The sequence below is a fragment of the Gopherus flavomarginatus genome, chromosome 1 (assembly GCF_025201925.1).
Source record: "Gopherus flavomarginatus isolate rGopFla2 chromosome 1, rGopFla2.mat.asm, whole genome shotgun sequence".
Taxonomy (NCBI): domain Eukaryota; kingdom Metazoa; phylum Chordata; order Testudines; family Testudinidae; genus Gopherus; species Gopherus flavomarginatus.
Window position 1 is genome coordinate 363209357 of NC_066617.1, and position 144179 is coordinate 363353535.

The 144179-nt window shown below is 47.8% G+C and overlaps 1 protein-coding gene across 1 annotated transcript; it reads left to right on the forward strand.

The window, feature by feature from the left end:
* The first annotated feature begins 6319 nt into the window (after window positions 1-6319).
* Window positions 6320-77188, forward strand: CHRDL2 (chordin like 2). The gene is made up of 11 exons (XM_050937777.1): window positions 6320-6531; window positions 31749-31861; window positions 33185-33278; window positions 34704-34846; window positions 51163-51256; window positions 53462-53517; window positions 55515-55686; window positions 57053-57247; window positions 60562-60744; window positions 68179-68271; window positions 75368-77188. The coding sequence occupies exons 1-11, from the start codon at window positions 6450-6452 to the stop codon at window positions 75445-75447; spliced, it is 1305 nt and encodes a 434-aa protein (XP_050793734.1). The 5' UTR covers window positions 6320-6449; the 3' UTR covers window positions 75448-77188.
* Window positions 77189-144179: the final 66991 nt, after the last annotated feature.

Sequence of the window (144179 nt, forward strand, 5' to 3'; positions counted from 1 at the left end):
CTCGCATCAATATCACACATGTCATCATGTGTCAACACTGTCTCTAGTGCCCTGCATTGCTGGTGTAGGTCTTCTTCAGGTATAGTGAGGAGTTTTGGAATATCATACAATGTTCCAAATATATTGCTGTGTTCCTTGAGCTGCATGGAACGTTCTTCAACTAACTGTATTGCACAACCTAGAACCTGGTTTAAGAATTCAACTTTGAATTGTTGTTTGGGGTCTTTTATGGGATTATTCCATGCCTCATAATCAAAATGTCGTCTTCTTTGGTGACTCTTGTATTCTTGAATGGGTGGGAAAATAGTTTCAGTGTGAAGTTCCTCTGCCAACTTCTGTGCACTCTTCAGAATGTTTTGAAATCCCTCATCTGACTGGTAAGAATGTAGGTATGAGTTTGCTTTGTCCAGTTGTTCCATTGCTCCAGATATATCAAGGTCAACACCTTGGAGTCTCTTGCTTACAACATTTATTTCAAACAGTATGTCATGCCACAATACTAAGCCACATAGAAATTTGAAGTCATGTATGTTTCTGGTCATTCCATTTCCCTCTGCCACTGTTCTCCCACAAACAGTTCCTGTCAGAGCATTATCCTCCATAATGGCAACTATGGCATCATCTGTCTTCTCAATTTGGTGTTTGCTGTTGATGCAGAGAAAAATACGTAGATGCTTTGAATTACATTAAAAAATTCAGCAGCCTCACTAGAAGCTGATGCTGCATCATTGACCACCAAGTTCAATGAATGAGAACTGCATGGGACAAAAAAAGCTCGAGGGTTTAACTCTCGGGTCCATGTCTGCACTCCTCTGTTCTTTCCTCTCATGTTGGCACCATTATCGTAGCCCTGACCTCTCATGTCAGCTATTGCAATTCCCATAGCTTCCAGCTTTTTAAGAAGCACATTTGTCATACCAGCTCCTGTAGTATCATGAATGTCAATAAATTCTAAGAAATGCTCTCTGACAGTCACCATTGCAGGGACATTTTTGCTAGATTCTGTTTTTGTTGTTACAAAATGCACCATTAAAGTCATTTGTTCCTACAAAACGCACCATTAAAGTCATTTGTTCCATATGGCTGATGTCAGGTGTACAGTTGAGAATAACAGAGTAATATCTTGCTGACTTCAGATCTGCCACAATCTTCTGTTTGACTTTTGTTGCCAGTAACTGTATAATCTCATTTTGAATTGTTTTTCCAATGTAGTGGTGTGTGTACATTTCTTGGGTGGTGACTCTTCTTAGATGCTCCTGGAGTGCAGCATCAAACTCAGCCATCAGCTCTACAGTTTTAAGGAAGTTTCGATTGTTTGGCACATACAGCTGATCTGAAGTGCCACGCAGTGCTAGGTTTTGGGTAGCAAGCATTCTCACAATGGCAACGAGCCTTTTCAGAACATTTTACCTGTAAAGAGACTCTGATGCAATCATCTCTTGATGCTGATCATCTATGGTGGCCTTTAACCTTAGTTCATCTCAAGCTCTTTCCACCTATGGAATGCTCTCTGGTGATTTGCTGCCTTCCCATGGCATGCCAGATTTCTAGCCAGATTTTTCCAGTCCTTTGTTCCTGTAGAACCCAATGTGGCTGGAACATTAGACTGGAAGAGTCTGCAACAGAAACAGTATGCAACATTCTGAGGTTTTGAGTACATAATCCATGGCCTCTCCACTTTGTTACCATTGGGGATTTCACGCCAGTAATGTGCTGGATGGAAACTTCTATTTTCATTGTCTTTGAGGAACAGGACATTTTTCACTTGCTGTGGCCCATGCAGTACAAGGATGTTCCTCAGGCTACTGCTCAAGTGGGTCCACAGTCCTGGATCATCTAGACTTTAAGGAACTAAACTCAGCAGCAGCTGTTTCTTGCGCCTCCTCCACTCTCTTCTCTGATCTACACTTTTCTTCAGGAATGTGCATGGCTACATCCATTTGAGATGGAGATATGGATGCTGCAGTAGCTGCCAGGTCACCTGCACTCTGACTAACCGGGAGATCAGACATCTCCTCACCACTCTCATCCTCACTAGGGCCGGAAGGCTCACCATGAATATTTGTGTCTATGTATCTCAGGAGAGCTCCTTCCTGCTTTGATAGAAAAGCTTCCTTTGCTTTCTTTCTTTTTCTGAATGCTGCCCAGAGGGGCGTTTTCCTCTTTCATTCCTGACTGCTGTTCTGTGCCAGCTATAGTGGCTCTCAACACTCAGTTGAAGGGGACAAATAAGCAGGCTGGTAGCAGGGCCTGAGTGAGGGAAGATATCAGCGTCTTAAGGGCCTAACTGGCTCCTACTACTTCAGTTGACTGCCTGTTCTCCTCAAGCGGGTTCAGAGAAGCAGCAGGAAACAGGAAGCTCCCTGAGAAGCTGCTGTTCATCGGTCTAGGCTCCTGGGGGTGTTAGCGAGGTACATAAGAGGCTCCTTCTCCTCTCTCTCCCTGCAGCGCCTGCTACTTTCTGTTATTCCCTCTCACCTTTTCTCCTGCCTGCCTGTTACGTCTCTTGTCCCCTCCTTCCTCCAGCACAGCACTCCACCATCTCTGTGCATCTAGTGCAGAGAGAATACAGATGCACCAGCAGCAGACACAATTTTACTCTGGGTCCTAGTGGCCCCCCCGCCACAGTCTGGCACCGCAGGCAGCCACCTCAGTTCGCCTCATGGTAAGGCCAGCCCTGCCTGCCAGGCTGGAAGCTGGAGCCTCGCCTGGGTAAAAGTGGCCTGGGGAGCCTGGGCAGCTGTGGGGAGTTGCAGACCCTCCAGCTACCTTGGGCAGGAGGTCCGGGGGGCAGAGACACAGGCCAGAGGCTGCTCTTGGGTCCCCGCACCCCAAACAGGTGGAGAGGCCCAAGCTCCCATGACCGGCTCTGGCTTCTGGCTTGGTCTGGAGTTGGGGCCCCTGGGGGAAGCAGAGGGAGAGGGGTGAAGCCACGGAGGGGGTGGGACCTCATAGCCTCCCCACTTGTAGGAAGAGTCCGTGGCCCCTGCCATGGTGGCGCCTTGCAACCAAATGAACTTCAGAGTCCTCAGAAGTCACATCACCATCTCACATCCAACTGCAGGTTTTACTTCCCACAACCCCTCACATAAACTAATTCAGCTCATCACCACCTAACCTTCTCCACTTAATGGAATAACAGGTGAGCTTGATGCCAGACTGACTTTTATTTCCTGCCTCTGTCACGTGACATCAGGTTATACTCCTGTCACATGGCCAGGGTCGGTATCCCTTGACATCAGGGACTGCTGTTGCAGTGGAGAGCCAGAATATTGTCCCAAACTTTGTATATGATCAGTTCTCTTCTCTCTAAGGTACATCTTTTCATAACTTTGTCAGCAGACACACATTAGAGATCTTTTCAAATGTCACCGCTGCCTTCTTTAGGAAAACAGTTCAGAGGATAAGGCAGAGGGTGTCTCTAGTGGATCTCTTCTTGATCCAAAGCTATTCAATATCTTTGTCAATGGTCCGGAAGAAATATCAAATTATTTCTAGGAAAGTTTGCAGATGAGACACAAATTGGTGGAGTGATAAATAATAATGACAGTTCAGTTATACAGAGTGATCTGGATCATTGGTAAGCTGGGCTCACTTGAACAATATAAGTTTTTATACAGTCAGTTGCAAACCCTATATATATGAACAAAGAATGTAGGTCATACTTACAGGATGAGGGACTGTATCCTGGAAAGCAGCGACTCTGAAAAAGACATAGGATTCATGGTAAATAACCAACTGAACATGAACTCCCAGTGCAATGGTGTGGTGAAGGTAGCTAATGCTGTCTTGCTATCTTTGGATATATAAGCCAGAGAATATCGAGTAAGATTCAGGAGGTGGTATTACCTTGGTATGTGGCATTAATGAGACTATTAATATAATACTGGAGTTCTGGAGTACTTCAGAAAGGCTACTGAAAAATTGGAGCAGGTTCAGAAAAGATCTACAAAAATGATTTGAGGGCTCCTTAATCTAGCAGCCAAAGGCATAAAAAGATCCATTCTGGAAGATGAAGCTAGACAAATTCAGAGTCGAAATAAGGAGCATGATTTTAAGCAAAGGTAATTAACCATTGGAACAACTTACCTAGAGACACTGTAGATTCACCATCACCTGAATTGTTTAAAGCATGATTGGATGTCTTTCTAAAAGATATTACCTCTTTTGACCTGAGTGTTTGGCCAGTATTAGGAGTGTTGCAGGTTATTTCAGCGAAGAGGAGAAATTGATGATGGAGTCAAGTATTTCTTTGATGCAATCCTGAATATTTACAAAAAATGTACAAAGTTTTGTTTCCCTGAGCATAATAGGAATCAAACAGCAGGAGACAGTTTCTTTGCTCACAGTTACAAGCCTCTTTCAGCCAGTACTCCACCCAAAAAGTTCTCTCTTTCTCTAGGCTTTTTCTTAAATCCCGTTTCCTGTGCTTGTTCTGGCTGGCCCCTTGGATTTCTTCTGCTTCTCTCTCACACGCACAATCACACAGTTGCAATTAAGTCAATCCTCCATCCCAGCATTTGTTAACAGATTCCTGGGAAAACACTTGGACTGCATGGTGCAGCCATTGCCTGGGCTTGCATGTGGTCTAGTCCTTGGGCAGTGGTTTGCATTGTTTCAGCTACCACTACACAAAGGGGCATTTAATTGCTCCCTCATTTAGTGTGAATGGAAAGCAGCTATCCTACTCAGCTGTTCCAACAAGGTGGTGGAGTGATTGCCCAACCTCTGTCATAACAATGTGCTCTAGCTCAGCCAGAATCTTTGGGCTCGATACAGGAACTATTGGGTAAAATAGTGGCCTGTGATAGAGTAGATAGTCAGAATGGTCCTGTCTGGCTTTGAATCTATGAAACTTGGATTGTAAACCCTTTGGAGCAAGGGCCTTGGCGTAGATCCTCTGATGTGGATGAGCAACTCTCAGTGCAGCACTGAGATGGGGTGTGGGAATGGTGGCTTTAAGATACCTTTATGCTCCCCTGATACTGGGCACTGCTGGGCCCTGGGCTGAGCCCCAGCATAAGTAAGAATAGCCTTTGGGCTGCTACAATTGATGCCTGGCTGCTTATGGCCCCAAGGATCCAATCCAGTAACCAAGCCATAGAGATGTTCCATCCGTCCTCCCTTGGCTTGGCCCTGTTCCTTGTATGGGAAGCTGGGATAGCGGCGAAGGAGGGGCCTTGGAACGCAAAGCGGCTGGAATGCCCACCAGGATCTCACCCTTTATCTTTCTATATTCTTCTATATCAGGCACACAGAGTTTGCTGTAAAAATAATATTAATGTCACAACATTAACAACCCAAAGCATTCCAGCACCCTTGGGAGAAAGGACATTATCCATATTTTATAGGAGAGGAAACTGAGGCACAGAATGGCTAAGTGACTTCCTGAAGGTCAAACAGGATATATGTGATTACGCCAGGAATGAAACCCACATCTCTGGACTTCCAATCCATCCTATGAACAAAGCAGTTAATGATAAGACCTGGTAGAGGTCTCTTGGTATGCTGAGCCACAAGTACCTTAGTTTGCTGGGTTGGGAGGCTAAGAACACTTCAGCACAGTGGCCTGGGAAAGACAGACAAGTTCTCCCACAATGCACTGTGGACCGATTCCTAGAGCGGCACAGCTCACAGCAGCACTAAGAACTGTGGGCTACGCCCCAGAAATCCTAGCACCTGACCCAGGTTAACCCAGCACCGGCATGGACGCAGCTACATGATTATGACTTGAGCGTGGCTTAGCAGGGTGGACATTCACACCCAGGGTTGGCTCACCTGGCTGCCTGGACTTGGGTAAACTGCAGTGAAGACATACCCTGAGAGCAGGATATGTTTCCCCGACTGGGGACACAGCAGATGTGAAACTGACAATACATCCTTTGATGTGTTGTAAGAAAACTTCAGTATGGTTTTTTTTTCTTCAGAAAGGATAAGGTATTTGGGGGGAAGGGAGAAAACTGCATGGTGGGGGGAAAAATCCTAGGAATGTTATGTACCATGACGGGGTTAGGGGGGAGAGGATATTCCTGGGAAGGCTGCAGAAAGGGAGAGGTTAATATGTTTCCACTGTTTCCAAATCCTCCTCACTGAAGCCCCTCCCCTAGTGCAGCCAAGAAGCAGAGGAATTTCACAAAACTTAAAAAAAAAAAAAAAAAGGTGGGGAAAAAAATAAAAAGTGCTGATTTTTTTTTCAAATAATAACTAACAAAGTTCCTTGCTTTCCCCAAAAGGAGGCGCCTTTGATGAGACTAAAACAAACTGCTGGCGGGAGCTCTGTGTAAAGAAGGAATTAGCTGTGTCGTGCGTGTGTCTCATATGCTGACTCTGTGGCCGCTTGCTGCTGCTCTTAAGTAGCTTTGTGGATATTGAGTCCTTTTTAAACTCTCTGCAAAGAAAGTGTGTGGGCTTTTGGTTTTTTTCCCCCCCTCCTCCCCTTGAAAGGAAGAATGATTCCTGAAATCAGAGAGCTTTCCTTTTTCCTGGGATTTTTTCTGCTTTTTATTGCCTCTGAGATTGAAGCCAGAGCTCGTAAGTAAAGAGCAATTAAAAAATAAGATATAAAGGAATGATTAAGGATGAGACGTATGGGAGGGAAGGAATTGAATGATGGGGAGCAGGACTGGGGAGAGACTCTGTGTCTGGAAGGAATGAGCATCATGGATAATTAGTGATAATTAGGAAAGACTGCATTTGGCAGGAATAAGTGCAGAGATGCATGTATTACTAGCATGTGGTCTCCCTTATGCTGACAGCAGCGGGTACCAGGTATGAAAACATAGGGTCAGATTCTAATCTGGGTCCCACCTGTGTAAATTCTCTTCACTGGCTCTATTGCTGCTTTCTGCTGGTGTAGCTGAGATCAGAACCTGAGTCATGAGGTTGTGAACAGCTCAGTGGCTAGAGACAGCTTTGCTTAGAGAGCGTGAGCTACTGATTGATGCTCCGGATTGTATTAAACAGGCACTCGTACTCAGGTGACAGAATGCAGTGTCAGTAACATCTCAATGAACCTCTTGCCCCAGAAGAGACTCTCAGGTGCGGGGAGTTATGATTTTTGAGCAATCGGCTTTTGCACCAGTGATGTTCCAAAGAGAAACGAGCAATGCCACAGCAGACCTGCTTGTGGCAAGTCTGTAGAAAGGAACTCAGATCACAGTGTTCCAATGGATTGAAGCTGGGAAGTTTGTCCTTACAGATACGGAGAAAAAAAGATGCTCTTCTGATTAGATTGCATTACTAGCATGCAGGAGACCTGACCATTATTCCCAGCACTGCCACAGGCTTGCTGTGTGTGGCCTTGGGCAAGTCTCTTAACCTTTCTGTTTCCCCATATGTAAAATGGGGCCAATAACGCTGTGGTGTTCAGTGTTTGAGGTATAAGTCATTACAGTCACTAAAATGCTTAGAGATCCTGTCTTTAGGGTATTGGCTTCATACTTGTCCATGAAGTACCTCGCATGCAGGCATCAGTGATAATAACAGAAGTGCTAACAAAGTGCAAAGGTTTGTTAATAAATGGATAGAAGTGTTTGCATTGAAAACTAGTGTGGATGCTTTCTCTTCTGCCTAGCTTCTAAGGGAGCTGTTACCCGTAAAGCTTTTGTTTATAATTTCTTCTCTCTCCCTCCCATCCAAAGTGAGTACAGTGCAGGCTTTCATTAAGTGCAGCAAGCTACTGATGCTCCTTTTCTAGAGGTTCTTGTTTTCAGAACCCACCATGCCTGGGTCTTCCTCTCATGGCACATACACGGCTGTAAAGAAGTTTTCCAAGGCAAGCCCAGGTAACTGACAATCTTTCCACTTTCTGACAGAGGTAATCAGAAGGCAAAAATATCACTAACAACCAATTCCTAGTATTGTGATAGTTGATACTAACCAAAAAGCTTGAGAAGGGGTTTGAAGCCCCATGCTTCAAGACATTCCCTACCTATTAAGGATTAGGATGAGATTTTCATGGGAGGCATGTTCTCCCACATCTGCCCACTATGGGGTTTCTTTCACCTTCCTCCGACGCATCAGGTGCCGGCCCTTGTCAGAGGCAGGATCTGGTCTAGCTAGAACTTGGAACTGGTCCAGTCTGGCAATCTCTACCTTGCTCATACTTCTCAGTGGCAGGTAGGAGCTGCAGATTTCCACTGCCTGGCGAATATCCTTTAGAAACAATGGGCCAAATTCCTCCGTGGGGCAACACCGCAGAAATCAGCCATTATGCTAAGGATGAGTTTGGTACCAGGCACATATAAGATTCTGTTACTTACCTTGCAGAACTTCCTATTCCCACCCACTCCCCCAAGGAGATTTTTTTTCGGAGCAATAGTTCCGACTAGAAGTGTATATCTCAGCCTGGTCAAGGTCTGCCTGTCCTTTACTGCTGACGACCTGACTTAGGAACAAGGGCACAGGTGACTTCTTTTTCTAGTCTGCCATCTTCACCTTTCCTCTCTGCTCACATTACACAGCAAGCCTGTTTTGTGCCTTCATAAACTCATCAGGGAGGTTGTTTTGCAGTGGGACATAAACATGGCGCATCTCTCTGCTGGCCATGATGCAGGAGTTCCTTCTTTGGCATCTGGTCCGCTGACCTGGGAAAGCCCTATACTCCAGCCCCAGCAGCTCCTTGCTTTACCTCTGAGTTTCAGTGAGACAGGCTATTATTGGTAGGGCATGTTTATTTCATTCACTGGTATTTACTCAGCAGATGCAATAACATCCCAACATACAATATGGAAACTGGTAAACTACTGGTAATGCAGTTTAGCATATTGAAACTAAGATACGGAGTTTTGTGCCCAAAGCTTATGGATTCATCTGCTTCTTCTTCTTCCTATTCCCCAGCATATAAAAGTGTTAGGGTTTAATTTTGATCTGAGGTATGTGAGTAGATGTTGCTCAAATCAGCGGAGCCATTTCACACATGCTTTACAGCTGATTTTGCAAGGCCCATGGCAATTCAAAGCTACATCTCTGAGATCAGTGCTAGCTCAGCTGAGGGCTCTCCCAGGTAGCAGTGATGGAGGGGCGATGCTAGCTGGGGATCTTACAAGAAGTAGGAGCCTTTAGCTGGTGAGCTAAAAGAATGCAGGGCTGACAGTAGACATAACTCTCCTCTCTTCGGCCAGAAGAGGTCTCTCTTACATGCAGCTAGACAGCGGCTGCTCCAGCTCCTGCACCTGTTAACTTGTCTGCTTTCAGCTGTCAGGCAGCAAACAATTTCCAAAGGGTTAGATGTTGTTCTAGCCAAGGGCTGCCTTCAAAAATGATTCAATGGCAGCACAGGCTGGTAGATTTTAGTCTGAGTGTATAGACAAGCTGCATGTACCAGTCCTTACGGTGAATATGTGTGCTGTGGGTTCACTCACATAGGTCCAGATTCTGCCATCCTTACTCCCAGGGAAATCAGCAGCTTAGATTGTTCCCTCCCAGGTGAAAAGCTGTAGGAGGGGATTTCTTGGGAGGAAGCCTACACGGGAATTTCCTAGCTGAGATTTCCCTGAATCATCCTCTCATGGGGTGGTAGAGTTTGCTCCCCTGCGGAAAAGCTGCCCCTGGGATCTGCATGAAGCCTCGTAGCTCTGCAGCAGCTCTGCCCCCTCCCCTCCACCAATGCGGCACTACTGGAGCTTTGCTACCGGTAATTATCCCGCTGGCTGCAGTAGCTCTCAAGTATCTGCAGTGGGATCCAGAGCAAACCTGGCAGTTTATTAACTTCAGATCCTAGATCCTCTGCAAATCCTGCCCCTGGACCGCCCCCTGCTCCCTGGTGCACCCTGAATCCACCTCCTCCCCAGTAAGGATCGCAGGCAGCACAGTGAGTTCTCAGAGTGTGGGTACAGTGCGTTGGAGGCCCTGAGCCCCTCTTCTGGGGGGAGGGATTAGGCACTAGTTTGGGATCCAGGTGACCAGGCATCACGTCCCTGACCTGCCACAGACTGTGTCACTTAGCCCCTCAGTTCCTCATCTGTACAATGGGGAGAACAGCGCTGCCCTGCCTCACAGGGATGCTGGGAGGATAAATACTCTGAAGATTGAGACGGGCTCAGATACTGCAGTGTTGGGGGCCATGTAAGCACCTTAGCTTGATTGAATCCACGTGAAGGAAGGAGGATCAGTGCATGGAGCTAGCTGGGATGATCGAGAACAATGAGATGACATGAAAAGTGAGGCATTACTCAGTGTAAGGGTGGCGGGTCTGGCTGTTAGTGTGATGATGATTTAGGAGCCCAGCCCAATGCATTGCGCCTTCTTATACAATGTAAACTCCACGCTAGCACAAAGCTGACAATAACAAAATCAGTCAAATACATACGATTATTAGGTAGCGAATCTACAAAGAGCCTGGTCGAAACTGGTCATGCAGAGACTCGTTTTCAGTGCGTGTGCTCGATCAGAGGGAGCAGCTCCTCGCGCTGGGATTTGGCAATTTCTCCAAACAGGGCAATATTCGATGGACTGGAATGGAGGTTTGTGGTAGGAAATGAGATCCCTCAGAACTTGCACAAATAGCCTGGGGATGTGTACAGAAGAGAAGGGATGGGCCAGACATTAGGATGCTGGCCTGGGACTCAGGCAACATGGGTGCAATTCCCTGTTGCACTACAGAGTGTCACTGCAGAGGTGGGAGGGGCTGGCTGCTCTGCGGATGTAGCTAGCATTTCAGGTGGGTACATACTCGGGGTCGCCTGCCTCTGAGGTTATAAATCAGTCAGAACTAGCTTCTCCAGCTGGAATTTACATCTCCAACTCAAAGTGCAGATGCGCCCTTAGCCTGGTCTACACCTCAAATGTAGGTTGACCTACGTATGTGGCTCAGGGTGTGAAAAATCCCAAGAGACGTAATTAAGCCAATCAAAGCCTCCTTCTAGACACTGCTAGGTTGACGGAAGGCATTCCGGATGGTGAGCACTCAGATTATTGAAATGGGGTTCAAGCATGGTAACTATTTAGCAATACATCGCAGACAGTGCACAGCCGTTTAAGGCAAGAAGTGCAGAGTAGCTTATTCATTAGAAGTGAGGACCAGCAGCTGAGCAGAATGCAGGTACCTGCATTGAAATTAGCACAGGCCACCTGGATTTGTATCCATGTTGTTACAGAATGTGCCACGAGATTTATAATGATACCGTGTGGTCATGATCACAGTTTCAATCCTCCTTTGACTGGTGACACCTCCCCAGAAACACAGCGCCCCCTAACAGCCTGCCAGGGTATTGCTTCAGTGTTGACTCCAAGAGGAGCGTGCCAACTAATGAAACTCTAGCAATGCTTTCTGCAGTGCTCTGGGTTTCTTTAGTCATCTTCCGATCAGTACAGATCCAGGCCAAACTATCAGAACTGACAAGATCACATCTCCATGTGCATTGTCATCGAAGTATTGCTCACACCACTGTAGTTGGCTATTGCCTGGCACAAGAATGTTAATCTGTACTGGCACAAGTCTTTCATGGAACATGTAGCAAACTTTGACATGGTCCAGTGAAAAGCAACAAAAGACATGGATTCCCCCATGGGGAGAGGTAATAATGTTTAGGGCCGTTCAGAATAGCAAGGAGATAAATAAAAGCTGATGCGAAAGAGGTGTATGAAATAGGAGAGGCAGAGTGGTCCAGTGATAAGGTGTTAGACTGGGAGTTAGCAGGCCTGGGTTGTGTGGTCTGCTCTGTCACAGACCTGTGGGGTGACCTCGAGTAAGTTATTTCCCCTCTATTTCCCTTTGTCTAGTCTAGTTACATTATCAGGGCTACGGGACAGGGACTGTCTGTTGCTGTGTGCTTATACAGCACGCCTAGCACAGCACGGCCTGGAACTCCACTGGGGCTTCTAAATGCTACTGTTTAAAAAAAAACTGTCTGGCAGGGGCACCAGAACAGGGGGAGCTGGGGGCCATGGCCCCATCACTTTTTACCTGCTGTAAGGGTGAATGACGGGGTAGGGGGTCTTGGGAGGAAGTGGTAGTCTGGGGGCGGGGTCTTGGGTGAAGGGGCAGTGTGAAGGTGGGAATTTGGGGAGAATGGGCTGTGAGAGGGAAGGGTCTCGGGGGAATGGGCAGCAGGAGGGCAGGTGCTCAGGGGAAAAGATGGTGTGGGGGTGGGGCCTTGGGGGTGTGGCACAGGGGGGCGGGCCCAAGATTCGGGTGCCTATGCGTTCCCTGTTTTAGGGTGCTTCTGCCACTCCTGATGCCTGGTCTAGAGGAGGTCAATGAGGAACACTAATTTATCCTTCCTCAGTCCACAAAAACAAGGAGGCACCCTGTGAAATTAAAAGTCAGCACACTGAAATCTGATAAAAGGATGTACTGTTTGACACAATGCACAATTAATCTGTGGAACCCACTGCCCTGGGATATCACTGAGGCCATGAACTCAACAAGAATGTGACTGTGGTCACATGCACTTTGCTAATGGAGAGCGAAACAGGGCCTGTTTCATATCAGTGTCACTGGAGAATCCAGGAACTATTATTTTACCAATGAGCCTGGAAGTCATCTTGACACATTTTTTTTTTAAGACCTCTTTCCATAAGACCTGCTCCAGCTTCCATTAAAGTCACAACAAAACTCTCAGTGACTGGTGGGTACAGGGTTAGGCCATCAGCTGGGAATGGCCCTTTAATGGAGCTGTCCACAGAAGTGCTCTAGTTAAGAAGATTTCACTTTACGCTAACGCATTCATGTCTGGTGGGGAGCAGGTCGTGAGGCCTCATTAACATGCTTTGAGATGCTCCAATGAGATGTGCTGTGTACAAGTGCAAAGGGAAATTGTTTCCATGCATGTGCAGTAGCTACAACCCCCTAGAAGCTTGATGGTGATGTTTAGCACCAGGACTTAGTGCATGCCTAGAAGTCAACGCTGATACAAGAGTAGCTAAGATGCAACAGGTCAAGAACCCAGCCTATTTTAACAAGTCCCCTTCACAGCTTTTTCTATACTTTTCCTTTGAAGCCCTCTGTAAACACAGGGCTGTCAGATCAGCTCCTGGATTTTCTATACCAAACATGGTTTTTTACTTTTTATTTACAACTGTGCTTGAAAAACTGATGCTGATTAACATACACTCAAAACAAAGTTAGCTGGTGAGGGCATGACACTGATGAAAACCTATGGCAACTAAACTCCTGCTCATTTGTACCTTGCTCCGAAAAGTGCAGAAGGGTGTGGCATGAACCTCCAATCTATGGGCTTAACAAAGATTGACACAAAAGCCTGAAAAGGCCCAGAGGAGAATGGATTCTTTGTGACTATTGGAATATACATGAATATAAGGCCCGATCCAGTGCAGTCAGTTGAAATGTGTCCATTGATTTCAATGGGAGCAGGATCTGGTTCATAGTTACTCTGGATTTACCCCAGTGTATCGCCACTGAACTCACTTCATTGATTTCAGATTTTGAAACATTAATTTTATGGTCCTTAGAGATTCCATGGCACTTTTCACAAGAGTATGAACCCCAGCTGAATTCTAATAGCCTGCTTACCTAGAATTCCTCATCTCTTTTCCACTGGATACAGTATTTTTCTTCAGTCCCTCACCTACACATTAGGGCGGTGTAGCTGCCCACTGTTTAAAGGCTGCTGTGATTCTCCCCAGAAGTGGCTGCATGTGGTGGGGAAAGCAAACCTTGTAGCTACGGTAGCTTGTAAAGCACTTCAGGATGAACAGGGCCAAGAAAAATGTAAGAGATTATTACTACATTCTGTTTGAGAAATTGGGGGTGGAGGTGGGTTACTCCCCTGGGATGTTTTGGGCATTGGAGGAACAGCTGCCCAGTGAAATATTTTCAGCCACATGAATGGAAGAGCTGGTCTCCATGTAGAATTTATAGGCCTGTTGGCTAAGAAGGGCTCCCCTCCCAAGTCAGGAGGTCCCTTGTATTCTGATAGGTCTAATCCCTTTGGAAGAGCAAGAAGAAAGTCTGTGTGTTTGGCACCCTTTGTGTGGATAATGGATTTAATGAGCCCAGTTATCCTCTCCCTCACACTGGGGTAACCCCACAGAGTCACACCAATGCGACCCCGGAGTGAGAGGAGACCCAGGCCCACTTATCTGCCAGTGAGCACGAGGCTTTTCCGCAGTCTGATACAGGAGGGGCTGGGAGTGTAATCAGAACTTCACGTGTCCCCTTGCTAGTGTTTGGAGTCAAGGAGTTGTGCGTGTATGTGTGGGTGACGTGGACCTTCAGTAAATTTTATTCTTGATCATTTAATATGCCCAGACAGAAGTAAAATGAAAACACAGCTCACCCTGAGTAGGTCGACTCTTTTTATAGCCATAACATTATGTTTCAATAACAGCTACACACACTTTTTTTGTTAATAACCTGGCATGTGGGCTTGGGAACCTGCCCAACAGGGCCTCTCCCCTAACCGCCTGGCTGTATCTAAGGACTTTCAGTCCAACCATGCCACTGTCAACTCAGCACTTGCTACAGTGACAGAAAAGCTGACCAATAAATGCACATTCTTAGACAGTTTCTTTCATTTGGCTGGCCCCGTCCATAACTCGCTGGATACGGGAGCAGCACTGGAAATGGATGCACTGCATTGTACGTGCTTTGGGCCATAGCCTGAGCTGATGTAAACTGATGAAGATCCGTTGAAATCAAGGGAGCTGTGCCATTTACAACAGCTGAAGAGCTGGTCCATTATGCAGGATTGTTGGATTGCTGCCCCAGCATTAGCTGGAGCTTGACACTACAAAAAGTTTAGGGTCTGACTCGCAGAAATGTAGGACTGAAAGGGACTTGGATAGATCATCCAGTTCAGTCCCCTTCACTGAGGCAGAACTAAGTATTATCTAGACCCTTCCTGACAGGTGTTTGTCTGGCCTGTTCTTAAAAACCCCCAGTGATAGAGATTCCACAACCTGTCTCTAGGCAATTTGTTCCGATGCTTAACCACCCTGACAGTTAGGAAGTTTTTTCTATTGTCTAAACTAAGTCTCCCTTGCCTCAGTTTAAGCCCATTGCTTCTTGTCCTATCCTCAGAGGTTAAGGAAAACAATTTATCTTCCTCCTTTTTATCTACTTGAAGACTGTTATCATGTACCACCTTATTCTTCTCTTCTCCAGCCTAAACAAACCCAATTATTCAGTCTTTCCTCGTGCTTCTTCTGCCTTGCTTACAACACTCCTGCTAATACATCCCAGAATGTTGTTCACTTTTTTTTTGCAACAGTATTACATCGTTGACTCATATTTAGTTTGTGATCCACTGTGACCCCCAGATCCTTCTCCGCAGTACTCCTTCCTAGGCAGTCGTTTCCCATTTTGTAGTTGTACAATTGATTATTCCTTCCTAAGTGTAGTACTTTGCAGTTGTCTTTACTGAATTTCATCCTGTTTATTTCAGACCATTTGTCCAGTTTGTCCAGATCCTTTTGAATTATAACTCTATCCTTTAAAATGCTTGCAACCCCTCCTATCTTGGTATCATCCACAAACTTTATAAGTGTACTCTCTATGCCATTATTCAAATCATTTATGAAGCTACTGAGTAGAACTGGACCCAGGAGCAATCCCTGCAGAACCCCACTCAATATACCCTTCCAGCTTGACTGTGAACTATTGATAATTACTCTGTGGGAAAGCTTTTTCAACCGGTTATGCATTCATCTTATAATAGGTTCATCTATGCCAGGGGTCGGCAACCTTTTAAACGTGGTGTGCCGAGTCTTTATTTATTCACTCTAATTTAAGGTTTTGCGTGCCAGTCATACATTTTAACATTTTTAGAAGATCTCTTTCTATAAGTCTATAATATATAACTAAACTATTGTATGTAAAGTAAACAAGGTTTTTAAAGTGTTTAAGAAACTTTGTTTAAAATTAAATTAAAATGCAGAGCCCCCCCAGAACAGTGGCCAGGACCTGGGCAGTGTGAGTGCCACTGAAAATCAGTGCCATAGGTTGCCTACCCCTGATCTGCGCTATATTTCCTAGTTTGTTTATGAGACGGTCATGTGACATTGTATCAAAAGCTTTACTGAAGCTGAGATATGGGTCAGTTTCTCCCATATGTCCATCTCAAGTCAGCGGTAATGGTACACAAACCTCCAACGATTTGGTAGGGATAAACTGCTGAGAGCTGTGATCATGACTTCTGTAACCCAGAGTGTCAGGGACCAGACCAGCCAAGACCAGCCGCTGGCCTGCTCCCACTAACTTCCCTGCTAGCTGCACTGCCTTGGAATTGGCTGGTTATAAGCCTGGCCCCTACACCAGATCAGTGGCTGCTTGATGTATACCATGCCCGTAGCTGTACTTGCCCTTGTTCCAGTCCCTCCAGCCTCAGACTGCTAGCTTTGATCCCTGTCTCTGCTTCTGTCTTCTGACTCTACTTGACCCTCTGGTTCTGGCATTTGGCTTCTGTCACGCCAGTAGTAATCCCTGCCTCCGCCTCTGCCTTACGACTGGTTTAACCCTGAGCTCTGGCATTTGGCTCCTGTTGCTCCAGTACTCACCCTTGACTTCTTTCCTAAACACTGACTGGTAGGCCGAACTCTCACTTCCACCACTAGGCCTGCCCACCACGGCTCGGTCAGCGACATCGAGCTCTTTGGGATCTGCTCATATTTCACAGGCGACAGCTAGGTTTACATTCACCTGCAGATGACGATTTAGGAGATGAAATGAAGACTTTGTAGGTTCAGCTTAGAGCAAGAGATTGAGGCAATACTGAGGGCCAGATCTTCAGCTCTGGTGAAGTCAAGGAATCATGTCAATTTGCATCAGCTGTAGACTTGATGAATGTATGACCTCTCGCAGCCTAAGAAAGCGGCACATAGAATCCAGATATGCACTAGACAGAGAGGACAAAAGCAGATCAGATTCTTTCCTTATAAGAAATGTGAGCATCATGTCTGTGACTGACAAACAGGTTAAGCTAAGGGAAGGCTCTTTTCCACACCCGCATTTGAATGGTTTGTCACCGAGAACACCCCTTACTGAATTAGGCCGTCTTCCCCAATGGAGGCCATGATTATACTACATGGGCTCTGCCGATCCAGCTTTATGGGTATAACTCTAGAGACAGAGCCCCCCGGGTGTAGATACAATGTATGCCAACAGCAATAGTCCAACGGGTGTAGTAACACCAGCTCCCTGAATGATGTTAGCTATGCCGACAGAAGCACCCACTCAGCGAGCAAGTCTCAGAGCCTGGCTGGACAGATTTGCTCTGTGGTGCTAAAACCAGCTATATATGTTTAGGCTCTGAAGCCTAGGGAGAGGGAAGGGCTTTAGAGCCTTATCTCCAGACCCAGCCCAAATGTCTACACAGCTCTTTTTAGCACTGTACCTTGAGCCTAAATCTGGTGACCCAAGCTCTGCAACTCGCTGCCGCTCTCTGTGTAGACGCACCCTCAATGGCTAGAATAGCAAGTATTGACCAGACATGTTGATTTGAACATTCACGTAGTACGGGATCTTCTTCAATGCCTGCGCTGGTTTCTACTTGCTGTAGCTATCCGTCATGGACATGGCAAACAGCAGAGAGAGCTGCCCCTCTTTTGATATTTTAGTTTCAGACCTCATAGGCTATTGTTACGTTCCTTGCAGGGGCTAGTCAGCACTGAACATGCAGAGGTACTTTCCTGACAGCTTTACCTGGGTCTAGAGGGAGGCCATTGTTTACTGTGCAGTTCTCTATGCCTTCTAGCTGAAGATCAAAACCACTTTACCAACGCTAAGGAATTAGGATTTGCAACTCCCTCAATTTAGAGATGGGATACTGAGGCTGTGGTTCACTTGAGGTCACACACAAAGCCTCTGGTAGAACTCCAGAATTGGTTTCTAATCAGAGATCTCTCCAGGAAGCCTGGGTCTGAAATAGCAGCGATTATGTTGTCTTTGTTTTTCCCCTATGGTTAATTATTATTCATTGAAGGGCATGAGGACAAGCATGACTGAGATATGGGATAGACTGTTTTTACCTAGGATGTTTAAAACATGGGGATACATGGGATCACATTGGTGGCAGTTCTCAAGGTCTGAGAGACGTTTCCATCCAGCACAGTCCATTGGTGAGAATCAGAAAGCAATGCCCACCCCAGGCTTGCCATTCAGGAGGCAGTCAGTGACCGCTGTGTTTTGATGAAGAACTTGCTCTGTCTTGAAGCAGATGGAATTCCATCTTGAGAGAGCCAAAGGCCTTTGCTGGAGTCAGACACTCATCTCACAAGCTACCACAGGATGATTAAAAAGGGCCAACTTCTGTGTGCTGTTCCCAGCACAAGGAGCTCTAACCTGCTCCCAGAGAAATCAATGACAAAACTGCCCTTGACTTCACTGGGATCACCAATGGGCTGGTGAAGGAGAGCACTGCCCCTTTAGGGACAGGCTGGAGCTTACCACCATGACAGCTCGGCGTGGAACGGAGGCTCCGTCCCGCCCTAGGGCTGGGCTATTTAAAGAGGCAGCTGAGGGAGAAAGAGGGGAGTAGATGTGGGTAGTGGGTTCTCTCTCAGGCTCCCGGAGACCAGCCTGATTCAACTCAGAGACTTTGTTGGGTGGACGTTAAGTGTGGCAGCTCTGAACCAGGGCCCTGAGGTGAGGCCCTCATGAACTGTGTATTGTGATTGCTCCTGTCCTGAACCCTCATTAAAAGGGGACGTGAGGTTTTGTTAGTGTGTGGTGGCTTCTCCTTGCCACAGGCTGTTAAAGCGAACCCACGGCTGCCCAATCAGCGTAAATCAAGGTGGGGCACACCCCACTGGGACAAAAGGGGCATGCAGGGATGGTACAGGACTTTACAGGGCCCCAAAGGACCACTCTCAAAAAAACAGATGACCTGATTAAGAAGACAATTGAAGGACATAGGGCTGGAAGTGGCCTCCTGGGTCATTGAGTCTAGACCTCTATGGCAAGGAACAGGTGCGAGTGACACCTTAATTCTTTTGTTACATTTCTATTGTCTGCTACAAGGAAGCCACTTGTGGGGCTCTGGGAGATCACCTGAACACTACAACTCTTCTTGAAGCTTTTCAGCTCCTTGAGTGTGCTACCTGGAGCAGACACAGCCACTTTTTATATTGGCTTCCACAGGTGCCTTGGCTTCCTCCTGCCTTTGGTCTCCCCAGCTGCAAGGTGGGGCTGCCAGTACTTATCTACCTTGCAGGGCTGTGACATTGCTTATTTATTACATTATCCTTTCAATGTGGACTGAAGAATGTATTCTAGCTAACAGGGGCACACCCTCTACTGGGCATCCAGACAATAGGTAAAGCGAACCACCTGGAATCATTGCCCCATGGCACTGATAGCAGGCCACTCCATCCATAGTAAATAAATAGCTGCCACCGCCTCCCCTCAGGATTCAACAGTGAACAAACCCTCCTCCATGCCCAAAATGCCCAGGGCTTGTAATGTGAGTGGAAGACTGGAGATTCTTGGAGATTTTTAAGAACAGGTTAGACAAACACCTGTCAGGGATGGTCTAGATCAGGGGTCCTCAAACATCTCTGCACCGCGACCCCCTTCTGACAATAAATATTACTACATGACCCCAGGAGTGGGGACCGAAGCCTGAACCTGCCTGAGCCCCACTGGTCTGGGTGAGGGGGAAAAAAGCTGAAGCCCAAGGGCTTCAGCTCCAGGCAGGGGGGGCCTGTAACCTGAGTCCCAACATGCAGGCCTGAAACTCTCAGGCTTCAGCCTCAGGTGATGGGGCTCGGGCTTCGGCTTTGGCCCCAGGCCCCGGGCCCCAGCAAGTCCAACTCAGTCCTGGTGACCCCATTTTAATCCACTTTGGGGTCCCAACCCACCATTTGAGAACTGCTGGGCTAGATAATACTTAGCATCAGCGCCAACTTTCCCTGGCACCGGTGAGGGCTCATGCCCCCCCCAGCCCTACCCCATCTCCATCCTTTCCCCGCTTCTGCCCTGCCCCCATTCCAACCCCTTCCCCAAATCCCCGCCCCAGCTCTGCCTCTTCCCCGAGTGCACTGCATTCCCCCATCTCTCCCCTTCCTCCCAGCACTTGCCATGCAAATCAGCTGTTTCAAGGCACAAGCGCTGGGAGGGAGCCGGGGGAAAAAGCGGGCAGGAGGTGCGCCCAGGGGTGGAGGTGGAGGCAGAATGGAGGCGGAGGTGAGCTGGGGCAGGGGGGTGGGCGGGAAGCTGCCGGTGGCTGCTAAGCATCACCAATTTTTTCCCATGGATGCTCCATCCCCGGAGCACCCATGGAGTTGACACCTACAATACTTAGTCCTGCCATGAGTGCAGGGGACTGGACTCGATGACCTCTTGAGGTACCTTCCAGTCCTATGATTCTGTAAGATTAACAAATCTCATCTCTGATGGACTGAGGGGCTTGGTGGGGAATCACTGGCTGAGTCTTGCTAGGCTATGCCACGCATGTCCATTGGAGCCAATGGGAGCAGCGGCAGGGAAGGGACCTGATGCTTTTAAGGTGATCTGTAAATGCTAAGGGCCTGATTCTGCTGTCTCTTACACTGGTGTAAATCTGGAGTAACTCCACTGAACGACAGCCAGTGAAATTGATGAAAATGAAAGGAGGCGAGTCAGTGTTACTGTTATCACTGTCTGCGAAGACGAAGGGGCTCGGACGGCCATTGCTTTAAACCTTGTGGAGTTGTTTACACTGGCACAAAGAAGGAGTAAAATGCTCCCTCACATAAGGTGGCTGCTCTGTGGCTATCCATGGTGCTACTCAACACGAGCACGGGGATGAGAATCTGGTCCAAACTATTTGTTTTTCACGAAGAATTGTCATCCTCCTAACTCAAGCTCTCTTTCTGCTGGCTCCTGCCCTGCTATCATAATCCCGCCCTCTGGTGTCCGCAAATGGACACCGATCTGGGCACATCTCAGATTTGGCTTTGGGACTTCCTTGCAGGAGGATGCTAGAGCAAGACCTTGTTTAAACATGAGCCCCACTGGGAATTAGCATCCCTTGGGCCACATGCTACCCTCCTGCATAAAACAAGCACCCCAAATGCAGTAAGGTAGCAGGTATCACGTAAAGACACAGGTTCTCCTTGCTGGTGAGAAGGGAGGATTTTGTGCCAGTTACGCCAGTGAATCTGCAGAGAAATCCACACAGAACAATATGGACCCTGGGGTACCACTGAGTGGGCCTCTGACCCTCACTTCACTGTGAGGTCTTGGGATTAGGGAGACTGGGAATCATGAGAGCTCAGTGTGTGACAAGTCACTTAACTCTTCTGAGTCTCAGTTTCCCCATCTGTAAAATGGGACCAACAATGCTCCTTTGCAAAGTGCTTTGAGATCTATGGAGGATAATTGCTACGTATTATTCTTGTTCCCCCTGCTGCACAGTCCTGTTGGCTTTGGCTTCCAGGACCATACCATTCTACCCTCTCTCCCAGCTGGGCTGTGAGCGTAGAGGGAAGATATCCTCATCTGCAAAAGGGAGTTTGCCCGTCCAACCATTGCTCTCCAGCTCCAGACCCTGACGTAACACCTCCAACCCTCTGCTGCCCCAGCTCCACAGACCATCAGAGGGAGGCGCATGGTGGCGCTCTCACTTGTGCTGATTTAAGGGTGAAGGCCGTCCTGTTTTCTCCTCCTTCAGAGGGGGGCATGTGGGCCGCCGTAAGGAAAACCAGCGAAAGCCATTGGAATGGGAAACCAGGTTACGGTTTTTCAATTGGTACTTAATATTTGAAAGTCTTCGCCATTAAAATCCTCTTTTTGTAAAACAACATGACCTTTGTGAACGTGTTATTGCTGAAGACGGCAATAAATAAGGAGACTGGAGCCCAAGTGGCAATTTACAGCCACAAATGGCTTTTCGCTCAGAGCAAATTGGGAAGATGTCCAACATTTGACCTATGAAAATGAAATTATTATACTGGCATGGGAAAAAATGATCTGAACCTTGAAGCTTCTAAGCCTCCTCCTTCATTACATCTCTGGATCACCTTTAACCAAACATCCATGCGCTTGCTGCCAACTATGCATTGGAGTGCTGCTGAGATGTGGACAAGTGTCGATGGGTGCCTGAGACTACCAGTTCTTTATAATTTTAATGGCAGGACCTTTGCAGACATTAATCAGGCTTGCTTTCTAGGGCTGGATTCAAACCAGGGTTCCACTTGTGAAAGACGAGTGATTAAACATTTAAACCATCCAGCCAACTGGCATGGGAAGCCTGCTAGCTTAGCAAAGCTATGTCATGTTAAGGTAACTATATTTCTTCATCTTCAGCATAATTCATTAAGATGTTGCAAGCAGGGAAAAATGAAGTTATTATTCACCCTTTTGAAAATTTTTTTTTTTACTAATTTCCTGCAGTTGCATAGATAAACACAGTCCTTGCGCCGTTGGTCATTTGTGCTAAGACCTTGTCGTTCCGAACCATCGGGGTTGGAAAGATGAGTTTGTTGGTTTGTCTGGTTTGGCGTGAGTTATGTGAGTGGTTTTGGAAACTGAACGACCACAGACTTGGAGAGAATGGAGACCCCCAAGGATCCACCCAGAATGCAGTGCAAACGTCTGCATCAGCCCTGAATGCCATTCTGTTTGTAATGGAATTTTCTGCTGTAATTGACAATGCGGCCATTGTATCACATTAAATATGGAACGTAAAGCCTATTTTTTGTGCAGTCACTTAAGGGACTAACAAAAGCTGGTCTTAACACAGAGGTGGGTTTAATCCTCAGGAAGCTCTAAAATCCACTATGGCTCCTGCGGAGACGCATTCAGATGGAAATAGAGTTGCAATTCAGTGAGGTGAAAGAGGGTTTTGCTGTGCTTGTAGCTCCATTTTAAAACTCCACTTCTGTCTCATAGACTCATAGACTCATAGGTCAGAAGGGACCAATCTGATCATCTAGTCTGACCTCCTGCACAAGGCAGGCCACAGAACCCCACCCATCCAATTTTATAACAACCCCTATCCCAGGACCGAGTTATTGAAATCCTCAAAAATGGTTTGAAGACCTCAAGCTGCAGAGACACCACCAGCAAGCGACCCGTGCCCCACGCTGCAGGGGAAGGCGAAAAACCTCCAGGGCACCTGCCAATCCTGTCTCTGGTTCTGTGTAATTATAGTGCTGTATATACCAGGTATCTCCATGGCCCTGTTCAGTTCAAGGAATTGAGGGCAACTGTGGCTCAGTGTCTGCCTCTATTTTTAAGGTACGGTGCAACGGATAGAGGTCATCCACTTTTACCCATCACTGCAGTAAGGTACCTAAATGCCAAATGCTATACCTAGAACGGCAGGATTCATTCAGAAGGGACTTCCACCGCATTACTAACTGGTCGTTATTACGTGTCACAGCAGTGTTGGGAGGCCCCATTGTGATGCAGTTGCCAAACACATGATGAGAGACAGTCCTGGCCTGAAGAGTTTACGCTCCAAACAGAGCGCCAGACAAAGGGTGAGAAGAGAAGTGGAGGTAAAGTGAGTTGGCCAAAGTCATGGGCAGAGCTGGGACTAAAACCAAGTCTTTCCAAGTACATGACCAGCAGCATCTCCACCACATTACCTGGCCTTCCACTGCCAAAGTGCAATTCATAGAATCATAGGACTGAAAGGGACCTTGAGAGGTCATCTACTCCAGTGCCCTGCACTCATGACAAGACTAAATATTATTTAGACCAGTGGTCCCCAAACTCTGGGGCATGCCCCACAGGGGCCATGGAGGAACATTTGGGGGGCACATAGTGGGACCCGAGCAGCCCCCACAAGGGGCAGGGAGGGAGCACCACCCAGTCCCTCTCCAGCCCCTGCTCCGCTCCCAGCCCAGCTCTGCCCCCCTTCCCTCTCCACCCCCAGGTCAGCTCTGCCTCTTGCCCCAGCTCCTTCCCCATCCCCAGTTCTGCCCCAAGCTCTGCCTTCAGCTCAAGCTCCCACGCTGAGCAGGAATGGGGGTCGAGGGCACAGACAGATTCCATTACTGGTGTGCAGGGGGCGACAGGAAAAGTTTGGGAACCGCTGATGTACCCCAGTGTCTCTCAATCTTTCCAGGCTACTGTACCACTTTCAGGATTCTGATTTGTCATGCGTACCCCCAGGTTTCATATTACTTAAAACCTACAAAATCAGACATAAAAATACAAAAATGTCACAGTGCACTATTACTGAAAAAATGCTTCTTTTCTCATTTTTACCATATAATTATAAAATAAATCAATTGGAATATAAATATAGTACTTACGTTTCAGCGTATAGTATATAGAGCAGTATAAACAAGTCATTGGCTGTATGAAATTTTAGTTTGCACTGACTTTGCTAGTGCTTTTTATGTAGCCTGTTGTAGAACTAGTCAAATACCTAGGTGAGTTGGTGTGTCTCCTGGAAGATCTCTGCATACCCCCAGAGGGCTGCGTACCCCTGGTTGAGAACCACTGATCTACACCATCCCTGACAGGTGTTTGTCTAACCTGTTTTTAAAAATCTCCAATGATGGAGATTCCACAATCTCCCTGGGCAATTTATTCCAGTGCTGAGCCATCCTGACAGTTAGGAAGTTTTTCCTAATGTCCAACCTAAACCGCCCTTGCTGCAATTTAAGCCCATTGCTTCTTGTCCTACCCTCAGAGGTTAAGGAGAACAATTCTTCTCCCTTCTCCTTGTAACAACCTTTTATGTACTTGAAAACTTTTATCATGTCTCCTTTTAGTCCTCTCTCTTCCAGATTAAACAAACCCATTTTTTTCGATCTTCCATCTCATCTGTTACTGCAGCAGCTTCCAGGCAGGTACCTTTCTCCAGATACTGTCTTGAGGGGGATGCCCAAGCAGAGAAACTATTATACACTTTAAGCTGAAAGTGGCAAGATTTGAGCTCATCTTGCTTTCTGCTGGTAGGGGAATGTGCCTACAAGATGTGACACATCCCTCCATGTACAAGGCAGCTACCCTGGCTCAGCTCCCCAGAGCGCAGCACTGGTGTTTGTTCCACAGGAAGGATATAGGGCCAGTTGGGGTGTTATGTCAACGTGTGTGTCATGCGCTGTGGAGCAGAGGAGCTTCCAGCAGACGACAGGGCACCTCATGGCAGAACAGGTGCTAGGACATTTTAGGAGAAGCAGCAGCCAGGAAGCTCACCTCTATTCACAAAAAGGGAGGCTGGCTTCTGAGCAGCTGGGCTTTGGGACCAGAGCTGGGTCATTTGTATCCTCCAAAGGTCCCTGCTGCAGCCTAAGGGTGAGATCCTGACGAAGTCAATGCCATTGACTTCAGTGGGCTAGGATTTCACCCCAAGTGCTGAAAGTGCAAATTTTCAAAGGCACCCTGATCCCCCTGATGGTCAGTGGGGGTTGAGCACTGCGCCTTTGAAAGTGAAGACATCAGTCAGTACCTCCTGGAACCACGGAACAGCCCCAGACTGGGGTAAGATTTTAAAGCATTGTAAATCCTTAAAGTGGCATAAGGATTTCAACTGCCTTATGGCAACACCATCACCTGAGCCACCTTAAATCCTCCTGATGACATAACCTTTTTAATCACCTGAAATATGTAGGGTGGCTTAAGCACTTTTAAACAGCTAATAACATACAGTGCTAATAACATGCATTGAAGTGGGCATGCTTCTAGCCAGATTCTGATCTCAGTTACGCCAATGTGAATCCTAAGCACTTGCACTGGTTCTCATGGAGAAACTCTAGATTTACACAGGTGTAACTGAGATCAGTCTGGCTTGGATTAAGTGATCATATCAAACAACGCATGCACACACATGTTTAGTATCTTTTACTATACTATAGTAACAGAGATTGAATCACATTTTCTCCTGGCCATATGCAACAGTCAATTTTCAGTCATTCAGTATGTCTGTCTTTGGGGAAAATTCCATTCAAGTCAATAAGAGTTTTGCCATAGACTTCAACGGAAGCAGGATATGGGCCCTAGCTTTTAGGCTTCTGCAATGTATAGACCTGTGATTTTAATGCTGATTGGACAATGGCTTTTCTCCTGAGGACAATTTCAACTTTTGGTCAAAAACCTAAAAATATTTTTGTTTGTCAGCAATTCTCTGTCAAAAAACGTTTGATTTTTCAGGGGGGGTTGGCTGAACTTTTAAAGCCAGAAATCGCCCAAACTGAAAAATAGCCAAAAATTGGAGAATTTTTTATTTTCATTTTTTTTAAAATAGAAAAGTTTCCAAGAAAACAGACACTTTCCACCCCAAAAAATTGTTTTGTCAAACCCCCAATTTTCTGTCAACACATTTTTGGCCAGCCCTGCTGTGAATATTATTATTTCAGGGTGTATGAAAGTGGGCATTTCAGACACTGGCACAAAAGTGTGGTGTTCCTGTGCTCTGTTTCCTGCACTGAAATCTAAGAAGAAACACTGGGAGGAAAAAGAGAAGATGAGATTCTAAGCCACTGTCTAGCATTGCAGACAGGCTGCAAACTTGGTATGAGAGAACTGCTGATGATTCCCCCCTGTACATGAGAATCATTTTACAATCTAAGTAGGCAAGACAGGATTACTGGCCCTGCAGACAGGGAACTGATGCTTATATGTGACTCAGCCAAGGTCACTCAGGAAGTCTTTGGCAGAGCTGGGAACTGCATGTGGGCCCACCTCCATCCTACTCCAATGCCTAGTCCCAAGACCATCCTTAACTCTAGTTTACTGAAAGACATTAGTGTTGTATGTGTAAGCAGAGTCTGAATGAGCTCTCCCCTGACAGCTAGCTGGGAGTGGGACAGACTTCAGGAGCAAACTGTATTTTCATGAACACACCTACTCTGCCTAGGTATCCAGCAGATAGATCTGTGTTGCTCAAAGTGATTGAATTTGGTTGGTGTTGGGTTACAAATCACTTTAGTGCTGTATGCCGGGGTAGTGAGATGCTGTTTTCAATGTTGTTGTCTTTATTGTATGAATAAAGGGAAGCAGAACTGTGCTTAACCTGTCCCAAACGAGGGGGTCACCCTCAGCTGAAAGTACCTTATTAAGCCAGGGGCTCAAATGCCAGAGGCCTATGACAGTAAGAAGGGTGGGGACATGGGTCCTAACCACAAGGTGTAGACTTTCCTTAAGTCTGGTTTAACCAGTTCCTTCTTCCTCCACTGTTCAAAGATAGAACTATATATACTCCATTAAGAGCCTGTATTATAAGAACTGAAATCACTTGTGGTAGGACAGCATTTTTGCCCAGCCTACTAAAAGCTAAAAATCACTAGGAGCTGATAACTACTAAGAGACTGACCTGCAGAGGTCACAGCAGGGAGGCAAGTGGCAGCAGAAGGTAAATTACAATCAGCTGGCAGGAGCGGCAAACAAGCAGCCAATAGGAGTGGAACAAGTGGCTGGTGGGGCAGCTAGTAGAGAGGAACTGCAGCTGATGGGACGGCCAGACAGAGCAAGAGCTAAGATGGCAGAGCAAGCAAGGTGCCTTCTTCCCCGGGTGGGAGGTGAACTCACAGAAATTGACCTCTGAACCCTGGGTCCTCATTGACCGAGGACAACCACAGTGAGTGGGATATGATGAGGGAGCAGAATGGGGCACAGAAAAGCAACTTTTGGTTGTAGAACTCAAGAACACAAGGCGGAAGGCTCTGCCCCAGGCACGCTGGGGTGGGTGTCCTGCTCATAGTTCCATGATTATGAATCCTGCTTGTGGCATTTTCCCTAATTAATGTCAGGTGCAGGGGCGGCTCCAGGCACCAGCGCAGCAAGCGCGTGCCTGGGGGCGGCAGGCAGCCTTCGGTGGCATGCCTACGGGAGGTCTTCCCACGGCTTCGGCGGGAATTCGGCGGTGGGTACTCTGAAGGCGCGGGACAGGCAGATCACCCGCAGAAATGCCACTGAATCCGCATGACCAGTGGACCGCCTGCAGGCGTGCCGCTGCAGGCAGCCTGACTGCTGTGCTTGAGGCAGCAAAAAATATAGAACTGCCCCATGTCAGGTAGCATCCCTCCTTTCATTAAATGTTTTTTTTTCTACACTCAGACTCTGTGTTTGCAAGTGGGGAAGTTTTGCCTCTCAGAGGCGCCATGGGATGGTGGTAATTCCTCCAGGTTACTGGGTGGGGACTCGAGTCGATTCTGTGTTGTATAGTTGAAAAGGAACCCCTAGATACTGATCCCAGCCCTGGTTGCAGCCGGCTCCACCTGGCAGAAGAGTTACTTATATAAGACACAGGAGGTAATTGTCCCACTCTACTAGGCACTGTGGAGGCCTCATCTGGAGTACTGTGTCCCGTTTTAGGCACCAGGCCTTACGAAAGATGTGGATAAACTGGAGAGAGTCCAGAGGAGAGCAACACTGTAAACGCGTGGGACTCACCCCAGAGGCGCCTTCTGCTGGTCGTCTCAGGGAATTAGCTCTTTGACCCAGGAGCACCCTTTTGAGCTCCTGGCTCCCAGCCTTTTTATACAGGCCAGCTGTGGCCTGATTGGGGCGTGGCCACAGCTGTGGCTGTTTCTCCAATCAGCTGAGGCTTGCTGCTTTTCTAGTAGCAGCCCTCTCGCCGTCTCAGCCCTCTCCAGGGCTGATTTCAAGCCCTTCAGGGCAGGAGCAGGTGACCACTCCACTACAAATACAAATAATAAAAAGGTTTAGAAAACCTGATCTATGAAGAAAGATTGAAAAAACTGGGCATGTTTAATCTTGAGAAACGAAGACTGAGAGGGGCACTTGATAACAGTCTTCAAATCTGTTAAGGGCTGTTATAAAAAGGATGGTGATCGATTGTTCTCCGTGTGTACTGAAGGTAGCACAAGAAGTGGCTTAATCTGCATCACAGGAGATTTAGGTTAGATATTGGGAAAAACTTTCTAATGATGCGGATAATTAAGATCTGGAACAGGCTTCCCCAGAAGGTTGTGGAATCCCCTTCACTGCAGGTTTTTAAGAACAGGTTGGACAAACAGCTGCCAGGGATGGTCTGTGTATACTGGGTCCTGACTGATTGTGAAGGGATGGACTAGATGACCTCTCGAGGTCCATTGCAGCCCTACATGTCTATGGTTCTATGATTGTAGCATATCCAACTCTTGGAATACAGTAATTTACCTGTGTACATTTTGGGCCTGATTCTGATCCCATTTATACTAATCTAGCTCCCTTGACTTCTGTGGAGTTACTCCTAGTTTAGGTCCTTTCTGTTTTCCCTTCCATGTCCTTTCCATCCTTTGCTTTATCTCATTCAGTTTCACCCATCTTGATACTTCTATACAGGCCAGCTGACTGGGACATGACCACAGCTGTTTAGAAAACCTGACCCACTTCTTCAAAAGAGGCCTTTACTTGTGAGTGTCCCAATTTGCAGGGTAGTTTGAGACACTGCAGCTACTCTAACGTGATACCCATTGCTGATGTTAAACCTTAACAGTCCCAAGGAAATCCGCAGGAGCGAGGGGGTCGGAATATAGCCCCTTTCTAAAAAGACACTGATGAGGGAAAAATTCTTCCCAGAAAATGTCTGGGGATGGTAAATTAACCATCACCGCTTGTGGTATCCTGGAGCACTAACACCATTTATCCTTGCGCGTTACTACTACTATTATTATTTGTGTCACAGCAGCAGCGAGATGCCCCAGCTAAGATTAGAGCCCCCCACTGTGCTCACCACTGTATGATCTCACAGTCAGTGCCAGTCTAAAGAGACAAGACACAGCTGAAACATAACAACCTTCAGCTAAAAGTGGTTTCAGATCGCTTGACTGATGTGAAACAGCCGTGAGTCAGAAGGCTACATTGACTAACGGTCCCACAACTGCAAGGCTCCTTTTACCATCCCACAGCACAGAATTCTCTTTACATGGAGACAAGTGCTGGGCCAAATTCACCTGCACTCAATGAAGACAGTGGAATAACCCAAGGGATGAATTTGGTCCAACTCCAGTGAAGTCCTTAGAGTGATGCCAGGGATGGATCTGGCCCACTACATTTAAATCTACAGCTACTTCACAGCATGTTGTGGGATGGAGTCAGAGATCAGTTTCCCAATCTCAGCAACTCTCGCTCCCACAGACGTTCACATTGGCAGAGACTGGCTGGCTCTGCTAAGAAATGCTTGCGGGGATGGAACAAATCTCTCCTGACTGAAGAGCTAGTCTGATCCCTGTTAATTCCTGTCTCTGCTGAGGGCATGAATGGTGCAAATGATCAGACAAAGGTCTGCACTGTACACAGAAGTGAGAAGGTCCCAGTGGTTTGCGACTGCTATTGAAAAGGGCCTGGGAGAATTATCATGGGTTTAGAGATACAAGTTAGGACTCTCTTGTTCCTAGTGTGTCAGTGATTATACCCACCTGCCTCAGAGGGGGTGTTTGGAGACCTTAACTGCTTGTCCAGCGCTTCGTAGCTGCACAGCACCAGTCCTTATAGAGGCTGAGGCAGCTGAAGTTTTACTTTCATAAAGTGGCTTTTCTGAAGACGTGTTGTTTCCTTGAAATTTTCTGATTTTTGACCAAAAAGCACTAAAAATGAAACCACAAAAATAGAGAATAATAAAACAAAAAATCCCCCCCACCCCCTCCCCAGAAATTTTCAGAACCAAAAAAACCTGAAAAGTGTTCAGTTTTTTATTATTTGTTTTTTCTTCAAGGAAAACTTGAAATTTTTTGAGGAAAAATTTCCATGAAAGCAAAACCGTTTTCATTTTTGTCTACATATTTTGCGAAAAAACCTCAATGTTTTTTCAGCTGGCTCGTCTGTTCCTATCTTACTTTTTCATCTGCCCTCTGTCCTTCTGTTTCTCTCACAGTATTGCCAACCCCAAATGTTCAAAAATTATGAGTCAGGCTCACCAGATATCATAAGATTGCCTTTAAAATCATGAGATTATGGAAAAATAATCGATTTGGAGTTCTTTTTTTTTGCCTTCTGCTTTTTGAAACTTTAGGGGGCATTGGGGTCACATTTTGAAGCTTCCTCCACAGCCACGAGGGCTAGAAATTTACTTTAAGAATGAAGGCTGAAATCATTACATGTTCACTTTACTCCAGGAGCTGGGGCTTGAAGGAAAACAATTATCATGAGTCTCATGACAAAATCATGAGAGTTGGCAACAAAGTGTCTCACTCGCTGTCTGGATTAAACCTTTCAGGTCCTGCAAGCTGTGACACTCTGAAGTTGACTCTGTTCTGGCCATGTGTCCCAGACTGTAACACTGATGGCCTGTACATAATGCCATCTCGGATCTCTCTGCCCGACACCTTATCCTGGCGGTGCTGCTGGCAACGCAGCACGGGGCATCCAAGATGAGAAAGGGTGAAAAACAGATCTGGTTGGAACGTTGCCAATGAAATGAAATTTCACCACAAGATGTTGTCTCATTGAAGCCTAAACGTTGTACAGAGATGTTAGAGTGACAAGGTGGGTGAGGTAATATCTTCTGTTGGACCAACTTCTGTAGGTGAGGTAAAAGATATTACCTCACCCACCTGGTCTCTCTACTATCCTGGGACTGACGCAGCTACAACAACACTGCGTACGTCCAGAGATGTATTAGTTTCAACAGTGTCTGGTAAAAAAAAAGACTGATGTTGCATGGCTGGGTGGTTAAGGCCCTGACCTGGGATGTGGGAGACCTAAGTCCCTGCTGTGCCTGATTTAGAGCGATCTGGGATGGAAAACTCTGTTCTGAAGCAGGCAGAGCAGGGACTTGAATGTGGGTGTCCCATGGGTCAGTGCCCAGACCACCAGGTTACACACTCTGAATCGAAAAGCTCAGGTTTGCATCTTAACATGGACACTAGGAGGTATTGGCTTAGCTCTGCCGATCGACTGGGGAAGGAGAATGCATTTCCAAGAGCACTCCCTTCCCGTGCATAACGTCCATCTGTTTGATTTTCAGGTCCGGATATGTTCTGTGATTTTAATGGCAAGAAGTATGGTCCAGGAGAGAGCTGGCATCCCTACTTGGAACCTCAGGGGCTGACGTACTGCATCCGATGCACCTGTTTGGAGGTATAGCTTCACAGTCTAATCTGTCGTGCTGATCTACAGTATGAGAACAGGTGTCAATGGTGCTTTTACCAGGCTTGTTTATAGTGGGCGACTGGGCATTAACCTTGCTTTGGAGGCCTTTAATCAGTCCAGTTATGGTGGAAAACTCTATCAAAGAGAAGGGTCTTGCAATTCTATTAAGGGTGACCAGCTGCTGGATTAGCCTAATCCTTTTTGGAAACTCATTCCACAACCGAATCCCCCAGATGACGAAACTTTATCACTGGCTCTCACAGCTTCGTAAGATGCATTGTCCCAGAGGTGGGAAACCAGGTTGGTGGATTATGAGTGGAGATGTGGTAGGGTCCTGACCCATTGAGGGCTTTGATGCTCAGGGACAAGGCCCTGGACTTGCAATGGAAGTGGACTGGGAGCTAATGGAGGGAGTGGAGTACAGGGGGTGATGGCCTTGCAGCAGCCCTTCCTGCTGAGGAGACTAGCTGCGTACTGTACAAGCTGGAGCTTCTGTATTTTCTCCTATGTTCAGTCCTCCTAGACACAGGAAGATCCTGTCTAGAGTGACAAACATGTGGGTCCCTGGGGCCAGGGCCAGGAGCAAAGGGTGACATTCCCCAAAGAAGACTGAGGCTCCATTGTGCTAAGCCCTGCACAAACACATAAGAGAGAATCCCATAAACCTGACCATCCAAATAGGCAAAAGAACATAAAATGACCCTCTAGCTCAGTATCCTGCCATCTGACAGCGGCCAATGTCAGATACCCTAGAGGGATCGAACAGAAAATAATCAGGTGATCCATCCCCTGTTGCCCATCCCCAGCTTCTAGCCAAGGATGGGAGGGGAAGCAGCACCACAGAGGTGGGAATTGCTTGGCCTAAGGTCACAGGCAGAGCAAGGAGTAGATCTCAGGTCTCCTGAGTCCCACAGCAGTGCCCCAGGTACAAGACCGCGGAGCCTATTGGACCAGATCAACTTAGTGAAGAGCCAAACAGTGCTGAGGCTTTGCACCGTTTGGATGAACAGGGAGATCTGACAGGATTGGTGCATGGGGCAGAACATTTGCAGGCTAGCTGGCCCCTCTAGTAACTGGATAGACAGTCTCATAATCATTGTACTTGTCAAGGATCATACGCTGGTTAGCAGCTTGTGGTGCTACCCAACAATTTAAATACAATGGCCCAGACCTTAAGATGGGGTAACTCAGCCTAGTGCCTTCCACTTCTGGCTCAGTCCAAAAGGCCAAATAAGGCAGCATCTTCATAAAGGCCTGCGGGGGGAAGGATTTTTGTCCCTGAGCAGCCCTGTTCTCTCCCCCTGCAAACAGGATGTGAATGTGAGCTGTTACCAAATCCAGTGCCCAGCCCTGCATTGCGTAAAGCCTGTCACTGACCCGCAGCAATGCTGCCCTCGCTGTGCAGGTAAGTGGATTTCTGGAGCAGATTTCTTCGTTCCACATTTCTGTTTCTCTGGGAGCTCGGTTTCTGTAGATGCTTCTGCTTTTGGACAGTCAGGGCGTGAGGAAAACAGGAATCGTAACAACGCTCTGCACTTATAACACTGTTCTTAGCTCTAAATATTTATATTAGGAGAGGGTCCAAAAGCCCAATCGGGAATGGGGCTCCCGTGTGCCGGGATCTGTATAAACCCAGAAGAGATGAAGCCCAGCAGAGCCAGATCACAGACTGCTGTCAGCACAGGACATTGATGGAGCTGTGCCGATTTCACCAGCTGAGGGGCTGGTGCACAGAGCCCCTTTTACGCCCAGCGATGTCAGAACACTTGGTGAAAGCAGGCAAAAATTGTTGTCCCCATTTCACAGCAGCGCTCAGTGCCTCACAGCGAGGCAGGGCTGGAAATCGCTCCTGGATCACATAATTTTTTGCAAGGAGGCAGTGGGCACACGCCCACCCAAGCGGGGCTGAACTGCGTGCGCAGAGCCAGGTGCCAGTCTCCCAAATTAACTCTGCGATGAAGAGACACCCTTTGCCTCTCTGTTCCAGTGTATCCCTCTGCAAAGTGGAGACCATCTCACGGGGGGCCCTGGGATTATTGTGTGTAACGAGCTTTCGTGGTCTCAGAGGAACGTCGCTGTAGATGTGCAAACTATTATTATTTCACCTCACTATTTGAAACAGATGTGCCGTCTGGGCCGCTGTGTGAAAGATGGGAAAATGTGGAAATCTGAGCCAAACCCTGCAAACTCTGTTGGTTTTCATCACTCCCTGCTCCAAACTTATAGCGCTGCATTGTGGCTTAGACAATGTGCTCACATTGGGATAGATGTGGGGTGTTAAGAATCCTCCTTTACACTTGTGTGCAGGCTACCCAGGGCAGATGGGCCACATCTGGTGCATCAGTGGGGGTAGGGGACAGAATCCAGGCTCCCCTCATTCCCTGCCCCCCGTCCCTGCATTGTGGGGAAGAATGTGCTGCCGGGGCAGGAAAGCAGCCTCTCACTACCCTCTGAAGCCAGGGGGGAGAAAGGGAAGGAATGTGGCTTTCTTATCCACCAGTCCTTCCCTTTTACTGTGGCGTGTCTTTGGCAATCTAACTCTAATTTTAAGCTGAACAATAATCTCACAGAGAGGCAGAGCAAACTGTCTTTATGGGCTCCCTTCCAGGCGGAGATGGCCCAGGCCAGGCTGGATCCGGGGCGGGGGGGACGGCTGATAAAAGTATTCCTTGTTTACATCTCCCCTGGAAGATGGTCCCAGCTTCCCATTATTCAGAGCAGTGTCAGTGGAGTGGATCTGTTTAGCGTCAGGGTTTCGGGTCCTGCATGCCGGGCCTGGGAAGCGACGAGACTCAACGGAGCTGTTGCTGTTCCTCCTCTCCCCCTGTAGAGCCGCACACGCCGTCTGGTCTCCGGGCGCCTGTGAAGTCTTGCCAGTACAACGGGACAACCTACCAACCAGGGGAGATGTTTACCACGAGCGAACTCTTCCCTTCTCGGCAGCCAAATCAGTGTGCACAGTGCAGCTGCTCCGTAAGCTATTTTTGAATCAAAGGGAGTTGCAATGCTTTATCTGTCAGGCGGGCATGGGTTTGAAGGGGGAGGACGTGGTCAGGGAGTGCCAATCTTTGTACAGCAGTATCACAATAATCTGACCAGCTATTCCAGCTCAGCTCCGTAAGGGGTGCTCCCACCGGTCACGGCTGGCCTGGCAATGTTATTCCCCAGGAGCTGATTGTGGTAGCCATCCCCATGTTGAATAGCACTTCACTCCATGAGTCGTCCCATTGGCTTCCGTAGGACTATTCAGTGGGGTCAAGTAGTGAATCAGAGCCTGTCCCTTTGGACAGGAATTCTGCCCTTACGCTGTTGTAAACTGGAAGCTCTTCCACTGCAGTCAATGGAGTCACAATGGAGTGTAACCCTTCTGCCCCTCTGAGTTGGCAGCAACAGGGGCTGGGTTCAGTATCCAGGGGTTCCGTTTCAATAACACAATGCAAAACTGGCTCGAGCCCCCACACAGTGACCTGGGACAATTACATGCCATCCCCCCGGGTGCCTCTAGGAGGCAATACTTCCCCACTCGCAAGAACGGAGTCCGAGTGTAACAAAATCCTTTTAATAAAGGAGGGAAACAATGCGGCATCACGTTGGAGAAACACCACAAACAGGATTATAACACAAACCATAAGCAAAAAACCCACCTCCAAGTATGTTTGGCAATGTCCTTTCCCCCTTAGGGTCTTAAGTCCAGTCACCTCAAAGTCCAACAACCCAAAAGTCTCTGTTTCTGGTCAGTGCCACCCCAGAGTTCAAAAGTTTATCTGCAGAGTTTCTCCTCCCCCCCCAGCCTGGGTGGAAATGGGGGGGCGTATACAGGGTGTTAAGGGGCACCTTACGTGGGCCAGGGGCCAACTGCTCCTCCTCTCCGTGGAGTTCTGCTGCAGCCTTCACCACGACCAGCTCCACTCCACCAGCTGTGCCGCTCCTCCAGCCGACCCTGCAAACCGCTCCACTCTACTCACTGTTCCATGGGCTGCTCCAACGTGCTGCAAACTGCTCCGCCTCTCTGTGGAGTTCTGCTGCAGCCTTCACCACAACCAGTTCCACTCCACCCCACCAGCTGTGCTGCTCCTCCAGCCGACCCTGCAAACCGCTCCACTCTGCTCACTGTTCCATGGCCTGCTCCAACGTGCTGCAAACTGCTCCGCCTCTCCGTGGAGTTCTGCTGCAGCCTTCACCACGACCAGTTCCACTCCACTCCACCAGCTGTGCTGCTCCTCCAGCCGACCCGTGAGCTGCTCCCGCAAACCGCTCCGCTCACTGTTCCATGAGCTGCTCCAACGTGCTGCAAACTGCTCTGCTCTGCAAGCCGCTTAGCGATAGATCTTCAGTTAACTAGTTAACACAGCACTCAGTGATCTCAGCATAGTAAGCTTAGTTCTTTTAGTGATTTCAGCTTGTAGTAGGGGAGCCCAGGTGCTGGTGCACCATTGGCCCAACATGAATTCAGCTCAGCAGCCTCTAGATGGATTCCTAATGGATTCAACATTAGCTCTGCTCTTCAACAGTGGAGAGAGGAGAATGTACAGCCCCTGGCCCCAACCTCTCTCAATTCACTGGGTTTTGGCACCCATGTCCCTTGTCTAGCAAGCGCCACCCATCTGATGGTGAGACATCTCTGTCACAAAGCAGTCCTACAGTTCCCCATCCACACAACCAGGGCGACAACGCTCCACTCCTCCCACCCCAACAACAAAGAAAGTGTGGATCCCAGAGCTGTCAAAACAACCATCTCAGGCTATCGTGGGCCACGCCAGACGGGGTGGATGTGCCAATGCAAATACCTGAAATTCCCTTCCACACTCCCCACAATTCACCACCAGATGTCAGGGCAGAGTCCATCCTGACTCTGCTTACATCCTCCCCCCAGCTGAGAATTTGTCGTCCCAACAAATCACATTCCCTATTATACCAACTCACTGATCCCCTCCAAATGGCCTCAGTCCACTTTAGCTTCCACAAACCTTTGTACTAAATGTATTGGCTCCTCACTAATCACCCCAGGTGCATCATAAGTTATCCGTTTCACTGGTCTTATTACTCTGTCTCGGCTATTGAGAATCTCTGTTGCTGTGGTAGGGGGGACATCCTCTTGAGTGACGGATGGAGAGGTTTCCTGTGAGTTCCCCTCGGATACTGGCATAGGCCCCTGCATTTCTAGTTCTAACAGTGTAGGGTCGAAGGTGCTCAGGACATCCTCTATCTGTATGTCACCACTGTTCAATAACCTGTGTATGTCATCACATGGGGGTTCCACCAGTGGCTCAGGAGTGTCAGGAATGGACCTAAATACTTCTTCCATGAGGTTTAGGGCGAAAGAGGAGATGCTTTCTTTTGATTCAGCTGATCGAGACTGAAATCTTGTCTTCATCCCAGGATACACCATGGTTGTGTCTTCCTCCTCAGACTAACTGTCAGATGTGCTGAGTAGGGGTAAGTTAGCTGCAGGGGGCTGGCTGTCCACGTTGGAAGGCAGCTTTGGTACAGCATCTTCGTTCTGCCCGGTTGCCTTGTTATGGCCCATCTCATAAGGACTGTCTACCAATTCCCCCACAGGGAGCAAAAGGTTTCTATGCACAGTCTTTGTCTGCCCTGGACCCTCTTCAGGTTTGATCTTGTAGACCGGCAGGTCTCCTAGCTTTTCCATCACCAAGTAAGGTATTGCCTTCCATCTGTCAGCTATCTTGTATTTGCCAGCAATACCCAAATTTCGCAGCAGGACTCTATCCCCTGGCTGGAGCTCTTGCAGACACACCCTAGCATCACATCGATGTTTGTTGCGGTCTGCGTTCTTCCGAGCTGCAGATGTAGCTAAGTGATAAGCATCCTGCAGCTTTTCTCGTAGTCGGGATACATATTGCTGATGAGTTTCATAGCTATCGCCATCCTCTGATACATCAAAGCACAGGTCTATGGGTAATCTTGGTTCTTGCCCAAACATCAAGAGATATGGGGTGACTCCCGTAGCATCGTTCTTGGTGGCATTGTAGACGTGCACCAGAAATGCAACATGTTGGCTCCAGGTTGCCTTCTGCTCTGCCCGCAAAGTCCCTAACATATCTAATAGGGTTTGGTTGAACCTTTCTGGCTGAGGGTCACCTTGCGGGTGATAAGGCATTGTCCTCGACTTTTTAATTCCTGCTATCCCCAGCACCTCCTTCAGAAGGTGACTCTCAAAGTCTTGTCCCTGATCCGCGTGTATCCGGGCTGGGAATCCATAAACTGAGAAATATTTTTCCCACAGTACTTGAGCGACAGTGGTGGCCTTCTGATCACGTGTGGGATATGCCTGCGCATATCGCGTGTAATGGTCAGTCACTACTAGAATGTTCCCAATATTCCTCTTGTCTACCTCTAAAGACAAGAAATCAGTGCAAACCAGCTCCACAGGTTTGTTGCTGGTGATGTTCTTCAAATATGCAGCCCTTGTGGGCAGAGTTTTCCTTTGAACACATCAAGCGCAGCTGTCACATTTTCTGTGAACATCTTCAGCCATCCGGGGCCAAGAGAACCTACTGCGAATAAGTTCCAGGGTCCTCTCCATCCCTAAATGTCCAAAGTCATCATGCAGGGCCCTCATGGCCAGGGCTCTGTAATCTTTTGGCAGCACTAGTTGATTCCGTTGCTTTTGTAGAGGGTCTGTGATCACGCAGTGTAGCACTCCCTGAATCAGTTTTAGTTTGGTCCATTCTCTCAATAGTAGTTTACCCTCCAGGTTAGGTGGGACAACTGCAGCTGGGCCTCGCCTCTCCCTTTTGGCAAGTAGTGTATCACGAATGTCAATATCTTGCAGCTGGGCTTCCTGCCAGTCAGCCGTATTGAGCATGGGCAAGGGAGATTGGTCCAAAGCAATATAGTTTACTGAGGCAGAAGGCACGCATTCAGGGGGTAGGCCCAAAGCTTCAGCCACACATCCATGAAGGCTCTCATGGGCCTCTAACTCTCGGCAACTCACACTGCAAATAGCTCTCACTCCATCTGTAGGTATCACAGCAACTCCTGGTGCCTGTGGACGCCTGGACAATGCATCTGCATCTACATTGCTTCTTCCGGATCGGTATTGAATGCTGAAGTCATAGCTAGCCAAAGTGGCCACCCATCTTTGCCCTGTAGCATCCAGTTTAGCACTTGTTAACACATAGGTCAGTGGGTTGTTGTCTGTCCACACCTGGAACTGAGCACCATACAAGTAGTCTAGAAATTTCTCAGTGTTGGCCCATTTCAAGTCCAAGAACTCCAGCTTGTGGGTGGGATAGTGGGTTTCACTATCAGACAGTCCTCGGCTGGCAAAGGCTACAGGTTTACGCTTGCCTTCCACCTCCTGGTACAGTACTGCTCCCAGACCCTCCAAACTGGCATCAGTATGCAGGATAAATGGCTTGCTTGGGTCAGCAAAGAGTAGGACCGGGGCATGAGTTAGGCAAGTAATGATTTCTCCAAAAGCCCTTTCACATCTCTCATCCCACCGTGGCCCAAATGGTTCGAAGGGGCCACAGTGTCTCTGCATGGAAGACCTCTTATTCTTGGTCTTAGATTTGTTCTTGCTGGACTGATATCCCCGGTAAGATCATTGAGAGGTTTTACAATTGTAGCATAGTTTTTCACAAATCTGCGGTAGTAGCCACTAAACCCAAGGAAGGTCTTGAGTTCTCTGTAGTTGCTTGGCCATGGCCATGTAGTGAGTGCTTCTATTTTATCGGGATCAGTACTCACACTCTCTTGGGACACGATGTGACCCACATACTTCACCGAGGTCCTGCAGAACGGGCATTTGTCAATTGAAAGCTTCAAACCATAATCCTCCAACCTATCAAGCACTTTAAGTCTTTCTTCATGCTCCTCCAAAGTTCTTCCAAACACAGTCAGGTCATCCAATAAACTAACACTTGCAGTAAATTCATATCTCCCACAACTTTCTCCATAAGATGTTGAAATGTGGCAGGTGCTCCAAAAATCCCTTGGGGCATGCGTTCAAACTGATAAAACCCTAATGGGCAGATGAAGGCTGTCTTCTCCTTGTCTTCTTTACCCAGAGGGATCTGGCAGTATCCTCTCTGAAGATCCAACACAGAGAACCACTGGCTTCCCAGCAAACAGTCTAAGGCATCTTGGACTCGAGGCATTGTGTACTGGTCAACCACAGTACGGCGATTTAGGGTGCGGTAGTCAATACACATCCGGATTTTCCCACTCTTTTTACGGACCACCACAATGGGTGAGGCTTATGAGCTGCAGGACTCTGTAATGATGCCATTTGCAGCCAGCTCTTGAAGATGTTGTCGCACATCTTCCATCTCGGAGAGAGCAAGCCTCCTAGATCTCTCTCTGAAAGGTCGAGGGTCATGTAGTCTGATGTTGTGCTCTACTCCTTTTGCACATCCCACATCCCACTCATGCAATAAGAACACCTTGGATCTTTCACAAAGTTTCCTCCTCAGGCGATCTTTCCACTCCTCAGACAACGGTGAATCTCCAAAGTCAAACTTTGCTGGGTCTATTGTCAGAACTTGAGTCTCGCACTGGGGTTTTACAATTGATTCAGGCTCGAAGAGGTCTGCTATCTTTTGTCCTTGCCTCACAACAACATCTCGACTTGTTTCATTAGCAATCAGTATAGTCACCTTTTCCTGGGCTTCAGCAGGTAGGGTTATGACTCCACTGGGGACCAGCACTCCTTCCGGGAGCTCGCCTTCAGCCGGCTGCTCTATCATTGCTAATGCCCCTTTACTGCCTTTCAGCCTGGTACTCATGACAAGCACTTCTTGCTCCGTCCTTGCAGGCACTACTAAGGGGGTTGTGCCCATGTACTTCAGTGCCCCAATCGGCAGCTCAGATGTCTCCTTTTTAGCGATTTCAATCTTCTTATAGGCTTCAGCACAAAGCGTATGGATCATCAGGGTACTCAGGTACTGGTCCCCAGCCCGTCGTCTGCAGTAATCCGCAAGCACCTTGAAGAGACTGGAGTTGGTCCCTATCAGCACAGACACATCAGAGGTCCCTTTAGGGTCAGGGCATATTAAGGCAGCTGTGTCTACCTCTTCCCTTACCCCAGCAACCTCCTCTGGGAATTCCAGGTGCACTATGACATACCCTTGATAGGGGTATTCATCCATGCTGAGGCCACACAGACCAGTGCCAGTCAGTGGTTGTATAGGCAGGTGCCTAAGCATCTGTTGGTAGAATGATTGAAATATAATAGTCACTTGAGATCCAGTGCCAAGCACGGCTTTACACTCTGCCCCTTCAATCCTCACCTATCAGTCCTGCAAGGATCCCAGCTGGACGGTCTTTTCTGAGGGAATCTTCAAATCCTGCAGGCCTAGGTGGTCCCTGTCCCCAGACCTTCTGGCAGCTACTGGATCTCTCCCAACCGATCCTCAGCTTTCCATACATTAAGGAGGGGTTCTCTTCCTTATGGCAATTAGCAGCACTGTGCCCATCCTGACCATACTGGTAGCAAAAGAATTGTCCTTTCCCCCTTCGCCGAGGAGGGACGGTGGCTCTAGATACTTACTTCTCCATCGCCATAGTCTGAAGCTCCTTAATCCTGGAAACCTGAGCTCGGTCAATGGTGCTTTGCAGCTCAGCTATCCGTTCTGTCAGGACCTGCATTTGTTGGGCAATTTCCTCTGTGGTGCTTACCATCAGTACACTGGCCATTTGCAATGGCGGTGTGCTGGCTGGTTCCAATGCTTGGGCTTCCCAACACTCGCTGGCCGCCTGCCTTTCTTCCTCTTCCCTGACCTCCTTTATCAGCTGGGAGTAACTTGGGGGATGTTCCTGCCGTTCTCTTAGTCGGAGATGAAGCAAAATTGGGTTCTGATACTGAGTCCCTCTTACAACTTGAGCCAGTCTGGTCTGATCCATCTGCTCAGCCGTCACTGCTCCCCTCATAACAGCTCTCTGAAGCAGTCTCTCCAGCCTCTGTATATAGGCTGAAATTTTCTCACCCCTTTGCTGTCGGGAATTAAGGAATTTACAGTAACTGTCTTCAGGGCCCTCTACGCTCCCAAAGGTATTATCAAGGGCCTCTAGGCAGTCCTTCACACTGATCCCAGGGTCAATGAGCTTCAGGGTGCGAATTACATCTAATACTGGGCCACTAAGGCTCTCTATTAGACATCTTCACTATTCTACATCGGGTACGGCCCACTCCCGCAGCATTTCAGTGGTATGCTCCAACCAGGGTTCAAACTCCTCTTCCCCAGCAAATAACCTTAACTTACGACAAGAGTTTGACGTAGCATAGGCCAACACAATCTTTTCCAATATATGCCCCAGTGCTTTTGCCCAATCATTGGCTGAGGCTGCCACCCCTGAGCTAGAGGCTGCAGGACTGGGGCCCAACAAACTTGACATATTAGCCATTATACAAACAGTAATTTCCTTAAAATAAACACAATTGTTTCCCAATACAGTGGAACACTCAACAGGTGCTGGCGAGGGATACTGACCCAGGGATCCTGGACGAGCCTCCACAAATGTAACCCTTCTGCCCCTCTGAGTTGGCAGAAACAAGGGCCAAATTCAGTATCCAGGAGTTCCGTTTCAATAACACAATGCAAAACCAGCTCGAGCCCCCACCCAGTGACCTAGGACATTTACATACCACCCCCGTGGGCACCTCTAGGAGGCAACACTTCCCCTCTTGCAAGCACAGAGTCTGAGTGTAGCAAAATCCTTTTAATAAAGGAGGGAAACAATGTGGCATCACCACAACCAGCTCTTTTAGTGATTTCAGCATGTAGTAGGGAAGCCCAGGTGCTGGTGCACTATTGGCCCAATATGAATTCAACTCAGTAGCCTCTAGATGGACTCCTAATGGATTCAAAATTAGCTCAGCTCTTCTCTTCTCTTCTACAGTGGAGAGAGGCAAGTGTGCAATTAGTATTCCAGGCCCTCAAAGGGAACCCACACCAGTCCCCAACCTCTCTCTCAATTAACTGGGTTTTGGCACTCATGTCCCTTGTCTAGCAAGTGCCACCCATCTGATGGTGAGACATCTCTGTCACAAAGCAGTCCCACAGTTCCTCGTCCACACAACCAGGGCGACAATGCTCCACTCCTCCCACCCCAACAGCAAAGAAACTGGGGATCCCAGAGCTGTCAAAACAACCATCCCAGGCTGCCGCAGGACACGCCAGGCAGGGTGGGTGTGCCAATGCAAATACCTGAAATTCCCTCCACACTCCCCACAATTCATCACCAGATGTCAGGGCAGACCCCATTCTGACTCTGCTTACAGGAGTAAAACCTGCATAAATGAGAGAAGATTCAGCTCCTTCTCTGTTACATGAGAATGATCAGACTTGATGAGAGACAGGAGCTCTCTGGCCGACTGATGCCTAGGACTGGATTCTGATCTCTTACACTGGCGTCAATCCCATTGGTTTCAGTTGAGCCTCTCTGAGTTTACAACACTATATTGAGTCAAGTTGAAAGTCTCAGTCTTTGTTTTCAAGGTGCTCGCTCAATGGCCTGGGCCCATGTCACTGGGCTGGTACACCCCACCCCCCTTTGGGGAGAGTGGTGGAGCCATTATAACCCCGCAGCTGAGCCTGGACCACCACCCTTGGCTTCTGAGCAGTACAGTCCAACGGTCGGGGTCAATAGGGTGCCCTCCCTCTCAGGGATGCGTGGCTTAGTGGCCTGACTCAATATGGATGCCCTCCTCATCAAGGCTGCATGGCCTAGTGGCCAGCTCAATATGGATGCCCTCCTCTGTAGCGATGTGTGGCCTACTGGCCAGATTCAATAGGGCTACCTTTGACCAGCAGGACAATGTGGCCTGGGGCAGGAGTGGCTGGAGAGGTGGGCTGCTGTCTTGGGGTGGGTGGCAGCCAGGGTAGAGGGATCTGGGCCCTCCCTACTCCCCTGGGTCCCAAACCAGGGCCCAGCAGTGGCAGGGTTGCCCGCCACCTGCTCAGTGGGGATCCTATTAAAACATGCTAAGCCAAGCCCCAGTTCTATGTCTGTTTCCCTGTTAAGTTCCCCTGGGTTATTTCCTACCCGTTCCTCCATGGCTAGTTGTCTTGGGAGTCCCACGGCCTCTCCTCCCTCTGCAGCACTGGATGCCTATGGGTCATTGGTCATTCCTGGCTGGCTGGCCTCTGTGAACTGACGTGTTGGCGGGTCCCTCCACAGGAGAATGCAGCAGCTTCGCTGGTCAGCCCCGACTGAGCTGAGTTGCTCCCTTTAATATCTAGATTCCAGCTGGGACATGCCCAGCAGAGAAGAGGGGGCATGGCCTTGCTGGCACACGGAGTGTGGTTAATCCCCACTGAACCAGTGTGGGTCTGGTATACCCCGTCACAACCCAGGATATTTAAAGGAGCCTAAAGCTCCAGGATGAAGACCAGGGTTGACAACTTCACTTTGGCTCAATAGAATGTAAAGCTCATCTATTCAGGAGACAGAACTTTCTCAGGCGGCGGTCCGGGACTGTGAGATTGACTCCCCCAGGATCTGAATGATCCCAAATGTCACCACCTTCTGCTCCCAGTACAAGATGAACTTCTTCCACTTGTCTTCTCTGACATGAACACAGAGCAGCATGGACATTGCAAAAAATGCCTCCATAACACCCCCAAACAAAGCACTGCACTGCATACACAATTCTCCCAAAGGGGAGAGGTTCAGAGAGAGAGAACGAGTCACATGAGATACGTTGGTCACATCATTTAATGCACAACTGGAAGGCGCTCTGACGCTACAGAGATCAGGGAGGGATATGAATCTAGCTAGAACAGAATAGAAATAGAATAGTAACCAAGAGCAGAATCGAAGACCGTATTAGGACCAGATTTTAGCTTAGTACTTTCCTTCCACAAGCAGTCACCATTTGATTTCAATGGGACTACTCGTGAAGTAAGGTGCCACTCAGCGTAAGGATGGCACATCTTGGATGGCAGGACTTTTCACCTGGGAAGATGAAGGGCCCTCCAAAATCTTCTGACTACACCCTGACTAAATAATAGCTTCTTAAAAGATCCAAAAGATCCACCCTGCTACCAGTGCAAGATTGCTCCTTACTGTCCATTTTCTAGTGCCTCGTCCAGCTAATTGTAAACATCCAAAGTTAAGACCAGCAGAGGGGATGGCTTAGAATCACCCATTGGAGTTCACCACAGAGATCTTGCTGGGGTAGAAGCATTACTGTGTAGATGGAAGAACTTGGCCGTACACCAACGCCTTTGCAACACGGCTCCTGTGTGCTTAGAAATCCACTGAAGCCGTTACATTACCACGCTAAAGTGCAGATTTCAGTAAGAAGCAAGTTACTGAAGCCCAGAGCACTGCATACGTTAGTAAGTTACATTGCTACCTGGGGCTTGATTTACAGCCGTGAGCTTGGGACCATTTGTGGCAGAAAACCCTGCAAGAGGCTGTATCTTTTCCTTTCAAGGCAGATTCTATAGTGAACTACTGTTATTCTCCTCAACTGGTGACCCCACTGCTGTGGGTGTTATGAACCTCTGTCATTATGAGGCATTGGCTGTGAACAGACTCCTGTCATCACAGATAGTCTTAGCTACTTTGTGTGAAGAGCAAATCATTGATAGTGGATCATCTTGTCTTTCAGTTTGCAAACATTGCCAATGGGCATTCGGTGAATATTTTTCTTCCCAGAAAGCCTGAAAGCCCAGGAGCAGACTCAGACAGGGACTTGGCTCCACTCTGGTAGCCTTCTGCCACAGTGTTTTACCCTGTCTTTGCAACATAGTGTTAATGGCCTGTTGAAAAGCGTGTCCCAACTCCTGTTTGCTTTTTGAACTCTTTACTAGACTGGCGAGCGCACAGTTTGTCCATTGTAAGGCCCAAAGATGAATGTCTAAGGGTGATGATGCCAGTAAGCTGAGTGTCTGGGGATAGATTGAGAGGCTTCTTCTTGTCTTTCCCATTTCTCCAGAAGCAGAACATAAAACTGCAGAGCAATGACCACTCTAAACTTGGAAGGCGTATGGTAACATTCCGAGCATCAATAACCTCTCTCTGCATGTCCCAAAGCCATAAAAAGGAGAGTTCTGTACAGAGATTGCTTTCATTCCATTTATTATATAAAGATATTAAAGGAGGCCAGATGGCTTATGGGGTTTTAATAGGGTGTGGAGCCTTTCAACTCCAGATCAAGTTTAGCATGAGAGCATCCAGAAGTCGTTACTACCTGAAGGTTCTTGGGAAGAACGTGGAATGAGTTCTTGGTCGCAGACCAATTCTTAATGGATGGGTCTCCTCATCACATTGGACAGTAGCTCCCTTGTTGGAAGTCTCTGTGGAGAAGCCAAGGACTGAGTAAGCCACGGACAGTGAGAATGGTAAACTAGTGCTAGTGTCGCTGCTCTACAGATAAATAGAAGGGGCTTAATCTTCAGGACTGTCCATTTCACATTGACCGACTGCAGTGAAGTCACGCAAAAATTCATTTGAAAGAATATGAGGGCTTGATTTGTTGTCGTCTTGCACCACGTGTAGTCATTTACCCTTGCACCAACAGGGCCAGGTCCTTGGTCCTCACTAAGGTGCCTGACACTTAAACTGACTTACTCAGTATGAATAAGGATGGCCAAACCTGGCACATAGAGACAGACAAATAGATACGAGACATACAAATTGTATAACTGATGGGGCTGGTTCTTCTCATGTTTACACCAATTTTATACCAGCATAACTCCTGATTGATGCCCTTGCTGATGAGAGGAGAACCAGACCCAAAGGTTGTGTATGTATTTGTATGTGTGAAATATATACAAATGGAGAGGGATGCTTCCATCAACAATTATATATCACTGCAGCGTTTGGTTTTACTGTCTCATCTGCTTTATGTGACACCGCTGATCAAGAGCTCCCAGGTTTGCTGGACGCATTGGATTGCTTTTCTCTGGTTCTCTGTTTATTCAGCGGGATAATGTCTTGGACGCTAAGGGGAAAATAAAATGATCACAATGAAGCCAGGCACCAGTAGGATAGTGATTGGTCGTGTCTAATATTGCCAGTTGCTGAAACAGCTGCACGAACAGCTGGTCTAACTAACCTCTTTGAAAACTGCACCAAGTGCATGGCCTTTGGCATAAATTCTTTTATTTATGGCATGTGCCTCTCTTCCACTTGGCGCATACATAGGCAGCTCTAAGCAGTGACCTGACATTCGCAAGGGTAAATAAGGAAACAGTCATCCATGACCTAAAAACAAGCAAGGGCCAAATTCCAGCAGCACTGAAGTCAGTGGAGATAGTCTGGATTTACACCCCTGACCCAAAAGCAGCATTTGGCTCAAGGCTATCTGTCAAGTGGAGTCCCAGGATATTTGAGAAATGAGGTGGGGGAAGTAATATCTTCTATTAGACCAACTTCTGTTGGGGAGAGACAGGGCCGACAAGGGTGGGGGAAGCCAGTACAAATTACCGGGGCCTGGTGGTCCAGAAGGGGGCTCAGGGCCCAGCTTCGTCAGCCCTGTTTAGCCTGTCCGCCCTTGCTGGGAGGCCTGAAAATTTTTTTTCATCGGGGCCCGAATCCACTCTCGGCGGCCTTGGGGAGAGAGACAAGCTTTTGAGCTACACAGAGCTCTTTTTCAGGTCTGGGAAAGGTATCCAGAGTGTCCCAGCTAAATACAAGGTGGAACAAATTGTTCAGCATAGTAGTTACCATGTATTCTAAGGGACCATTAAGATAGCGTGGCCTGTTAACTTTGCTGAGATCTTAAAACAAAAAGAGGGGTGTAGTGCTTACAGATTGTTGTAATAAGCCATAAATCCAGTGTCTCTGTTACATTCATAACTCTGCTAGACACAAAAAATCATGGACTGGACACTGGATTTATGGCTAATTACAACATTCTGTACCCACTAGCCCACTCTAGACACTGAGGCCATGTCTACACTAGCAAGCTTACAGTGGCACAGCTGTACCAATAAATCTGCATTGCTGCAGGATCGCTCATGTAGCCATATTATGCGGATGGGAGAGAACTTGCCCATTGACATAAAACCACTTCCATGAGCAGCGGTAGCTATGTTGGTGGGAGAGTGTCTCCTGCTGACAAAGCGCTGTGCACACGAGTGCTTATGCCGGTGAAATGATGTCACTCTGGGGTATATATTTTCACAGCCCTGAGCTACAGAAGTTTTACTGACATAAGTGCCGGTGTAGACATGGCCTAAAAATCATGGACTGAACAGAGACACTGGATTTATGGCTAATTACCACAATCTAACCCTAACTGGCTTTTTCACATCCCCGAGCGAGGTAGTTATCCCGATTTATGTCTGTAGTGTAGACAAAACCTGTGGCTCGAAAGCTTGTCTTTCCCACCAACAGAAGTTGGTCCAATAAAAGATATTGCCTCGCTCACCTTATCTTTGTTGAGCCCTGGTCTACACTACAGAGTTAGATCGATGTAAGGCAGTTTACGTAGACCTAACTCTGTAAGTGGCTCCAGCTGTCAGCCCTGGGCGGTGAGCCTGTGGCTGTCAATGCCCCACACTGACATCTGGGGCATGCACTCCTGGTGAGGTCGTGCATTGCCAACAGAAAGAGCTAGTGTGGACACGCAAAACCAATTTAATTACTGCAGGGGCCGTATATCAACATAACAAAAGTCAACTTAGTTTTGTAGTGTAGACATGCCCTCAGGGTGGGTGAGTGGTTCAGTTCAGATCCATTGATTCACAAGACTTTCTTCCTTCTTATCCCCATTCACCTACACACCACACCCTTGTCTTTTCTCAGTTGGCAGTTGAAGAAGCTGTCAAAGGATCTAGAGATGTTCACAGTTAGTTCAACTATCCTCAGCTGGGATGCTATAGGTACAATGAAAAATATCCCTGACCCAAAGCAAGAGGGAGAGGTCCCTGATATCTAAGAGGCCTGGATGGTGTAAAAGCCTCATACCATCTCTCTCTGATTTCTAACTTGCATGCTGCATAATGAACCAAATTCAGACCTGGGGCAAATGGATGAAACTCCATTATCTGCAGTGGAATTGTGCTTGCTTACACCAAGGCTGAAGTTAGCCCGTTATTCAGATTTATCCATAGAGCACTGATCTTTTCCAGGCCACCTCCTACCAATAATAAACACTGGTGAGTTTAAACCACAAAATCCATCTCTGGGTCCAGATTACAGATTGCTGGAAGCGCTTGGTTCTGGGGGTTTGGATTGACCCAAAATAGAGATAGAACAGAGCTGTGAAATTTGGATCCAGATCTGGGCTCAGATTCCAAACTCCATTTCCCATCTAGCTTCCCCACAAATCTGGGGGTGAATGGATATGGAATGAGAACGTGGCTGGCTATGAGAATCATGCTAATTAAACCTGGCTATAATCAATTCCCTTCTGTAGCAATGCGAGACTCACTGGCGCAGCACCTCCTCTGGTCATCTGGGAATTAGCTCCTTTCCAGCATACAGAGCAGCCTCTGCAGGCCAGTGGCTCGCTTGCCGCTGGCCCCGTATCCCTCCCGGACCCCAGTGCCTCTTTACCTTGGAGTTCTGCCCCCAGCAATACCCCCTTGCTCTGGGTTTCCCCTCCCAGGGGAACCCCCAACCCTCTAAACCCACCTCACCACAGTGGGTACTGCCAGTCACCATCTAGCCCCCACTCACTGGGGCAGACTGCAGTCTGTAATGGCCACTCATCATTGGACCAGCTGCCTCTGCCTAACCCCGGGCTACACCTCTGCAGCCCCAGTACTTCTGTGGGCCTTCACCAAGGCCTGCAGCCTGGGGGTTTACCAGGCTGGCACTCCCCAGCTTCCTTTGTCCTTCCCCAGCTTCAGGTACCTTCCTCTCAGGCAACTAGAGTGAGACTCCTCTACCTTCTGGCCCCCAGCCCTCTTATCAGGGCCCGCTGGGCCCTTTTTGAGCTGGCCACAGCTGTAGCTTCTTCCCCAATCAGCCTAGCTTGGCTGCTTTTAACCCCTGCTCTCCATCATGCAGTTTTCGTAGCACAGTTCTCAAGCCCAAGATCTGACCACACTCATCAGAAATATGCTAGGACCCTGCTAGTGAAATCTTTTTATGCAGTCGCACGGTGGCAATTGGTGTTTATGTGATGGCAGTGCTAGCGGTGAAAAGAAAAAAAAATAGATTATTAGAGTTGGAAGGGACCTCAGGAGATCATCTAGTTCAACCCCCTGCTCAAAGCAGGATCAATCCCCAACTAAATCCCCAAATTGCTCCCTTGAGGATTGAGCTCACAACGCTGGATTTAGCAGGCCAATGCTCAAACCACTGAGCTATCCCTCCCCCTTTAGGCACTGTTCACACACTGTAGAAGATCAACACTGTCCCTGCCCCACAGAGTTTACCATCTCAGTGTGGGCAAGGCCTTACCGTGCACACTCATTTGAGCCTGTGCTATACAATGCAATGCCACACTGCTTGAGTCTGGTCCTGTCTAGTGGCTGGGGACTGGTCATGATTTCTTTCCCTAGTGAACAAAGACGGCAGAGCTTGATCCGTAGGTGGTGTCGATCAGTAAAGCTCCATTGACGTCAATGGTGTGCTATCAGTTTACTCCAGCTGAGGATTTGGCCCAAGGACTATGCACTTAGAGACAAAGCCGGGGAAGGCTGCTCCAGTATGACAGTGATACCTAGCTCTTCTAGAACACTTTTAACCACTAGATCTGAAAATGCTTTACAAAGGAGGTCAGTATCGTTAGCCCCATTGTACAGATGGGGAAACTGAGGCACAGAGTGGGACGCAACTTGCCCAAGGTCACCCAGCAGGCTAGTGGCAGAGCTGGGAACAGAATGCTGGCCTTCTGAGTCCCAGTCCACTGGGCTACATAGATTGAAGCTGGAATGAAGTAACTGCAAATTATACAACAGCCCCCGTTATTGCTATAGTAAATTGAGGGCCCTATCAGTCCATCCATTTTTAAGAACTTCCCACTGAAATCAAATAGCGAAATCTGCTTAAAAATCAATGGCACAATTTGGCCCCTGCATATTAAACACTAAGGGTATGTCTACACTACCTGCCCGATTGGCTGGTAGTGATCGATTTATTGGGGATTGATTTATTGCGTCTAGTGTAGACGTGATAAAATCGATTCCCGATCGCTCTGCCATTGACTCCGGAACTCCACCGCGGCAAGGGGGAGCGGCAGCGGTTGACTCATCGCCATCCTCACGGCCAGGTAAATCAACCTGAGATACGCCAACTTCAGTTACGCTATTCGCATAGCTGAAGTTGTGTATCTTAGGTCGAAGCTAAGGATCACTGTACTTATCAGGACACTGTTAATGCCAATAATGTATTAGGTTGTTTTTTGTGCTTCCTAGGAAGGCCAGATTTACTGCAGCTTGGTGACCTGCCCTGATCTGTTGTGCTCCTCTCCTCTCACTGTGCCAGACTCCTGCTGCCAAGTTTGCCAAGGTAACATGGGAACCAGTCCCTGCTGCTAAGTGAGGTCTGCTGTCAGGTTAGTGGATGGGAATCACAGCCCTGGCCGTTAGCCAGGAGGGGGAATGTCGCACTTATTAAATATGACTTTGAAAATCCATGCTGTAAATTGCACAAATCTCTGCCTCCGTGTCACCAGCAATGGTAAGAAAGTCTGATGCATACAAAGCCTCTTGGGCCAAATTCTTCTCTTTTCCAGCAGTTCCCCTCCGCTGTGTACTTGTGTGGAGTGTAAGTAGGGTCAGTGTCACGGTCTGAGTCGTACTCTTTGTTTTACTGGCCCTGTTATATTATGTTAGTGATGTGACAGCCTCACGGAAGTTCATTTGTCAGGCTCGGGAGAGGCTGCTTTGATGGTGGAAGTATGACTGGCTATCATGATTATTGTCATTGTTCTGATAAACTGGTGAAAATGCCACAGTGGCATAATCATTCTCAAGGGATAAAAACACTCTGCAGTAATTAAGAACCAAAATGGCATTTTATGCTTGATTCTCCTCTCACTCGATTCTCCCTGGGGTAGCTCTAGTGACTTTAAGGTCATTCATCTAGATTTACACCAGGGTGAGTGGGAAGACAATCACGCCCTGTATTTATATGTAAAATTCAGAGCAGGGAATCAGACCAGCAGTTTCACATCACGCTGTTACCTTCTACTAAAATTATAAACAGTTAGAGGCCCAAATTTTGCTCTGTTGCACCAGTGTAAATCTGGAGTAACTCCACAGAAGTCAATGGAGTTGCTTCATATTTAGAGCCAGGGCTGCCTGGGGTGGAGAGTGGGGGGGCAAATGGGGCAATTTGCCCTGGGCCCTGCAGGAGCCCCCACGAGAATATAATATTCTATAGTTTTGCAACTTTTTTTTATGGAAGGGGCCCCTGAAATTGCTTTGCCCCAGGCCCCCTGAATCCTTTGGGTGGCCCTATTTAGAGCAGTCTTAACTGAGAGCTGAAACTGGCAGACGTGTTGCCAGCAGCCACCAGAATTGGTATGAGACAAGCAGGCTTTTAGATAGAGAGTGCCACTATCCCCTTTTCATATGTAATTATCGGGGCTACTCTGTACCTCAAACTCTTAAGGTGCCAGTAGCGTGCCCAGTGTACTGTGTCTTGGGAGCAAGCACTGTAGGTGCTTCAGCTGGGCTGTGTAGGCACTAGCCCTGAGTGTCTCCGTAACCACAGACACACGGTTAAGGGAAAGATTTCTGATAGATAGGGCTGGCAGGGAGAAGATTGTAAATACCCTAGGTACAGAGGTTTAGTTACTGCTCAAAGTGAGCAATAATGGCTCCTGTTGGGTCCCTGGGGCAGTCCAGTTGAGTGAGGGTCAGGGCTTTTCAGGCCTAGTGCCCAGGGACCCCTCTCCCATCCAGTCTCTTTTCAAGCAAATAAGCATTGTGGGTTTCCAGGCCAGGCTCTGTTAGTGTCTTTCACTGGGGCCCCTTTGCACTGGCTCCCTGCCCATCTGCTGCTGCTTCCCCATAAGTCCCACCCAGACCCGTACCCAGTGTGATGACCAGCAGTCACAGCCTGTTCCATATGTGGCTCTGTCCACAGTTCCTGGGGTCTCTTTCCAGCTCCCTGCTGCCATGCAGCTCCCGCCCCCACAGAGCCTGGCCACTTCCTGCTTCAGGACGTTTCCCGTCCCTGGCCAAGGGAGAGGCAAGTGCAATGGGGATGGGGCTAATGGGAACATAGTCCCTTCTTAGCCAGGAGGAAGGGGATGTATAGTGGGGAGGGAGCTGAAGTCCCCTGCTTTGCAGATCCATCACATGTGCTTTACTGCACTCCAGGGAGGTTTAGACTAAGGTAACTGTATTTGCAGAATCAAAAACCTCTGGGACACTTTAGGGGCAACATTTTCTAGGGTGGTGGAATGCTCGCCATAGCAATACGTTTGGAACTGACTTTTGTAGCTATAAAGAAAAACAACAACAAAAGTTCGGACTGATGAAATGAAAGAACCGGGACATTTCAGGAGTGCCTGGGATGTGGTGACACAAGGACTGTCCCCATAAAACCAGGATACTCACATTGTATCTGTGCCCTGCAGCCTCCTTTAGTGATTAGAGCACGGTTCTCTTTTTGGGAGCCTCCTACACCAGAAGCCAGGTGCTTGTTGAGAGTAATTCACATCTTAACCTTCTGCATTTCCTGTTGTAACTTTGTATTTTACAGACGGTTCCTATGAGAAGTCAATGGAAGAGGAGCCCCTGCAGTTAAACAGAGGTGTTGTACGTGATGTTTACATTTTAACAGTCCAAATGTCCCTTCTAAAATAAACCACATCACCAGTTCATGGAAATCCATGTTTCTACAACACCTGTCCTTTAAGTTGTTCTTCTACCAAAACCCAAACCAAACGCCCAGCAATAACAACAATAAAATTCATCCCAGGCAGGGACTTTATCCCAAAAAGGGAGACGTGTCAGAAACTCCGTGAAATCGGCTAGAGACTCCATTATGCTATTTATTTTACATGGAAGTTGCTCGGATACCATGGAGATGGGCAGCAGGATACAACCCTGGAACAAACAGTGGCCTTCACTCTTCAGAAATATCTGGAAGCCCTTTCTGAATGCAAAGGAGCATAGAGATGATGGCCTAGTTTTAGCTTTGCTCACTGCTCCAGACCAATGGCCCATCTAGTTCAGCATCCTGTCTTCTGAACGTGGCCAGTGCCCAATGCTTTAGAGGGAATGAACAGAGCAGGGCAATTATCGAGTGATCCATCCTCTGTTGTCCACTCCCAACTTTTGGCTGTCAAAGGTTTAGGGACACCCCGAGCATGGGGTTGTGTCCCTGACCATCTTGGCTAATAACTATAGATGGACCCATCCTCCAGGAACTTATCAAATTCTTTTTTTAACCCAGTTATACTTTCAATGTAACCTGGGAGCAGAGAGGTGTCAGTAGTGGCACACTTGGTTACTGGTAGGACTGGGAATAGAAGCCAGGGGTCTTAACTCCCAGTTCAGTGCCTTAACCACTTTACTGCTGATGTAAAAAGAAAAAGCGCCGCCGGCCACTGGCATATTCCCCATTGCCCTGAGCAGGTTTAAATGATATGGTGGTTTAAATACTGGAGGCAGTCGGAGCCTTGTCTACATTAGTGCCTCCCATTGGTGCTGCCCCCTATTGGAGTGACTCCAGGGTTAGCTGCAGAAAACAGCCAGGGGCAAACACAGTCTAGTGACTGTGCAGTGATAGCAATTGCTTTTGCTCAGAATATCGGTTTCTCCCCTTTCCCTCGTACAAATGTAGCCCATTCCTCCCAGAGCATGGCAGCCAAAGCCTGAGCTGGATGGGAGCATGTTTTCCTACTGCCTCGCTGGCTAGTCTTTGTATCCACACTACTAGGGAGGAAAAAGTGAGCTCCTGGCTCCTTTAGGTTGATTCATGACGATTTCAGGTTGGATGACCAGTTCCAGGTTTGCGAGATTAGGTCACTTACAGCTTCTTGTCCTTACTCTTTCCAAAGCCCCGTGGCCAAAATGCCAGCACCACACCTCTCTAATCTATAAAACTCCAGAAATAGCCACAAGGAGATCCTTTGTGCTATGTGTCTTGTCTCATTTTTCTCTGGAATCCCAAAGCCAGGAGCAAGGTATTCCCATGCAGTGCAGGATTACCAGTCTTGAGAAAACACTGACTTTTCTGCTGGCCTGCAGCCTATATTGACCTCGGGGCTGGGTGCGTCCCGGGATAAACACAGAATATGACCCATTGACTAGGTTCAGAAGCCAAGAGTAGCTTTGCTAATGTCAAACATGGTATTTGACTTGACGCATGTCGTGTGGGAGTGGGATTGAGTGGCAGGAATTGAGGAAGGGTAGCAAATTTCAACACAACCATTATTGTGAGTGTTACGGTAGCACTTAGAGGCCCCACCAAAGATCGGGGCCTCATTGTCGTGGGTGCTGCACAAACAGAGTAAGAGAGAGTCCTTGCGCTAGAGAGCCTGCAATCAAAACAGACACGACAGAAGGATAAACAGAGGCACAGAGAAGCGAAATGATTTGCCCAAGACCACCCAGTGGCAGAGCCTGAAATAGCACCCAGGTCCCCTCATCTCTATGCACTAGACCATGCTGCCTCTTTAGATCTCAGCATTTCCCCCTCGCAGCAAATGAATGCGTGACTTTGAGCTAACATTTCCCATAAAGCGCCGCAGACAGAGCAGCCAAACTGCCTGGTACTCAGTAGTATCCTTGTTTCCGGCCTTTCACAGAGACACTCTCAAGACCAGTGCTTGGGGGATCTGGTGAGCAAGAGATTGCTTGGCGGGACTGCTTCCACCGTGATCAGTTCCTCGCTGGAGTTCATTCCCAGGGGCTTCAAGCCAAAAGGAGGCGGAGCTGGCACTACCGTAAAATTCATCTTGAAAGAAAAGCACAAGAAAGGTGACAGGCTGTTCATTCCTGGGGGCGAGGTTTCGGTATGTTCCCTGGGAAGCGGGCATGTGGTGGGAGGGATCGCTCAGTGGTTTTAGCATTGACCTGCTAAACCCAGGGTTGTGAGTTCAGTCCTTGAGGGGGCCATTTAGGGATCTAGGGGCAAAAATCTGTCTGGAGATTGGTCCTGCTTTAAGCAAGGGGTTGGACTAGATACCTCCTGAGGCTTCTTCCAACTCTGATATTCTATGATTCTCTGCTGGCTTCTGGAGCGCAGCAGAATCCAGTTAATTGCAGCCATATAAACAGCAGACTGGGGGGTGTACATCTGCATGTGACAAGTCAGATTAAATGCCATGCCTGGGGTGGTGAGCCCATCACATCTCTCTCAGGGGTCAGCTCATTACTGGTGGGCAGCTTCTGAATCCCAGAATCATCCTCCATTCAGGGAACTACCTCTTCCCAGGCAAAAAGAGAGTTTGTGAGGAGGGTTAGCGTCTGTGGCCTCCTGGGACAGGGATCCTTGCAGCGGGGAGGAGGAGCCAGTATGGAACACAAAGTCCCTCCACTGGCTCCCTGGAAAACCTGCAGAAACATTTACACAGCCTGGGCTGGGACCGTAGTAACTTTTCTGTGGAGCTGCCCCTCGTGTTAGTGGCAGCAGTGGGCTAGTTTCTGTCAGCACAGCCCTGCCTGGCATCCTTCTCCAGGAGAATCTCTGGGGAAACTAGAAAGTGGGGGGAGGGAGTGAGACAACCCCATGCAGCCTCCTGGAACTGTGTAGGAAAACTTGGGTAACTTGGTGATGCCTTCCTCCTCCAGCTCCTTCCTGGGGATTTGCCTCTAGGAGGGGACATGCTGGCCCTTGGAGGGGAGACCGCCAAGAAAAAGTCAGAGACCACAGCAACTTGTGTTACAATTCAGTAGGTGGCGCTCTTCCCTCGGAGTAGTGCCAAACAGATGCATGTTATCAAGGATCCCAGCATTCTTTTTTCAGATACAGTCCTGACAACTCATGCTCATTAAAGATCTCAATGCAATTTATGCAGGAGTAGGGCTATTAGCCCTACTGGCCTGGCCAAGTTCCAGCTCTTGTAGCTACATTCAGCTGCTTAAATACCCCTTATAGTTTCATTTCCCTGTAATTTTCATACTCACCTTCTGTCCTGAAGTATTCTGTAGTATTGCTGCTGCCGTGTTGTGCCCCAGAGGGGGTTGCACTGCAGTGGTGGGTGTTGCAATCCCTTTGACATAGTTTGCCTGTTAGTTTGGTAGTTTTGCAAAGTGCTTTGAGATCCATCAGGATGAAAGGCACCGTACAGAGGTACAACATGATTATTATTCTGTATTGCTACCCTTCTCTCTTTCTCTTCAGCTTGCATTTACAATGGGAAGACCTACTCCCATGGAGAAGTGTGGCATCCCGTCTTCCGACTGTATGGAATCCTACCATGCATCCTGTGTACCTGCACGGATGGGATCCAGGACTGCCAGAAGGTTACATGTCCCAAGGAATATCCTTGTGAATATCCTGAGAAAGTAGAAGGGAAATGTTGTAAAACATGTCCAGGTACGTGGGAGAACAGCTAGACTATTGTCCCCAGCATTCTCTGCTCTCTCCTGGTGTTTTGCCTTCATTGATTGCTGGCTTCTCTTTCCTTTGGCTAGTCTTAATGCCCCGATCCTACGTATGCACTTGCTGAACTTCAAACGAGTAATCATGTGACTTCAGTGGACTAAGTACCTGTATGTGTTAACACATGGACTTTTGTGTCTCCTGATTGGATTCTGGTCTTTTTGTGAAAGCTTTTTGGCTTGAATCATAGGGATTAGAGATGGAAAAGACCTGTGAGGCCACCTGATCCGCCCCCCCTTCCAGTGAAGGACTGTTCCTAAGTTATGTCTCTCCATACTTCATTTAGCTTTAGAAGTTTAGGCAATGGAACTTCTCCAGCTTCTTTAGGAACCTACTTGGAACCAAGCGGTAGGAATTGTTGAGTGAAGCTGTATGGTGTGTGTTCTACAGGAAGTCAGGTTAGATGATCACAGTGGTCCCTTCTGACCTTGAAATCTTTCAATCTCACCGCTAGGAGCTTTTTCCCAATGTGCATTTTACCGCAACTTAAACACTTTGCTGCAGCCTAAATGATTCCTCCTAAGCCCTTCCATTACTCGTAGGCTGTTATCACATCCCTCCCACTTCGTCACTGGTTAGCCATGTCACATGATTTTGGTATTGACTTTGGTGAGGAGAGGTTGGGAGCTAGGGTTTGTGGGTTCTAGTCCCAGCTCTGCCACTGATTCATTGTGTTGTCTGGGGGCAAGTCACATTCTGTGCCATAGGCGCTCCCATTTGTAAAACCTCACTGTGCTGCAAAGAAGTGGTTGGGAGGCTTGCTTATTTGTTGGGCAAAAGTTCTGAAAGGTGCAACAGGGGTGCAGTTTGCTATCACTAGAATCAGTGCAGTTCAGATGGTGGTGCTATGCCTCCTCTATTGGGCTGTCTTGGTCAAACATGCACTGACTTTAATGGGGGGTGTGCCTGCTTTAGGACTATGGAGGCCAGTGTTGGCAATGATGGAGGAGGGCAGGCTGGGTACACCCTTGTTAGCATCATGCTAAATCCAGACAGCTAGCTGAAGGCTTATGTTATGGTCATTGCAAAACACCCCTCTGCTTTTCTCTCTCTCTCAGGATTCTGATGTTATTTATATCAGTGGAAATCAGGAGGAACTCCAGTGCAGTGGAGGGACATACACCAGTGCAGGACTGGCATGGGAGCAGAATCAGACCCCATAGTCTCACTCCTAAAATAAACTCCCTGTGTTTATTTATAACCAGACTTTCTCTGGAGTAGTGTGAAAAGCTTACCAGCCAAAAGGGCGAGAGAACAAGGCAAAATTCAGCGGTGGGAGGGAGCTCCTCCGAGTTCCAGGAACCTCAACCAAATGCAACAAACTGGCTTCCAAATCTGAAAGCAAATTCTTAATTACCGCAGAAGCCAAAAATTGACTACGCACGTTCGCTTGGTAGTGTTAAAAATTGCTCAAGGTTGTAAATATCCCTCCAGTGATCACCCTCCCAACTGACATGGCAGGCCAGATTCAGAGGTGATGTGTAAGGGAGTGTGGGTGACACCTCAATACGTGGGCATGAGTGAATATAAAGTGGGCTGATTCTGATCACACTTATACCTGGAGCCCGATCCTGGAGCTACACTGTTACACACCAGCCAAAGATCTAGCCCCTATTTTACTTTGGGGCCATCCCATTGGTTTAATTGAAACTATTCCTGATTGGCTGGGAAAAGTGAGATCAAAAGCAGGCCCCGTGAGTATGAACTGGTGTAAATGACATGTCAATGGGCCAGAAGAGAGGGGTGCAGCCGGAAGAGCCCCTACCAGGCAGGTGTTGGGAGGTGCCAGTTCAGAGTAGCTGTGCCCAGGCTGGATTGTCCTCTCAGATACAACTAATTAAATCAGGAGTCACCCCATGAAGTCAATGGCGTTACCTGTGTAAAGCCAGTTTAAGAAGCCCAGGGGAGTAGCCCACAGCTACTTTAATATACATCTTCTGACACCTTCCTCTCATTCACTGCTCAGGACAGGAAGATTTGCCTTGTTCTCCTGGAGCCCATGCCCCAAAAGCATGAGTTACCCCATTAACAACACTGTCAAGAGCATTTGTCTTCTAGAGTCTCAACACCCCTCTCCCTTCCCCTGCAGGGAGGTCCAGCAGATGACCTGCAGAGGGGACTGATCAATCCCACATGCTCCGCCAGTGTGTTACATACACTTCCAAATTACTAGTGTAGCTGGACATAGCTTCGCTGACTTCAGTGGAGCTGTGCAGATCTACAGCAGCTGAGGATCTGACCCAAAATTGGTAAATCATCCCCCACATTGAAGAGTGTCCAGATCCAGGGATTTGGTTTGAGCCCTGCTTTATCCCCACTGAAGTCAATGAGGGTGGGTCTACGCAGCGTTTTAGAGCAAGCCTCCCAGCTCGGGTCAACAAACTTGGGCTAGTGGGCTTGTGCTGGCGGTGTAGACAAGCTGTGTAGACAGGGCTTGGAAGTTGCAGCTCGGGCTCTGAAGTCCCACCCCCCTTCCCTAGATATATCCTTAGAGGCCCTCCTGGGTAGGGAGAGCAAATCATGTTGCGATCCACTGACAGGATCTGAGATGAGAATTTTGCCCGGTTTTGTTCTGGGAAGGTTTTCAGTTTGCTGCTATCTGATCCCTGTCACTTTCTGTGTACAACACAGAGGCTGTGAGTTGGAAAAATAATGTTTTTTAACAATCTACGTGGCAAATAACAGAGAACTTAAAAAAAATCTACCTTCTCCATTGCTAATGCTAGGGTACGTCACTATCTCAGCATTCAATAGCAATATGGTTATGGGGTCTCCATCTACTTACAGAGAACTAAATGGTCTCCTTTTAAAACTCATCATAATATCCGGTGCTCCTTATTTTCAGACAGTGCCTTCAGACTCAATTATACTACAGTCAGAGGTGTGATTGGAGCTCGGGTAGGCATACCCATGCTGGCTTCGCTCTAGCTAGCATGGCTAAAATTAGCAGTGAAGACACAGGCACGGATCCTGGCATGGACTAGGAATGTGAGGACAAGCTCAGGGTTCTGGGTGGGCTTGAAGCGTCCACACTGAAGCCTGTGGTGTTGCGTCTTCACTGCTATCGGTATGCATGCTAGCTAGATCAAAGCCAGTTCATGTATGTCTACCTGAGCTGTAATCACACCTCTGATTGCGGTGTGGACTTGCTCTGAGTTGTAAATAAAAGGCCTGGTCTCCAGTCTTTGTGCCGCTCTTATTGACTACGTAGCTGTGAAACAATTAATGCTAACTTTGTTTGTGCCTAGATGCCAAAGTCAAGCCCACTGATGAAATAAATACCCCCCGATGTGCCAAGGATCTGAACAGGGTATTGGTCTACATGTTTGTGCCACCCGGCTCTGAGAGCCCAAAGGAAGACCTGAGGAAAATTGCAATTGAGAAAGACTCTTCTGAAGAGGTGGAAATTTACAGCTGGAAACTGGTAAAAGGTGAATCTGATGAATGAAACCAGCAAAGGATTTTTAAGGGTTATTTGAAGGGTCATTGGCCATACCTGTTTAGTCTCCTCTCCAGCTTTGGCAGGATAATCATGTTTTTGGCTTCTTTCTGCAGTGCTCCTACCTAGGTAACCTCTGTCTGCTGATTTGGAAACATCTCCATGGTTAGCATTGGTTGGAGGTAGATGTGTCTGGTAACCCCATTGTAAGACAGACCTGATGCACAGAAGTTGAGTAAACCAGTCTGGATAAAATCTGACCCTCCTTCAACCATTGCCTTTGAATTCACACCAAACCCAAGGTGAACTCTTTCTGACATTCAAAACAGTTCCATTCATTCCTTTTCATTTTTGCCTGAGCCGTGTCCTCTCCATCTTCCACCCCAAAGTGAAAGAGCAAACATTGCAATACTGCAATAAAGCTCTTCTCATGACTTGCAGACTGACTCAACAGGAAACAGCAAACACTGGAAATCAACATCACACAACATGTCAAATTCTCCAGACTCAATGGATTTGGATCTGAACTTTTGAATACTGATCTGACCCAAAACTCTCAGTTTTTGAGGTTGAAGTATAGCTAATAAGCAATAAAATGAGAGGAGACCTCAAATGAAACACTATACATATAGTAAGGTACCATGCAGTTTCCTCAGCTGGTGTAAGTCAGCGTCACTCCACTGACTTCAAATGATCTACACCAATTTACAATAGAAGGGGACTGGAAGTCCTTTCCAGTCCTACATCCTCAAAAACAACAAGGAGTCCAGTGGCACCTTAAAGATTAACACACTAACATCCTGTGTTCCTATTTACACCAGCTGAGGATCTGGCCCGCTGGACCTGTTAGCCACTATCTACTGCCCATTGTAATTCAGATTCTTGATTTAGTAGATGATTGCTCTGTGGATCACCCATAATAAACAGGAGCAGGCTAGAAGGCTCTGGGTGCTTGAAAATGGAGGGTATTGTTATACCAGAAGATCTCCATTTCAGTTGTTCCGTATAGTTCACTAAGCTCATATTCTATCCATACCCATAAATGCCTTCTTTCTTTCATTGGCCAGGTTCTTCTTCCTCAGGTGACCTCTATAATATATAATATAATATGAAGGCTGTACTGATCTAGGTTTTAATAAGGACACCCATCACCATGGTATCTGAGCTCCTCCACTGGAGTACCCATCCCTCCTAGGTTTGTCTCTGTCTCCAGCCATGGATGCTGAGATTGACAGGCACTGAAGGATTGTCACAGTCTGAGACATTGACTCAGGATATCGGGCCAAGTTCATGAGCAGACACTGGCTGCTCATCATTGGTTGGCAGGCGTCTTTACCAAAACAGTGCATGGTGTGGTCTTCCCACCTACCAAGGCCAAATGCTTAATGCCTCCAGGGAGCTTGCAGCTTTGCCAGCCAAGACAGGGAAAGCCCTCATCCAAGAGTGCAGCTCTGCTCTTTTGCTTGGCAGCATAGAGTGTTACTGCTGGGAGAGTGTGTGAGCTCAGGCACGTATGGATTCCACCACTACGCTGTATTTCACTTGAGTAACAGAAGAAGATTTGTGGGTGCAGGGAGGCTGGGAGCAGACCACTGGAGTTCATCCACCTCGCTATTGTGTGTGACCTATCATATTTCTCACCCCTAAGCAGTATTATTTATTCCTGCGTTGGTACAGTCTGTGTCTACACATCATCTCAATTATAATAGTATAGGGCCTGATTCTGGGCCTGTGGAAATCAGTGCAAACTTTGCCATTGATTTCAAAGGGTGCAAGAGGACACTCTTCATGTGTTTCATTTGAGGATCTCAAAGCACTTTGTAACTATAGAATCAGAGAAATGTCCGGCTGGAAGATAAATCCAGAGCTCATCTAGTTCAGCCCCCCGTGCTGAAGCCGGATTAAATACACCTAGACCTAACATCATGTTAATTTAGTAAGCATGGCAACACCCTTGTGAAGCAGGGGAGTGCTGTTTTTTCCTAAGGCATTATAAAGCACTGGCATTGATTTTTACATGCGGTTTCTATGCTTAGAGCTGAGGGCAGAGAGCAGAAAGAAGTGGGCTTTGAAGAGACTGTTGCAGGAGCTGGGGGGTGGAACTTGCATGGTAAAAACGATCTGTCTTTCCCTTAGCCCCCTGCTGCCATTGTTGTCCCTCCCTAGTGGGACTCCTGGGGAGCAGATAGATGAGCTGAGCCCCGTAGTCACATCACAGAGTGGAGCGCACATACTGTTTTTTTCTGTCCCTGTCCCTTTTTATTCCGGCTGTTGATAAGACTGTTTTAGGGAGCATTTTAGCAGATTTTATCTCTCTCTCTCCCCTCCCCACCCCCTGGAATTACTGGGTGAGGTTCTTTGGCCTTTATGCAGGCCAGATTAGCTGATCAAAATGGTACGTTTTGGCTTTAAAATCTATGATTCTGTGAAAAGTAGCAATTCTCCCTGTCTCAGAGACACAGACACATGTACCTTGTTGGCCAGGCCTGTGTCAGGAGACATTCTGTCTCTCACACACACACACGTATGCTGCTGTCGGGACTGTGCAGCACTCTCTATAGACACACGCTCGGAGGCTGTGTCAGTTCACACACAGACGCGCACACTGTTTTCTCACATGGCTAGGACTGTTGTTGTCCTCAGGACAGCAGAGGGCCCTTTGCCCATTAGGAAAGGTGAATGAAGGAGAAAAGCAAGGATCCCTTCAGGAAGCTGTGCTCCTTAAGAGGACAGACGTCTGTCTCTCTCCACCTATTTGCTAACCCTGCTGGATCCTCTTAGCCTCTCACATAGAAGACTTCTTCTCTGTGAAGCCCCCATGGATCCTATTGAAATGGATGCTCCAGTGTGATCCATAATCTACTCTGACCTTTTATAGCTAAGAAAGTTCAATGTTTTCTAGTTATCTAACTAAGGTACTTACATGGCCCCCATCACCAAAGAAGCAGAGCATCTTCAAACTCCCGACGTATTTCTCCTCACACCACCCCTGTGAGGTAGGGCAGGGCTGTTATCTCCATACTACAGATGGGGAACTGAGGCCCAGAGTGACTAGGTGATTTGCCCAGTGTCATATGAGATGTTTGTGTCAGAAGAGGAATCAAACACGGGTGTCCCACAGCCCACGCGAGCACCCTAGTCACTGGGCCATATGTCATCAAGTCATTAACTAAGCCTCTAAGCACTCAGGTGAGGGAGGTATTATACCCATTTTATACAGAGAGCGCACTGAGGCTGCCCAAAGGCACAGATCAGCTCAGAACCAGAGCCAGAGCCAGAAATGGAGCCCAAGAGTCAGGACTAAGGCTGGGTGATGTTTTTTTTTGGCTAATAGTAAACTCACCAGAAAATGCATTTCTCTGGGCGCTGAAACTATTTGTGAATTTAGGTCAAATTCGGCAAGTAGCTTCGACTGAAAAAAAGGGAAAACAAGAATTTTGGAAATGTCCGAAACGTTGATCTGAAACGACATTTTTAAAAATGTTTTGTTAGACCTGAAGGAAATGTCTTCAGGTTTTTTATTTCATTGAGAAGAACTGAAAAAAACAACTCAATTTGGGTTTGAAATTAACTGATCTTTTCTTCGTTTTTTTCAGTTAGGCCACCAAATCGAAAAATCAAAAACGATTCAGTCAGCTCTAGTCATGCCTTTGAGTCCTCTGCTTCAGCCACTAGTCGACACTTCCTCTCACGTCCCAAACCAGTGGACACAGAGGCTGCCCTTGGCAGGAAAGAGGCTAAGTGAGAGGGTGAGGAAGGATGTTCCAGGCATACCTGGCACATTTGTCAGCACTTCACTACTTAATAGGAATGTTATAATACCTAATCCATCTTAAAGGTCATTTCCATTGCTAAATACATATTCTGGTTTTCCTGAATTAAACAATTGACTCAAACGCCTCCGCTCGCATTCTGACTCTGGCACAGAAGAAGCATAAGTCTATATAGAAATATTTTTATATTTCCTAGTCAAGCTACATTTCTAAACTGGGGGATTAAAAAAAATGTTGGCTGCTGAATGTGTAGAAAAACGAAATATGAATCAACATCAGCCAGTTCCATGGACACGGGAAAGAGGGGATCTGAAAGGAGGGGTGCAGAGATGAGGCTGGAGGTGTTTGTCAGAAGGGCAATGAGAGAGACAGAGCCCTGTTGTTATTGTCTGTGCTATGGTAGCACCTAGAGGCCCCAGGTGCTAGGTGCTGTGCAGTGCAATGGGGCCTTGCTTGGCCTTGGCTGGGGTCTCCAAGTGCTACTGTTATTAGTTATTCTTGTTATTACAGAGATATTTTGAAATCATGATAATGCAAGGTTTTTTTTGTAACTTCCTCTGAAGGATCTGGTGTTGCGACTCTTGGAGACAGGATAATGGAGGAGATAATAGGATGCGAGCATAGGCGGCAGGTTATATATGTTTGCGGTGCTCAAGCACCAGCAATATTCAGGGCTGGGGGCCCTGCTCCAGCAATATTTGGACCTGGGTCTCTCCTCTGGCCCTGCCTGAATCGGGCCCTGGCCGCCGCGGGTCTCCCCCCTCGGCCCTGCTGCGTCCCTGCCTGACAGAAAGCAGCGCAGCGCCTCTCCCCTGCCTGCTTCTGCTGCCGGAGTAGAATGGCTCCCAGGCTGCCCTTACCCTGAGCCTCTCCAACACCCCAAACCCCTCATCCCCCCGCACCCTAATCCTCTGCCTCAGCCCTAAGCCTCCCCACATCATGAACCCTCATCCTCAGCCCCAACCCTCATCCCCCTGCACCCTGATCCTCTGCCCCAGCCCTGAGCCCCCCCATCATGAATCCCTCATCCTCAGCCCCAACCCTCAGCCCCCTGCACCCTGATCCCCTGCCCCAGCCCTGAGCCCCCACACATCATGAACCCCTCATCCTCAGCCCCAACCCTCAGCCCCCTGCACCCTGATCCTCTGCCCCAGCCCTGAGCCCCCCCACATCTTGAACCCCTCATCCTCAGCCCCAACCCTCATCCCCCTGCACCCTGATCCTCTGCCCCAGCCCTGAGCCCCCCACAGCATGAACCCTCATCCTCAGCTCCAACCCTCATTCCCCTGCACCCTAATCCTCTTCCCTAGCCCTGAGCCTCCCCACATCATGAACCCCTCATCCTCAGCCCCAACCCTCATCCCCCTGCACCCTGATCCCCTGCCCCAGCCCTGAGCCCCCCACATCATGAACCCCTCATCCTCAGCCCCAACCGTCATCCCTCTGCACCCTGATCCTCTGCCCCAGCTCTGAGCCCCCCCACATCATGAACCCCTCATCCTCAGCCCCAACCCTCACTCCCCTGCACCCTGATCCTCTGCCTTAGCTCTGAGCCCCCCCACAGCATAAACCCCTCATCCTCAGCCCCAACCATCATCCCTCTGCACCCTAATCCTCTGCCCCAGTCCTGATCCCACCTCACATCATGAACCCCTCATCCTCAGCCCACAGCCCTCACCCCAGACCCCAACCCTCTGCCCTAGCCCTGAGCCCCGTCCTGCATCATGAATCCCTCATCCTCAGCCCCACAGCCCTCACCCCTGCACTCCCTCATATCCCCAAACTCCCTCCCAGAGTTTGCACTCCCTCCCAGAGCGTGCACCACCTCCCCTTTCCCACACACCCTTTCCCACCCCCGAATTCCCTCCCAGAGCCTGCACCTCTCACCCTGTCCTACACCCTCAGCCCAGAGCCTGCACCCAAACTCCGTCCCAAAGCCTGCACCCCTCACCCCCTCTTGCACACCCATCCCCTGCCCCAGCCCGGAGCCTGCACCCAGCACCCAAACTCCATCCCAAAGCCTGCACCCTGCACCCGTCCTGCACCCTAATCCCAGCCCAGGACCTGCACCCCAGACCTCCCCCCCCCAAACCCGTCCCAAAGCCTTAGGCAGGTGGGGGCGGGTTCTGGGCACCATCAAAATTTCTACAAACTTGCCACCCATGGATACGAAGAGTTACAGAAGGAGCTCTCCAGATCAGGCAACTGGGCAACAAAGTGGCAGATGAAATGCAATGTTGATACGTGCAAAGTTAGGCACATTGGAACAAATAATGCCCACTATACGTATACAATGAGCAGGGCCGCCCAGAGGATTCAAGGGGCCTGGGGCAAAGCAGAGGAGTGGACATAAAAAAAGGTGCCACCCACTGCGGCGCTTGTACTCACCCAGCAGCGCTCCGAGTCTTTGGTGGCGGCAGCGGCAGGTCCTTCACTTGCTCCATGTCTTCAGCAGCACTGAAGGACCAGCTGCCGAAGTGCTGCTGAAGACCCGGAGTGAGTGAAGGGTCTGCCACCGAAGTGCCACCAAAGACCCAGACCGCTGCCGGGTGAGTGAAAATTAAAAAGGTGCCTCTAGCCAGGGAAGGGATTCTTGGTCAGGGCTCGCGGGGCCCCGGTGGGGCCCAGGGCCTGGGGCAAATTGCCCCACTTGCCCTCCCTGGGATTCTAAACCAGCTGTTACCACCCCAGAAAGAAATCTTGGAGTCACCGGAGATAGTTCTCTAAAAACTTCAGTGCACAGCAGCAGTCAAAAAGGCTCACAGAACGTTAGGGAAGGGATAGATAATAAGACAGAAAATACCATAATGCCACGATATAAATCCATGGTGCACCCACATCTTGAATACTCCTGCAGTTCCGGTTGCCCCATCTCAAAAAGGATTTAGTGAAACCGAAAATAGTTCAGAGAAGGGCAAGAAAGATGATCAAGAGTATGGAATGGCTTCCATACGAGGAGAAACTAAAAGATTAGTTCAGCTTAGACAAGAGATGACTAAGGTGGGATCTGATAAAGGTTTATACAACCACAAATGGTGTGGAGAAAGTGAATAGGGAAGGTTTATTTCCTTTTTCCCACAATACAAAAACCAGGGACCACATGATGAAATTAATAGGCTGCAGGTTTAATACAAACAAGAGGAAGTACTTTTTCATACAACACACCACTAACCTGTGGAACTCATTGCCATGGGATGTTGTGAAGGCCAGAAGTATACCTGGGTTCAAAAAAGAACTGGATAAGTTCTTGGGGAGAAGATGGTCAGGGGTGCAAGCCCATGGTTGCAGTGACCCTAAACGTCTGACTGCTAGAAGTCAGGGATAGAAGACAGTGGTGGATCTCTCCATAATTGCTCTGTTCTGTACACTCCCCTTGATGCTCTGGTAAAGGTCACTGTTGGAGACAGGATACTGGGCAACATGGGCCATGATCTGCCTCTGTATGGCAGCTCTTGTGTTCTTAGTAGATGGACCACAGGTCTGAGCCAGTCTGGTGCTTCCACTATTCCTATGTTTTTACCTTTCTAATTAGCTAACTATTGAGAAGGGTTTTTTTTTGTTGGTGGTGGTGGGGTTGTTCTGTTTTAAAATGGAGCTGATCTGTAAGCTATAACTGGTTGTAAAATATTCACGCCAATCATCTCTGTCCCCAGGAATATTTCATTTGATACAGATCAAGAAGATCAGGAAACAGGAGTTCAACCCAGAAGCACAGAACTTTAGGCTGATCACCAGAACAAATGAAGGTACAAATAAAAAGCAAATCTTTACTTCTCTAATCTCCTGGCAATTGTGGCCTGGCTTCTACCGATATGTGTTCTGGACTCATCAGTCATCCCGTAAAGATCTTTTTTACCCCACTGAGCAAATGGGGGGAAATGAAATACAGTGTGAGTAAACTGGCTTGTCCACATGACTAGGTGTCTTTAAATGTGCACAATCTGCTTTGTTACCAGTCAGATTTTCACTTTATAATAATATTTGAAAGGCCAGCCAAGTTCCTTCAAGTGGACACATGATTACGCAACCCAGAGGTTACATCTCTCCAAAGTCCGTAAAACTGATTTTTATATCTAGTCCATCTGGCTTTACCGGAAAAAGTGACGTAATGGCTTTGACAAAACACTCCCCGAAATATTGAAATCCTCCTTAATATTCCTGGAAGTGTGTAAATGTTGTAATAACCTGGCACCACCAGGCCACATGCTGACAGAGGGCTTGAGCTGCATAGTCATTCACCGCTTGGTCCAGGCCAAGACTGATCCTCTGATAGCTGTTCAGCAGCCTGTGTAACAGGAAAGTGAGGGTCTCAGCTCAGTGGGGCCACGTCAGAGAGTAATAGAAATGTAGGGCTGGAAGGGATACAAGACCAGCCAGGAGTGGAGGAAGCTTCCTAAAAGTGGGGGAGCCACTGGCACCCAAACCATGCCCCACTCACCCCTGAGGCTCCACCCTCCCCCCAAGATCTCACCCCCTGATTCCTCCTCTCTGCTCCCTCCCCTTATCATTCACTCTTACGACTGGTAAAAAGTGGTGGGGCCATGGCCCCCGGGTTCCCCCTGTTCTGGTGTCCCTGAGTCCAGCCCCTTGGTTCGTGGCAGGACCTAGTAAACCTAGACAGTCCCTGACAGCTATTGGTCCAACTGTGGTGAGGCGCAGCTGGGCCCCTCTAGCTTCTGCCCCTGCTACCCTCACAAACCAGTCAGGGATGCCTCAGGTTGATGCAATCGCCAGTGAATTTTATTTATATCTATTTCCTACCACCACCACCTTACTATCTATATACAGGATTTTACAGCCAGGCTTCACAAGCAGCAGACCAGAGTCACCAGTCCCTCTCAGCCTCTGGCCTCTCCCTGTATCTTCCCGCCCTCCCAGCCTTTATAGCCTATGGCTACTGGCAGGTGTTTCTAGTTGCCAAGCAGGCAGGGCTATTCAGCCAGCCCTGATCCATTCCCCTTGTTTGGGGCTGGCATGGCAGGGGGCTGATTAAGCACTTCATGCCCGGCACCCTGTCACACCAACCTGTTCTTAAAAACCTCCAGTGATGGGGATTCCACAACCTCCCTTGCAAACTAGTCCAGAGCTTAACTACCCTTAGAGTTAGAAATCTTTTTCTAAATATCCTAATTTCCACCTCACAAATCCTTGTTACAAATGTTACAATTAGCACCAATGGGCACTTTTGTCACCAAAGGGGCCAGAGACTGAATGGAGAGGGCAGGTGGAGATTCCTGCTCCACCTAGAGAGGATCCAGCTAGGAGAGAGATGAAGTGTCTATCAGGCCTTATCCAAAGCCCATTAAGTAAATGGAATGACTCATTGAGTTCAGAGGGCTTTGAAGCAGGATTGTGTGGGATTACTTGCCATCTGTCTGGCGGATAACCAGAGGACTTTAGTCTCTGAGGCCATCAGTCCATGTTTCCCTTCCTGGTCATTTCATGCATCCAGGTAGAGTGCCTCTAGGCAGCGTAAACCCACTCCATGAACTCCGTTGCAGAGCAGTGGTGCTGTTGGGAGAGCTCGTTTTAAACCTTTGACCCTTGCGCCTGTCCCTGATTTTCATTCGTTGTCTCCTGTGCACGCTTAAATCTTGGGTTATGTTATCCTGGGTCACCTGAGGAGACAGGGCCTTTTGTTGATCTGGTTTGCTGTGCTCACGATCTCTGGATTTAAATAGGCTGGCACCTTCTGTGAGCACTCACATTCCTGAGTCATGCACAGCGCGGCATTGTTTAAAGTCATGCACAGCGGAGATTTCAAGAACAAAAATTAATTGAGTTGCAAAATGTCCAAGGCAGAAATGCCTAAAATAACTATTAAAAATTCCTTTTGTTCATCTTTATTTCGCCCACACAAGGATTAACACCATGTCATTGTGATCCTGTTTTTCCCCGATGAAGCTTCCGATGACCTAAACACCCTGCCCTCTGTGATTTCACAAGTGTGCTGCTCTGAAAGGGACTGTGGTGTGAAAAAATAGCGAAGTTGTGAAATCATCAATTATAGTTAGTGAGATTTCTAGGAAAGCCTTGGCCAGCAATTGCCTCGTGACAGGAGATTAATTCAGCTAGAAAATATTTCTCCCGGTTATGACAGTATTAGGGATACACAATCCTTCCTGGGATTAAAGGGGCTGAGATCAGCTAGTAGGAGGATAAGGAAGGTTTCAAAGTACTGTATAGAATATTGGAATCAGAAACTTACTAGCAATACAAAAAACAGCCTCCCTAACATCTTCCGCGGCTGATTTTCAGATGGGTGTACAATGATTATTGTGATATTTCACAGTAAAATAAATCTGAATCAATATACAACAGCAGTGTGTGTCCTAGCCATCTGAAATATACATATGGCCCCTTTACCAAAGACTCTGAGCACCTCACAATTTGTAATGTATTTATTCCCTTAGCATTCCCGAGGTAGCAATGTGTTATTATCCCCATTTTACAGATGAAGAAGTGAGGCACACAACGACTAAGCCCTGGTCTACACTGGAGCAGGAGGGAATCGACCTAAGATATGCAACTTCAGCTACAAGAATAGCGTAGCTGAAGTCAACGTATTTAGGTCGACTTACTGCAGCATCTTCACGGCACTGAGTTGACTGCTTCTACCTCCCCCGTCGACTCTGCTTGCGACTCTCGTGGCGGTAGAGTACCGAAGTCAATGGGAGAATGCTCGGGGATCGATTTATCGTGTCTAGACTAGACACGATAAATCCATCTCTGATAGATCGATCGTTACCCGCCGATCCGGTGGGTAGTGTAGACCTGCCCTAAGTGACTCACCCTAGGTTATACCTAAAGTGTATGGCAGTACTGGAAGTTGAACCCAGCGCTCTTGGATACCAGGCTACTGTCCTACCCACTGGGCCATCCTTTCTCTCTGACCCAGCTGACACTCTGTATGAGTTTAATGACAATAAGAACTAGGCAAATACTACAAAATATTTTCCACTTGAATTTTTAATCTAAGGTCCTTCCCAGACCTTTGTACAGTTGTATGCCAAGGTTTTACTAGCAAGAGTGTTAGCAGAAAAGGAATTTTAAATTTGTAAACCAGAAATCTAGGAGAAAAGGAATTACATTTAGCCAATAAGATGCCAGGAAAAAACTCCATCACACGGGGCTTACGACCAATCACAACAAGGTTGTGGTTTGTGACCAATCACAACGAGGTAACAGAATGTGAATTTCAGATTTCCAATGATGAGCTGGAGAGTTAACAAACTTCACCCCCAAAATATGTTGACTTGGTTTTAATAATGAATACATTTGAGAAATTTGTGATACTTTCTTGGATCCTCCATGAACACAAAAAGAAGTGCAGTCCTTCCAAAACCCACACAATACAAATGATTAGTTCCAATAATACTTAACACTTATATCACTTACCATATTGAAAGTGCTGTACGAAGGTAAAGGGCCAGATTTTGAGCTGGTGTAAACTGCCTTCACCAGTTGAGGATCTGGCCCTAACTAATTAAACTGCCCAACACTTTTCAGAGATAGATAAGGATTATTTAATCCTCATTTCACAGATTGAGAAATCTTGTAGGCTGGGTGATTTGTCAGAGATTACACAGGAAATCTTGGGCAGAGATTGAAACCACATCTCCTGACACCCACACACTATTTTGAGTAGTTGTATTATAGTACTGCATAGAGGCCCCCATTGAGATTATGGCTCCATTATGCTAAGCATGGTATACTCACATAGTAAGTCCCTGCCCCCAAGATTTTATAGTCCAGGTAGACAAGCCAGAACTAAAAGGGAGAGGAGAAAGAGGCACTGACATGTGAATTGACTTGACCAAGGTCACACAGCAAATCAGTGGCAGAGCCAAGAACAGCATTCAAATCTTCTAAGTCCCAGAGCAGTGCCCTACGGCCACATCACCTCAAATCTGCCTTTCCTCCCAAGAATCGTTGAATAGGTTAGAGTAACTCTGCAGAAGGTTTTAAATTGGAATGACCAAGGAGCTACGGGAGGATGGGTATCAGGGCTGATGGGATTGTTTCGTACTGTGAGTGTATTTCTGGGCAGCAGCTTGCTATATATGCTGGATTCTAGACAGCTGGGATTTAGGGGGCCCAGAGTGGGAGGAGTCTTTGCACAGCAGCCTTATTTCCCTGTCAGTCATGCATAGCCTCCATCGCTATACAGGTTGAAAACTGTTTAGCAGGAAGAAAAAGGTAATAACGGTTCCAACTGAAAATCATAATGGAAAACTGATGTGGAAAGCCCCTAAAATCACCCCAGCGGGGATGGTTTCAGGATCTCCCCCTCGCATTTGAAATCCCCATGCTCTGTGGAATCCCAAGATGGAGTCAGGGTTGATGGGGCACTACATTACTGCGAATAAATAAAAACTAATGATAATGTAAGTTCCTTATTGACAGGTCTCCCTGGTGAGATCTTACAGACGTAAACACCCTCTGTGAAGCATGGATTGTAAAGGCCTCAGGGCACAGATTAGGAGTTTAGCTCTGGTCTTCCTTAGCTACCTTTCTCCCACCAGAGGTTTCTGAATGCTACTCTCTGCCCTGTGGATGGCTGAGTTTCAGAGATGATGTGATCCATGGAGATATTTGTCTTTACTCAGACCCACTCCCATTGAAGTCTGGGGTGTATGTGTGTGTGCCTGAGCACAGATTGCAGGAATGATGTCCATAACTTCATCGATTTTAGGGCCAGCAGGGATCACTCTGATCACCCTAATCCGACCTCCTGCACAAAACAGGCCATAGAATTTCACTCTGCAGTGGAAGAAACTATTCTTCTATAATCTATCCTTTGCAAAATCCTCTCCTTTAGGATCTTTGAGGATGGGAGGTGCAATATTAATGGTCTCATTGTTAGGGCCCTACCAAATTCACAGTCCATTTCGGTCAATTTCATGATCATAGGATTTTAAAAATAATAAATGTCATGATTGCCACTACTTAAATCTGAAATGTCATGGTGTTGTAATTGTAGGGGTCCTGATCCAAAAAGAAGTGAGTGGGAGGTCGCTAGATTATTGTAGGGTGGATCACCCCGAGCATTCTCCCGACAATGACAGACCAGTAGGTCTAACGTTGGTACCAGGCAAATTAGTCGAAACAATAGTTAAGAATAAAATTGTCAGACGCATAGAAAAACATAAACTTTTGAGCAATAGTCAACATGATTTCTGTAAAGGGAAACCATGTCTTACTAATCTATTAGCATTCTTTGAAGTGGTCAACAAACATGTGGACAAGGGGGATCCAGTGGACATAGTGTATTTAGATTTCCAGAAAGCCTTTAACAAGGTCCCTCACCAAAGGCTCTTATGTAAATTAAGCTGTCATGGGATAAAAGGGAAGGTCCTTTCATGGATTGAGAACTGGTTAAAAGACAGGGAACAAAGGGTAGGAATTAATGGTAAATTCTCAGAATAGAGAGGGGTAACTAGTGTTGTTCCCCAAGGGTCAGTCCTAGGACCAATCCTATTCAATTTATTCATAAATGATCTGGAGAAAGGGGTAAACAGTGAGGTGGCAAAATTTGCAGATGATAGTAAACTACTCAAGATAGTTAAGACCAAAGCAGATTGTGAAGAACTTCAAAAAGATCTCACAAAACTAAGTGATTGGGCAACAAAATGGCAAATGAAATTTAATGTGGATAAATGTAAAGTAATGCACATTGGATAAAATAACCCCAACTATACATACAATATGATAGGGGCTAATTTAGCTACAATGAGTCAGGAAAAAGATCTTGAAGTCATCGTGGATAGTTCTTTGAAGATGTCCACGCAGTGTGCAGAAGCGGTCAAAAAAGCAAACAGGATGTTAGGAATCATTAAAAAGGGGATAGAGAATAAGAGTGAGAATATATTATTGTCCTTATATAAATCCATGGTATGCCCACATCTCGAACACTGTGTACAGATATGGTCTCACCTCAAAAAAGAAATTCTAGCACTAGAAAAGGTTCAGAAAAGGGCAACTAAAATGATTAGGGGTTTGGAGAGGGTCCCATATGAGGAAAGATTAAAGAGGCTAGGACTCTTCAGCTTGGAAAAGAGGAGACTAAGGGGGGATATGATAGAGGTATATAAAATCATGAGTGATGTGGAGAAAGTGAATAAGGAAAAGTTATTTACTTATTCCCATAATACAAGAACTAGGGGTCACCAAATGAAATTAATAGGCAGCAGGTTTAAAACAAATAAAAGGAAGTTCTTCTTCACACAGCGCACAGTCAACTTGTGGAACTCCTTACCTGAGGAGGTTTTGACGGCTAGGACTATAGCAGTGTTTAAAAGGGAACTGGATAAATTCGTGGTGGTTAAGTCCATAAATGGCTATCAGCCAGGATGGGTAAGGAATGGTGTCCCTAGCCTCTGTTTGTCAGAGGATGGTGATGGATGACAGGAGAGAGATCACTTGATCATTGCCTGTTAGGTTCACTCCCTCTGAGGCACCTGGCATTGGCCACTGTTGGTAGACAGATACTGGGCTAGATGGACCTTTGGTCTGACCCAGTACGGCCGTTCTTATGTTCTTATGAGATGAGATTTCATGGTCCGTGATGTGTTTTTTATGGGCGTGAATTTGGTAGGGCCCTATTCATTGTTCTCCCCCATCTGTCTCTTGTCTTATACTTAGATTGTAAGTATAAGATAATACTCTCTTTTTGTTCTCGATTTGTACAGCGCCTAGTGCATGGGGTCCTGGTCAATGACTAGAGATCCTGGTGCCATGATAATACAAATAATAATTATTTATTAGTATTACATTCCCAATAGGGCAAGTGTCAGAGAGTCATCTGTAGTAAATATCCATCTGTCTTCTCTTCTCATTTAGGTCACTGGAACAACTTCAGAGCCCAAACCTCAGGGCTTAAGATGACAGAGAATCCAGAGAAAGAAACAAAGAGCTTGTAAAAAAACCCCCTGAAACAAATATATAGAGATATGAAAAAGTTGCATTATTAAATTAACTCGCACAGCAATAAAAGGAAAAAAAAGACGGATGCAAACTAAAAACTCAAGCAATCAAACCAGCGATGACAACAGATCTGAGTCTGAAACACGGCGACAGCCACGGACGTGACACCCTTTGGAATGTTCCCAGAGATGGGTTGGGGGAGCCAACCGCTTATCTCCTGCTTGTCCACGATTTCAGGGGTGCGGAGGAGAAGACAGGAGGGATGTGCTGTGAAGAGAGAAACTATGGGCTCTGGTTCCCAGCTGCTTTGTATCGCTAGCCAGTACCATGGGCTACCAGTGAACCAGTACAGGAGTCTTGTTCCTTCTACTGTTATCATCTTAAAGGAGACCTGCAAAGAGAGAAAATCGCGATTATCGCCATTGTTTCCTTTGTAAGCATCGTTGTGATGTACAAAGCATTTAAAACACAAACGATATTACTTTAGAAATATCAGCGCTTGAGTCTATTTTAGCCGGAAGACTCCTTGGAGGACTGGAGAACTAGTGATGTTATAATCTGATCATGGCAAATCTCCCAGGGATGTAGCCTCTTTGCAGACTGACCTAGGCCCCAATTCAGCCAGGAGTTCAAGAACAAACGTTAATCCTGCGAGTAGTCCCACTTCCTTCAGTGAAACTATTCATGTTCTTAAAGTTAGGTGACATGCTTCGGTTCCTGGCTGAATCAGGGTCCTACATAGGGACAGCACAGAGGGAAGAGGGCTTTTAGTTTAACTGTTTACAGAGCTTTATATCTCCTTTGATTTACTTACTGCCTATTTAATTCAAACTCCAGACAAAGAGGAAGGAGGAAAAACCCTCCTTGTGAAGGATTCGAACATCCTTCACCCTCTGTCAAAGACAAAGAACCTCCTACTCCAGTTCTCTCGTCCTCGAAGGCAACCTCCAGCGACAAAATAGAGACAACAAGATTTGATATTTTTGATATTTCTAAGGTGGAAAAGGAGCACATTTTTTCTGGAAAACGCTAAGGGTGGAAAAGGCTGGACCTCCTTTATGCACCATAAAGAAAGAAATGCAGACCCAACAGATTATTTTTTCTCTTTGCAGGTCACACACATTTACTTTTCGAGGCCATACGGTGATGTAGAGCTCCAGGTTCTAAAGATTAAAAACCATTCATTACACTGCTTAGAAAGTCCCATGATAGCGAAGGGCCCGATTCATCCCTACTGTAACCGCACCACCTTCGACAGAGTTACCCCAGGGTTGAATTTGGCCCAAGGTGTGAATTTCTAACCCTGTATGTTTGTTCAGTAATCATGTTTTTTTACTCTCCCCATTGAGAATTGCAACGGGCTTAGTGCTTTAGTTTGGTTTTATGAACAGTAGGAAATTCCCTGCATAGCTGCCCTCCCAGATAGGCATTTTCTAGGCAAAGCATCGGCTAACACAAGGATGAACACCTGATCCTTCACACAGCTTTTGCTCCGGTAATCCTACAAGAATGTTTCCCCACCGCTGGCTAACCAGACACCATTGTTACTCATTTATTGTCAATAGGTTCCTTTATGCACCTCTCTCACCCCCCTACTCCTCTCTGAGCACACAGGTGATACAGTGCAAACCGTACTCTGCTCTCTAAATCCAGAACAAACCTACTGAAATCAATGGAGCTACTGCAGATTTACACCAGTGTGGCTTAGAGGAGAAGCAGGACCATCATCTGTGCAGTGCCTAGATGGCTCCTACTGTAGTGGGTGAAGGGGCCGCTACGGGGGGGGGGCTCCGGGCGCGCAGCGGAGACGGCTACAGAATAACGTCCACGTTTTGCTCCAGATCATCCCATCCTCCCAGGGGGAAGGAAATGGCTGCAATGGAGCTGGCTCAGATCCAGACAAACACGGCTACCCCTCTGATACTTGACACCATGCAAGGCACTGCATTAGCCATATGGAGTGGAAATCCATCAACCTCATGAAGAAACTTGCACAAATACAGACAGATATCATCTTCCTTTCCAAATGCAAACGGATGGACATCATACCAAATGGACTAAAGGTAAAAAATCCACTGCTATCTACATACTACACAGACCACAGTGAGAGATTATGCCATACTCTATCAAAAAAACTGAGGAACCACCTGATCAGCATCCTATACAGCAAACAGGAAAACATGAAAAAAGAGCTCTCCAACCTGGAGACTCTCATTAATAACCAAACTTCTATACAAACGGACTTCACTAGAATAAGACAGGAGATCTACATTACTCACTTCACCTCTCTACAAAGGAAAAAGGACTGTAAGTTGTCTAAACTCCTACCTGCCACATGGGGCCACAACCGTGGTACCCCTAACCCACCCAGCAATATCATCAATCTATCCAACTACACGCTCAGCCCAGAAGAAAAGTCTGTCCTATCTCGGGGACTCTCTTTCTGCCCTGCCACCCCCACCAACATGATACAGTTCTGTGGCGATCTGGAAGCCTACTTTCGCCATCTCCGACTCAAAGAATACTTCCAGGACAACACTGAACAGTGCACTGATACACAGGTGCCCTCCCACCAACAGCACAAGAAGAAGAACTCCACATGGACTCCTCCTGAGGGTCGAAATGACAGTCTGGACCTATACATTGAATGCTTCCACTGGCGTGCACAGGCAGAAATCGTGGAACAACAACATCACTTGCCTCACAACCTAAGTCGTGCAGAACGCAATGCCATCCACAGCCTCAGAAACCACCCTGACATTATCATCAAAGAGGCTGATAAAGGAGGTGCCGTTGTCATCATGAACAGGTCTGACTACCAAAAGGAGGCCGCCAGACAACTCTCCAATACCAAATTCTACAGGCCACTTCCCTCAGATCCCACTGAGGAATACACTAAGAAACTACAGCATCTACTCAGGACACTCCCTACACTAACACCAGAAGAAATCAACATACCCCTAGAGCCCCGACCAGGGTTATTCTATCTACTACCCAAGATCCACAAACCTGGAAATCCTGGACGCCCCATCATCTCGGGCATTGGCACTCTCACTGAAGGACTGTCTGGATATATGGACTCTCTACTCAGACCCTATGCCACCAGCACTCCCAGCTATCTCCGTGACACCACTGATTTCCTGAGGAAACTACAATGCATTGGTCACCTCCCAGAAAACACCATCCTAGCCACCATGGATGTAGAGGCTCTCTACACAAACATCCCACACACAGATGGAATACAAGCTGTCAGGAACACTATCCCTGATGATGCCACAGCACAACTGGCTGCTGAGCTCTGTGCCTTTATACTTACACACAACTATTTCAAATTTGATGACAATATATATCTCCAGATCAGTGGCACTGCTATGGGCACCCGCATGGCCCCACAATATGCCAATATCTTTATGGCTGACCTGGAACAACGCTTCCTCAGCTCTTGTCCACTCACGCCCCTTCTCTACCTACGCTACATTGATGACATCTTCATCATCTGGACCCATGGGAAGGAGACTCTGGAAAAATTCCACCACGATTTCAACAGCTTCCACCCCACCATCAACCTCAGCCTGGACCAATCTACACGGGAGGTCCACTTTCTTGACACCACGGTGCAAATAAGTGATGGTCACATTAACACCACCCTATATCGAAAACCTACCAACCGCTATACCTACCTTCATGCCTCCAGTTTCCATCCCGGACACATCACACGATCCATTGTCTACAGCCAAGCACCGAGGTACAACCGCATCTGCTCTAACCCCTCAGATAGAGACCAACACCTACAAAATCTCCACCAAGCATTCTCAAAACTACAATACCCGCACGAGGAAATAAGGAAACAGATCAACAGAGCCAGATGTGTACCCAGAAGCCTCCTACTGCAAGACAAACCCAAGAAAGAAACCAACAGGACTCCACTGGCCATCACATACAGCCCCCAGCTAAAACCTCTCCAACGCATCATCAAGGATCTACAACCCATCCTGGACAATGATCCCACACTTTCACAGGCCTTGGGTGGCAGGCCAGTCCTTGCCCACAGACAACCTGCCAACCTGAAACATATTCTCACCAGTAACTGCACACCGCACCATAATAACTAGCTCAGGAACCAATCCATGCAACAAACCTCGATGTCAACTCTGCCCACATATCTACACCAGCGACACCATCACAGGACCTAACCAGATCAGCCACACCATCACTGTTCATTCATCTGCACATCCACCAATGTAATACACGCCATCATATGCCAGCAATGCCCCTCTGCTATGTACATTGGCCAAACTGGACAGTCTCTACGGAAAAGGATAAATGGACACAAATCAGACATTAGGAATGGCAATATACAAAAACCTGTAGGAGAGCACTTCAACCTCCCTGGCCACACTATAGCAGACCTTAAGGTGGCCATCCTGCAGCAAAAAAACTTCAGGACCAGACTTCAAAGAGAAACTGCTGAGCTTCAGTTCATCTGCAAATTTGACACCATCAGCTCAGGATTGAACAAAGACTGTGAATGGCTTGCCAACTACAGAACCAGTTTCTCCTCTCTTGGTTTTCACACCTCAACTGCTAGAACAGGGCCTCATCCTCCCTGATTGAACTGACCTCGTTATCTCTAGCTTGCTTGCTAGCATATATGTACCGGCCCCTGGAAATTTCCACTACATGCATCTGAGGAAGTGGGTATTCACCCACGAAAGCTCATGCTCCAAAAAGTCTGTTAGTCTATAAGGTGCCACAGGATTCTTTGCTGCTTTTACAGATCCAGACTAACACGGCTACCCCTCTGATACTTAACAAAATGAATGTTACTGAAATTCCTCTGGGGTTAAGTCCAGACCATGAGAGGGCAGCAGAAACAGTTCCTTGTATCCATCAGCTGGGAGTTTCACAGGGCAGACTGGGACTTAATCGATTAGCACAGCCTTCCGCATGGTAGCCAGACTTTGATATTAATAATGCCAGTATAAAGCCAGAGCAATGATACTGGCAGTGTAACCGAGATCTGAGTCTGGCCTATTGACTGTAGCTTGTACATTACCAAAGCCAACGTAGACTCTTGCAGGGAGGAGGCGTCAGGCAAAAATGTTCAAACTTGAGTACCTACAGCCGAGCACCCAACTCCATGGTTAGGTAAATAAATGACCTGGTTTTCAGGCGTGCACGGCACCTCTGCTTGCAACTGCATCCATGTGAGGGCCACCAGAGTTAGCACTGCGTTAGTCAGATCAGGCAGGCTCCTAGGTTACTGAGGTTGTCTTCAATCACCAAATCTATCTCAATGCAGTTCTAATCCCAACTTCAAATTCTGGGAAACCAAAGGCAGATAAAGGCACCAAAAGGAGTGATAAATGCCTCAGCACCTACCAGCAAAGCCCTGAAAAATTCAGCGTTTGCCAACGATAGTGCTTACTGCTACTATCGACCGCATTCTGCTAAATCCTGAGGTATGTCTGATACTGCCAGGTGATCACTGGGAACCACAATACCCACCTGAATGGCTGACAGCAATTTAGACACCTTCAAAGGTTCTTGCTGGCACATGTTTGCAAATGAGACAGACAGCACCACCCTGAACCAGCCCCATATTTCACCCCCTCAGAGTTAGAGTCTCTGGGAGTTCCAGACCCTGTTTCCCCCTGGCTCCAGGGGAGGAGTAAACTACACCAGCCTTTCTCCTAGTGCAGGTTACTCCCCCTCCGGGCTGTGCTGGCCATTGCCCTGGGCAGGGGGAGCCTACTCGTGTGAGATGGGGAATTGGGGACCATCAGTAGCTGCCCTCCCCTCTTGCAGGGTCTGGAGATGCAGCTAGCCCCTGCCACAGGGGAGCAAGGGGGTGAATTACACCCCTTTCCTCCCCTGCCTGGGCTCGCAGCCAGGCGCACCCCTAAGCCCCGTCAGTTTGCAGGTGGATGGAGGGCGTGCTTTGCCTGACACACACTAGCTGAGCGTGAAGCCTTGTGCCCAACCTCAGGAGCTGCCTCTGCTCTGACGGTAACCGCAGCCCCATACTGACAACCTCGGACACAAGGAGCCTAGTCCTCCCAGTTGCTCAGAGTCAGTTGGAGCTGAGGGTGCTCAGTGCTTCCCGAGATTGGGCCCTGTGGAAGAAAATGCTGCAGCGATGAGCTTTAAAATGAGGCTTCCTAGCTTCCCACCCCCATCGCCCATCCCAGTCAAAATGGCCTGGAGGTCCCTGCTGCTCTATCTTATTTCTTAGAAACTGCTAGGAAACTTTAAGGAAGACTAGATGGGGCCAGGGAAATCCTTCCTACCGGGGTGCCCACAGTATGTGCAGGGGGCTGATGCAGCCCATGGTGTCACATAAAGTAGCACCCAGCCGCGCTCTCCTCGTGGCGACTGGGTGAGGACTAAGCCGATCAACAGCAGGTTTGCACTGCTGACGACTCCAAGCAACAAGCCATTTCTGGTCCTTGATCCAGGCTGATCGGGGCAAACGCTATGGTTGTACTTATTTTCTATTGAAACTTTATGTTAATTTATAGGCAAATTAGGGGGCTGATCCTGCTCCCACCGAAATCAATGGCAAAGCTCCCAGGGAGCCTGGTGAAATGTCCTGGCCCTTGATGCCACACAGATTGGACATCCTCTCTCGGCTTATACTTACACATCAATGAAAAACATTTCCTTGCTAACATAGCCTGCAAAGATGGAACCTCTGGAGTTCTCAGAGCTCTGGGGCTGAGATCTGAACAATGCACTAAGGTAGCTCTTAAACACATTATTATGCCGGCATATATATATATATACATGTCTCTATATATATCTTACATAGTATCTACTGACTATATTCACAGGAGGGAGCATCTCCCAAAGGGAAAGCAGAGCCATTTCTTCTCTGTCCATACGAGGATGGTGCGCGGTAGCATTGATGTGTACACTGCCTGGCAATAGCTTTGGGGGATTTTCAGATGGTTTGGTATAGGTATTTATCCCTGGGTTTGGTTTTGTTAAATCTATTTATTTGGAGATCCATATCTGTCTGATGAATCTGATTAAAGTGTTTCTGAATCCACATGCCTGGTGCCTTCTTTTATATTCTAGGGTTGCTATGGTAATTTTCATAACTATGCATCACTGCCTATATTGAGCTAAGACTCCCGTTACCATGGTACCTGAGCACCTTTATGACACCATTGCTGTAGTATCCCCATTGTACAGATAGGGAACTGAGGCAGACAGAGTCTAAGGCCCAGATCCTCAAAGGTATTTAGGTGCCTAACTATCATTGAAATCAGTGGGAGTTCGAAGCCTAAATGACTTGCCCAAGGTCACACAGGATGTCTATGGCAGAGACGACAACTGAACCCAGGTCATCTGCATTCCAGGCTAGCACCCTGCTCACCGAACCATCCTTCCTCTTTATAAAATGTAGATAACGGAGACTCTCCTTTGCCGCACGTGGTGGGGGCTTGGTCCTGGAGTAGGGGGAGGTGGGAGCTGTTCAAATTCGTTCCCTGTTTCTGCCAGGGAGTTCAGAGTGGCCCACATGTAACAGAGCCACATCAGTGATGCTCTAGGGCAGCAGGGCTCTGCTGGTGTCTAACTTTATAAAGTGTGTGGAAAATGAGCCTGGTGCACAGCACATCCATTGCCAGCAAGGGAAATCTGGCTCTGGGTTACAGTAAATTATTATTTGTATTAGAGGTGCTGCAAGAGGCCCCAACCCAGATTCAGGACCCCATTGTGCTAGGTGCTGTACGTACACAGGAGACAGGCCGTGCCCCCAGAAGCTTGCACTCTACAAAGACATGACAGACCAAGGCTGGGAGTGGGAAAAGAGGCACAGAGAGGAAGTTGACTTGGCCAAGATTACACAGAACATTATTGGTCAAACCAAGACTAAGACTAGGGCCGTCCCAGCTATTCTGGGGTCCTATGCAGCCCCCCTGTGGAGTGTGTGTATGGGGCCACAGGCCTCTGTGGAGGTGGGGAGCTGGCCCCAGGCCTCCATAGGGGTAGGGGGGCTTGCTTGGAGGGCAGGGGGGAATCACCCCCCCCCCAGCACTCACCAGCGGCATGGCTGGGTCTGGGTCTGGGTCCCTGCACTTCTCACTGCTGGTGAGTGCAGGAGCCCGGCCCTGCTGCAGTCCTCAGGGAAGTGGGAAGAGGTGGGGTAGGAGTGGAGTGGGGGTGGGGCAGGGCAGAGCAGGGGCGGGGCAGAGCAGGGGCAGGAAGAGGTGGGGTGGTGGTGGAGCAGGGGTGGGGGCCCTGTGGAAGAGGCAGAGCAGGGGTTGGAGCAGGTGCCCCCAGTTTCCTGGTGCCCTATGTAGCTGCACACTTTACAGATGGGCAAGGATGGCCTTGACTAGGACCCCAGTCTTCGGCGTGCTAGGCTAGGCGCATGCAGGGCTAGATGCACATTCTGACATGAGGAATGGCGGGAGCACGCTGCAGTGCAAATGGTACATGAACCATTCCTCAGTGACGCCTCCCAGCGCGCTGGCAAGGGGAGGAAGACTGGCTAAGCCCATTCTATAGATGAAAGAAGTGAGGTATAGCCAGACTCACGGTCTGCACCTGTCACCGCTTCTTAACCTCCCAGCAGCAGCAAGAGTGATGTTGTGTGTCCCCTGTCAGTTCTATGTACCAAGCAGGTCCTCTTCACTCCAGGGCCAGTCAGTAATCCTCCCCCCAACGCTTTCTCTGTGTCCATCTGTGTCAGGGCCTTCTACAGCGCCCATCGCCTTCGTGTCTAGTTTGTTGGGGATAAATACCTAGATACTAATGGAAATGAACTAGTAATAATACCAAAGAAAAGACACCGCATGCTCTGAAGAGAAAATTGCTTCAGAGTCTGTTGCATTAATCTTTGCTGTCTGGTGCCCCTGGATCTCAAACTCAGGCTTGTGGGAGTTGTTAGGTTAGAGACATACCATCTACATTGCCACCTTATAGGCTCAGATGAGGAAACTGCAGCAGGGACCCCACACCCAGGGGCTACAGCCCTTGACTCAGTAGGTTTAGCTGACTACTGGCTGGACACCTTTTAGTATAAAGCTCCCTGTACTTAATATATAGAGATTGGAAGAGACCTTGCCTTCACTAGCAGGGCCAAGTACTGATTTTGCCCTAGATCCCTAAGTGGCCTCCTCAAGGATTGAACTCACAACACTGGATTTAGCAGGCCAATGCTCAAACTGCTGACCTATCCTTCCTCTCCCTTTGCTGTTGGTACAACTTGTCACACTCCTTGTCTGTACAACTTGTCTCGTCGGGCTATTGCTGCCCACACGCCCCTCATCTCCCAAGATCAAACTCCTGCTCATCCAAGCCAGTCTTCTGGGTCTGCCCGTTGGCCAGCCAGACATTGCACCTTGCCTGCTCACCCACTGCCTTTCACCCCTGGTCTGACACCCAGCAGCTGAACCTATCTGCACCATGGTCTGTGCAACCCGGTTCGCCCTTCAAACAGCAACATCTCACCGATCTCTTGATGAGCCCCAGCTGCTCCCCGCCCACATGCACTGAGCATGCCCACCAGCCACCTGGCCTCAGCCCAGGGCTCAACCCTGGGGCCCAGCCTGCCCCTAGTGGGCTGTGAGAGTGGACAAGGGATTGGTCATGCTACCTACCTGAATTACTGCAGCCTCACCATTGCTGCACTCATCCCTGAGCATACCTAAGCCTTCTGGGGGCACATGCCATTGGCCATTGCGCTGCAGTCTGCTGAGCCACTCTATGAGTCTCTCCCAGTGACTGGCAGGGGAATGTACCTGCCTTTTGGGGAACCCGGGGAGAATTGTGAGAAGGAATAGGAGGACTATCAGCCCTCGAGTGGTTTAGCCTGTGTCCTCACTCCAAAGTGGGCTGGTTACCAGCCTCAGTGAAAGCAGCACCCGAGCTGTAACACATCCCCCAGTCAGGGCAGCTAGACTGGATTGAAAGTCCCAAACTCAGGGGAGAGGGTTTTGTGTGTGGACAGGAGGATGGGGATTGCAGGCAATGCCTGAATAACAGCCCAGGCCAGCTCTGCAGTGAAGACAGACCCTCAGGGAAAACAGCTGAGAGCCACAGATTCCAAGGCCAGAAGGGAGCATGGTGACGATCTAGACCCAGATCAGTGATTCTGCCTCCAGCTCGTTAATGTGTGTTAAACTAGAGTCATCCAAGCTTGATGTTAAGGATTCTAAGTGGCAGAGAAGCCACTCCTATTCCTAGGAAACCTGTCCCAATGGTTAATTAACCTCGGTGCTAAATCTGTGAGTTTTGGGGCTGCACCGAGCAGGCTGAGGGCCTGGCTACACTTACAGCGCTGCAGCAGTGCTACCCATGCTGACAGGAGAGCTTCTCCCATTGGTGTAGGCGGGAGCTGTGTTGACAGGAGAAGCCCTGTAGTAGTCATAGCGTTGTCTACACCGGGAGTTCAGTCCGTATAAGTGTCACTTGGGGGTTTGCCACACTCCTGAGCAATGGAGTTATACCAGCGTAAGCTTGTAGTGTAGACCAGGGCGAAGTAAAGATCTGGTTTGCTGGGAGCCAGGTGTGAGGCTGACGCTGTGGGACAGGGACCCCGTCAGCTGTCTGTGAGAAGTCGGCGCCTCGCCAATAAATCTAATCTAACTCTCAGACTGGGCACTTCAGTAAAAACTGGGTTCCCCATTTGATTCCCAGGTGTAGCCTTGTTGCCAGTGGAAAGTCAGGGCTGCCACACAGTACCTAACTGCATTCTGTACCTGAGAAGCAGGGGGCTCTTTCTCCTTTACTGGGGTACCCTTCATTAGATCAGTGCAGTATGACATTTTACTCCTGGCCTCTGAGGTAGCCTTGCAGGGTACGGAGTAAAACACACTGTAAGGGACGTGCAAACTCCAGCTCACCACGTATTCTAACCCAATCAGCAGATCCAAAACTAACCACTCTCTGCTCCAGAAGCCAGTAGTTTCAGATATTGCTATTCAGTGTTTAACCCCATGCTCCATTCCATGGAACTACAATGCCACCGCCTGGTATATTCGATTGGAGATACAATAGGAGTGTAGGCATGGCCAGACCAGACCAAAGCAGAGGTCCATCTGGTCTTGTAACTCTAATAGAGACTGGTAATCCACAGGAAGTTTGTAAGAAACCCTGTAATGAAAAATTATAGAATAACATGTCCATAGAGGAAATTTCTTCATAACCTCCACCATTTAGTGGCTAGTTTATTCCACCAAACATGTGGCTTTATATCCCTTCTAAACAAAAATATAGTATCCTGCCTAGTATACCTGTGGAGTCTCATTATGACAAATCCTTCTCAGAAACCCGCTAAGATTTTGCCTTCATCGATAACATGTGGCGGTGAGTTCCCCAGGTAAATTCCTAGCCTGCCAGCCAAGGCGGTCCCTAGGCGTAAGCCCTGTCTCCCCTCCTGAGGGAGACTGTGGAGGAGACGGAGGAGTCTGACAGTGAAGACAGAGACACTCTGGGGCTCGGCCTCACCAATTTGCGGCCGTTCCACTCGAAGGAGCCTGGCACTGTGGCAGGGCACTGCCCAAGATCCACAAGAGGGCATTGTGAGAGGTAAGTCACCCAGCGAATGGAACTAGATGGGCCATGCCCCAAATTGAACAGATACTTGTAGGAAGTAGCCCAGGTCAGTGGATTGAGACTCCCTGATAGGAGGGCCACCCCCTGGTCACAGGGCCCTGAGCTGAGACCCGGTGGAGAGGGAGGGCCTGAGTCCACCTATCCTCCCCAGCCTTAAAGACTGAGGCTCCTCGACCAAGCAAGGGGCTGAAAGCCAAGTGCTTTAACCATTAGGCTGCCCAGCCCTCCAAGCCCCCTGTCACAATTCCCAGTCTTTTCAGTGTCTCTTCATATACCATACACCCTGCATGGAACATTGCACAGAAATTCAGTGTCACTCCATGGTACAGTCCATGGAAATACAATGCTCCTGCATGGTATATGCCATGGAAATAGATTTTTTAAAAAAATTAATTATTATTATTGTTATTTTATTATTATTGCAGCCCCAGCCATGGACCGGGACCCCATTGTGCAAGGCACTGCGCAAATGCAGAACAAAAAGTCAGTCTATGAAGACTCTAATCATGACTTTTGCATTGTGTAATGGACATTGTCCATATTCCCTCATGGATGGAGCTTTCTCTAGTTTCTAGCTTCATTGCACGGCCATTTGCTGGCTACCCCCAAAATTGCATAGTGCTTTCTCAGCTGCCTGTGTGTCCCCTGCTATCAGAAACCTGCCTTGGGACCCTAACAACACTGCCGCCAGATCTCTGTTGCCTTTACCTCAGCCTCTGTGATGTGGTTTATTTATCCTTTTATTGCAGCCATACCTTGGGATGCTGTCATAAAAGCCACCCCATAAATTTTATATTGAACAGTAAAACACTTTCCTTTTGGCTGCCGTTCCTACCGTTCTGACATGGTCACGCAGGCCAATGAGCTTGCGCTGCAGTGCACACATTAATCATGGACCTGGGCTCGCCCTCATAAAGTGCTATAGTTTTGCTACTTAACAGCTGGCAGGTTATCTTGTGCCTCGGCTCACTCTGCACTTGTACAATTGAAGAAAACCCAAGAGAAATTGCTGGATTTTTTAGTAGCAATCTTGACAGCTAATCACTCGGCACTTGGCAGCTGTAAAATGGAAATCTAATGCAGGGAATCATCTTGCTGCACCAGTAGGGCTACAAACTTCCCCTGGAAGGGTACACAGATGAGCTCTGTTTCTCCCCACATGGCCCCTTTGCACTGCCCAGGGCCGCCCAGAGGATTCAGGGGGCCTGGGACAAAGTGGGGGAGCTGCGGCACTTGTACTCACCCGGTGGCAGTCTGGGTCTTCGGCGGCATTTCGGAGCGGGAGGGCCCTTCAGTCGGAAGCACTCCAGTCAGTTCAGTCGGTGGGGGGCCCTTCAGTTGATCTACGTCTTCGGCAGCACTGAAGGGCCCCCGCTGCCAAAATGCTGCTGAAGACGCGGACTGTTGCCGGGTCAGGGCTCTCAGGGCCTCTGTGGGGCCCGGGGCCTGGGGCAAATTGCCCCACTTGCCCCCCCTCTGGGCGGCCCTGGCACCGCCTTACTTAATTGGAGCTGGTGCTGTCCCTGTTATAATAATGATCAGCCCATGCAGGGGGGAGGGATAGCTCAGTGATTTGAGCATTGGCCTGCTAAATCCAGAGTTGTGAATTCAATTCCTGGGGGGGCCGTTTAGGGATCTGGGGCAAAAATCTATCAAGGATAGTACTTGGTCCTGCTGCTGTGAAGGTAGGGACTGGACTCAATAACCTTGCAAGGTCCCTTCCAGTTCTATGATATACAGAGGCACCACACTGGCATTTGTTTGTCATCAGAGGACTGTTTGTGGGCTAGAGTTATTTGGTAGCAAAGTTTCTGAAGCAGGGCACACATCTCAAAGGACCTCAGATACTGCACAACATGAGTAACCTTCTCTCCTTAAATAGGGAATTAAACTGAAGAAAATCACCAGGTAAAGGCCTTATGTTCCTTAGCAACTAGATGTTTCACTAGCTCATGAAATGGTCTCTTAGGGCAGGTCTACACCACAGCTGGGATGGACACTCTGAGATTGATATACCAGCAGTCAATTTAGCAAGTCTAGTAATGACCTGCCAAATCAACTGCAGATCACTCTCCAGTCAACTCCTGTATTCTACCCAAGATGAGAAGAGTAAGGTAAGTTGATGGGAGATTTTCTCCCATCGACCTCCCGTAGTGTAGACCCTGTGGTAACTCAACCTAAGGTACGTTGACTGCAGCTACGTTATTCACATAGCTGGAGATGTGTAGCGTAGGTCAACTTACTGCAGTAGTGTAAGACGTAGCCTCAGTAAATGAATATTCTAAGGAATGGGCTAAAGACTATGCATAGCTCTGCCTGCTAGTGGATGGAGTTTCAACTGTATGTGTATGTCATAGGCTAGTCACAGGGGTTCTCAAACTTTTCCATGTGCAACCCTTCTTCCATACTGGGACCCCACAGTCTCATAGCAATATGGGCTGGGCATGCTGGTCGTGATCCTCTGACACCTCTTCTCCCTCCCCATGGGTAGGGTTGCCTTCTTATACCAGGATTTTTTCCCAGCATGCCTCTCTAGGGACTGTCCCTTTAAATCTGGCAGATATCAGCATCTGTAGTTTTAAAGTAGCCATTTTGCACCCTGCTGTATATCCCACCCTTCCAGCTGGTAAGTACTTTTGTTATGTCCCTGTTATATGTTCCATTTCTTGTTCCTACAAGAACTGGCTCATACAATGCTTAGCAATTAGTTCATTTATCTTTAAATACAGTTGGCACCCAATATTAACAGGCCTTTGGTCAACTGAGATTATAAATACCCTGGGGCAGATATTGTCTCTTTGTTCTGTGTTTGTACAGCACCTGGCACAATGGGGGGCTAATCAGTGTGTGGAGCTTGTTACTGCAGTGCAAGTGATTATTAAGGATAATCACCTTATCAAAAAGTACCTAAAGCAGCATTTTCAAAATGGGCAACCTGTCCTCTGAACCTGCCCCCCACCTCCCACAAAACCATCCCACATTCCTCATGTATTGATTGTTGTTTCATTTAGTGTAGAGCAAAATGGGAGGAAAAAAAATCTTGCTCTGCCCACCCTACAATCTTATCTCATTCAGGTCTTGGCTGCAGTGTGTTTTGTGTACAAATGTTGAAGCACATGTTGTGGCTCTGTTTCACCCAGGTGTTGTTACTATGGAGGGGCACGGTAAGAGTACAGGTTAGGCGTGTGCATCTTGAGTAATAAACGTTTACACTTTGATAGCAATTCTAGATCCCAAACCATGTTACAGAAGTGGGTAAGCATCATGATCAATCCCCCTTTTCTTTCTTACGCCGTTGGGTTAATTGTAGCACACAGAGCGTAAAGACAATTTTTTTCTTAAATGGCCACTGACTGTCTCAATTTTTGGGTGCCCAACTTAAGACACCTGGGTCCGATCTTCAGCACTGCTGGGCACCTGCTGCTCTATTGACTTCAATCAATATGCAAAAAGAATAGCCAGCACTGGAGCTGTAGTGCCGAATGGAAGGGATTTGCTGCTTTACTTTGAACGAATTCCTTGTCTTTTCTTGCTACAAAATTCAAACCTAGATCTGGATTTCCAGCAGCCCAGCATTCACGCTTCTCACATTTTGGCTTTTGAGTCAGGCCCATCTCTCGTTCTGTCAGTCAGTGTGACAAAAATAACACTTCAAAGCCTGTCAAAGTTCGTGGAGAGGGCTGCTTAGGGAACAAAAATGGGCTTGTGGTTCCAGCATTAACCTAGCGCTTGGAAAAACTTGTAAAAGCAGCAAAGAAAAACTTGGATTCTTTGCTCTAGCATGCACTTCCTTTACTGTGGAGAAGCCCCATGATTGCTTTGGGCCTCTGTTCCCCTTCTGCAAAATGGAAATAAAGCCACTTCCTTTCTCCAACCTGGTGTCTTGTCTCTTTAGACAGCTGGGTCCCTGGGGCAGGGGCCATTTTGACTGTGTTTTACATACAGAACCAGGTACATTGGTGCCTATAACACCGTGACCGCTGCCCACTTGGCAGACACACAGGGAGTGAACCCGGGGTACCTCTAGAACTAAAAAGCATGGGCTTTGAGCCATGGCTTTGTAGCTAGAGGGTGTAATAATTCATATTCACTGCACGTTGGCACAGGTCCTCTAACGCTCACCAGTGCGGGGGTTGCACGACCATAACACAAGAATTTCATTTTTAACTAGTATAAAATATTGTAGTAAATCCATTAGCCCGTAGGAGCTCTGAAGTCAAATTATGCTGCACATCACTTCCAGTTAAAACTCTCAGGCAACAGCAGCGATAGAACTTATCTCTTGTAGATTCCAAAGTGATTGTGATCCTCCAGTCTGACCAACCGCCTCCCTGTATAACACGGACCACAGAATGTCCTCCAAATCATTCCTGGTTGAACTAGAATATATATTAAAAAAAAAAGCAACAATATCCAATCTTGATTTAAAATTTGGCAGTCATGGAGAATCCATCACAACTCTGGGGAAGTTGTTTCAGTGGTTAATGAATTCTCCCCTCTGTGCTGAAGATCGGACCCCAGGTGTCTCAAGTTGGGCACTCAAAAATTGAGACAGTCATGGAGTCTGCCCCCTGCCTTCACTAGCAGGACCAAGTACTGATTTTACCCCAGATACCTAAGTGGCCCCCTCAAGGATTTAACTTACAACCCTGGGTTTAGGGGGCCAATGCTCAAACCACTGAGCTATCCCTCCCCCCGTCTGAATTTGTCTAGCTTCAATTTCCAGCCACTGGCTCTTGTTATACCTTTGTCTTCTAGACTGAAGAGCTCATTAGCAAATACTTGTTCCTCATGTAAATACTTATAGATTGTGATCAAGTCACCCTTTAACTTTCTCTTTTTTGAACTAAATAGATAGGGCCAAGGAGCTCATTCACTGTAAGACAGGTTTTCTAATCTTGTGGCTCTTCTCTGAACCCTCTCCAATTTATCAACATCCTTGTTGAATTGTGCCAGCAGCAGTTGCACCAGCACCAAATACAGAGTTAAAATAACCTCTCTACTCTTACTTGAGATTCCTGTTTATGCAGCCATGGATCACATTAGCTCTTTGGGACCCAAAATCAGCTGATAATCCACCACGACTGCCAAATCATTTCCAGAGTCACTGCTTCCCAGGCTAGAGTCCCCCATCCTGTAAGGCAGGCCTGCACAACTCGTAAAGCGGCGAGGGCCATATTACTCCAAAGAAAACAGCTGAGGGCTGAAACACCTCCCCACCAGTGCCGCCTAGCCTCCCCACTGAAACACGTCCCCCTCCCCAGCGCCACCCAGCCCTGCGGAAACAACCCCCCTCCAGCCACTGACTCACCACTCGCCTCCTCACCGCCCCCCCAGTATAAAGCCATGCCGCCACTGCCCGCCCACTCGGTTTGTCATCCCCCCATGAAATAAGAGGAGGGGAAAAGGGGGACAGTTTGAAGGGATTGGATGTGATTGTCCAACACACAAACACAGGGGCTGCAGGGAGTCCGGGGGGGGGCAGTGTGATGGGGCTGGGGAGGGGGAAGGTCCCTGGACCAGGGAAAGGGGCAGCAGTCGGGGAAGGGCAGGTGACACACACACACTCACACACACACACTCTCTCTCTCCCTCCCCCCCCACCCCCTGGGGATTTCCTGGCTGCCCGCAGACAGTTCAGACCCACTAAGGAGGCTGCCCTGGGACCAACCAGCGCAGTAGCCGTCCCGCCCCCAACAGAAGAGGAGGTTGGGCGGTGGGGGCTCGGCCCAGTCCCCCGCCCCAAGCTGCTGCTCGAACCCAGGCTGGGCGCCCCTCCTCTCACTCAGCACTTACTGGCTCTGCCTTGTGCCCAGTGCTTCCCGCCTCACCGGGCCCTGGAAGTGATGAACACTGTGTATGCCAGGAGGGGGGAACGGGAGACAGAGACACGTGTGGTTCTGGTCGTTAGGGCAGTTGGAGCGCGGTGCATGCAGGGCTGTGAGGTGGGCGCCCCCACCATGGGCAGGGGGCGAACCCACCAACCCCACCCCACTGTTTGCCCGTGAGCCCATGCGGCCCGGGGGCCGCATGTTGTGTAGGCCAGCTGTAAGGATTACCTACATTCTTTGTGCCTTTATTTACAATTAGCCATATTAAAACACATATTGTTTGTTTGCACCCAGAGGCTTTAAGAATGACCGGTCCTCTTCCTTATTTACCACTCCTGCAAACTTTATCATTGATGATTTTATGTTTTCTTTCAGGTCATTGATTAGAAATATTGGCCCAAGAACCAATCCTGGAGTGACTCCCTAAGAACATACCTGTTCAATGAGTCCCCATTTACAGTTACATTTTCAGAGCTATCCTTTAGCCAGATCTAATCCATTTAATGTGTGCCATGTTAATTTAGGATTCTTGCTTTTTACTGAATTAATCTGGGGAAGCATGGGCTGTTATAGCAGGGATAACGGAGAGACAAGAAAGAACTGGTGGGGGGGAGGGGGAATCAAATCAGTATCTTAGATGTCTGTATACTAATGCAAGAAGTATTTGGAATAAGCAGGAAGAAGTCAAAATGCTAGTAAATAAACACAACTATGACATAGTTGGTATCACGGAGACTTGGTGGGATAATACGCATGACTGGAATATTGGTATAGAAGGGTACAGCTTGCTCAGGAAGGACAGGCAGGGAAAAAAGGGAGGAGGTGTTGCCTTATATATTAAAAATGTATATACTTGGACTGAGGTTGAGATGGAAATAATCATAGAATATTAGAGGTGGAAGGGACCTAAGGATGTCATCTAGTTCATCCCCCTGCTCAAAGCAGGGCTAATCTCCAGACAGATTTTTACCTCAGATCCCTAAGTAGCCCCTTCAAGGAGTGAACTCATAGCCCTAGTCTTAGCAGGCCACTGCTCAAACCACTGAGCTATCCCTCCCAGACTTGTTGAAAGCTGCTGGGTAAGGATAAAAGGGGTAAAAAAAGGGTGATGTCCTGGTAGGGGTCTACTACAGACCACTACAGGAAGAAGAGGTGGACGAGGCTTTCTTTAAGCTGCTAACCGCTGTTAAACAGCTAACAGAATCATCCAAAACACAGGGCATGGTGGTGATGGGGGACTTCAACTACCCAGACCTCTGTTGGGAAAATAACACAGCAGGGCACCAATTATCCAACAAGTTCTTGGAATATATTGGAGACAATTTTTTATTTCAGAAGGTGGAGACAGCTACTAAGGGAGAGGCTGCTCTAGATTTGATTTTGACAAATAGGGAAGAACTGGCTGAGAATGTGAAAGTGGAAGGCAGCTTGGGTGAAATGATCATGAAATGATAGAGTTCATGATTCTTAGGAATGGTAGGAGGGAGAACAACAAAATAAAGACAATGGATTTCAAGAAGGCAGAATTTAGCAACCACAGGGAATTGGTAGGTAAAATCCCATGGGAAGCAAGTCTAAGGGGAAAAACAATAGAAGATAGTTGGCAGTTTTTTCAAAGAGACATTATTAAGGGCACAAGAGCAAACTATCCCACTGTGTAGGAAAGACAGGAAGTATGACAAGAGACCACTCTGGCTTAACCAGGAGATCTTCAATGACCTAAAATTCAAAAAAGTGTCCTATAAAAAGTGGAAACTTGGTCAAATTACAAAGGATGAATATAAACAAACAACACAAGTATGTAGGGACAAAATTAGAAAGACCAAGGCACAAAATGAGATCAAACTAGCTAGAGCCATAAAAGGAAACAAGAAAACATTCTAAAAATACATTAGAAGCAAGAGGAAGACTAAGGACAAAGTAGGCCCATTACTCAATGACGGGAGAAAGACAATAACAGAAAATGTGGAAATGGCAGAGGTGCTTACTGACTTCTTTGTTTTGGTTTTCACCAAGATGGCTGGTGCCTATTGGACATCTAACATAGTGAATGCCAGTGAAAATGAGATAGGATCAGAGGCTAAAATAGGGAAAGAGCAAGTTAAAAATTACTTAGACAAGTTAGATGTCTTCAAATCACCAGGGCCTGATGAGATGCATCCTAGTATACTTAAGGAGCTGGCTGAGGAGATATCTGAGCCATTAGCAATTATCTTTGAAAAGTCATGGAAGACGGGAGACAGTCCAGAAGACTGGAAAAGGGCAAATATAGTGCCAATATATAAGAAGGGAAATAAGGACAACCCAGGGAATTACAGACCAGTCAGCTTAACTTCTGTACTCAGGAAGATAATGGAGCAAATAATTAAGAAATCAATTTGCAAACACCTAAAAGATAACAAGGTGATAAGTAACAGTCAGCATGGATTTGTCAAGAACAAATCATGTCAAACCAACCTGATAGCTTTCTTTGACAGGGTAACAAGCCTTGTAGATATGGGGGGAAATGGTAGATGTGGCAATCTTGACCTTTACTGTCTCACATGACCTCCTCATAAGCAAACTACGGAAATGCAACCTAGATGGAGCTACTATACAGTAGGTGCAAAACTGGTTGGAAAATCATTCCCAGAGAGTAGTTATCAGTGGTTCACAGTCACGTTGGAAGGGCATAACGAGTGGGCTCCCACAGGGATTGGTTCTGGGTCCACTTCTGTTCAATATCTTCATCAGTGATTTAGATAATGGCAGAGAGTACACTTATAAAGTTTGTGGATGATACCAAGCTGGGAGGGGTTGCAAGTGCTTTGGAGGATAGGATTCAGATTCAAAATGATCAGGACAAACTGGAGAAATGGTCGGAAGTAAATAGGATGAAATTCAATAATGCAAAGTACTCCACTTAGGAAAGAACAATCCATTGCACACATACAAAATGGGAAATAACTGCCTAGGAAGGAGAACTGTGGAAAGGGATCTGGAGGTCATAGTGGATCACAAGCTAAATATGAGTCAACAGTGTAACACTGTGGCAAAAAAAGCAATCATCATTCTGGGCTGTATTAGCAGGAATATTGTAAGCAATACACAAGAAGTAATTTTTCCGCTCTGCTCTGTGCTGATTAGGCCTTAACTGGAGTATTGTGTCCAGTTCTGGGTGCCACATTTCAGGAAAGATGTGGACAAGTTGGAGAAAGTCCAGAGAAGAGCACCAAAAATAATTAAAGGTCTAGAAAACATGATCTATGGGGGAAGATTGAAAAAATTGAGTTTAGTCTGGAGAAGAGAAGACTTAGAGGGGACATGTTAACAGTTTTAAGAATATAAAAGGTTGTTACAAGGAGGGGGGAGAAAAATTGTTCTTCTTAACCTCTTGGATAGGACAAGAAACAATGGGCTTAAATTACAGCAAGGGCGGTTTAGGTTGGACATTAGGAAAAACTTCGTAACTGTCAGAGTGGTTAAGCACTGGAATAAATTGCCTAGGGAGGTGGTGGAATCTCCATCATTGGGGATTTTTAAGAGACGGTTGGACAAACACCTGTCAGGGATGGTCTAAATAATACTTAGTCCTACCCTGAGTGCAGGGGATGCGACTAGATGACCTCTCTAGGTCCCTTCCAGTTCTATGATTCTACAGTTAATGAAACTTGTAATCTCATCCAAAAAAGAAATCAAATTAGTTTGATAGGTTCTATTTTCCATAGAGAAAAACAAATGTCACTATAGATAGCTTTCGTCGATCTGATGAAGGCATTTGATACGGTCCACAGACTGGGCCTTTTCATTGTTCTGAAGAAACTGGGGTGTCCCCCCAAATTGTTGAAAATCATTTGTTCATTACATCAAGGTATGAGGGCAACTGTAGCCTATGAAAACATGGAATCAAATGCCTTTGACATCAACAACAGGGTGAAATGGGGGAGGGAGGTGTCTTAGCCCCTGTCCTCTTTAGCATCTACCTTTCATTCCTGCTTTTTCATGCATTTAAGGACAGCAATGAGGGCGTTTCTCTACAAACCAGATGAGATGGAGGTTTTTCAACAGCTCAAGGTTTAGAGCAGGGGTGGCCAACCTGTGGCTCCGGAGCCACATGCGGCTGTGCAGAGGCTAATATGCGGCTTCTGGTATAGGCATTGACTCCGGGGCTGGAGCTACAGGTGCCAACTTTCCAGTGTGCTGGGGGAGCGCTTACTGCTCAACCCCTGGCTCTGCCACAAGCCCGGGCCCCACTCCAACCCTTCCCGCCCTCTCCCCTGAGCCTGCCATGCCCTTGCTCCTCCCACCCCGAACCTCCTGCATGCCATGAAACAGCTGATTGGAGGGTGCAGGGAGAGAAGGAGAGGCACTGATCAGTGGAGCTGCTGGTGGGTGGGAGGCGCTGGGAATGGGGTGGGGGAGCTAATGGGGGGGGCTGCTGACGTATTACTGTGGCTCTTTGGCAATGTACATTGGTAAATTCTGGCTCCTTCTCAAGCTCAGGTTGGCCCCCCCGGTTTAGCATGAAAACCAAGGGGAAAGTGTTCTTAGACTGGTTGGTTCTGAGAGATTTCTGTTTGTGGAGGATGCAGCCTTGGTTGCCCACAATGAATCTTGCCTGCAAAATCTCTTGGGTAGATTTTCTGTGTCATGCAAGATCTTCAGGTTGACAATTGGTTTCAAGAAGACTGTGATCATGTACCAAGGAGTGGAAGCACCGATGCTTGATGTCACTCTGGAGGGTAAATCTCTTGGCATTGTTGACAGCTTCTGTCACTTGGATTCTAGGATCGGCCAGAGCCTTGGTCTTCAGCCTGAACTGACTAGCAGAATCGGAAAAGCAGCTAAGAATTCTGGGCTATTACAAAAACTAATATGGAATAACAGCAAACGATCGACTAAGGTGAAGATGCGAATCTACGTGACTTGGGTGCTGTCAGCCCTGCTTTATGGTTCAGAAACGAGGACTACATAGGGTAGGCACATCAGGAGACTGAACAGCTTCCAGATGAGATGCCTGCTCCAGACCCTGAAAATAAAGTGGAAAGACAAAATACTAAACACAGAGGTGCTGTCAAAGAAGAGGAGGTTGTGATGGCTCGGTCATGTCAGGAGAATCGGAGGAGACCGTATTCCCAAGAATGTTTTGTACAGAGAGATTACAGCTGGCTCTAGAAAGCAGGGTTGGCCTTCCTGGCGGTACCATGATGTGTGCAGAAATGATATGAAGTTGTTCAGCCTCAATGTAGAAAGCTGGGAGGAGTGTGTAGTATCCTGTCCAATCTGGAGGGAACATCTGGCACAGGGTGCAGCTCAGCATGAAGTGGCTTTGATCCAGAGGATGGAAGCAAAGCGAGAGAGAAGAAAGCAGCATGCTGTAATCTTGGACTCCCAGCTCTGACAACACATGGATCTGTGAAATTTGTAACAAGCTGCGTCGCTCCCAAATTGGGCTTGTCAGCCATAAGTGGACTCATCAGGCACCTAACTAGGCCTTTTACGGGTACACTATGGTCCAGTAGATCCATGGTTGCCTATATTTTCCATACACCCATGTTGATTGGCATTCATTATATTACCCACCTTTAATTTTTTTATTAATCAAGGCACACAAAAGCCTCTCGATTATCTTGTCTGGGATCAATGTCAGACTGAAAGGCCTATAATTACCTGGCTCATCTCATTTATGAGCATGTCACCCTACTGCTTTAGCTGAAGGGTACATCTCTCTCTCAGTAGTGTGGGGCCTACCCTGTGCATTTGTGCAGTTCTAATTCCATCCAGCAGAGGGTACACACTAGCCAGCTAATTAGAATATTTATTTGAAATTTGTAGCAAAGTGAAAAATATCTGTGTGACTTGTACAAGTTGGTGTTTTCTGCGAGGCTGCATCCATTTGATCAGAGTCAGATGTGAATGTTCTGTCTGTCAGGGCTAGGAGGAGTTCTGGCTCCTGAAGAATCAGCCCTGCCTGTCCAGTGGTTCTGCAGTAGTGAATCTTTTTAGTACCTTACTTTTGCGCCTTTCATTCCCAAAGGTCCCAAAGCATTTTGCAAACCAAAGCAACAAGTATAACAGGATTATGGGGAGGGGTTGGTAAAATGGGATCCTATGTTATCTTGGTGGGATGAGAAGCAACCTGTCTCTCACCACCCCCAGTGTTACCAGAGGAACAGGCTGGGCCTGGTTCCCTGCCTGTGAGAAAGGTTGGGACATCAGTAACTCCAGGGGACTTCCTTTCACTCGATCTGCCTAATGAGACTTCACCAGCAGGGCCTTGCCTACTGGCTCCCCAGAACACTTTGTGATTGGGTTTAAGGCTGCAACCCAATTAGACATCACAATTGCTGGTGAGAGGCCAGGACTGAGCCTGAACATTGGAGACTATGGCAAGGGAGCTTCCAAATCATCTTGTCCTCTCACCATGGAACCTCCTGCCCAGGTGCTCCTCTTACCTGCGTCAGTTCTGTCCCACCTGACTACTAGGTAGATTCCTAATAAGTAATATACCCCAAACAGGGTAGTAGCTTTAGCTGGAATGAAACTGTTAAAAAAGGCACACACACAAAACTCCACGTCCAATAAAACTGATTTATCTTTCTCAGGAACAGCCTAAAAATAGGAAAAAGCTTTTAAGCAAGTTTCAAAATACTCTAAGCCATTGAAAAGTTTTAAAATATACTAAAGCAGCCCTGGCACTACTTCCTACACCCAAATGAAAAAACATGCTAGACTATTTACTCTATATGTGTGCATACAAAAACCACTTGAAACAGCAATGGTCTCTTTTGTGGGTGTGACGTTCCCCTCTGGTGTTATCTGGACCAGTGATCTGCTAGGTCACTCCAATCCTTGACTCTGGGAGCCAGCCTTACCCTGCTCTGCTGTGAGAACCCCCACTCCTGGGCTGTTCACGCACAGCCTCTGGCATGTAAACTGCTCCTTGGATTGTGCAACCGAATGCTACTAGCCAATATCTCTGGTCCCAGACACAACCCTAGGAACCTCCGTCTTGCAGTGTCCAATTATGCCAGCTGGATGCTGCAAGCTTATATGAGTTCATCAATTTAACAAAGAAATTGCTATGTACCAGGCTTGTTATCCCAAGGGGAGTCTCTGACACACTTCAAACTGCTTCAGGTAGAATAAACAGATTTATTAACTATAAAGAAAAATTTTAAGTGATAATAAGTCAAAGCACACCAAGTCAGATTTGGTCAAATGAAATAAAAGCAAAATGCATTTTAAGCTGATCTTAACACTTACAAATTTGCCCTTACAAACTTAGATGCTTCTTACCACAAGCTGGCTGACTGCCCTTCAGCCAGGCTCTCCCCTTTGATCAGTGCTTCAGTCACTTGGTGGTGATGTCTGTAGGTGGAAGTGGAAGAGAGGAAGAGCATGGCAAATGTCTCTTCCTTCTATCATGTTCTTTCTTCCCTCTTGGCTTTGCCCTCCCCCCGCCCCGAGTCAGGTGAGCATTACCTCATTGCAGTCCCAAACTGGCCAAAGGAAGGGGGGTGACTCACTTGAGAGTCCAACAGCATCCTTTGTTCCTGTGAGGTTGGGCTGGGTTTGCCCCATGCCTGCCCTGATGAGGTGTGAACTGCCTCTGTGCTCTTGGAGATTTTTTGCCTGGGCTTATTTTAAGGGATGAGGATACCTTTTCAGCCTCATAACTACGTACATGAAATTATAACCTATAACATTACTATAACAACAATGCTCAGTGCATCATGAACCTTCCAAAGACACCCAACATGCCAAACTTTGCATGGGATACCACACAATCATTTTACCAGGATGAACATGGGGGTGTTGGGTGTTCCCCCAAGGTACAAAGTGTCACAGTGGGGTCATGAGGTGGTCACATTGGTTGGATAGTGGTCACATTGGTTGGATAGTGATGAGTGTAATGCCCCACCCAGCAGGTTATGGCTTCACTCGCAGTTCCACATAAATTATCACAGCGGTGTCCAGATCACCTCTTTTTCTTTTTGTGCAAACCCCAAATCTCCACCTAAAGCAGAGAGCCTTGTTTGAAAAGTCACTAGATGTTGTTCCCCAGTGAACTTTAGTGAATTAAGAAGACCCACCTCCCAAGCAGGTGAATGGCCTTACTCACTCTGGGGCGTAGTCCACTTCCCGCCTTCCCCTCTGCTTATTAAGGGTCAAGAGAGAAAGAGACAAAGAAAAAAACACTCTCCCCTGAGCTCTGTAGCAGAGAGGCCTGGCCGCTCTTGGAGATTGAAAGATAGTAGACACTTTCCGGGAAAAAAATATTTTATTTGAAAAAAGGTTTGATGGAAAACTTTTCATCAGCCCGAATATCAAAACATAATATAGGCTGCACCATGTCAGCTAATGGGGTCTCCCATTGTTAAAAGGGAGTTGCAGAGGGTAGGGGGTTCTTCTGATGCGCTATGTGATCATATCTAACCCCAAAGAACTCTAAAAGCCTGGATACGTTCCTCTTGACCTACTGCCACTGCACATCTGCTAGCCTCAGCGGGCTTGAAACTGGATTATTGTTTCTGTGGGGTGAACCATGGGCCAGCTGAGATTTGATGAAGGTCTGTTTCATGACAGAATGGAGACTGGTGCCCTATATATACCATAAATATATTACACAAAAAATAATTAGAAAAGCATCATGTGGCACCGTAGCTTAGATATTACCCATGGGGATGCCTCTTGCTTTGAATTTGCTCTCTATATTTTTATACATACAGGATGATATTATACATGTAAGGTCAGATCCTCCATTGCTGTAAATTGACTGAATCAATGCAGCTCTGTAGATTTGCGCCAGCTGAGGACGTGACCCAGCACATGTGTGTATTCTAAACAAGGGAAGGGTTTTTGAACAAGCTTGGAGTATTTTTTGGATGAGGCGGCATCGCTGGAGGATGAAATGTGCTGAATTGTTACAAGTGGCACACAACAGGTTTCCTCCTTGGTCCTGTGCTGTTGAGTAGGTCACCTTGCAGGCCTGGGAGCTGGTACAGAATAATACTGCCCCAGCGGTGAGAATGCGGCGTGTGTGCCCGGGATAAAGCCAAAAGAGGCTGTATGCAAGTCCTTCTCACCAGCCTTGCCAAAAGACCATGATTCAGTGCTTTTTGCCAAAATGAATTAGTTCAGGGCCATCACAATTATCTAACTCAATGAGCACAACAATAGCCCACTGTTTAATAGTCGTTCATGGTCATTTAGCACCATCTGGGTCATCTGATCGGTGGCTTTGAAACATTTGAAAATGAAGCAATAGAGATTGTTTGGCCTGTTCTTCCCTTCCTACCTCCCAGCTGCACAGATAACAGAAGTCATTCTAATAGGCACATTAGACACAGAGAGGAGGAATATGTTATGGAGGAGGCAAACAGGCCTATGCTGCTGAATATGCCCAGCTCCCAGTGGAAGCTGAAAATGGGAGACCCCTTGCAGGACTGGGCCCATCCAATCTGACTTGCAACTAAATCCTAGCTGAGTGGGTGAAACTTACATGCAGGAGGACAGGTTCAGCTACTCTGACAAAGGCTATCGGGGGCCTAAAGTGAAGTCCTGAGGAATTCCTCCCAAGGAACTAGCACTGACTATTTTGAGGAGCATCTCTCTTCCTCACCAGGTACTGTCAGACACCAGACTAGCTGAACCATCATCCTGTCCCATGTGACAAGTTGTATGTTCCCCAAGCTGGACTCTGGGCAGAATGTTGGACCTAAGAACAGTTCCAACACCAGAGTGCTTGGCATGGGGTGTTATGTGCTGTTGGGGGGGGGAGTTCCCCCTCATCCTGCACCCTCAGACTTTTCAAAGCGCCTTGTCCGCTGGCACTGCCATGTCTCCCCTCGGCCTGCTGTGAGGTGTGCCAGGCCAGAGCTTGTAATTGCTATGCTGTCAGCACTGTTCCCTTCTCTGCCATCTGGACAGGAAGCAGTAGCAGTGGCTGGGGCTGAAGCTGAGCATGAAATCAGCTGTGCTCTGGTCCCTGCCCCAGGCTGGCCATTGGTGACCCATACCCCATCTTCACTGCCCCACTGCCCCCTCCTACTCCCTACAATAGGACTGTCCTGCCATCTCCCTGCCCCCTCCAGGATGGGACCAGCCTGCTAACCCCTCATGAGTAGCAGAGAGGTGGAAGCAGTATGTTGACACAACTTTGCCCCTCTCCCCCAAATTTTTCTGCAGTGACGCCCCTGATCTTGGGGAACCTTTTGTGATCACTTCTTGATGACATGAGCTGGTAATGGAAGATGATAGGAAGGCAGAGCTGCTCAGTGCCTACTTTGCTTCAGTCATCTCACAAAAAATAATGTGACCAGACAACTAGCGAAGTTACCGTAGTCAATAAAAGAGAAGGGATGCAGATCGGGATAAGTAAAGAACACGTCAGAGATCTTTTGACCAATTTGAATGAATTCAAATCAGCGGGGCTGGATGCTATTCAGCTGAGGGTATTGAAGGAATTAGCTGATGAAATTTTGGAGCCACTGGCAATAATATTTGCAAATTAATGGATGAAAGGAGGGGTTCTGGAAAATGGAGAAGGGCTAACGTAGTGTCCATCTTTAAAACGGGGGGGGGGGAGAGAGAAAGGAGGAGCTGGGAAATTGTAGACCAGTCAGCCTGACTTTGATACCTGGGAAGCTACTAGAGCAATGTATAAAACATTCAATGTGTGAATACCTGGAGGAGGAAGAGATGCTCATTAGCAGCCAGCATGTATGTACCAAGAACAAATCATGCCTAACCAGCCTGATGTCCTTCTTTGACAGGGTAATTTATTTGGTGGATAGGGGGGAATGCAGTGGATATAATATACCTGGACTTCAGCAAGGATTTTGACACAGTCCCACACGACATTCTGATAAGTAAGTTGGAGAAATGTGGGCTGGGCAGAACTACCATTAAGTGGATACATAATTGGTTAAACAAAGAGTAACTATTAATGAAATGATGCCATGTCAGCTTGGAGGGAGGTCTCAAATGAGGGTTCACAGGAATCTGTTCTGGATCCAGTGTTGTTTAACATTTTTATTAATGACTTGGATGTAGATATAGAGAGCATACTGATCAAGTCTGCAGATGACACAAAGCTAGGGGCCATTGCCAATACATTGCAGGATAGAGCTAAAATTCAGAGGGATTTTGATAATATGGAGAACAGGGTTATAGCTAACAAAATGAAATTCAACAAAGACAAATGGAAGGTGCTACACTTAGGAAAGAAAAACCAAACGCACAAGTACAGAATGTGGGAAAACTGGCTTGGCAGCAGCACTGCTGAGAAGGGTCTGGGAGTTGTAGTGGGTCACAGCCTCAACATGAGTCAGCAGTGCAATGCTGTTGCAAAACAAGCAAATGCAATTTCAGGTTGCATTAACAGAGGCATAGCATGCAAGTCATGGGAGGAGATAGCACTGCTCTACTTGGCTCTGTTTAGGCCTCAGCTGGAGAACTGTGTCCAGTTTTGGTCACCCACGTGTAACAAGGATGTCAAGAAACTGGAAAGGATCCAGACATGAGCGACAAAGATGATCAAAGGGATGGAATGAAAGTCGTATAAGCAAAGGTGGAAGGAAGTGGGTATGTTTAGTTTGGAAAAGAGGAGATTAAGGGGGGACATGATTGCGGTCTTCAAATACTTGAAAGGCTGCTACAGAAAAGATGGAGAAAGTTGTTCTCTGTTGCCACAGAGGGCAGGACAAGAGGCAATGGGTTCCAACCACAGCTCAGCAGATTTAGATTAAATCTCAGGAGAAACTTCCTAGCTGTAAGAACAGCAGGACAATGGAACAGACACCTCGGGAGGTTCTGAAAGCTTCTTCACTGGAGGTTTTCGAAAGGAGGCTGGAGCCATCCGTCTTGTAGGGTTTAGACACAACAAATCCTACTAACCCTATGATTTTATAATTCTAGACTGGTGCTGTGCAGGCTAAAAGTGTAGCCCACGTCTTCTGAAGATGAACTAGGCCAGCCAGAGAGAAAGGGATTTCTTTTCATTTAGAATAGCACCTAGGGGACTCCATCAAGCTCAGAGTCCCCTTGTGCTAGGCACTCTGTGTATGCTGATGGTCGTATTTATATTACCACTTGACATTGATCAGGCAGTTGATAGGCTGCAACCGTTTCTTAGCATACGAATCATAACGCTCTTCCTCTTTCCTTGTGCTCCATCCGTCTGTCAGATCCATCTGTTGCCTCATCTTATACTTTTGTAACGCCGACTGACCTGAGTGGGCAGGCTCGAACCTGGGATCTCTGGAGCTTAGTGTGTGAGCCTCTACCACATGAGCTAAAAACCAGCTGCCTCTTAACTAAGGCTGTAGAGCAGACTCATTTTCTCTCTCTCGCTAAGTGGTTTTGGTGGCACTAGATGGGACAGAACCCCACACCCAGGTGTGGGTTACACTTAGATTGTAAGCTCGTTGGGACATGAACTTTCTGTTTGTTACAGCACCTAGTACAAAGGGGCTCTGATCCTTGACTGGGACATTTAAGTACAATGCAAACGATAAATAACGATCAGTTTACTCTACATTTTTTCCAGAACAAGGTATAAACCTATCCCAGGAATAGTCTGTTTGGTATCTGAAGCTGCCTCCCTCCTTGCTTAATTTTTATTACAAAGCATTTTTCTTTAATTAGGAAAACAGTTGAGTAAAGTTTTCTAGTTGCTTTTCCCTCCTCCCTGGGGTCACATTAATCCGGAGCCAAGGGGGTTGATCAAAAACTACAGGTGACCCTTTGTGAAAATGGATTGAAATGTTTGGAAGACTTCACAACTCTATAGGCAACACGTAGAGTTGTGATGAAAAGTCATTGGGTTCACACTGCCTCGTTTTGGAACAACAACACCTTTTTATGCAAAACTCATGGGGGTAGGGAACAGCTTTGGATGGACCATATGAAAAATGATCAGAACTAGATTATTCTGATTTAATCTAGCAGAAAAATTCAGGGCCAGGTTCTCAACAGCCCACTGTTCTGACCCCAAATGCAGGAGCGGCGCCAGGGTTTCTGGCGCCCTAGGCAGAATTCAGGGGGCGGCGTTTTGTGCGCTCCTCACGGGGCGCGCGGGAGCTTCCAGTTACACTCCCATTGCGCTGTTGAAGAAGGACCCTCCGCCAAAATGCCGCAGGCGACAGTGGCAGTCATTGAGCTGCTCAATTGCCTGCCGCTGTTTTCCACGGCACGTCGGCAGAAGGTCCTTCTTTGGTGGCACGACGGGAGCGGAACCGGAAGCTCCCGTGCACCCCGTGGGGAGCACATAAAATGCCACCTCCCGAATCCTGGCACCTAGGTGACCGCCTAGGGTTGCCTAATGGAAGCACCGGCCCTGCCCAAATGCAAACACCGTAGCACTAATCATAACCTGGTATGAACCCAAACCAGCCAGGCTCACCGATGTTCAACAGGAGAATGATGCTGAGGAGTTTCTCAGTGTTCCTGCTTTCGAAGGGACACACTGAAGTACAAATTTGTCCTACGCTTAGTGCGATCATGGCCGTGGAAAGAGCTGCATACACATGGGCCAGACCACCGCGCAGTATCAGCAAGACCTAACGTTCTCACTGTTTGTATTAAATCTTTTCTCTAGTCCCATCACTTGGCCTCGTGCTTTCTAGAGATGAAAAAAATGACTTAGGCCAAAATTTTATAACTTGGATGCCTAAAGTTAGGCTCTTGGTAGAAGTGGCCTGTTATCTCAGAGGCATGGAGCACCATGCATGCTTCCATTGAAGTTAACACAACCAGGAGATACGTAGGCCCAGATCCACAAAGATATTTAGGCTCCTCATTGCCATTTATTTCAGTGGAAGTTAGGTGCCTAAATACCTTTGTGGATCTGAGCCTCAGTAGCTTTGGAAACCAGCCCTTTCTATTTATGTGTCTAAATGTGCATTGTAGAGTTTAACTTCAAGCACCTGGGTTTAAAAGTGTTGCCCCGAGAAGCTTCCCAATTAAAATAGCCAAACCTGGAACGTGGGGGTAATGGAATGAACAGGAAAACGAGGGAAGAGAAAGCAAAGTTTTTGAAAAGAGTGATTTGGTGAGTGATTATTGTAGTCAGCTCTAGACACCACGATAGCCAGAGACGAGGTGACAGCCTGCAGGAGAGTCAGGACAGAGCAGAACTGAAGGGGGTCGGAGGGACTGACTGGATGTGGAAACATTTAATACTTAAAGGCACTAGATCCTCAGCCAGTGTAAACCAGCGTAACTCAATTGGAGCTAAGGATCCAGCCCGCTATCCCTGGCTAGACAATACCGCAGGGTGCTAAGCCTCTCGGCACATACCCAAAGGTTGTAAGTTACAAGGGAGCTCTTCGGGTGGCACCAGGGGATAGAGCTGCGTTTCTATTGGCCTTGTAGTTCTTTGACTAGCAGCTTTGATCCAAAGCACTGAACCATGGTCTGTGACTCAGGCAAAGGGAAGGTTTAGGCTGGGGCAGTGTGCACTGCACTGCGGCTCTGAGGGTGTGAATTACAGAGCGCACCTCAGTGGTGCACTGTAACTGCCCAGGGTGGACGCTGTGGGCGGGAGCCAGAAGGCACTTAGTTCATGTGACTGTAATCCTGTTTGAAATAGGACGACATTCATGCCAACTAGGGATCTCTTAGTTCCTTGCCAGCAGAGTCCACACAGGCACAATGCCACGCTATGGTGTGTTCTGCAGATCACACCCTCGTAGTCGGCAGTGAACTCAACGTAGACAAGCCCTGGGGCTCGGAAGTGATTTCCAGACAGTGAGAGCTACCGTACTGAACAGCAGAATAACTTCCCCAGAGAAGCAGTTGCTTGAGTCACTTAAAAGTAGCCTGGAGAAAGCATTTGGGAATCAGGGTCAGTCTGCACTGCAGAGTTCACTCACGTTATCAGAGTTTGAGTGACTCCTCTCAACTGAGGGCAGACACTGCAGAATAGTACTACAGTTGCTATGTCCATCCTGGCCCTGCACTCACTCATCTGTTACGCTAAGAATTCTGGGGGCCCATCCCACAGTTCTTAGCACTGCAGTAAGCTGAGCCGTGGGAGAACTGGTCTGTCCTTTCTGGGCACACAGGGGGAACTGTGGGGAGGAATCAGTGGACTAGCAGAACTCGAGTGGCACTAGCCAGTGTCCATGCTGCAAAGTGGTTGTGTTAGATGAGTTGGGCTCATATGAACTGTAGCCTGTATCTCCCTCTTGGGCCAGGCAGCCTGAGTTCAACACGAATCCGCACTTGAGTTATGGGTCTGTGTGTGGATGAGACTCAAGTTAGCAGCAAATCTCACATTATAATTCGAGTTAACTTGGCAGTGAAGTGGAAACAACCCTGCCTTGAGAGGGGCAGATCTAAATAGGTCTCTTCCAGCTTCACCAGTAGAGGACAACTGTGTCTCTGTGAGTTGGTCGGACTTATTCCACTCAGTGAAAGGCAGTGCTGAACACGTACCCTAGCCTCGGCATTACTGAGGAAGATTTTTTTTTGTATGAAAGGTAATCCAGACATTTAAGCTTGTGCTTTAACCACTGGACCTTGCTTCCACTAAATCAGCACCTGGTGTCAATCTCTCTACTTTCTGAGAGTTTTATCAGCCTTAAACCTTCTAATGTTTCAAATCATCAGACCCCAAAGAGCTTTCAGCCAAACAAACTTTCATGTTGGTCACAATGTTTATATGAAAATATCTTGGTCAGCTTTACATGAAATTTCATAAAACTGAGAAAATAGTTTCTCCCTCCCCCAAACAAAATAAAGGAACCAAAAAGAATCCCAGAGCTTTAAGCTGGGAACCTCTGCAGAATCCTAAAGCCGGGCCCAGGCAAGGCAGGGCAGAAAGGGATAAGCTTGTGCCTCTGAGGGAATGGCTGTACTGCAAGTGAGGGTGTGGTTGCCTTAATCTAGCTACCTCGGGTTCTGGAGCAGCAGTCGAGTGTAAGCCCGGGCTCGGCCTGCAAATAATTACTCTGGGTTCCAGGCAGATTGAGCTGAAGCCCCCCCCGGCCATGGCCATAGTGTTCTGGGACCTGAGCTAGCTAGATTGAAGCTCGCCGGAGTGTATCAGCTGAAGCTGTAGTCACACCCTGTCATTGCAGTGTAGCAGACATACCCCTGAGGAGCAGCATCAGGAGGACAATGGGATGTTCTGGGAATGAAGAGGGAGACAGAGAAACAGCAAAGGCCTCTTCCTGCTAAATTCCCAGACTCAGGCACGTCTTATTCTCAGCTCTTTGAGGACTGGGGTGGAGATGGTGATGGAGGGGAATTTCCACTCGTAGTTATTACCGGGGAACCTGGAATCAGTACTGCTACATGTAGCCCTGCTACTGCAGAATAACCTGTCATCAGGCCCTAACCTTAGACATCCAAACTTGAAAGTGCTGGCCCAAATTCCTCCCTGGTGTAACGCCAACCCACACAGGAGCATTGGCAGCAGGGATCAAACCTGGGACTTCTGGAGCTAAATGCATGAGCCGCTATTGCATGAGCAAAGATACATATCTCGCTTCACCAAAACTGTAGCAGGCTCATTGCTCTCTAGGGGTCAAGCCACCACTAGAGGGAGACAGAGTGCCTCTCCCAAGAAGGAGGGGAGCATAACTATTTTTTTTAAGAGCTTTGGATGCTGTTGTTATAAAAGTCAAAATAATTCTTTGTCACGCCAAGACGAGTCCGACCATGACAACAACCGCAGAGCTGCCCTGTAACGAGCGGTGGCTGCCACATACGTACACCCCCAAAAGCACAATTGGTCAGTGTCATAGAATATCAGGATTGGAAGGGACCTCAGGAGGTCATCTAGTCCAACCCTCATCAGAAGGATATTTTAAAATGCAACTGCCTGCATAATGGACATTGAGGTTACCCAGGGGAACGGCTTCAGAATAGGAGCTCATTGTGGGTCATGTACATCAGCTTTGTAAATGGACTTGCAGTGTGTGTTTATATGATGATGGCTCCTAGAGACCTCAGCCGCAGGCCCCTTTGTGTCAGGCACTAAATACTCACATAGCAAGAGACAGTCCCTGATCCCAAATAAATAGACAAGACAAACAAAGGGTGAGAGGAAAGGAACATTATTGTCCCTGATCTGCATACAGGGAAATGAGCCTTGGAGGTTAAGTGACTTGCCCGAGACCATTGTAGTGGTCGCTCACTATCCAGTGGCTAGGGAGGCCACTCCACTTCACCATGTCAGGCAACAGTACTGGGACTTGTGCCCCGCTGGTCAGGACCGAGCGATCAGCAGTCTATGGCTCGCAGCCTCCTCGCAGGGCAAACAACAGTTAACAGTCTGGGGCTCCGGCCCCGAGGCGGGGCAGAGCAATAAGTAATTGTTAAGGCTAAGAGTTTGTCACCGATGTTTTTAGTAAAAGTCACGGACAGGTCACGGGAAAAAAAAGAAAAATTCACGGAAGCTGTGACCTGTCCGTGACTTTTACTAAAAATATCCGGGACAAAATGGGGAGCTGTGGGTCCCCATGCCGCCTGAAGCAGGGTAGCTGCGTAGGGGCTAGGAGCCACCTGCAGCAACTGGGAGCTGCGTGATCCCCCCGCCCCACCCACGGCTTTGGGGGCCTCAGTGACCGGGAGCTCAGGGGTTCCCCCACGGCAGCCAGGAGCTCGGGAGTCCCCCCACTGCCACCAGAGGCAGCGGGGGTACACAACAGCTCTCTGCCCCCGTGGGTGGTGGGGGACCCTGCAGCTCCTGACTACTGCAGGTTGAAGTCTTAAAGGTTGCTGGGCTGGGCTGGACTGCGCAGAGCAATGAGCAGTCTTTAGCCCAAGTCTCCTGGCTGGGCCAGACTGCAATATAACAGTATAGCAAGGCTTCGTGGCCTCAGGTGAGTAGGCCATGACCCTAGGGGTGGGGTTGGCAGCAAGGGATAGGGAGACTCGGGCCCATCCTACTCCACCGGGTCCCAGCCCAAAGCTCTATAAGTGGCGGGTGGTCCTGCCACGGGATCAGCGGGGAAATCACCGAAACACGCTGCCTCGCTTCCCAGCAGCACAATCAGACCAAAGTCTGGTTCCCCTGGGCTACTTCCTACCCCACTTAGTTTGTGTTGCTCCACTGAGCCGGGGTTCTGTCTTGCTCCCTCACAGTCAGGCGGTAGCCATGTCAGCCACTCCTTGGCATCCTCTGTCTCTTTGTTCAGTAGGGCGCTAGCTGGCTCAGCTGTTGGTTTGGGATCCTGCAGAGGTTGCAGTTCCCAGGAAGAGACGTCTGCTCCCTCCGATGGTCCAGCACCAAATGACTTCCAGGGTTCTCCTCTTCTACATCCTAGCCCACGCCGGTACTTCCAAGGAAGTGGGTGGGGTGGGTTTGGCTCCACCCACCAGGGGGAGAGGAGTGGTCTTTCACTATCCAGTCCGGAAAGAGGTCACTCTGCTTCGCTGTCAGTGCTGGAAATTTAACCTCAAATCTCTTGAGTCCTAGTTTAGCACCTTGACCACAAGGGATATGTCTACAACTCGCATTAAGCCTGGGCTCTGACTGAGGTTTGAGCCCAAGCCCCACTTCCATCCACACACGAATCAGTCGGACTTGGGTCAGCAAACACTTGGGACACAGGGCCTAGGACCCTGCTATGGGGGTCAAGTCCCCCTGTCACTTGGTTCCAAGCCCTGTCATTTTGCAGTATGGGGGCAGCTCAAGCTGCAGACCTGAGTAAGAAGATCTGGGCAGTGCAATATGGACATGCTAGCGTGGCTGTGAGACCTGGTGTCATAACATTTCTTCCCAGATCTGGACCTTAGCGTCCAAAATATGGGTGTTAGCATGAAAACCTCCAAGCTTAGATACCAGCTTGGACCTGGTATCGCTGCCACCAGCTAAGAATTATACAGTGCCTAGCTCACTGTGGTCTCCCCAAAACCTTCCCTGGGGAACCCCCAGACTCAGATGCCTTGAGTCTTACAACAAAGGGAAATAACCCCCTCCCCTTGTTTCCTTGTTACTTCCTCCCAGGCTCCCCTCCCTGGACGACCCTAGGAGATTCCCTGCTTCCAGTCCTGGAAACACAAGTACCGAGAGATCTAATCTCTCTCCCCCCCCTCACCCAGAGGGTATGCAAAGTCAGGCTTAGTAAATCTAACACAAAGAGATTTTCCCCCTGACTTCTTCCTCCCACCAATTCCCTGGTGAGCTGCAGACTCAATTCCCTGGAGTCCCCACTAATAGAAAAACTCCAACAGGTCTTAAAAAGAAAGCTTTATATAAAAAAAAGAAAGAAAAAGACATTAAAAATAGTCTCTGTAATAAGATGACAATATACAGGGTCAATTGCTTAAAGGAAAAAAATGAATAAACAGCCTTATCCAAAAAGAATACACTCCAGCAACTACACACATGTAAATACAAAAAAACCAATATAAACCTATTGTCTTACTATCCTTGTACTTACAACTTGGAAACAGAAGATTAGAAAGCCTGGAGGTAGAAAAATCACTCTCAGAGCCGAGAGGGTCAGACACAAGACAAAGAACTCACACCCAAAACTTCCCTCCACCCAGATTTGAAAAAGTCTTGTTTCCTGATTGGTCCTCTGGTCAGGTGTTTCAGGTTCCCTGTTAACCCTTTTACAGGTAAAAGAACATTAACCCTTAGCTATCTGTTTATGACACCTGGGTCCATCCATTGTAAGCCCAGATTTACAATGCAGTGTGGATGCTCCAATGCAGGCTTGAAAACATAGGACATGTTTACATTGCAATGAAAGACCCGTCGCGTGTCCACGGCTGGCCCGGGTCAGCTGGTTTGGGCTCACAGGGCTGGAGCTGTGGGGCTATAAAATTGCAGTGTAGACATGAGGGGGAGGGTCTCGGAGACCAGAATCCAGCCCAAACATCTACACTGCAATCATATAGCCCTGTGAGCCCAAGTCAGTTGACCTGGGCTCTGAGACTGAGTGCTGTGGGGTATCTACCGCAGCATAGCCAGAGTCCACAAGCTCAGAGCCCACAGATCCAGGTTTACAGTGCAATGTAGACAAACCCCAAATCTTACTGCTTCCAACGTATAGGTGGCAGTGATGCCTCTGGGGAAGGCTGCCTGACACTTTCCATTAGAAGTCCTTTTTCGTGTGTGCATATATAGATAGGATGATCATAGACTAAAGAATCCAGCATGGGGTATCTCCATGGGGAGATTTTTTTTATAGTAGATTCTCTTTAGTTTAGCAGACAAAGATACAATGAGATCTAATGGCTAGAAGCTGAAACTAGATACCCTGAGACTAGAAATAGGCACACTTTTCTTTTTTTAACTGTGAAGATAACTAACTGTTGGAACAAACTATCAAGGGTTGTGGTTGGTTCTTCATCATTCACGGTTGGACATCGTGCTAAAAATATGTCCTGCAACTCAACTAGAAGTTAGGGGTCTTGATGCAGGAATTACTGGGTGGAATCCTTTGTCCTGGGTTATGCAGAAGGTCAGATTAGATGCTCCCATCTGGACTAAATCTATGAAACACGTCATCAAACCCCAAGGCCAAAATTAGAATCTCCAGATTAAGTTTATTTAATGTCTAGTGACCAGCTGCCATTTTGATAATCCATTTAGTCCAATTATTACCTTGGAAATGAAGCTTGTAATGTACATATGATAACCATGCAATATGCAAGAAAATGTTATTGTCTTGCGATCATTTCCTGCTAAATCCTTCCCACTGATGACGCTGAAGCAAATTGCTTCGTTTAAAGGTTAAAGCATTAAAAGGAGGGTACTCACGTTTTCTAACAAGAAGGGAAACAGTAGAAATGAACAGGACTTGTAAGCTAATAATAGTAATAATGTAACTTGCAATGGGGCACAGAAACTGATGGAAAAACGAAGCTACTCAACAACAAAACAAGGCAATAGCCAACTACCCCAGCTATTACCCAGTGGCTGAAGTGGAATGAGTTGGATGGCCATTTCTTAATGGCTAAGGGTATGTCTTCACTACTGGCCGGATCCCTGAACGCTCTCCCGTCAGCTCCTGTACTCCAGCTTGGCAAGAGGTGCAGGCAGAGTCGACAGGGGAGCGGCAGCAGTCGACTCACCGTAGTGAAGACGCCGTGGTAAGTCGATCTAAGTACGTCAACTTCAGCTACGTTATTCACATAGCTGAAGTTGCGTAACTTAGATCGATTCCCCCACCCAGTGTAGACCAGGGCTAAGTGGCAACATAAAAAAAAATACTCACCTCTACAGCCACTGGCATTCATTACAGTTCCAGCAGAGTGGCCAACAATTAGCAGCCTGCTCCAAAGCATTGATTTCAATGGTGTTTGGCTCAGTCCCTGAAAGAACATGGAAATGCACCTCATTTCATCTTCCAGAGCTGGTCCCTGCAGAACAGAGATTAAGCACATTGAAATGGACTTTTCTTTTGCCACTGAGAAAACGTAGGAAAGAAAATAATTATTCTCCAACCCTAAGGAAAAAAAAAAGTCCTGGATGAAACATCAGGTGTTTGAAAGCTATTATTCTTTTTATAAGCTGAAGTATTTTTTCTGGCAACAATAGGAGGACTGGCAAAAACATCTTGTGCTTCAGACCTTCCTGGCTCTCCTAGAGATTTGCCAGGGAGGATAAAGTTCAGCAGTTTCTTTGCACCAACTCCATTGCTGTAGCGCTCATTCTGACAGCTGGAGCAGAGATTGGGGCCTGCACAGCACGGAGAATCCACCATTTACTTTCGTTCAAACCTGGAAGTGACCCGTGCTCTATGCTGTGAAAAATGCTCTAAGTCTCTAGCAAGCTGACCTGGGAGAAATTCCTTCCCGTTCCCAAATATGGTGATCAGTTAAAGCCTGAGCAGGTCAGAGAGACCCACCAGCCAGACACGTGGGAAAGAATTCTCTGTAGTAACTCAGAGCCCTCCCCATCTTGTATCTCATCTCCGGCCACTGGAAATATTTGGTACTAGGAGTCTCAGATAGGCCATATTCTATTGAAAATAATCTCATTATACCATTCCCTCCATAAATTTACCAAGCTCAGGGCTTGTCTTCACTATGGGGGTAAATTGACCTAAATTATGCTACTCCAGATATGGGTATGTCTACGCTACAAAATTAGGTCGATTTTATAGAGGTCGATTTTTAGAAATCAATTTTATACAGTTGATTACGTATGTCCACATTAAACGCATTAAGTCGGCGGAGTGCGTCCTCACTACCACACCTAGCATTGACTTAAAGAGCGGTGCACTGTGGGTAGCTATCCCACAGTTCCCGCAGTCTCCGCCGCCCATTGGAATTCTGGATTATGCCTGATAAGACAAAAAATGTTGTCATGGGTGGTTTAAGGTACATTTCATCAGTCATCTTTCCCTCCGTGAAAGCAATGGCAGACAATCGTTTTGTGCCAGACACCAGGGCAATTAGAAGAGCACAGCAAGGTGTGCTGCGCATCAGAGAGGCTTTGAAAACTAGTTTCATGACTGGCCAGGGTACGGTGTGACAATTGTGTGTGTTTCTCCTTGATGCAAACCTACCCCCTTGGTTGATTTTAATTCCCTGTAAACCAACTACCCTCCCCCCTTCAAAATAAAGTAACTATTATTTTGAAACCCATGCATTCTTTCTTTATTAATTAACAAAAATGAGATAATGGACAAGGTAGCCCGGGCGGGATGGGGGAGGAGGGAAGGACAAGGTCACATTGCTTATTGTAGCCACACTAAGAATCAAACTGTTTGAATGACAGCCTTCTGTTGCTTTGGCCATCCTCTGGAGTGGAGTGGCTGGGTGCCCGGAGCCTCGTCCCCCGCGTTCTTGGGTGTCTGGGTGAGGAAGCTATGGAACATAGGGATGAGGGTAGGTGGTTATACAGTGGATGCAGTGGGTGTCTGTGCTCTTGTTGGCTTTCCTGCAGCTCCAACAGACGCTTCATCATCATGTCCGTTTGCTCCCCCAACAGACGCTTCATCATGTCCTTTCCTGGCCTCTGCCACTAAATGCCTCCATGCATTAAACTGTGCCCTATCAGTGCGGGAAAAAATGTAATTGCGAGTGTGGTTTTTTTGCCTTCTAATCTGCGATAACTCAGGGATGGAGATGATAGAGGGGGAGCGTAGAAACATTCTAAGCTCTACAATTCTGGGGGGACTACATGGTCACCTGTGCTGCTGAGTGCTGCTGAGTTTGCCATGCTGACCAAACAGGAAATGAAATTCAAAAGTTCCCGGAGCTTTTCCTGTGTACCTGGCTAGTGCATCGGAATTCAAAGTGCTGTCCAGAGCGGTCACAATGGAGCACTCTGGGATAGCTCCTGGAGGCCAATACCGTCGATGTGCGTCCTCACTACCCCAAAGTCGACCCATTCGCTGGGGAGGAGTACCGAAGTCGATTTTAAGAGCCCTTTAGGTCGACAGAATGGGGTTGGTTGTGTGGACGCATTCATTTTTAAATCGACCTATCGCAGCTAAATTCGACCTAACCCCATAGTGTAGACCAGGTCTTAGGTCGACTTACCTTGATGTCTTCACTGCACTGCATTGAAGGGAGAAGCTCTCCAGTCAACTTCCCTTACTCTTCTTGGAGATCTGGAGTGCCGGGGTTGACCGGAGAGTGCTCTGCCATCAATTTAGCAGGTCTTCGCTAGACCTGCCAAATCGATCCCTGCTGAATCAATTGCAGCAGCATTTATCTCCCCGTAGTGAAGACCAGCCCTCAGCCTTAAACCAAGTTAGGTTTTTTGCCCCCCATTGCTCCCCTTGGAAGGCTGTTCCAGAACTTCATTCCTCTGCTGTTTAGAAACCACCATCTAATTTCAAGCCTAAATTTATTGATGGCCAGTTACATCCATTTGTTCTTGTGCCAACATTGGCCCTTAACCTAAATAACAACTCTCCCCACACCCGGTGTTTATCCCTCTGACGTATTTATAGAGAGGGATCAGATCTCCCCTCCACCTTTGTTTGGTCATGTTAAACAAGCCAAGTTCTTTCAGTCTCCTCTCATAAGTTTCTCATTCCTCTGATCGTCCTAGCCCTTCTCTACACCTTTTCCAATATAAATTAATCTTTCTTAAATGCTGGAAACCAGAACTGAACACAGTGTTCCAAATGAGGTCTCACCAGTGTATTATATAATGGTGCTAACACTTCCCTGTCTCTACTGGCTATATCTTGCCTGAGGCATTCTATGACTACATTAGCCTTTTTCACAGCTACATCACATTGGTGGCTCATAGTCATCCTGTGATCAACCAGTACACCCAAGACTGTCTCCTCCTCAGTCACTTCCAACCGATATGTCCCCAGCGTATGGCATAAGTTCTTGTTTTTAGTCCCTAACTGCATGACTTTCCACTTTGCACTACTAAATTTCATTCCATTTCTATTACTCCAGCATGACCTGCTGTAATCTCCCATTTAATCTGTTTCTTAGCCACCTTTCAGATCTTATATTAATCCCCATCTTCTCCAATTTAACTAATAAATTTCCCATGTGGAACTGTATGAAATGTCTTACTGAAATCTGGGTAGATTCAATCTACTGCATTTCCTTTGTCTAGAAAATTGGTGTTCTTCTCAAAGAAGGAGATCAGGTTGGTCTGGCATGACCTACCTTTTGTAAAACTATGTTTTATTTCATCCCAATTACCATTTACCTCTATGTCCTTAACTACTTTCTTTTTCAGAATTTGTTCCAAGACCTTGCATACAACTGAGGTCAGATTAATGGGCCTGGATCCTGTTTTTTTTCCTTTCTTAAAAATAGGTACTAGATTAGCAATTCTCCAGTCACAGGGTATGACCTGCAAGTTTATGGATTTATTTAAAATTCTTGATATTGGCCTTGTAATTTCCTGTGCCCGTGCCTTTAATATTCTTGGATGGAGATTATCTGGACCCCCGATTTGGTTCCATTAAGGTGTTTGAGTTTGACTTTCACCTCAGATGTGGTCATTTCTGCTTCCATATCTTCGTTCCATTAGCTACCCCACCACTATCCCTAAGCTCCTCCTTACCCTTATTAAAAACTGAGGCAAAGTATGTTTGGTGTTGGGCCATGCCTAGATTATCTTTAATCTCCACGCCATCCTCAGTGCTCAGTGCTCCCACTTCTTCTTTCTTTGTGTGTTTTTTTTAATATGGCTAAAGAACCTTTTACTATTGATTTTAATTTCCTTTGCAAGGTCCAACTGCACTTGGCTTTTGGCAGTTTTCACCTTTTCCCGACACTTTCTGGCCTTCAGGAGGTAGCCCTCCTTGCTGATCCATCCCTGCTTTCACTCCATGCAGGCTTTCTGCTTTCTCTAATTAACCTGTTTGAGATGCTTGTTCTCCAGTTTGGTCTGCAACCCTTCCCTATGTTTTTTCCCCCTTGTTTGGGATGCAGGCTTCAGATAGCTTCTGCAATTTTGATTTAAAGTAATTCCAAGCCTCCTCCACATTCAGATCTGTGAGTTCTTCAGTCTGGTCCAATTCCCTAACTTATTCCCTTAATTTTTTTAAGTTTGCCCTTTTGAAAGCAAGGCCCCTAGTTGCAGACCTGTTTTTGTTTATCCTTCCATTTAATTTAAACTGAACTAGCTCATGACCACTCAAACCAAGGTTGTCCTCTACAATCCGTTTTTCTGTAAGGTCCTCACAACTTACCAATACTTAATCTAAAAATGACATCACCTCTTGTTAGTTCAGTGACTATTAGAAATCTTTCAGCTACCATATTCAGGAATATCTGGGGCCTACCATTATTAGTAGCACTGACCCTTTTCTGATATTTGTGTCCTTAAAAATCAGTGACCATATGCTGTGCATTGTGAAGAGTATATAGCCCTGAATGTACAAGCTGGCTGTGCAAGTGGAATTTGGCCCTGTCCTCCATAATAAGTTTGATCACCTGGTTTAGAGGGGTGAAACTCCCTCTTAACAAAGAATAGGACCTCATAGTATTCACAGAGACTGGCTTGGGACCTGGCCTAGCAAAATACCCACCCCGTGCAATGGGACAACTCTTTTCCTTAAAATTATGCAGGCACTCATGCACTTTGCTGGGTCACGATCCTAGAGTCTTCCTCACACAGGGCGAGCTTTTGTGAGGGGCTGTGCACTCTCAACTCCAGTCACTTGGGTAGGAGTGGATGGGGCTCAGCGCTTTGCAGGATTGCAGCCACGGGCCCTGATCCAGTCTCCATCAATGGGAGCCTTTCCATTGACTTCAGCAGGCATTGGATGAGTCTTATGGCACAGCCCTTAGTGACAGAAGTCTGCTTCAACTGCTGAAGAAAGTAGTAAAATAATCTTATGCTCACCAGGCCACACTATCAAGCAGCATAGGTGCCAACTTCCCCATTTTCCCCGGGTGCTCAACCCCCCTCTGCCCCAGGCCATGCCTCCACTCCACCCCTTCCATGCAGCCATGTCCCCGACCCACCTCTTCCCACCCCTGCCCCACCCCCATTCCAACCCCTTCCCCAAATCCCCGCCTGGCCCAGTCTCTTCCCCGCCTCCTCCCCTGAGCGCATCACATTCCCACTCCTCCCCCTCCCTCCCAGCATGCTGCCAAACAGCTGTTTGGTGGCGCCCAGCCAGTGGGAAGTGCTGGGAGGTAGGTGGAGGAGCGGGGACGTGGCGCGCTCAGGGGGAGGAGGAGGAGGTGGGGCAGGGGGTTGGGGAGCTTGTCTGCCAGTGGGTGCAAAGCACCCACTAACTTTTCCCCATAGATGTTCCAGCCCCAGAACACCCACGGAGTCGGTGCCTATGTCAGGCAGAGCTTCACTTAGCATGCTTTAAAAATCTACCAAGAAGCTTTTCAATTTAGGATTAAAGTGGAGCTCACAGAGGTTCCTGTGAATCTGGTCAGGCATCTGGCTTCTGTTCCATGGCAGAAGAACTGTCACTAAATCACAGACAGAAACATTCATTTGGCTCCAGATGATTTTAAGAAATTTTAAGTTAAACAAAGGGTCTGCATTGACCTTTCTCGTTTTCTGCAGCTGAAAATAGTTCTGTCAGGTCAGGAAACTGGAATTTATGAATCAATAGCCCAGATGTAGCACAAGCTAAAATTGCACTTTATTCTTCTAGGTGACCTTCACCATAATTCAGAAGGACCTGTCAGGGCAATGAGAAGTTACACAATGGATAGATGCTTTCTGCAAAAGATCCCAAACCATATAATTGGCTGGCACTTATCTGTGGTCATGACCTGAGCAAAGACTGTTGTTTTTGGGGAAAACCATAATGTGTGGTTATGTGTGGACTTTTATGTACCCGGAAACTGAGCCCAGACCATCAAACCAACTAACAAAAAACCATGGAGTTGCATGTCAGTTGGTACTACTGGCAGATAAAGGTAAATCTGGTATATATTCCATTCAACACACCACCCAAAAGTATCGCTCACAGTGTCATAGAAATGTGAGGCTGGAAGGGAACTTGAGATTCCCAGGTCAGAAGGGACCATTGTGATAATCTAGTCTGACCTCCTGTATAACATGGGCCATAGAACTTCTCCAAAATAATTCCTAGAGCAGATCTTTTAGAAAAACATCCAATTTTGGTTTAGAATTTGCCAGCGATGGAGAATCCACCATGACCCTTGGTAAATTGTTCCAATGATTAATTAATCTCACTGTTAAAAAATCATGTCTTGATTCCCAATCTGGATTTGTCTAGTTTCAGCTTGGATAGCTGGATGGAAGAGCCCTTTCTTAAATATTTGTTCCCCATGTGGATACCTATAGCCTGTAAGCAAGTCACCTGTTCACTTTCTCTTTGTTAAATTGAACAGATTCAGCGCCTTGATTCTGTCATTATATGGCAGGTTTTCTAATCCCTGAATCATTCTCGTAGGTCTTCTCTGAACCCTCTCCAGTTTATCAACATTCTTCTTAAATGAGGGATACCAGAAATGGACACAGTATTCCAGCAGCAGTCTCACCAGTGCCAAATATAGAGGTAAAATAACTGCTCTACTCCTCCTTTTAAAATATTGGCACAACATTAGCTTTCTTCCAGTCTTCTAGAATTTCCCTGGTTTTCAAGACTTACTGAAAATCAACATTAATACTCCAGCAAGCTCCTCAGCCAGCTGTTTTAAAACTCTTGGATGCATGTTTTCTGGATCTCCTAATTAAAAAATTTCTAACTTTACTATCAAAGTATCTTTAGTAACAAAGAGTCCTGTGGCACCTTATAGACTAACAGACGTATTGGAGCATAAGCTATCGTGGTTGAATACCCACTTCGTCAGACACATGTTCTGGCTATTCACCCATGAAAGCTCATGCTCCAATACATCTGTTAGTCTATAAGGTGCCACAGGACTCTTTGTAACTTTAGTAGCTGCTGTTTAACAGCTTCCTGAGATACTAGTGGAATGGAAAGAGTGTTATCATATGATATGACTACATCATCTGTTTTTTTCCACCAGCAGAATAGAAATATGTATTGAACACTTCTGCCTTGCCTGCATTATTATTGATAATTCTAACATTTCTGTCCAGTAATGGACCAATACCATTGTTAGAATTCTTTTTGTTCCTAATATTCTTAAAAAATGCTTTCTTATTGTCCTTGACTCTGGACATAGATTTCTCCTTGTTTCCCTTTGCCTCCCTTATCATTTCTTAACAATTCCTAGCTTCTGATTTACATTCATTACTATCAACAGCCCCTTTCTTCCATTAATTATAGGTTATTTTGATTTCACTATCTCTAAACCCGATGGTGTTTTTTAACCAATACAATCAGCTACCTCGATTGTGGGATTGTTAGCCTCCAGTAAAGTGTTCTTAAACAATTCCCAATTAACATTCACATATTTTCCGATTAAATTCTTCCTCCCAGGTGATTTGGATCATAATTGTTTTCAGCTTTGTGAATCTGCCTCTTTTAAAGTATCATATATATCATGGGTCTGGACTTTATTCTGTTTTCACATTCTAAATGTGAACAAGTTATGATCCCTTTTGCCTGAGTTATCTTTAATTTTTAGTTCTGTGATCAGTTTCTCTTTATCTGTCAAGATGAGGTCAACTATAGAATTATAACACTTTTTGAGTTAGGAAATTGTCATCTATTATATATAGAAATTCCAAGGATGTTTCAGTCCTGGCAGCATGCCACCTCCAGTGTATGTCACTCAACTTGAAGTATCCAATGATCGCACAACTTTTTTTCCCGTGCTTTATAGATAGGTGCATAAGGAGGCAGTCACCCTGATCCCTAGTGTGATATGGTGGTCTGTAGCAGACACCAACTAATATCCCCATCTTGTCCTTTAGCTGTAAGGACATTGGTCCGTAAGCATTCTGGAGCACTTTCTTCTCCCCTTTTGCCCACATGATCCTTCCTAAATAGGTTGCTTTTTAACATTCTAATAATGGGAATCAACCCGCCAGGTTTCAGTTATACCAGCTAGAACAAATGTAGGCTCATCAATGAGTAACTCCAGTTCTTCCTGTTTGTTACCCAGGCTCCTGGCATTGGTGTACAGACAATTAAATAGCTTCTTCTCTTCATGTCCTTCGGGTCCTTGGTTCATTTTGTTCTCAACATTTCAGCAGTGGAGTGCTCGTATCGTCCCTTTTATTAAACTTCCCTTTTTGTTATTACTTTAACGCCCTCCTGACTACTCTAGTCCCCGAAAATACTGATCCTCTTTCTGCTGAGGTGGAGGCCATCCAAACTCTACAGCTCCCTCTCCTCGCCTGTTGGCGCTGACCGCAAGCTACCTTGGCCTGTTGTTACAGAATGGTTGAGGGGGGTGGGGGAGCTAGTAGTGAACTGGCTTTGACCGACTGGGCTGGCTTGCAGCCACTCGACTGGATAAACAAGAAAAGAGATAAGGAGGGTTAAGTGTGGGATTAGAAAGCAGTAGTGTTTCCTGCTAGAGCCTGCTTGTGGATGTACACGCCTCTGCCCCTCCTTAGAAAGAGATGATGATAAAAAATGGCTATGCAAATTGCTTTAGATGATCAGTCTCACCTGCGGACCCTGGCCTTGTGGGTGCCCAGGAATTCCTTACGCTGGAGCAGCACCTGCTATGAGCCCTCAAGGACAAGGCTGGAGGGTCTGGGACTGTCCTTAGCAGAAGGGGCATATGCGTTGATTCTTGCTTGGTTGCTGGAAAGCACGTACTTAGTAACGTGTGAAGGCTGGACAGCTTATTATACTTTGGCAATAAAACTGGTTATACTTATGCATGTGGTGTGGCTTCATTGAGTGTATCTTCCCCCCTGCCCCCTTTGGCTCGACACCACCGAAGGTGAACCAATGTTCCACAAAACCAAAACCCTCCACCAATCATCTAGCCAGCGGTTCACTTCAATAATCTTCTGCCTTTTGTCGCTCTTTGCTTCTGAAACAGGAAGGATCTCAGAGAAGATCACTTGAACATTCTTTGTCTTCAATGTGCTTCCGAGTTCCCTGAAATCATCTACAATTAGTGAGATCTCCCATGACACACTGTCATTCGTGCTCATCTGAACCATCACCAGTGGATCCTTTCCTTTCTAAAGCCTATCCAGTCTTAGAATGATATCTCATGTCTTGGCTCCAGGAAGGCAGCACACCATCTAGTCCATCTCCTTGTGCTAAGGTAGGACCTTATACCTAGACTAGTCCTCAAAAGTGTTTGTCTAACTTGTTCTTAAAAACTACCAAGGATGGGGATTCATCAACCTCCCTAAGTAACCTGTTCCAGTGCCTAACCATCTTTATACTTAGAAACCTTTTCCTAATATCTAACCTAAATCTCCCTTGCTGCAAACTAGATTAATTACTTTTTGTTTTACCCTTAGTGGACATGGAGAACAAGTGATCACCTTCCTCTTTGCAATAACTGTTGACAACCTTTTACATATCATTGTACTGTACTGAAGGGTTGAATACATAAACTAAGGGTGAAATCCTTTGCCCCACTGAGGTCAACGGGAATTTTGCCATTGACTTTAATGGGCCCAGGATTTCACCCTTGGTGTATAAAAGGATTACTTATGTCATAAACGGATAGTTAAGAGTTAATGGAATAGAAGTACTTCATATCTCTTTTGCCTGTAAAGGGTTAACAAGATCAGTGAGCCAGGCTGTCACCTGACCAGAGGACCAATCAGGGGACAGGATACTTTCAAATCTTGAGGGAGGGAAGTTTGTGTGTGTGCTGTTAGTTTTTGGTTGTTGTTCTCTCTGGGTTCTGAGAGTGACCAGACGTGCAACCAGGTTTCTCTCCAATCTCTCTGATACAGTCTCTTATATGTCCAGAATAGTGAGTACTAGATAGATAAAGCAAGTTATGCTTATGTTTGTTTTCTTTATTTGCAAATGTGTATTTGGCTGGAATGAGTTCAAATGTGTATTTGGCTGGAAGGATTTTAATTTGTACTTGTATACTTAGGCTGGGAGGGTATTCCCAGTGTCTATAGCTGAAAGATCCTGTAACATATTCCATCTTAAATTTACAAAGATAATTTTTACTGTTTTTTCTTTCTTTTATTAAAAGCTTTTTCTTGTTTAAGAACCTGATTGTTTTTTTATTCTGGTGAGACCCCAGGGGACTGGGTCTGGATCCACCAGGGAATTGGTGGGGAGAAAGAAGGGAAGGGGGAGAGAAAGGTTAATTTATCTCTGTGTTAGGATTATTTTCTCTCTCAGGGAGAGTTTGGGAGGCAGAGAGAGAAGGAGGGGGGGAAGGTGAATTTTCGTCTCTGTTTTAAGATTCAAGGAGTTTTAATCACAGTAATCTTCCAGGGTAACCCAGGGAGGGGAAGCCTGGGAGAGGCAATGGTGAAGGAAAGGGTTTACTTTCCTTGTGTTAAGATCCAGAGGGACTGGGTCTTGGGGGTCCCCAGGCAAGGTTTTGGGGAGACCAGAGTGTACCAGGCACTGGAATTCCTGGTTGGTGGCAGCGCTACAAGTACTAAGCTGGTAATTGAGCTTAGAGGAATTCATGCTGGTACTTCATCTTTTGGACGCTAAGGTTCAGAGTGGGGAATTATACCATGACAACTTAGGTAGGCTTTGTCTTCACAAATATCTATTCTTTTCTTAGGTTATTGCATTATTATGACAAAGATTCTCCAAGGGTATTTTGTGGGGTCATAGCCATGTCATCCTGAGTGGGGTTTTATCAGCTTTCACAAGCTAGGTAGCACTGGGGCTGGTAGTAGTTGAATGGCAGACCTACAAGACACACCAAGAAATGACGGGGGTGCAATTCCTGCTGAATCAATAGAAAAGTATCAGGTTAGTTGCCTGCCAGACTGGTTTCCAGAGCTGCCACGGGTCCCACTAAACAAGAGGTGCCTGATTACATGACTACACATGGCTCTTAAATGAACCCTTGCTTGATGACCTCACTTACAAATGACAGAAGCATGACGTCAAATGAGGAATGTGTCTCTCCTTTCTCCGGCCTTGGGAACCCCTACAGGCTGCAGAAACCTCTCTAGGGTCTTCTTTAATGACAAAAGAAATATAGGTTGAGCGATCTTTGTCTCCCCAACTCTTATCACCGGAGTTCATAGTTCGCCCCCCAGGCTTGCGGTGGCCTGTTACATCCTGGTGAGTCTGCACAATCCAAGCCCAATCTTCATCTCTTCTGACACACCTTAAACTTGCCATCGATCATACAAGCTGACCAGACCTTTGCTTGAGGTCTCTGCAGAAAAGCAGCTATGGGAAGGGAAAGGAACAAGTCAGAGAACAAAAAGTTTCTCTGTGGGCCAGAACCCAAGTCTCTCAGCTTGGAGTGGCCTTTTGTGGATCCTCATCCCGTTTTATACACGCAGAATCCAGAGCTTTATTTAGTTTCTGTAACACTAAGCAGTGATTCAGCCCCTGTTGTAACCAAACCCCAGTCGATTTTTTTCCATGAAAGAAAAAGAAACAAACAGGAATTTTAAAAAGACATAAACATCGTTCAGATGTTTAGCTGAGTTTCAAATGGCAGAGGCCATTCCAGGCCACGGGTGGGGAGGAGATTGGCTAGTTAACTGCTGTTCCATACACCGGAGCAGAATTTGGTTTGATGAGGTGCATGTCGTACTCAAACGGGTGAATTCAGAATGGAGGCGAAGTAACCTAAATCAGACTCGTCTATACCTTGCACATTTTTCTGCACCTTCCCGGCAGTGTGTTCGTTTCACCCACTGAGACTGTAGGTCTAACTCCGTGGCCCTCCTCACTGAGACGCACACCCACTTCCCAGCATGTCACCAGGCAGACTCCCTGACTCAGATGCCCAGGTGCTTCCTCATGCGTAACTTCCCCTCATTTGCAGGCATTTCTGGAATGTAAATATTGAATAAAAAAAATCAACACTGGTTCTGCCCCTGGGGTTCTAATTTTCGGTGTGGGCAGACGGTCCCTTCACATCACCTGTCACATCCCAGGGCAATGACACCCACCAACCTGCCCCTCCCTGAGGTGATGTGAGCCAGCCACCTCCGCTCTGGTTGGGGAGTACTGAATGAGACACGGGCAGTGGGTGAAGCTTCCCCTTGGGGAGGCTTGCTCCCTGACCTGCCTCTTCAGGCCGAGGCCATGCCCCATTTGCTGCCTCAATCTCAGCCCCGCTTGGCCCTGGCCAGGGTGGAGTTGGGGGGCTGAGAGCTCAGTTGCGGCCATGGCTGGGGTCTAGCTCTCAGTCCGGGCCAGCATCGTGGTGCCACCCCATGGCCAGCACACCATTCTGTCCCTTCCCCCGTGGCCCCACCCCTGTTCCGCACCCACTCTACCTCTTCGCTGTAAGGGAAACTGTTTTGAGGTTGTGGTGAGGGGAGATTTTTCTGTGGGTCCCAAATTGGCCAGGGCCCCTGGGCATGGGTCCCATGTACCCAGGCTGTAATTTGCCACTGCTCCCCCTCCCCCACCTGGCGGTGTGAGGTTTGATGAGGTGCATGTCGTACTCAAACGGGTGAATCTCGATGTCCTTACTCAGTCAGAACTCCCACGGAAGGAAACAGGAAATTGTGTCAGGGCCTTTCATCTGAGCAGCTCAAAGTGCTTTTTAAACACGAGCTAATTAAGGCACCAGGCAGGTAAGCATTCTCTAAACAGGATTCTGATCTGTTACACTGCTGTAAACCAAGAGTAACTCCTTTGGCCTCAGGGGAGTTATTCCTCATTTACATCAGTATACATAAGATCAGAATTAGGCCCAGTAGATCTGTGGCCTTGTTGGGACAAAAATCCCAGGGCTGGATCCTCAGCTGGTGTAAATAAGCATCACTCCATAGACTTAACCAATCTGTTGACAGGAGTGCCCAGGGCTAACTTTCAATGGTGTTGCGGCCTGTTGCAAGTGGTTGCAATGATGCTCAAATTTGGCCCAGCTGTGCATCTGTGGCATGGGGATATTGGAGGCGCGTCCTGTGTGTTCAGAATAGAAGGTTGGGAACCCAAGCTCTCGTTGGAGTAAACAAGTGTCGCAAACGTTAATGAGTCTCTGAAGGAGGGAGGTATTATTCTCCCCATTTCCAAAATGCAGAACAGAGCCATGGGAAAATTAAAGCCAAAGTTGTCAATTTTCACTAATTTCCATCCCAACTTGAGGTGTCTAGGGTCTGGTATTTGTAGCACTTCATTTGTTCCAAGCACTGTTCCTATTTATTTCCACTGCCACTGTGAGTGCTCAGCATATCTGTAAATCTCGCCCCACGTATCCCAGGTCAGAAGCCCAGAAAAGAAGAAACGCGTAACCAGTGGCCATCTATGAGAGAGAGTTAGTTTAAGTGACATTCTCAGCATCACACTGGAATTCTGTAGCAGAGGAAGGGAGCGAATCCAGTTCTGCAGGGTGGCATTCAATTGGGTGGAATTTCCTGAATGGGGTCTTGTGGAGAAAAACAGGAAGTGATCATGTTAATGGAAGACTGGCATAAAACACAGCAACCTTCAGTCTAGCATTTCCTAACTTCTGAGTACTTGAGTTTTGTAACTTTAATGTTCTTTTCATGTATTTTTTGTATGTGATTTATATTACAGCTGCACCAACCAAGATCAGGGAACCATTGTACTAGGGACAGTACAGACACAGAGCAAGAGACAGTTCCTCCCCAAAGAGCTTACAATCAAAATAGAGAATCCAAAGGGTGGGAAAGGGAAGAGATGCACAGACTCGCCCAAGCCACACAACAGGTCCGGGACAGAGCTAGGAATAAAACCAGGTCTCCTGAGCTGCAGTCTAAAGACTTGGTCCCTAACCCACAGTCCTATCAGAGCTCCTGCTACAACGAGCCTATCAATAGGGATTTACAAATTACTCATCACCGCAGTAATGTAAGCATTGACTTTGCTGTTGCATATCGTGATGCCTCCTCTGCACAAAGACATTTTCTTTAGTTAATTAGCAACTTGTGGGCTTTAACCTGCCCAAGCTCCTAATGCCCGAAGATGCCTGCACAGGTACAAGAAAACAAAGCCAGCCAAGCCAAGTCATTACCCAAATTCCCAGCCTGATTGATGAGTGTCTCTGGATGGCTGCTGCAGAACCTTCCGCTGGTAAGAGTGTGAACTTGCAGAAAGCCGAGAGGTTTTGGCTTGCCTGTTTTGTGCTGTCTTTTGTCACTCAGCACTCAAGGTAACACCAAACCCCAGCCAAGGAACATCTTGTAATAACTGCCGACTGACACCAGTTCTCCAGCTTGGCACCTTCTGGGTTGAACAATGTGTTTAAATAAACTTGTACTGTTTAACTGCAAGCTGTCCGGCCCGCTGGGAGCAGATTCTTTGGAAGGCAGAATGGTGCTGTGCAAGAATTGGAGCTTTTGAGCCTTGGTTAGCCTCCATAAACGCAGGCAGACTGGGCATTTGGAACCAAGTGGCATGTGCCCACCACCAAGTGATGAATCACATAGTCGTCAGAGTTAAAGAACGTCATAGAAAATGGCTAGACTGGTAGCTAACACAAAGGCCTCGCATTCCAGTGATTTCATTTCTAGTTTCAGCTATCCCACTAATTCAGCGTGGCCTTGTCTTGCAACATAAACCTTAAAACATGGTAACTAATCCCAGGGCCAGCGTTAGGCACTGTGGGGCCCGATTTGAAAGAGCTGCCACCGAAGAGAGCGGTGGGACTTCGGCGGCAGCTCAATTGGCTGATGGTGCCTTCGGCAGCATGTTGGTGGAGGGTCCTTAGGGTCGTTGCAGGGCCCTCTTAGGGGTGCGGAGCCTGATTTGAGGGAATTGCCCTAAAGCTGGCCCTGCTAACCGTAATGGAGACAAGGCAGGTTGTATGTTAGGCTGCCAGGAGTGAACCCTAGGAAGGCAGTTCTAAGTCAGTGGAACTGCATGATCCTTTCACACTAACCTATGTCCTCCTCATTCTCCATCATTGCTACGCTAACCCCCTGGGCTACATCTAAATGAGACTGTGGCATTTCTAGGCAGGGATCTTGTCTTTTTAATTTGCCCTATGAAGGCCCAGGCACATTTGATTATTTTATAAATGGAGGCTAATAATATAGGCCCAAGTCCTCAAAGGTATTCAGGTGCCTAACTTCTATTGCCTTTGAGGGTCTGGGCCATAGTGCCTAGCACACTGGGCACCTCACTTGTTGGAGGCCTCTGAGCATTGCTATAATAGAACTGTTTAATTATAATTCCAAAATGAATAATGGATAAGTGATTATGGCTAAGATTATTATATGGGTAAAATATAAGCAAAGTAGCCAGTACAAAAAAGGGCAATTTCTTCTTCTTTCTTTAAAATCCACAAAATTTACGACCACAAAATAAAATGTAGACATGAGGCCTACGAAATCTTCAGCTCAGACCAACAAGATGGAGATTTGGATGATAACTACAGATCTACAGTGAAAAAGAATGGATTGGATAGGAAAGCTGTTTGCAGTAAAACAGGCATGATAGGGTCAACTGGGTTAGCCAGAGTATTATGGGATGGAGCCCTGCTCCACCCACCCCCCCACTCTGCTGTAAAGCAGCAAGTCCCCAGCCTGCGGTCCTGGGAGTAGATTTATTTTTGTTGCACTGAGCAGTCCCTTTTATAAAACTATCATTATTACTCTGTGCTGAGCCATACAGCTAACTCCTAGGTGACAAATTTCTACAAGCACAGTTAATCTGATAATGCTAGGACTGGGAATAGGGGGGGGAAAAGACCAATGAGGAAAAGCAGCCATGGAAATGTTGAAGGTCAAACACCCTCAACAAACACATTTGAACCAAGTCCCCATAAGAACACGGAGCTCCACCGAAGCCTGTGAATGTAATTCCTGATGTCAGCACATGGCGTTTAGTGACGGGGGAAACAACCACTGACGTTCTCATTCCAATTCCATGTATGATGTCTATGAGGCACAGCCTAGCTGGGATCCTGAAAAGATCCAACTCATTCTCCTGGATGGACCATGGATTGCATGTTTGCCAGCTTTTCTCCTGAATATAAGTAAATGTTGTGCTCAAAGTGTCATCTTCTCCGTCCTTCATGGTAGGTTTCTAGTCATAGTGGAAGCAAATATCCAGGCAGCTGGAAGCTGTTTTCCATAACTAAAGCTTCACTAGAAGCTAATGCTGCATCACTGACCACCAAGTTCAATGAATGAGAACTGCATGGGACAAAAAAAGCTCGAGGGTTTAACTCTTGGATCTGTGTCTGCACTCCTCTGTTCTTTCCTCTTATGTTGGCACCATTATCGTAGCTCTGACCTCTCATGTCAGCTATCGCAATTCCCGTAGCTTCCAGCTTTTTAAGAAGTACATTTGTCATACCAGCTCCTGTAGTATCATCAATGTTATGAATCTAGAAAATACTCTCTGACAGTCACCACTGCAGGGACATTTTCACTAGGTTCTGTTGTTGTTACAAAATGCACCATTAAAGTAATTTGTTCTGTGTGGCTGATGTCAGGTATGGAGTCCAGAATAACAGAGTAGTATCTTGCTGACTTCAGATCTGCCACACTCTTCTGTTTGACTTTTGTTGCCAGTTAACTGTATAATCTCATTTTGAATTGTTTTTTCAACATAGTGGTGTGTGTACATTTCTTGGGTGGTGACTCTTCTTAGATGCTCGTGGAGTTCAGCAACAAACTCAGCCATCAGCTTCACAATTTTAAGGAAGTTTCCACTGTTTGGCACATACAGCTGATCTGAAGTGCCATGCAGTGCTAGGTTTTGGGTAGCAAACATTCTCACAATGCCAATGAGCCTTTTTAGAACATGTTGCCAGTAAAGAGACTCTGATGCAATCTTCTCTTGATGCTGACCATCTATGGTGGTCTTTAACCTTAGTCTCATCTCAAGCTCTTTCCACCTATGGAATGCTCTCTGGTGGTTTGCTGCCATCTCATGACATTCCGGATTTCTAGCCAGATTTTTCAGTCCTTTGTTCCTGTAGAACCCAATGTGGCTGGAACATTAGACTGGAAGAGTTTGCAACAAAAACAGTATGCAGCATTCTGGGTTTTTGAGTACATAAGCCATGGCCTCTCCACTTTGTCACCATTGAAGATTTCATGGCAGTAATGTGCTAGATGGGAACTTCTATTTTCATTGTCTTTGGGGAACATGAAGTTTTTCACTTGCTGTGACCATGCAGTACAAGGCTACTGGTCAAGTGGGTCCACAGTCCTGGATCATCTAGACTTAAGGAACTAAACTCAGCAGCAGCTGTTTCTTGCGCCTCCACCACACTCTTCTCTGATTTACACTTTTCTTCAGGAATGTGCATGGCTACATCCATTTGAGATGGAGATATGGATGCTGCAGTAGCTGCCAGGTCACCTGCACTCTGACTAACTGGAAGCTCAGACATCTCCTCACCACTCACATCCTCACTAGGGCCGGAAGGCTCACCGTTAACATTTGTGTCGATGAATCTCAGGAGAGCTCCTTCCTGCTTTGATAGAAAAGCCTCCTTTGCTTTCTTTCTTTTTCTGAATGCTGCCCAGAGGGGCGTTTTCCTCTTTCACTCATGACTGCTGTTCTGTGCCAGCTAGAGTGGCTCTCAACACTCAGTTGAAGGGGAAAAATAAGCAGGCTGGTAGCAGGGCCTGAGTGAGGGAAGATATCAGCGTCTTAAGGGCCTAACTGACTCCTACTACTTCAGCTGACTGCCTGTTCTCCTCAAGTGGGTTCAGGGAAGCAGCAGGAAACAGGAAGCTCCCTGAGAAGCTGGTGTTAATCGGTCCAGGCTCCTGGGGGTGCTAGCGAGGTACATAAGAGGCTCCTCCTCCTCTTTCTCCCTGAAGCTCCTGCTGCTTTATGTTATTCCCTCTCACCTTTTCTCCTGCCTGCCTGTTATGTCTCTTGGGCCCTCCTTACTCCAGTACAGTACTCCACCATCTCTGTGCATCTAGAGCAGAGAGAATACAGATGCACCAGCAGCAGACACAATTTTACTCTGGGTCCTATTAATGCCTCCTACTCCCCCCGACAGACTGGTACCTGAGGCGACTGCCTCAGTTTGCCTCATGGTAAGGCCAGCCCTGGAAAAAATGTACAGTTTAATATTGTAGATGTGAATAATTTACAGGTGTTAAATTGATTGATGTGTAAACTCTATTACTGTCTGTGTGTCCTATTTAAGTTCTGTTCCGATGTGATGTATAATTATGAATGCACCTATACAATTTCTTATATATTCACAGACTCAAATCATGTGGCAGGAAGTAGTTAAACTAACAAACACCCATCTGGCTGCATGGCACCTCCCCGACTGGATGGGTCACATGATGTGAGATTCCTCACCGGTGCTCTTTCCTCCTGGCTTTTAGCCCCTTTTCCCTACTTCCAGGGACCTGCCCCTCTCTCACCGCTCAAGCCAAACATTACGATGCTTGGCTGGCTAGGGAGAGTTGAGGAGCGTGTCCCTCAGATTCCCTTCCCTGTTCTCTCTTCCCTATGCACAGGAAAAGAGAGAAGACAAAGCCCCCACAAAGAGGCTATTGCTAGTGCTGGGACCCCAGGTCTGAACAGGTTCCCCCTCTGGGGAAGTTCAGGTGTGATCCAAAGTCTGCCACAGGATTGAGCAGAACATAAGAGCCCAACCCTCAGCCAACTTCGGGCAAGTTTGGAGCAGGCGGTGGGAGAGATGTGACGAACTGGGACTGTTCTTACTGTGGTCTGTGAATGCTGAGTGAGGGGTGTTGGCCTGGGACACGATCTGCATTGGGGGATGAGAGACTGGCTGGAGGGAGAATACCTGAGCATGTAACCTGAGAACCCAGGAAGGGGTTAGAGGCCAGGTGACACGTCTGCCCGGGAAGCTGAACAAAGGCTGGGGGAGGAGAAGCTAGAGAGTGAGAGGGTTTTGGGAGCTGGCTGGGGAATGGAGGGAAGGACAGACAGGGCTCTGACCCCCCCAAGGGGCTGTGGTGTTCCTGGGACCCCAAGATGGACCTAATTGGGGAGGATCCTGTTGTCTGTGCCTGCAAAACCTGTTTGGGACTGTGTTCCTGTCGTCTAAATAAACCTTCTGCTTTACTGGCTGGCTGAGAGTCATGATGAATGGCAGGAAGCCGGGGGCGCAGGGCCCTAACTTCCCCACACTCCGTGACACCCAAACCCCAGCCAACTTTGGGCAAGTTTGGAGCAGGAGCCAAGCTGTCTTTATGTGACTGAGAGAGTCTGCAGGTTCTCTCCCCCGACTCAGCACCGGCTAAAGTCAATGCGGGTCTTTCCGTTGCCCCCCAAGGCTTTGGGACACTCACCTGTGCACACTCCTCTGTCCCCGTTAGCTTTAAACTGGGTTCATCCTTCACTGCCGTCAGTGATGGGGGTGGAGGGAAGGAATTACCCTTTCCAGTCGTTATTTACAAAATAAGGCCTGCGAAGGGATGACTTGATTAAAAATAGAGGTACTCCTGCTGCCAAGGCCCAGCCTGTCTGTTTGAGTGATAACTCATTATTTGGTCGACCTTTCATTTATCAAATGTGTCATCGCACTTCGCTCCGCAAGTCCGTTCCGTGCCTAGAAGCCTGGCGCACTAAGTCCTTCAGCGCTCTTGGTCTCTGAGACAACACGGCTCCCGGGCCAGCTATGAGGCACACACTTAAATCAATAGCAGAGAGCAGCGTCACTCTTGTCTGCTCTCTTGGGGCAAGCACTGTCTGACTATGGGTCTGCACAGCACCTACTGTGGTGTGACCTCTGATACAAATAACACTAAACCCCCTGATCCTAATGCTTCTGAGAAAGGCGATGCCCTCCTGACGTAGTGGGGAGAGAAATGCAGATTCTTCCTGACTCCAGCAAGCAATCAGCAGAAGCAGGGGCTTTGCTTCTCTTTGTAACCCTCATGTTGTCTGTAGCAAAAGGGCCAGGTTCCGTTCTCTAGGGATTCCTTCTGAAAACGTGAACAACGCCAGCTCAAGCCTCCCCCCCTCCTGAAACCTGAGGAAACAAAATACATCCCCTGGGTGTGCTTAATAGGCAGCACTTCCCCACTCCCAGCACTGAGACCATGTACAAAGCAAGGACAGCTGGGGGTGGGGGGAGGATGGGGAAGAAGGAGACACAGAATATACCTGGGAAAGCCAGCAATGATAATCTGGTCTCTGAAGATGTACATTGGGTAAGACTCCCACCACCCAGGGTCTCTGGTCAGTAGTCTTAGACTCAGTCCTGGGCTCATAGTGCATGTCCAGATAAGGCAAAGTGTTCGCCCTCTATCACCCCATGTGTAGCCCAGGCTTAGCAGCATCCAGAGGTTGGGCAGGAAGTGCTGCCTGGTCTGCTCCAGGGTCTCTATCACCTAAGTTAGCACTAGGGATTGCTGGGTGAGAGGCCCTCACTGAAGTACCTCAGCAAAAGCCACCTGTGAACTGTCTCCCTCCTTAAAGCTGCCTCTCGCAAAGGCTGCAGAGAAAAGTCAGTGTCGTGTAGGATCCTAAGCAGAGTCCTTGTCACCAGGGATACACTCTCACTGCAAAGGAAGAGCCCTTTGCCCCCTTTCTTTCTGGCATGTGGCCCAGCACCACAAGTCAGTGGTGGAAGACAGAGGCTTTGCCCAGGGTGACCCCTTGCCCTGGCCGCAGTTGGCCCAGTTCTCTTCCCTTTTTTGTTTCCAGACAGGGATAATAGCGTTTTAGTGCCTCTCCGCCAGACTCAACACATCACTGCATTTTGACCACAGTGTCCTAGGCTGTCACATAAGTGGATGACTTCAAACTGGAGCAGCTGCAGAGAAGAGCTGCTGGGATGATTGGGGGAACAGAGAGGCTAGCTTGTGAGAGGAGACTGGAAGAGCTGGGTTTGTTCCGCCTGACCCAAAGAAGCTGAGAGGGAATCTGATTGCTGTGGGGAGGGGAGACACACCTTAGGGCAGGAAGAGCCCAAAGGACAACACTGACACAAGAACAAATCCGTATAACATGGTCGCCAATAAGTTCAAGTTGGAAATTAGAAGAAGGTTGCTAACCATCTGAGGAGTGAGGTTCTTCTTAACGACCTCCCAGTAGGGGCAAACAACTTAATTAGTGTCAAGAGACAGCTGGACAAATTTGAGTGGGATTGTACAACAGGGTTGCTTATGATGGTGGGGGGCAGGGCCTGGCAACCTTTGGGATCCCTTCCGGTTTATGTCTTATGTTCCTAAATATCATGCTTCAGGTTTTCAGCTGGTCACCTGCAGGGGTCAGGAAGGGATTCCCCCCACCCTTGCCCTGCCAATGTATTCTGTAAAAAAAACAACCTCCTTCTTCTGAGGCATCAGAGATGGTCCCGGCTGGAGATGGGACATTGGGTGGGATGGGCCAGGGCTCTGAGGCGTCACTGAGCATTGTCTCACTCTCAGGGGCTTGGCTGCCTGGCTCTTGCTCACATGCTCAGGGTCTCACTACTTACAGTATTTGAGCTCAGGAAGGAATTTTCCCCCAGGTCAGATTGGCAGGGTCGTTGGAGGTTTTTTTGCCTTCCTCTGCAGTGTAGAATGAGGGTCACTTGCTAGGATTATCTCACTTAATCAGTTCCCTGCCATTGCAGGAGCCTTGGGCACTGGTGCACTTTGGTGCCTCCCATTCTCTGCCTGTGGCACAGAAGAGTCTAGTTTCCTGTGGGTTGGAATACTTTGGTCTCATTGTGGTTGTTGGGTTTAGTGTGTAGGTGCTGGCTGATGCTGGTGGCCTGTGAAACACAGGAGATCAGACTAGATGGTCTAGTGGTTCCTTCTGGTCCTCAACTCTAAGACTCTGAAATGCAAACGAGGCAATTCCCCTTGCTCATCAATAGAGAGCAAGAGAAAGCTCCTTCCCCTATGCCGCTTCAGTACATCTAGAGCTCTCAGGCAGCTGTGGGCTGCTCTTCTCCCTGTTCTCCAAAAGGAGTCAATAGCGAGCTCCTTACTCTCTAGGAGTTCAAGCCACAGGATCTGGAGGGCTGGATTAACTCTTCTGTGGGCCTGGAGCTATTAGATTTTGTGGGGGTTATGTATTCATGTCTTTTTCCTGGGAGGGAGTTTGGTGCAGGAGGGGGCTGGGGCAGGGGTTTGGGATGCAGGAGGAGATGCGGGGTTTGGGAGGGAGTTTGGGTGCAGGAGAGGGCTCCGGGCTGAGGCAGGGTGTTGGGGTGCAGAAGGGGGTGCAAAGTGCAGGCTCCAGCTGGGAGGCGCTTACCAGTGGTGGCTCCAGACCGGCGGTGCAGCAGGGCTCAGGCTGCCTGCCTGCCATAGCCCCACACAGCTCCTGTCTTTGCAGCCCCTGGAGGGAGGGGGCATCGGGTCTCTGTGTGCTGCCTGTGCCTGCAAGCACTGCCCCCATAGCTCCCATTGGCTGGGAAGCAGCCAATGGGAGCTGTGTGGATGGTGCTGGGGGTGAGGGCAGAGCACGGAGCCATCTCCCCCCCGCCAGGCGCTGCAGAGACGTGCCAGCAGCCAGCCGCTTCTGGGAGTGGCATGGGGCCACAGCATGCAGACAGCCTGCCTGAGTGCCCCTTTTAGCGTCTTGAAGATCGCTGCTTGTAATTTATTTTTGCAGGGCCTCCGTTGAACCAGGACCCTAGGCTGCAGCCTCTAAAGCCCCTGCCTTAATCCGGCCCTGATTATCTGACGGGATCTTGCATAATGACAATTGCCGGTATTGGACATGGAGTTACCCAGCCACTGCCTCTAACAGTGAATTAGAGTGAGATATTGCTGCTGGAACCAGGCATTTTGGAGTGGGCTCTCCCATTTGCATTTGAGTATCCAAATAAATACACGGGGTTCTGAACTCAGGATGAAATTGGTCAGTCAACAGCGACAGCTTTCCCAATGAGCTGCCTCGGAGCCGAGAATAGGTTTAAACTAAAACCCAAGCCCCGTGATGGAACTAGCATCGAATGGAGGAATGAGCATGGACGCGTTCCATGGAAAGGAGATGCTGGGAATGTTGTGAAATTGTTTTATTGCTTGAATTAAGATAACATCATTTAAACTGAATTCTTGGAATTCTGGGTCTTGGCACATGGAATCCACTAGAGAAGTCCCTGTGTGCTGCGTGACACGTTATTTTAATGCACTCTTGGGAGGCAACATGCCTGTGTCCTTGCCAGCCAGATGAAGCTGTCACTTCCAAGTTCACTGCCTTCCAAATAAACAATGGCACTGTAGGCTGATGCAATGGGCTGTGTCAACATTACAGAGGATGAGGTTCATCCCTGTCCAGTAAGCCAGGCCAAGGTCTTTGTGTAATGATGGCACCTGTAGAGCCTGAACGCAGGATCGCTGCAAGTATGAACTTCTACTGCTTCAGCAAAGGGATCAGCTCCTTTAGCCTAGGCCACTGGTTTTCCACCTGTGGTCCACAGACCCCTGGGGGTTCGGCAGACTAGATCTAAGATTTCCAAAGGGTTCTGCACCTCCATTCAAAAATTTGTAAGGGTCCGCAAATGAAAAAAGGTTGAAAACTGCTGGCCTAGGCACAGTAGCAGACTCACAAACGTCTACACGTGGCTTAGCCACCAGAGGGGGACAAAGACCCCTACTGTTAGCCCTGGTTACAGACACACTGCCCCACAGAGTGACCCCATGCTTCTAATCCTTCATTGAATCCACTCAGTCATTTCGTATCTCTGTAAAATGGGAACAATGATACTTTCCCCCTCTGTAAAGTGCTTTGAGCTTGTAGTGAGGCAGAGTGGCCTCTCACAGACCCACAGGGGGAGGCACAGGGGTTTCTGGTGGGTGGAGCCAGGCGGGGCTCACCCCTCCCACCAGAAATCAGTGGGCGGGACAGGACGTATAAAAGGCAGGTCTGGGAGCTCAGCTGGGCTGCAGCTGCTGGAGGAGCCAGATGCCTCCTGCTTAACCGGAGCTGGGAGAGCGCTGCAGGCCCCTGGGGAGCTGAGGACTGGCCAGATCCACCGTAGCCATATGCTGACTCAACCATGGAGGAGTTGCCAGGACTACCACAGGCCTTGTACTCTGATGATCTGGACAATCCTCTCCAGACCCAGGTACAAGCCAAGGGGGAGTTTGGAAGTGGCCTGGGGCAGCAGACCCTAGTCTGGCTGCAGCACTGCCTCAGCTTAGGTCAGCGTGTTGCAGTCAGGATCCCCGCTGATCCAGCGGCAAATCCCGCTGCCGCTATTAGGGCCCTGAGCCGGGGCACAGTGGAGTGAGTGGGCCTGTGCCACACCCTGCCACTGCAACTCTGGGGTGGCAGTCTTCCCCTCTCTAGGCCAAGAAGCCTGTGCTTGTCGGCCGTTCACCGGAGCTAGGATGCCCGAACCCCTTGCTGCTTGACCCTGAACACAGGCCCAAGCCATAGACCTGTGTTGCCCCACCCTGACTAAGGGCCTGGGGTCCTTAACTGCCTTTGATGCTTGGCCCTGACCCCAGGCCCTAACTGTAGACTCATTGCCCTGCCCTGCCTGACGGCCTGGGCTACCTACCTGCATTTGTTGCTCAATCCTGACCACGGGCCCGAGTTATAGAGTCTTGCCACGTCACTAATTCCCCACAACATGCAATGCCCAGAGATGTAGCGAGGCAGCCTGGCCTCCCATGGACTCAGAGGGGGAGGAACCCCGCTGCTGAACCACTACAGAGCTCTATCCAGGATATTTGGCTGGTCCCCATCACCAAAATCCCTGAGCACCACCCGATCACTAATGTATCACAACAGTTGCAGAGCTATTTGCCCCATTGTACAGATGGGAATCGGAGACATAGAGAGGCTAAGGGACTTGCCCAGGTCATACAGAGAGTCTGTGGTGGAGCACAGAACTCAAACAAGGTCTCTCACCTCCTAGATGAGGGCCCTACCCACTGGGCCATATAGGGGGTTGAGACTGAGCAATGGATGCCAAGCACTGTATAAGGCTGGGTGGTATTAGTCTCTTTAATCTCTTCTCTTTGGGATGCAGCACCTAGATATGAGCACAGAAAATGTTAAACATGTCAGTTAGTTGAAAATCCAATAACTTAGCCCTCCAGCCACCAAGACCTCACCACCCCAATGCTCTGCTTACTATACTGAGTCCCTGCAGAGAGTGGGCCAGATTCAAGCTATGAAGCGTATTTTCAAGGCCCTCCATGGAATGGGCCCGAGGGATCTAAGAGAGTCTATTTCTCACTGCCATCTCCCTTGGCAGCTACCTTCTCCAGGAACTACAAAGCTGTCAAACTCCAGAGGGCATGCTCATGGAAAGCCAGGGCCAGGTTCTCAGTGCAACATGGCCAAAGCATGGTGGTGGTAGGGTGGAGATCAGAATGGCTGCCCCACCTGGCAACTCCCAGAACTCACTGCTTCAACTTGGCTTTCCCAGAGATGCAACTAAAACACAGCCGAGCAAAGGAGAGGTAGGTAAGAAAGAAGAGACACGGAGGAGAAGGTGTGTAGGAGAGGGAGAACAAGGAAATATATTAGAGGCAAAGAATATGCAGCCCTGCCTGTTTTGAGTGAAGTAGGTGGGGGGAAACAAAGCATGAAGCTGGGAGGACTCTATTTATTTACTCTATGAGAGTTTCTCCAAATCTATGGCAAAGGGTGACTTTAGTAAATTCTGGCTAGCCGGCTGTCTGCCTGTCTATGCACATACGCACCCCACCCCGTCTCTGTCTTTTGCTCCTGGTGCTGAAATACTTGAAATTACAGTTGAAATATTCCGCTGAGCCGCCCCCGTGTCATTGATTAAAGCGTGTTTGGATTCCGCGTTCCAAGGAGATGACATCACGCTGGTGCAATCTGCAAGGCTGACACTGGCAAATTGATTACTTGGCGGATTGGAGAGATGCCATCTATGATGCAGTGCTCAGATGAAAGACAGCAGGGATTGCAAAGCTGGGCTATCAGGTGACAATGAGAGCTGTTTGGGAAGGCGGGGAAATGGGGGGGTTAATGTGGGGGAGGGGTGAAAAGCAGATTACAAAGTAAACCTTGACTAGTCAGCCATAGGTAAAGAACCATGGACCATGGGTAAAAGTATAGACCGGAGTCTTTCACCTCTAGTTTTCCAGTTTGCTGCTAACCCAGATTTACAGACACTGCAAATCCTTCTCATCCAGAGGGCCTACAAGGAAAGCATTGGTAGTCACCATCCGATACAGAGTGATCCTGACTAGAAAGAAAAAGCCTCCAATGGCAAATGTGTCCAAGATGGTCATATGAAACTAACCATTTGTTTGTCTCCAAGGTGCCACAAGGACTCCTCGTTTTGTTTTTGTTTTTTTTTGTTTTTTTTCTAGGGTCAGAAGGGACCAATGTGATCATCTAGTACGACCCCCTGCACAAAGCAGGCCACAGAACCCTACCCATCCACTTCTATAACAAACCCCTAACCCCGTTGTTTTTGCTGATACAGATTAACACAGCCAGGGCCACCCAGAGGATTCAGGGGGCCTGGGGCAAAAGAGGGGCAGCTGCGGCGCTTGTACTCACCCGGCAGCGATCCGGGTCTTTGGCGGCATTTTGGCGGTGGGGGGCCCTTCAGTCACTCTATGTCTTTGGCAGCACTGAAGGGCCCCCCGCTGCCGAAATGCTGCTGAAGAGTCGGACCGCCACCGGGCCAGGGCTCGCGGGGCCCCTGCGGGGCCCGGAGCCTGGGGCAAATTGCCCCACTTGGCCCCCTCAGGCGGCCCTGAACATGGCTACCACTCTGAAACCTGTAACCATTTTAGTATGGCCTGGAACTGGGCATGCAGGTCACCATGCAAGGATTATTCAAAGAACGTAGCCCCTTGCTCTGTTGCAGGTGATTTGCGAACAGGGCTTGATTTTTTTTAACTTGTTATTTCACAGATCATCTGTGTGAATTAATTGGAGCCCGTGAATCACTCACAAAATGTTCACTGCAGCTAGTCTCTATTCATAATTCATTATTTGTAGCATTTGGCCGGTCACCTAAGTTGTGCCTCTGCACTCTGATTGAACGAACTACCTCCCACTGCCTCTGCTTAAAATGAATTTCTCTTAGTCACAGAATGAATTGAGTTTTGTCACAAACCAGATCTGGTTTCTTCTTTAAACACATCTCAGCTACAGGCCCAAAATTCACAGGAGCCAAACGTGGCTGGTACCAATGTTCATGAAAAGTTTGCAGATGAGGCCAAATTGAAGAGGGATTCAAATTTACAGTAATATTTGTGGATTATTTTCCCACTCTTTGCCCATTATTTTTGTTGCTGCTGTACACACCCATGCGCGCGCGCGCGCGCGCACACACACACACGCACACACACACACACAGCGTAGTACAGGGGTGAGAAAACTTTTTGGCCCGAGGGCCACATCTGGGTGGGGAAATTGTATGCAGGGCGATGAATGTAGGTCTGGGGAGAGTGGTTGGGGTGTGGGAGGGAATGTGGGGTGTTGGAGGGGGCTCAGGGCAGGGGCTTGGGGTCCAAGGGGGGGGCAGAATGCAGGTGGGGGCTCAAGGCAGGGGTTAGGGTGCAGGAGGGGCACGGCAGGGGGCTCAAGGCAGGGGGTTGGGGTGCAGTAGAGGGTGTGGAGTGCGGGAGGGGCTCAAGGCAGGGGGTTAGGGTGCAGGAGGGGTGTGGCAGGGGCTCAAGGCAGGGGGTTAGGGGGCTCAGGACGGGGTTGGGGTGCAGAGTGAGGGAGGGGGCTCAGGGCGAGGGTTGGGGTGCAGGAGGGGGTGCGGAGTGTGGGAGGGGACTCAGGGCAGGGGATTGGGAGTGCAGGAGGGGCTGCGGAGTGTGGGTGGGGGCTCAAGGCAGGGGTTAGGGTGCAGGAGGAGGTGCAGAGTGTGGGAGGGGGCTCAAGGCAGGGGGTTGGGGTGCAGGAGGGGTGCGGCAGGGGGCTCAAGGCAGGGGGTTAGGGGGCTCAGGACAGGGGGTTGGGGTGCAGAGTGCAGGAGGGGGCTCAGGGCAAGGAGTTGGGGGTGCAGGAAGGGGTGCGGAGTGTGGGTGGGAGCTCAAGGACGGGGCTAGGGTGCAGGAGGGGGTGCGGAGTGTGGGTGGGAGCTCAGGAAGGGGTTAGGGTGCAGGAGGGGATGGCGAGTGCGGAAGGGGGCTCAGGGCAGGGGGTTGGGGGTGCAGGGAGGGTGCGGAGTGTGGGTGGGAGCTCAAGGCAGGGGTTAGGGTGCAGGAGGGGATGCGGAATGCGGAAGGAGGCTCAGGGCAGGGGGTTGGGGGTGCAGGGAGGGTGCGGACTGCAGGTAGGGGCTCAAGGCAGGAGGTTGGGGTGCAGGAGGGGTGCGGCAGGGGGCTCAAGGCAGGGGGTTAGGGGGCTCAGGACAGGGGGTTGGGGTGCAGAGTGCAGGAGGGGGCTCAGGGCAGGGAGTTGGGGGTGCAGGAAGGGGTGCACAGTGTGGGTGGGAGCTCAAGGAAGGGGTTAGGGTGCAGGAGGGGATGCGGAATGCGGAAGGAGGCTCATGGCAGGGGGTTGGGGGTGCAGGGAGGGTGTGGTCTGCAGGTGGGGGCTCAAGGCAGGGGTTAGGGTGCAGGAGGGGGTGCGGAGTGTGGGAGGGGGCTCAAGGCAGGAGGTTGGGGTGCAGGAGGGGTGTGGCAGGGGGCTCAAGGAAGGGGGTTGGAGTGTGGGGTGCAGGAGAGGTTCAGGGTGTGGGCTCTGGCCCGGGGCCGCTTACCTCCAGCGGCTCCAGGGTGGCAGTGATGCGCAGTGGGGCTAGGGCAGGTCGGAAGTGGCCAGCATGTCCGGCAGTCGCTCCTGGGGGTGGGGTGGGGCAGGCGGCTCTGCTGCTTGCTGCTCTCGCCTGCGGGTACCACCCCCAAAGCTCCCATTGGCTGTAATTCCCCGTTTCCTGCCAATGGGAGCAGCGGGGTGGGAGGGGCAGTGCCTGCAGGCAAGGGCAGCGCATGGAGCCCTCTGCCCTCTCCTTCCCCAGGGCAGGCAGGGATCCTGCCTTAGGCCTGCTGTGCCATGGGCTAACAATCCCATGGCCCAGAATGAAAGCCCTGATAGGCTGGATCTGGCCCACGGGCCATAGTTTGCCCTCCCCTGGTGTGATACCTGGTGGATCCAGCTGAGATCGGGGCATTAGGACTGTACGTGCACAGACATACACAAGAGTGAAATGCATGGAAACTTTTTAAAAACACCATAATAGAGGAACAAATTAAATGTATACCCCAAATTAAAAAAAATAGTAAGAGGACCCAAAAAAATGCCACTATGGCTAAACAATAGAGTAAGAGAGGCAGTTAGCTGTAAAACTTGGAAGTCAGATCCTACCAAGGAAAATAGAAAGGTGTATGAACTCTGCCAAGTCAAGTGTAAAAGTATAATTAGGCAGGCCAAAAAGGAATTTGAAGAGCAACTAGCAAAAGACAAAAAAACTAACAGCAAAATTTTTTTAGGTACATCAGAAGCAGGAAGCCTGCAGAACAATCAGTGGAGCCACTGGACAGTCGAGGTGCTGAAGGAGCACTCAAGAAAGACAAGGCCATTGTGGAGAAGCTAATTGAGTTCTTTGCATCGGTCTCCACTGCAGAGGAGGTGAGGGAGATTCCCACACCTGAGGTGACAGATGATAGATCTGAGGAACTGTCCCAGACTGAGGTGTCAGTAGAGGAGGTTTTTGAACATATTGTTAAATTAAACAGCAGTAAGTCACCAGGACCAGATGGTATCCACCCAACGGTTCTGAAGGAACTCAACTATCAGACTGTAGAACAACTATGGGTATGTCTACACTACAGGATTATTCCGATTTTACATAAACCGGTTTTGTAAAACAGATTGTATAAAGTCAAGTGCACGCGGCCACACTAAGCACATTAATTTGGTGGTGTGCGTCCATGGTCTGAGGCTAGCGTCGATTTCTGGAGCGTTGCACTGTGGGTAGCTATCCCGTAGCTATCCCATAGTTCCTGCAGTCTCCCAGAGAGCACAGCTGCTCCATGTCAGATCCCGCAGAAATGATGAGCTACGTGCCATTCTAGGGGATGTCCCTGCAACAACCCCACCTATTGCTTCCCTGCTCCCCCAACCCTCCTGGGCTACCATTGCAATGTTCCCCCATTTGTGTGATGAAATAATAAAGAATGCAGGAAT

Coding starts and splice junctions, on each gene's coding strand:
- CHRDL2 (XM_050937777.1), top strand. CDS start 6,450: ATGATTCCTGAAATCAGAGAGCTTTCCTTTTTCCTGGGATTTTTTCTG. Junction 34,847..51,162: donor GTGCACAGTGCAGCTGCTCC/GTAAGCTATTTT, acceptor TGTGCTTCCTAG/GAAGGCCAGATTTACTGCAG. Junction 68,272..75,367: donor GATCACCAGAACAAATGAAG/GTACAAATAAAA, acceptor CTTCTCATTTAG/GTCACTGGAACAACTTCAGA.